Consider the following 129,732-nt stretch of genomic DNA (forward strand, 5'->3'; position numbering starts at 1 on the left):
GCACACCTGTGCTAGAGAAAAAGTTGACAGGGATGAAGAAAGGAGCAGTGATGCCTCCGGAGAACGGATGGAGAGGGGAGTGTGTGTGGGGGTTTTTTCAGAGCACTGGGGACAGGACAATGAGGGGAATAGATGATGTGGGAGAGGGCAATGATGGGATGTATGGGAGATGGTAATGATGGGACATGTAGGAGAGGGCAATAATGGATGTGGAGAAGAGGACAATGATGGGATGTGGAGGAGAGGGCAATAATGGATGTGGAGTAGAGGACAATGATGGGATTAATGTGGAAACCTGTATGGAAAGTTTAAGGAAAAACTCCAAAGGTTTCACATGTTTGAGAGTTTTGATCAAATCAGGGATTCGATCGATCGGAGACAAGGCCACAGAAGCAGTGTCTGTTGGTGTACTGGTTTGTCTGACACTCATAAGCCCAGTCACAAGTTTTTATTACAACCACAGAGATAAGTAAAGCGGGAATGAATTCTTACATTACATTACCTAAGACAGAAGATATTTAAGTTGGGAAAAACAAAAGCATAAATTATGGATTATGTCAAATTCTTTTCAAACCCGTTCTACCCAGATTACTATACAATCAAAGACAAAGAAAAAGTTAAAACACAGAAACCTCTATACAACACCCTGTGTTATTGCTATGAATAACACTTATAAAGCTAATACAAAAATACTAAATTAGCAGAGGTATATACGTAAATGTAATTGTCTAAAATAATAATCAAAGATAGATATAAAATATTTACCATAACAATTCCTCCCTTTATTTTATTGCAGACAATGTATTGTTCAGCTACTTCCCCATGCTATGGTAGCCTGGAGGGGACGAATCCCATTCACCAACAGATACCTTGTTTGTAAATCTCGTCATATACACTGCTCAAAAAAATAAAAGAAACACTTAAACAATAGAATATATCTCCTAGTAAATCAAACTTCTGTGAAATCAAACTGTCCACTTAGGAAGCAACACTGTTTGACAATCACAAAAAAAGAGAAAATTGAAAGGCACAAAGACAAAAAAATCGACTTACTGGTGGAGATGGTGATCTCTGAATCAATGACACCCTTCACGGTATATTCACGGTGTGTGGAGGTGCTTGCTGAAAAACACATATGAAGTAATCCAATAATAATAAGAAAACAGCCGCACAACTCAAATCTTCCGTGGAATAAAAAACCTTTGTCCTTTATTTCATTTGCACAAAGTGGACAAGGTTATAAGGAAGGGACATTAGCAGAACACACAGAAAAAGAGGACTAAGGCCGTTTCGCGTCTTGCATGCTTTAACGGGTCCTCTTTTTTTGTGTGTTCTGCTATCGTCCCTCCCTTCTAACCTTGTCCACTTTGTGCAAATGAAATAAAGGACAAAGATTTTTTTTATTCCACGGAAGATTTGAGTTGTGCGGCTGTTTTCTTATTATTGGATTACTGTTTGACAATCAATTTCACATGCTGTTGTGCAAATGGAATAGACAACAGATGGAAATTATTGGCAATTATCAAGACACACTCAATAAAGGAGTGGTTCTGCAGGTAGGGACCACAGACCAATGCTTTCTGGCTGATGTTTTGGTCACTTTTGAATGTTGGTTGTGCTTTCATACTCGTGGTAGCATGAGATGGACTCTACAACCCACACAAGTGGCTGAGATAGTGCAGCTCATCCAGGATGGCACATCAATGCGAGCTATGGCAAGAAGGTTTGCTGTGTCTCTCAGCGTTGTGTCCAGAGGCTGGAATACTAAAAGGAGATTGGCCAGTACACCAGGAGATATGGATGGGGCCGTAAGAGGGCAACAACCCAGCAGCAGGACCGCTACCTCAGCCTTTGTGCAAGGAGGAACAGGAGGAGCACTGCCAGAGCCCTGCAAAATGACCTCCAGCAGGCCACAAATGTGCATGTGTCTGCACAAATGGTTAGAAACCGACTCCATGAGGATGGTCTGAGTGCCCGACGTCCACAAATGGGGGTTCTGCTCACAGCCCAACACCGTGCAGGACGTTTGGCATTTGCCACAGAACACCAGGATTGGCAAATTCGCCACTGGTGCCCTGTGCTCTTCACAGATGAAATCAGGTTCACACTGAGCACATGTGACAGATGTGACAGAGTCTGGAGACGCCGTGGAGAGCGATCTGCTGCCTGCAACATCCTTCAGCATGACCGGTTTGGCAGTGGGTCAGTAATGGTGGCATTTCTTTGGAGGGCTGCACAGCGCTCCATGTGCTCGCCAGAAGCCAGACTGCCATTAGGTACCAAAATGAGATCCTCATACCCTTTGTGAGACCATATGCTTGTGAAGTTGACCCTGGGTACCTCCTAATGCAGGACAATGCCAGACCTCATGTGGCTGGAGCGTGTCAGCAGTTCCTGCAAGATGAAGGCATTGAAGTTATGGACTAGCCTGCACATTCCCCAGACCTGAATCCGATTGAACACATCTAGGACATCATATCTCGCACCATCCACCAACGTCACGTTGCACCACAGACTGTCCAGGAGTTGGCGGATGCTTTAGTCTAGGTCTGGGAGGAGATCCCTCAGGAGACCATCCACCGCCTCATCAGGAGCATGTCCATGCGTTGTAGGGAGGTCATACAGGAACGTGGAGGCCATACACACTACTGAGCATCATTTCCTTGTCTTGAGACATTTCCAGTGAAATTGGATCAGCCTGTAACTTCATTTTCCACTTTGATTCTGAGCATCATTCCAACTTCAGACGTCCGTGGGATATTAGTTGTGATTTACGTTGATAATTTTTAGGTTTTATTGTTCTCAACACATTCCACTATGTAATGAATAAAGATTTGCAACTGGAAAATTTCATTCAGTGATATCTAGGATGTGGGATTTTAGTGTTATTTTTTTGAGCAGTGTATATGGACATAAACTACCATTTTGGCACATTTCTGGGCTCTGAAGAGAAGGACCATTAGGCTTTTGGAACACAGATTTTGTTGAAATGGCTATTGGGTGTCATGACAATTTACAGGAATCACAGTGAAAATCATTGAAAAAAAAAAAAAATACACCTTTTTGGATATACACATTGCTGGTCTCTGTACATCATGTTCTGGTCGTATGATCATTGAATGGCTGCAGCCAATCACTGGCTACAGCAGTGACACTTTGGTCACCATTATGGGCATTAATTGACAATAGTAGTCACATGCTTACACCGTGCTAGATGAAGAATGGAGAGGGAACAGAGTAACACTGGAAGAGGAGCAGAAGCGTTTGGTAGGTGAGAATGCTTTTTTTTTAATTATTAAGAAACCATTTTATTAAACTTTGCCGCGTAATTTAAAAAAAAAAATGAAATCTTCATTCAGCTTTTCTTTTCCAGAAGGAAAACCGCCTTTACAGTGATGGTTTATGGTTAGCTTTTTTATTAAACTTGCATATTCATGTTCTCCGTACAGTAAATAATAAAGTGATGTTACTGTGGGCTATCAGTGGAAGAAAAAAAAAAGTTATTTTGGCATCTTCTGCCCCATATCCTTCCAGCTTTTTGTAACCAGCACGTCTTTGCTTTTCACTACAGTGACAAGACAACGTCCTATGTAGTAACCATTGAACTGACCCACTCCATCGTTTCGACCCATAGACACAAGCATTGTGACAGGACCTAAGGAGATAAAGAACATTATATGAATTTTAAATTATCTACTACCCAGCAGACAGACAAAAAAAGTTGGGGATTTAGAGCATACAAGTACCTGTTTTATAGGTCTTCAGTGGTTTCTCCTTAAGACTGTGGATGATGTTGGTTACAGCAATCTTGGCATGCAAGCCTGCATGATAGGCCATTTTAGGTTCACTTAAATCTGCACAGTCTCCGACAGCATAAATATTATTATATCCTTCCACTTGAAGATAATCATTCACTTTTAAAGCTCCGTTGCTTGATACTTTATCACCTTAATGATAACAAAAAGTTTTTTAGTTTTAAAAATAATAATCATATAAAATATATTTGCCTGTCAGTAAAAGACAAATAGCATGACTTGTCATCTGATATCATATTTTACAAAACATTATCACATTTTTTGGAAATTCCTAATAGCTTATTCCCCACAAAACACCACTACAAATTGTAGATCTCAGCAAAATGACAAGCTTTTCCCAACAGCAGGCTTAATTGGGTTTAACACTATTAGAGAAGTCGATCTTAATAGATCAGATGTAATTAAAAATAAAAAAAAAGTGATCATACTCACCCTCTTTCAGTCTAACGCCAGCTCCCAGTAGCTAATCAGGTCTCAGTGTTTTAGCTGCAGTGGTGACATAACTACTGCATGCATCACCGCTGCAGCTAATCACTGAGCCCAGTGGATTTTGTTATCAACAGCAGAGATTACGGTCATGTGATTGGTTGAGGTCCACTTTCCACTTTGTCGTAAAACCTCTTCTTACTCGTTTAAGAGAACCACATAAATAAAAAAAAATTTGAAAAAAATTAATAAACTTCCTTCTCACCCCCCGAATGGGGGTGGTCTTCTTTTTGTCGTTTCTCATTCTCGGGTCCTCTACCGGAGGCCTGGGAGTTTGAGGGTTCTGCACAGGATCTTAGTTGTTCCTAGCATTGCAATTTTCTGGACAGAGAGTTCAGATGTTGCTCCTATGATCTGTTGTAGCCATTTTCCCAACTTAGGGGTCACTGCTCCAAGTGCTCCTATCACCACTGGAATCACTGTTACCTTCACCTTCCACATCGGCTCTAGTTCTCCTTTGAGGTCCTGGTACTTCTCCAACTTCTCTTATTCCTGCTTTCTGATGTTGCTGTCACTTGGCACTACCACATTTTTTATCATTGCTGTTTTCTGATCCTTGTCTATCACAATGTCTGATTCGTTAGCCAACACCTGCTCATTAGTGGTGAGCGAGTGTGCTCGTTACTCGGGTTTTCCGAGCATGCTCGGGAGTTCTCCGAGTATTTTGGGCATGCTCGTAGATTATGTTTGAGTCACCGCAGCTGCATGATTTGCGGTATTATGATTCCTGGAATGGACCCACTGGATCGTGGTGACGACCGTTACCAGATGAGCTGACCAGGTGGAACCGACCCCTATACAGGGACTGTTAGGGACAAGCCTAGGAGGGAGATACACCGCGATAGCTTGTGCCAGAGGGACGGCTCGATGACAATGAGGAGCATCAGGGTACTCACCGAGGACCAGACGGGTGGAGCAGCCACAGAGAAAACCCGGAACTCAGGACACGGCACGGTTCACATAGAGGGTACCGAATCTTGGACGGAGCAGGGCTAGCAGTGGAGGAGTATAGGGACGGAGCAGAGCACGCACTGGAAGCGTACAGGGACTGAGCAGAGGACGCACGCACTGGAAGCATGCAGGGACAGAGCAGAGCACGCACTGGAAGCGTACAGGGACTAAGCAGAGCACGCACACACTGGAAGCGTACAGGGACAGAGCAGAGCACGCACACACTGGAAGCATACAGGGACAGAGCAGAGCACGCACTGAAAGTGTACAGGGACTGAGCAGAGCACGCACGCACTGGAAGCGTGCAGGGACAGAGCAGAGCACGTACTGGAAGCGTACAGGGACTAAGCAGAGCATGCACACACTGGAAGCGTACAGGGACAGAGCAGAACACACACACTGGAAGCGTACAGGGACAGAGCAGAACACACACACTGGAAGCGTACAGGGACCTGACGTACAGAAACCTAAGTGGACCTGGAGGGAGAACGGGAAGGCACAATAACAATCAGGCGCTTCCTCTAGCAGGAGGCGACCGGATATACCCGGAGGCCGCTGCCCAGGCAGTAAAGCGCTTCCGGGTCAGTACAACCTGGCATCATAAAGAAGCCAGGAGTGTGCGTAACCGCGTCCTAAGCGGCCTAGCGTGCATGCTCGGGGAACGGGATCCCCAGAGCGGCTGAGGACTCGGAAGAGAAAGTGGGAGGCTAGGGACCCAGGAAGCAAGGTGAGTATCTGCCTGCGCCGTAATATGCGGCTGCTAGAAAGCCTGAATACATGTGGGGATTCCCTAACAAACAGGCAATCCCTGCATATGTTCATGTTGTCTAGCAGCTGCAAATCATGCAGCTGGGGGACTCAAATATAATCTACAATCACGCCCTAGATACTCAGAGAACACCCAGCCTGCTCAGAAAACCTGAGTAACGAGCACACTCGCTCATCACTACTGTTTATCTGTCTGGATTTTGAAGTCCCACAAGATTTTAGCCCTTTCATGTTCCACCATTTTTTCTGGGGCCTCCCACCTGGACTTAGGGGCACTTAGCCCATATGCTGTGCAGATGTTCCTGTATACAATTCCCGCTACTTGGTTGTGGCATTTGGTATATGCTGTTCCTGGTTGCATTTTGGATCCTGCCACTATGTGTTAGACTGTTTCTGAGGTTTGTTTGCATAGTCTGCACCTTGGGTCTTGTTTTGTGTGGTAGATTCCTGCTTCTATGAATCTGGTACTTAGTGCTTGCTCTTCTGCCGCTATAATTAGTGCCTCTGTGCTGTCTCGGAGTCAAGCTTTCTCCAGCCATTGGTAGGATTTCTCTTTGTCAGCCACCTCCATTATTTGTTGATGTTGTATCCCATGCAGCGGCTTGCCTTGCCAAGGAGCTTCATGTTCCTGTTCTTCCTCCCAGATCTATTGTTGCTGCCTTAGGCTTTCTCTCAGCATCTCATCTTTTGGTGCCATTTTTCTGATTTATTCCTGGATACCACATGTGTCATCTGTGATGGTGGCTTGGATGCTTATCAAGCCTCGACCACCCTCTATTCTGTTGGTATACAATCTTTGGGTATTAGACTTAGGGTGGAGACCTCCATGCATTGTGAGGAGCTTTCGTGTCTTCACGTCTGCAGCTTCCATCTCTTCTTTTGGCCAGCACACTATGCCAGCAGTGTATCTGATAATTGGAAGGGAATGTGTACTGATGGTGCGGATTTTATTCTTCCCATTGAACTGGCTCGTCAGGACTTGTTAAGTCCTTAGATGGTATTTGGATATTGCTACCTTCCTTGCTTCTTCATCATGGTTACTGTATCCCTGTGGGATGCCGAAGTACTTGTAGCATGTCTGTACATTTGCTTTGTGCCCTGCTGGTAATTCCACTCCATTTGTCTTGACTACCTTGCCTCTCTTTGTTCCCAACCGGCCGCACTTTCCAGTTCAAAGGAGATCCCGACGTCTTTGTGTAGATCCTTGTCAGGTGGATCAGTGAATTGCTCGTTCATTTTTCGCATACAGCTTGATGTCATCCATGTAGAGGAGATGGCTGATGATGATTCCACTCTTGAACTTATATCCATAGCAAGACTCTGTAATTATGTGACTGAGGAGGTTCAAGCCTATGCAGAACAGCAATAGGAACAGTGCATCACCTTGGTATATGCCGCATTTGATGGTCACTTGTGCTAGTTGTCTTGAGTTGATTTCCAATGTTGTTCTCCATAGCCCAATTGAGTTTCTGAAGAAGGTTCTTAATTTCTTGCTGACATTGTAGCGAGCCAAGCATTCACAGATCCATGTGTGTGGCATTGAGTAGTCAATCCAGGTTGTGCTGAGATTGGTCTTTCTGGATCTTGAGTCTTGAGCAACTGGTCTATCTAATAGAAGCTGGTGCTTAGAGCCTCTGGTGTTGGTCCCAATGCCTTTTTGAGCTGGATTCATGTACTGGTTCATATGGTTTTGTAGCTTGGTGGCTATGATGCCTGACAGGAGTTTCCATGTTGTTGTAAAGCAGGTTACTGGGCGGTACTTAGATGGAACTGTTCCTTTGTGAAAATTCTTCATGGTCAGCACTGTTCTTCCTTGTGTTAGCCAAGCTGGGTGGAGGCCTGCTTCTAGAAGTTGGTTCATCTGCTTTGCCATGAGTTCATGTACAGCTGTTAATTTCTTTGGCCAGTAGGTATGGATCATGTCTGGGCCAGGTGCTGTCCAGCTCTTCATGTTCTTGAAGAACACACACACACACATATATACTGTATATCTATTTTAATTTTGTACCGGCTCACTCTCTCTGATAGCCGCTTAAAACATGAAGCCACAGGGTTTTTTTTAATATAACACACAGAATAGTGTTTATTTCCACAAGTTGTACAGCACCAAAAAAATAAAAAAAACTTAAAAACTCTGCTGCCTCATTATAGTGAATGGATCCCTTTGTGGTTTCATCTGAATCACGTCATTCAGAGATTTACCGTATATAATCGAGTATAAGCCAAACCGAGTATAAGCCAAGGACCCTAATTTTGCCACGAAAAACTGGGATAACTTATTGATTCAAGTATAAGCTCGGTATGCATTGTTCCCTCATCCCTATCCTGTTATGCATTGTCCCCTCATCCCTATCCTGGTATGTATGGCTCCCCATCCCTGTCCTTGTATGCATGGCTCCCCATCCCTGTATGCATGGCTCCTTATCCTTGTATGTATGGCTCCCCATAACTGTCCTTGTATGCATGGCTCCTATAAGAAAAAAAACACATCCTACTTACCTTCCCTGCGTGCCCTCGCTGCATCTTGTTCCGTGTCAGCAGCTCTTCTGGCTGAAGGATCACGTGTCTCGGTTCATTAAGGTAGTGAATATTCATTTCACGACTATGGGAGTGGAGAGAGGTGAATATTCATTACCTTAATGAGCAGGGGACACGTGATCGCTTGGCTGAAATAGCTGCTGGCACGGAACGAGATGCAGCGAGGGTGCACAGAGAAGGTAAGTAGTATGTTTGCTGGAAGCCAGCAGCTGCGGCTTTAACTGTGCACGCTATAAGTGAAATGAATATTCACTAGCAGCGCAGTGAATATTCATTTCTATTTAGCGGCGGGCAAAGGCTTTAGCCGCAGCTTCCGGCTCCTGCTTCTGTGACTCGCTGCTCCCCCTCTCCAGCCATCTTTCTGGGACAATGACTTGTGTATAAGCCAAAGGGGGGGTGTTTTCAGCACAAAAAACAGTGCTGGAAAACTTGGCTTATACACGAGTATATACGGTAGATGGAAACCTCGATGTAAGAGCTCAGCGTAGAGCACAGGATAAATGTGATTCAAAACGTTAAGTAAAATGTTCCCAAATAAAAGCTTCAACTCAATCCCCAAAAGAAATCCAACGAATTCTGCACTCCCAAATCCAAATGCCCCCACTTCTCTGAGGCAGTGTGCCTTAATCACATTTAGAGTCAACATGTTTGGCATTTCTGTAGCGATAAGAGCCCGCCTGCTGTACGGGTACAGGTCTCCAGAAGCATGAGCTGGTCACTATCACGTACTGGGCACTATAACATACTGGACACTACAATGGCAGTTTGCAATTTTCACTCAGCAACATCCACTGCCGCCTATTTCTGGAGAACACCCATGGAGTCAAAATCGCTACTAATCATGTTGATAATTTCCCAAAGGGGTATAATTTCCAAAATGGCCCACCTAGTTTACAGATGCAGGTCTCCATATGCTATAGTTTCTCACCCCCCCAAAATAAATTCAGCAAATGTTGTGCTTCTGAATCCAAATGTGCCACCCTCTCTTCTGCGCCACAGGGCGTGCTTAAACCACATTTAGTGTTCACATGTTTTGCAAGTGTATAATTTCGAAAATGAGATCACTTGAGGGGGTATTCTGTGCTTCTAGCACTTAGGGGCTCTTTATATGGAGTCTGCAAACTATTCGATCAAAATCTCAACTCTAGCAGGCAAATAGTGCTCTGATTCTCGCCATATGACCAAGCAATTCTGTTCATTCATAAAAATATAGTTCCTACTCGAGTAGGTTATGAACAAGAAGCAGGGCCGGACTGGTCATCGGGCATTTCTGGCAAATGCCAGAAGGGCTGGTGCCAGTAGTGGGCAGCTGCACTCTTCCCCCCCCCTCCCCCTGCCAGTGCCGCCGCCGCATTCAACTATACCGGGGTTTATGACGCTGGTATAGTTCAATGCAATGATGGAGGAGAGGGCATCTGCTGATGCTCCCTCTCCCATCATTCCCCGCTCTGCCTCTGACACTGTGGGTGCGCGATGACGTCATATCATCGCACACTTGCTGTGTCCCGGGCAGACTGCAGCCGTCGAGACAGGAGCAGCGCAGGCAAGAGGAAAGGTGAGGAGAGTGTTTTTTTTTTCTTTTACTGGACTGTGGGGCCATTATCGGGGGGGGGGGGGGGTGGAGAGATGAGATGTGGGCTGTGCTGTACATACCACTGTGTGGGCTGTGCTGTATATACCACTGTGTGGGCTGTGCTGTATATACCACTGTGTGGGCTGTTGTATATACCACTGTGTGGGCTGTGCTGTATATACCACTGTGTGGGCTGTGCTGTATATACCACTGTGTGGGCTGTGCTGTATATACCACTGTGTGGGCTGTGCTGTATATACCACTGTGTGGGCTGTGCTGTATATACCACTGTGTGGGCTGTGCTGTATATACCACTGTGTGGGCTGTGCTGTATTTGTATATACTACTGTGTGGGCTGTGCTGTATATACCACTGTGTGGGCTGTGCTGTATATACTACTGTGTGGGCTGTGCTGTATACTACTATGCGGGCTGTGCTGTATACTTCTACAAGGGCTGTGCTGTATACTACTACGCGGGCTGTGCTATATTATGCAGGCTATGCTATATACTATGCGGGCTTTGAGATATACTATGGGGGTATGTTATATTCTATGGGGGAGGCCGTGTTATATACTATGTGGCTGTGTTATATACTATTGCGGGGGTATATTATATTCTATGGGGGAGGCTGTGTTATATACTATGGGGGTATATTATATTCTATGGGGGAGGCCATGTTATATACTATGTGGCTGTGTTATACACTATTGTGGGGGTATATTATATTCTATGGGGGAGGCTGTGTTATATATTATGGGGGGTATATTATATTCTATCGGAGAGACTGTCTTATATACTATGGGGGGCTGCATTATATTCTATGGGGGGCTACATTATATATTATGGGGAGGTAGGCTGTATTATATTCTATGGAGGGCTGTATTAGATTTTATGAGGGATGATTGCATTATACTCTTTGATGGGGCTGCATTATATTCTATGGGGAGGTGGGCTGTATTCTATTCTATTCGGGGCTACATTATATTATATGGGGGGCAGTATTATATTTATATTCTATGAGGGGTGATTGCATCATACTCTATGGGGGGGCTGCATTATATTCTATGGGGGGTTACATTACACTCTGGGGTGGCTGCATTATACTCTGAGGTGGCTGCATTATACTCTGTAGGGTGGTGGCTGCATTATACTGTATGTGGGCTGCATTATACTGTATCGAGGACTATGGGGAATACGTTATACTATATGAATAACTATGGGGTGCATTATACTATGGGAAGTGAATTGTACTACATGGATGACTATGGCGGTGCATTATACTATATGGAGCACTATGAGGAGTGTATTATGCTCTATGGAGGACTGAGCAGTGTATTTTAATATATGGAGGACTGAGGAGTGTATTTTAATATATGGAGGACTATAGGGAGTGTATTATACTATATGGAGGACTGTGTTGCACATTGTAATATATGGAGGACTATGGGGTGTATTTTACTAAACAAGTAAAATGGTGCATATTCAGATTGTTTTTGCCAGAACAAAAATCCTTGTTTTCAGCAGCACATCGCCGGTGTAAACTATAGATGTGATGCTGATAACATGATACTGTATGGTGATCTGTTAGTGATCTATTAGTGATGGTTCTGTCCCATCGTTCTTTCTCAGACGGTGGAAAGAGGCCAGGAAACAAGCGTTGAGCAACTTCAGTATTGTCGATCAAACTCATTTAGCAGCCTGAACTCAGCGCATGTAAATACAACCGAAATGCTTCTGTGTGATGAGCAATATGCTAGCATTTGGGGCCGCATTTTAAACTTTGCCTAGGGCCGCACTTTGCCTACAAGTGTACAAAGATATTATACAGTCACCATGTGACAAGTGGGCCTGTGTAACTTCAAATGCCAGGGCTGAATTTTAGTCCCAGTCCGGCCCTGACAAGAAGTATCACTTCAAGATGTGTCAAACAGTACTTTGAATGTTTTATCTCTTGGGACTTTCTCCTTGGTTATTTTACTTATCCATTTCTACACATGGACTTTGTATGGAACTATATATTTATGGATGAATCATTCCTTGAATAAATGTATGCATTTTACTTGAAGTACTGGATCAACTCTTTTTTACATGGACAATTATTTTTTCTTCACTGCCCAATTGTTTAAAATTATGTGGTACACCCGTGGTGTCAATATGATCACTGCATCCCTAGATTCATTCATTGAAAAGTGTAGTTTGCAAAATGGGGTCATTTATAGGAGGTACTGCTGTACTGGCACCTCAGGGGCTCTCCCAGTGTGTCATGGCACCTACAAACCATAACAATTAAATCTGTAATATAATATGGTGCTCCTTCCCTTCTGAGCTTTGTACTGTGCCTGAAAAGTAGTTCCAGATTACATGTAGGGTATTGGCGCAATAAGGCAAAATTGCACAACAAACTATGAGATCCATTTTTTCCTATTAGCCCTTTTAAAAATTATAAATTTGGGGCTAAAACAACATTTTAGCATTATAAATGTAATTATTCTTTCTTCGCCGCCCAATGGTATAAATTTACAGTGGAGGAAATAAGTATTTGATCCCTTGCTGATTTTGTAAGTTTGCCCACTGACAAAGACATTAACAGTCTGTAATTTTAGGGTAGGTTAATTTTTACATTGAGAGATAGAATATCAAAAATAAAATCAAGAAAATCACATTGTATAAATTATATAAATTTGCATTTTGCAGTGAGAAATAAGTATTTGATCCCCTACCAACCATTAAGAGTTCTGGCTCCTACAGACCAGTTAGATGCTCCTAATCAACTCGTTACCTGCATTAAAGACGGCTGTCTTACATACCCAAAAGAAATGAAGGACAGCATCCAATCCAGGTGAAAAAACGCTCCTTTCATTGTGCCAATTGCGACGTTTCAACCATCAAAGGTTTTTCTCAAGCATACAAAACAGTTAAAATGGCAGCCTTAAATAGGAATTGGCTATGGTTCACACCAATCACTACACAGTAACTGTTTTGTATGCTTGAGAAAAACCTTTGATGGTTGAAACGTCGCAATTGGCACAATGAAAGGAGCGTTTTTTCACCTGGATTGGATGCTGTCCTTCATTTCTTTTGGGTATGTACATCTCCACTTTGGTCCGTGGAACTAGGACGGGCATCATATTGCCAGTTGCGCAGTCAGCTACTTTCTAAATTTTGGGCTGTCTTACATAGTCACCTTTATAAAAGACTCCTGCCCACAGACTCAATTAGTCAATCAGATTCTAACCTCTACAACATAGGCAAGACCAAAGAGCTTTATAAGGATGTCAGGGACAAGATCATAGACCTGTACAAAGCTAAAATGGGCTACAAAACCATAAGTAAGACGCTGGGTGAGAAGGAGACAACTGTCAGTGCAATAGTAAGAAAATAGAATACAAAGTGACTATCAATCGACATCGATCTGGGGCCCCATGCAAAATCTCACCTTGTGGGGTATCCTTGATCATGAGGAAGGTGAGAGATCAGCCTAAAACTACACGGGGGGAACTTGTTAGTGATCTCAAGGCAGCTGTGACCACAGTCAACAAAAAGAACATTGGTAACACATTATGCCGTAAAGGTTTAAAATCCTGCAGTGCCTGCAAGATTCCCCTGCTCAAGAAGGCACATGTGCAGGCCCATCTGAAGTTTGCCAATGAACACCTGGCTGATTCTGTGAGTGATTGGGAGAAGGTGCTATGGTCAGATGAGACAAAAATTGATCTCTTTGACATTAACTCAACTCGCCGTGTTTGAAGGAAAAGAAATGCTGCCTATGACACAAAGAACACTGTCCCCACTGTCAAGCATGGAGTTGGAAACATGTTTTGGGGGTGTTTTTCTGCTATCTGCTAAGGGCACAGGACTACTTCATCGCATCAGTGGGAGAATGGATGGAGCCATGTACCATAAAATCCTGAGTGACAAACTCCTTTTATTCGCCAGGACATTAAAAATGGGTCGTGGCTGGGTCTTCCAGCAAGACAATGACCCAAAACATACAGTCAAGGCAACAAAGGAGTGGCTCAAAAAGAAGCACATAAAGGTCACGGAGTGGCCTAGCCAGTCTCCAGACCTTAATCCCATAGAAAACGTATGGAGGGAGTTGAAGCTCTGAGTTTCCAAGCGACAGCCTCAAAATCGTAATGATTTAGCGATGATCTGCAAAGAGGAGTGGACCAAAATTCCTCCTGACATGTGCGCAAACCTCATCATCAACTACAAAAAACGTCTGACCACTGTGCTTGCCAACAAGGGTTTTGCCACAAGTATTAAGTCTTGTTTGCCAGAGGGATCAAATACTTATTTCTCATTGCAAAATGCAAATAAATTTATATAATTTATACAAGGTGATTTTCTGGATTTTATTTTAGATATTTTATCTCTCAATGTTAAAATTATCTTACCCTTAAAAATTATAGACTGTTCATGTCTTTGTCAGTAGGCAAAGTTACAAAATCAGCAAGGGATCAAATACTTATTTCCCTCACTGTATGTGAGGCACATGTGGTGTCAACATGCTCACTGCACCCCTAGATAAATTCATTGAGGTGTAGTTTGTAAAATTACATCACTTATAGGGGGTTTCTGCTGTTCCGGCACCTCAGGAGCTCTGCCAATGTGACATGGCATCCTCAAACCATTCCAGCAAAATCTGAACTCCAATATGGTGCTTCTTCCCTTCTGAGCTTTGTACTGTGCCTCAAAAGTAGTTTTCAACTAAGTTTGTGGTTTAGTCGCACTCAGGAGAAATTACACAACAAATTCTGTGGTGCATTTGCTCCTGATACCCTTGGGAAAATAAAAAAATTGGGTCTAAAAGAATATGTTTGTGGAAAAAAATTGATTTTTTCATCTTCACTGCTCTACCTTACAAATTTATGTGAAGCACTCGGGGGTTCAAAGTGCTCACCATACATCTAGAGGGGTCCATTTTCTCATGTTACCCTTTTGAAAATAAACTAATTGGAGCTAAAAGAAAATTTTTGTGGGAAAGGTGTGATTTTTGTTTATTTTCACAGCTCTACGTTATAAATTTCTGTGAAGCACATCGAGGGGCTCTCCAAACGTGACATGGTGTCTCCTCTAGAATCCAGTCATTTTTGCATTCAAAAAGTCAACTGGTTCTCCTTCCCCTTCCAAGTCTTGACGTGCACTCAAACAGTAGTGTTTCCCCACATATGAGGTATCAGAGTACTCAGGAGAAATTGCACAAGAAATTTCGAGGTTCATTTTCTCCTGTTACCCTTGTGAAAATAAAAAGGCCCCCAAAGTCACTTCAAATGTGATATAGTTTTGTAAATTTTGCTTGAAAAAACAGAAACTGCCAATTTTTAATTCTTATAACTTCCTAACGAAAAAAAAAATTATGTTTCAAAAATTGTGCTGATTTAAATTAGACATGTGGGAAATGTTATATATTAACTATTTTGTGTGACATAACTCTCTGTTTTAAGGGCATAAGAGTTAAAAGTTTGAAAATTGTGAAATTTTCGCCAAATTTCCACTATTTTCACAAAGAAAGGCAAGTCGTATCAAACAAGTTTTACCACTATCATGAAGTATAATATGTCACAAAAAATACCTCAGAATCACTCAGATACGTTAAAGGGTTCCAGAGTTATTACCTCAAAGTGACACTGGTCAGATTTAAAAAAATCAAGCCCGGTCATTAACCTACAAAATAACTCGGTTCTTAAAGGGGTTTTCCCAACAACAAAAGTCCATTTTAATCAATAGAACTTGGAATAATAATAAGTTCCACAGTTGGATGTGTTAAAAAAAAAAAAAATGTTTTCCTCTGCTGACATAATCTTATGAATGACATTGTGCTGAGTAATGGCTATATCTTACCTTATAGGAACATGGTCTGAGCATACCAGGGAAGGGAAGGATGCAAAAGAGAGTATATAAACAGGACAGCAGGGAATCCCTGCTGATTATTTTTGTGAGGTAAAACATTTAACTGCCTGTTTTTAAACAATGTTTTACTTCAAAGAATGAATAATTACGACCCAGTGATGTAATGTCTGTATATTTTTTTCTCCCCCCACTTAAAAGGAGATGTGGGCAAACACTTTTTCACAGGAGTCTACATATTTAAATGCCTTTAAGCGCACACTAGACAATACACTATATACACACAAAGGTTATACATATACAATGGTCAGATGTACAAATATGGGTGAAATGCTAAAGATATAAGCAGATGAATCATATCAATTACTGGTTTGATGTTCCACCAGTTGTGCACCAGGCCGCGCAGGGCATGGGCTGCCAGCTGGTTCCTAGTTCTTTCACAGCACGTTACTCGACATGGCCCCCACTTTCGAAGTGAACAGCAAGCATAACAGAGAGAGAACATATGGCCTTACACAAGCCTTTATTCCCAATAGTTGGTAACACCCTTTTCCGCCCCTGGGAGGTTCATTATCCCCCTCCCCTAGAGGTTGGTAGCTAAATCTCCCAAAACCTATGACAGATCATAACTTCCCAACAGAAGGGCCACGGTTCTAACGCCATCGGATCTGGCCGGGCTGCCGTTATGCTTGGAGACCCAACACTGCTTTGCTACCTGGCTCCTACCAGCCATTCTATGTATCTCCCCACCCTGGGGTGCTATAACGGATCGAGATCCTGGAAGGCGTTCGGCTCATTCCAGAGATCTCGATAATGTAAGGACATACCATAAGTCAACATTGAATGTCAGAAATTAAAGAACAGAGTCAGCTCACCAAGATGCACGCACCTTGTTGCAAGGAAATGCCCAAAGTTATCCTAGTCAGGGACGTGAGTAAACAAAAGCAGTAAAGACAAAATTTCTCCAGCATAGGGTGGTGTATACCATTAAGGCTCTCCACTGAAACATGTCAGTTTATACTGTTAAAATAGATCAATGGCCAAACTTATCTGTGCTAAAAAACAAGGAAATGTGAAATATGTGAAATGTGAATAGCATACTGGCTTATGAACTTTATGAACAAACACATGAGATTTTCACGCACAACCATCTCTAGGGTTTACAGAGAATGGTCCGAAAAAGAAAAAAAATCCAGTGAGCGGCAGTTCTGTGGGCGGAAATGCCTTGTTGATGCCAGAGGTCAGAGGAGAATGGGCAGACTGGTTCGAGCTGATAGAAAGGCAACAGTGACTCAAATCGCCACCCGTTACAACCAAGGTAGGCCTAAGAGCATCTCTGAACGCACAGTGCGTCGAACTTTGAGGCAGATGGGCTACAGCAGCAGAAGACCACACCGGGTACCACTCCTTTCAGCTAAGAACAGGAAACTGAGGCTACAATTTGTACAAGCTCATCGAAATTGGACAGTAGAAGATTGGAAAAACGTTGCTTGGTCTGATGAGTCTCGATTTCTGCTGCGACATTCGGATGGTAGGGTCAGAATTTGGCGTAAACAACATGAAAGCATGGATCCATCCTGCCTTGTATGGAGCATCTTTGGGATGTGCAGCCGACAAATCTGCGGCAACTGTGTGATGCCATCATGTCAATATGGACCAAAATCTCTGAGGAATGCTTCCAGCACCTTGTTGAATCTATGCCACGAAGAATTGAGGCAGTTCTGAAGGCAAAAGGGGGTCCAACCCGTTACTAGCATGGTGTACCTAATAAAGTGGCCGGTGAGTGTATATATATATATATATATATATATATATATATATATATATATATATATATATATATATATATATTTCGGTCAGTTGATCTATTTACTATATACTATTTTCTGACTTGAACGCCCTGCCCTTCTCCATGTTTTAATTACATCTCAACACAATTGGTTCTGTTCACATTAGGCATTCAGCTCAGATACCATAGGTAAGTGTTCACACCAGACAGTCAGTGTAGTTACCCATTCGATCTGAGATTACCTTGACGTTTTGGTGAATGGGCTCACAACGTTTGCAAATCTTGTGCTAAAAATCTCATGTGTTTGTTCATAAAGTTCATAAGCCAGTATGCTATTCACATTTCACATATTTCACATTTCCTTGTTTTTTAGCACAGATAAGTTTGGCCATTGAACTATTTTATATTTGACTTTTTTTGGCTACAAACTATTTATATATATATATATATATATATATATATATATATTGTTCGGTCAGTTGATCTATTTAGTTTATACTGTTATACATCTCTTCTTGGTGTCCAGATAGTCCAAATATAAAAACATTGCTATTAAAAGTTAATTTTTAACTTATCTACGCTGTCAAATTACCCTACACTGGAGAAATCTTGTCTTTACTGCACAAGTCCACATTCTCCTTATGAAATCATAGCTGATTGAACAAAGCTGTTAGACAGCATGGTATCAAAAGGGGGTCTTACTGTAGGATCATAGAGACTAGCTAGGTGAGCTGATAGGGGTGTGAATTTCTTCTCTGAAGCAGAAGGCTGCCCCCCACTGCTGAGCTAGATGTCTTGTTACAGTTAGGTTAGTTTCACATTTGCGTTTAAAAACGCAGCGTACTTTAAGTAGCTTTTCTCATGATTGCATACACCTGGCTATGAAGTTCAAAGCTCAATGAGGATGCAAAACCAAAAAAAGTGCTTTAGTAAGTCAGTAAAAAGTAGGTAGGAGTATTTTAAACAAGAAAATGATAAGGGTGCCCATACTTATGCACCTGTCAAATTTTGTTTGAATGCAGATTGCACATTTTCTGTTAGTACAATAAACCTCATTTCAAGGCTGAAACATTACTGTGTCCAACAGTTATTAGATATATGAAACTGAAATAGCTGTTGCAAAAAAAAGCAATTTTTATAAAACATTAAGATTAATAGGGGTGCCCAAACTTTTTCATATAACTGTACAGTAAACCATGTCATATCCCCCTTTTTTTTGCATATTCCACACTACTAATGTTAGTAGTGTGTATGTGCAAAATTTCGGCACTGTAGCTATTAAATTTAAGGGTTAAATCGCGGAAAAAATTGGCGTGGGCTCCCGCGCAATTTTCTCCGCCAGAGTGGTAAAGCCAGTGACTGAGGGCAGATATTAATAGCCTAGAGAGGGTCCATGGTTATTGGCCCCCCTGGCTACAAACATCTGCCCCCAGCCACCCCAGAAAAGGCACATCTGGAAGATGCGCCTATTCTGGCACTTGGCCACTCTCTTCCCACTCCCGTGTAGCGGTGGGATATGGGGTAATGAAGGGTTAATGTCACCTTGCTATTGTAAGGTGACATTAAGCCAGATTAATAATGGAGAGGCGTCAATTAAACCCCGGGGAATGAAGGTAATGTAGGTCAATGACCTATAGTTACCTTCAGTCGCGGTGATGCGCCCTCTACTGGATGTCCTCATATGACGTCGAGCGTGGGAAAAAGTAATTTTTGCGGCAAAAAAACGCCTCTAGAAATCACTACATGTTGCATTTCTGCAACAAAACGCAAGCATAGAAAAGACGCATGCGTCGTCAAACGCGGCAAAACGCATCCAAAAAAAACGCATGCGTTTTTAATGTTAAATATAGGAAAAAACGCATGCTTTTTTTTGCGCTAAAACGCAGTGGCAAAAAACGCAAATGTGAAACCAGCCTTACATGTTTCAGGAGAATAGTAAGTTGCCATTAAATCCCTCCATCCTTCACATGAAGTGTTTCTCCTAGAAAATTATTGCAATTACACGTTTTGTTATGCGCGTTTGGAACAAAAAAAAAAAACAGAGAAAAAATGGCATAAGGGACACCATTTCACATAAAACCCCAAAAGTGTCCCAGCAAAAGTTTTTGGCACCTTTCTAAAATTGTAGGTAAACAATTTTGTTTTAAGCATGTGATGCTCGTTCAACTCACCTGTGGCAAGTAACAGGAGTGGGCAATATGAAAATCACACCTGAAACCAGATCGAAAGGGTAGAAGTTGACTAAATCTTTGCATTGTGTGTCTGTGTGAGCAATACTAAGCATGAAGAACAGAAAGCAGAGAAAAGAACTGTTTGAGGACTTGAAAAAGAAAATTGTTGAACAATATTAACAATCTCAAGGTTACAAGTCCATCTCTAGAGATGTTGATGTTCCTTTGACCATGGTGCACAACATAATCAAGCCCATGTCACTGTGGCCAATCTTTCTGGATGTGGATGGCAGAGAAAAATTAATGAAAGGTTGCAACTGTATTCTCACCCATCCCTTGTAGATTGTGAGCCTTCATGGGCAGGGTCCTCACTCCTCCTGTACCAGTTATGACTTGTATTGTTTAAGATTATTGTACTTGTTTTTATTATGTATACCCCTCCTCACTTGTAAAGCGCCATGGAATAAATGGCGCTATAACAATAAATAATAATAATAATAATGCACAATAGTCCGGATGTTGGATAAGCAGTCCGAATGAAGTTCCTGCTCAGAGTACTATCAATGTCAGTGTGAACTATTTGTTCACATTTCAATTAAATAAAACGATATGGCAGGAGACGCAGAGACATAAGAAAGAAAGACTGCAGTTTGTCAAAATGTTCAGAAACAAGACAAAATTCTTCAGAGAAAGCGTCTTGTGGGCAGTTGAGACCAAGATAGAGCTTTTTTGTAGACCACATCACTTTTCTTGCTGCTGAAAATGGAATGAGGTTTACAAAGAAAAGAACACATTACCTACAGTCAAATATGGTCAAAGTTCAAAGATGTTTTGAGGTTGTTTAGCTGCCTCTGGCACTGGGTGCCTTGACTTTGCGTAAGACATCATGAAATCTCAATATTTTGGGTCGTAATGTAGTGCCTTATGTCAAAGCTGGGTTTGCATTCTAAGTCATGGGTCCTCCAGCAGGACAAGGACGCCAAACATACCTCAAGTAGTACCCAGAAACTGATGGAAACAAAGCACTGGAGAGTTCTGACCACACAATCCCCGGCAGTTTAAATCCTTAAATGATGCGATTGATATAAAAGGCAGGCAGAGGGAGACTCCTCTGCCTTCTGATCGGCGCTCCTGAGATGTCATCGCAGAGACCAGATCGTTGCCATGGTGACCAGATGTCGTCATGATGACATCCGGGTCACCAGGCTCTAGCAAGTTAGTTAAATCATGTACAGTGCATGATCTAACTAACTCAAGTCATCGCTAAACTGACAGAAAGCATAACAAAACTCCTGTGCTGCTAATGCTGCTGCACTCCAATGCTATACAGGCAATCAGCCTGCAAAAAACTATAGTCCCACCCATAGTGGGACAAAGTAAAAAAGTTTTTAAAAAATTGTAAAAATATATATATTTTTTAAATCAAATAATAATAATAATAATATTTAAAAAAAATCTAAATATATTGTTCCCATGAATGAATATTTTTATGAAAAAAATAAAAGTACACATATTTGGTATCGCTGTGCCCGGAACGACCCAACCTATGACGATGTCTCACTAGTTAACCCCTTTAGTGAACACAATAATAAAAAAAAAAAAGTAAAAAAATAATGCTTTATGATCATACTGCCGAAGAAAAAGTGGAATAAAACGCGTTCAAAAAGACAAATATAAATAAACATGGCATCGCTGTAAACGTCATCTTGTCCAGCAAAAAACAAGCCATCAGACAGCTCCATCAGCAGAAAAATAAAAAAGTTATAGCTGTCAAAATAGAGCGATGCAAAAATAATTATTTTTTCTAAAAAATAGTTTTTATTGTGTAAAAGCGTCAAACATAAAAAAATTATAACTATGGTATCTGTGTAATCGTACTGACCCGAAGAATAAAACTGCCTTATCAATTTTACCACAAGAACGACATAACCCCCCACCCCCCAAAAAAAATTGCTGGTGTTGTTCATTCTGTCTCTAAAAAATCAGAATAGAAAGTGCTCAAAAAATGTCATGTGTCTGAAAATTATAGCAATAAAAATGTCAACTCGTCCGGCAAAAAAAAAAAATCCCGAACATGATTGTCACCCAAAATATGGAAAAATTACAGCTCTCAGTATATGGGGATGCAAAAACTATTTTTTGCAATAAAAAGATATACTTTTAGGGATCTTTCACATGTCCATGTCTCTGGTAGTGTAGTGACAGCTTTCGCATGTACCGGAGACACTGACACATGTAGATCTATTCAAGGGAATGGTTCTGTGCACATTTCAGTGTGTTTCACAGACCACGTGTCTGTGGGCCAAAAATTTGCTCATATGTTCGTTTTCTTGTGTCAGAACAGGCCGCAAAACGTCCTGCACACGTGCACTTGGATGACACACATGGATTTTTTTCTCCCTCATATGGGGTATTGGCATACTCAGGAGAAATTGCACTACAAATTGTATGCTGCATTTTCTCCTGTTACCCTTCTGAAAATGCTAAATTTGGGGCTAAAAACGTTTTTGTGGGGAAAATGTGATTATTTTTATTTTCACGGTTCAACGTTTAAACTTCTGTGAAGCACCTGAGGTTTTAATGTGCTCACCACACATCTAGATCATATACTTGAGGGGTCTAGTTTCCAAAATGGTGTTAATTGTGCGGGATTTTCACTTTTTAGGCACATCAGGGGCTCTCCAAATGCGACATGGCGTCTGCTAATTGTTCAAGCAAATTTTGCATTCCAAAAGTCAAAAGACTCTCCTTCCTTCCATGCTCTGCAATGCGCCCAAACAATGTTTTCCCCCACATATGGGATATCAGCATGCTGAGGAGAAATTGCACAACAAATTTTGTAGCCCATTTTTCTTGTTACCCTTCTGAAAATAAAAAATTGGGGTCTAAATTAATTTTTTTGTAAAAAAAAGTTAAATGTTCATTTTTTTCCACATTCCAAAAATTCCTGTTAAGCACCTGAAGGGTTAATAAACTTCTTGAATGTGGTTTTGAGAACCTTGAGGGGTGCAGTTTTTATATTGGTGTCACTTTTGAGTACTTGATGTCATATAGACCCCTCAAAGTCAAGTCATAACAAAAAAATTATGCTTCAAAAATTGTGCTGATGTAAAGTAAACATGTGGTAAATGTTATTTATTAACTATTATGTCTGACATGACTGATTTAAGGGCATAAAAATTAAAAGATAGAAAATATCACAATTTTCACCAAATTTCCGATTTTTTCCACGTATAAATGTAAGTCACATAACAGAAATTTTACCACTGTCATGAAGTATAATTTTCATGAAAAAACATTCTCAAAATCAGTGGGATCCATTGAAGCGTTTCAGAGTTAATACCACATAAAATTACACTGGTCAGAATTGTAAAATTTGGACTGGTCATGAAGGTGAAAACAGGCTTGGGGGGTAAAGGGGTTAAATTAAATTTATTGAGAAAAAAGTTAAATCTTCAAGGTTAATAAACTTATTGAATGTGGTTTTGAGCACCTTAAAGCATGCAGTTTTTAGAATGGTGTAAATTTTGGGTATTTTATGTCAAGTAGGCTACTCAAAGGTCACTTACATGTGATATAGTCCATAAAAAAATGGTTTTATAAATTTTGTTGGACAACGTAGAAATTGCTGGTCAACCTTAAACCCTTCTAACTTAAAAAATTGTGTTGATATAAAGTAGCCATGTGGGAAATGTCATTTGTTAACTATTTTGCGTGACATACCGTAATTGCCCGGTTTAAGGGAATAAAAATGTAAAGTTTCGAAATAGCTAAATTTTCGCCAAATTTCTAATTTTTTCAGAAATAAACGCTATTCTTATAGAACAAATTTTTACCACTATCATGATGTATAATATGTGCCAAGAAAACAATCTCACAATCAGTGGGATCCGTAGAAGAGTTCCACAGATATAACCACATAAAATTACACTGGTCAGAATTGTAAAATTTGGACTGGCTTGGGGGGTGAAGTAGTTCAAACTGTAGCTTCAAAAGCGGATTTGTCAATCATTGTTAAACAATCCTGTCAGCAGGAAGTTTCTGGACAAACGTTATAGACAAGTTGTTTTTTTGTTTTTTTTTAAAGACAAATACAAAATGGTGTAGCTGAAAAATTCAGCTTTACTACCATTTATAGCTGCATTCATTATTTTTCATTAACTTACCAAATGAATCAATGTAGCAAGATGAATTAATCCTGCTTCCTGTGCAGCTGAGGATCAGGTCTGCAGTGATCACCTCAGTATCCTTGTCCAAATGCAATTCCATATTCTCTTGCACAATGTTCAAGGTTAAATCCTTCAGGTTGGAAACTCTTTGCCCTGTTTAATATATGTTAGAACACTTACTAAGCAAAAATGACAAATTAGTTTTTTCCTCATTTCAAAAATAGTTCAAACTAAGAGTTTGAACTAAGAGTTTTGGCTTTGAATGTCCCATCACATCACTCACTGTGAAAAACAATTTGTTCAGATACAAGCCCACTTTGTAGAAGGCCCCCTTCGCACGTTCGTATAATACTGGTTGGCTACGGCCACACTATCAGTATTTGGTCAGTATTTCACATCAGTATTTGTAAGTCAAAACAAGGAGTGGGTGAAAAATACAGAAGTGGTGACGTGTTTCTATTATACTTTTCCTCTGATACCTCACCTGGTTTCGGTTTACAAATGCTGATGTAAAATACTGACCAAAAACAGATAGTGTCACCATAGCTGTACCGGAAAAAACGGTACCGGTATTATTGGTGTTTTGGATCTGTGTGCCATCCATTTTTTTCCATTAACAGCTATTAACATATTCCTAAATTTGGTCTCTTCATTTATCAGTTGAATCTGGGAGACAGCTAAGGCTAGTTTCACTCTAGCGTTTACCTGATCTGCGGAGGGCTGCGGACTTCCTCCGTGAAGCCCCACCCTTGGCCGCACCTCCGCCGCTAGCTCCGCCTACTTCTGCATGCGGCCCGCATGCGACCTCCGTACCTATCTTTAACATTAGGTACGCAGGTCGTGTGGCTGTATGCGGATGCTTCCGCATGCGTCGTTTTGACGATGCGGCGACCAGCGTAGGACGCAGCCTGTAGCATTTTCTTTTTTTTCCGCATCGTCAAAACGACGCATGCAGCAGCATCCGCATACAGCCGCACGACCTGCGTACCTAATGTTACAGATAGGTACGGAGGTCGCATGCGGGCCGCATGCAGAAGTAGGCTGAGCTAGCGGCGGAGGTGTGGCCGAGGGCGGGGCTTCACAGAGGAAGTCCGCAGCCTGCTGCAGATCAGGTAAACGCTAGTGTGAAACTAGCCTAACAATGCTATGGCAAATACAAAGAAAAAAATCTAAGAGGAAGTCCTCCCAATATGACAAGCCTTGTTCACCACATATTGATTCTAATGCTGGGAATTCCCTTGAACAAGTGACTGTTGCTGTGTATAACTCCTGCACTTTAGCTGCTGCACCAATGCATATTAGAACTGCTGCGTCTACAAAATTACTCCAGGATGCATTGCAAAGCTCCACACCAGACCTCTCTGTGCCTATGGACAATGAATTCTTAACTTCTTCCCAACCCCATTGTCCCATAAATCCTCTAGCTCCTCTACAAAATCAAAGTGAACAAGCTCCGGCAAGACTTGTGACTCTGAAGCATGACTTGTAGGAAATAAGAGAGTACACATCAGAGACGGAGCGCAGAATCTCAGATGTAGAGGATACTCAAAGGCCTATGCCGGATAACATTGCTAAATTAAAGAAACAATTCAATGCTTCAAGTGAAAGAGGATGATTTTGAAAATTGGCTCAGGAGAAATGATCTCAGGATAGTGGGCCTGCAGCAGAAAACTGAAGGGGTTGATGCCATATCCATAATTCAAAACTGGTTGAAAGATCTTTCTTCACATCTCCTGTCAATGCGCTCATGTGGGTTGAAGATGCCCCTCGTACTCAACTTGAGAATGCCTGAGGGAAAAAGACCCCATCATTCTGGCTTCTTTACCTATGGCGGTGTAGGCTCTTGGATGTTATAAAGAGCTCCACCAGTTTTATCTTACCAAATACTATCTGCTTTAACCTTATTTACCTTTTATTTCTAGGGTCACAGATTTGGAGCTTTCAGTACGGATTTGTTTGTAGTTATTTAGTTTGTTAGTGTTTAGGGCCTAGGTTTATGCTAATTAGTATTAGACAGGGTACAGCAGAAATAATTTGATTCCATGTTACTTGTTGGAGAATAAGTATCAAAAAAGAACCTTCGATATTTTTCTTTTCTATAACTTGTTGGAGAATGTCATTTTTAATACATACTTATGGTTTTCTGTATGGTATGATGTGTGTTGGTTGTGGGTATTGCGATTGCTTTGGGCTCTGGTTCTCTCCCAATTTTCCTCCTTGCTTTCACTCAGACTGTGATAATGTCTGGGTCAGATACATTTTTCTGATGTTTTGAGATGATGACCCCTAATATACTGAGCTGGAATGTGTGAGGGCTTAATTCCAAATTTAAAAGAGCCACTGTAATGGATTTTGTTAAGAAACATGTGCCTCATATTTACTTACATTTCACAGGCCAGAAGTGTCTAGCCCTAAACAGAGTCGGGATTATGACAGGTTACCATACCACATATTCTAACTATTTGCGGGGGGGGGGGGGGGGGGGGAGGGTGTTGGGTTACTGACCAAATCCTTCCTACTTTTCCTACTTGAAATTATACAAGTTGCATGTTATCATTTTGGAAGGTATGTTATGGCACACTAGGTAATTTTTCTTAACATTTACCTTTTGACTCCCAAAAGGTTGCGTAATTTCCGGTTACCCTATATTATGTGTGGGTGACTTTAATGCAGTTCCTGATGCAACTATAGGCTGTACAGGTTGTCCAGACATGACTTTGATACATTTAAATGTCTGATGTTTAGCTCTTCAATTAACAAAACCATGGGGATGGAATGCTCCATTGGTAATATCTCTTAAATGTTGTGCTCGTCCCAGTAATTCATGTGTAAACAAGCCTGAAGAAGGAGCCTTTGTGTTCTGAAAGCTTGCAAACCTACAGTTGAAACCAGAGGTTTATATACATAATATAAAAAGACACATATGCATGTTTTTCTCAATATCTGACATGAAATCAGAACAAACCTTTCCCATTTTAGGTCAATTAGGATTACCACAGAATAATGAGAAAGAGAGAAAGAGAGAGAGAGAGAGAGAGAGAGAATGTTTTAAGGCATTGTTATTACTTACTGGAAAGTCAAAAGTTTACATATATTTAATTAGCATTTGGCACCATTGCCCTTAAACTGAATGACTTGGGTCAAATGTTTGGAATATCCTTCCACAAGCTTCTCACAATAGTTGACCAGAATTTGGACCCACTCCTCCTGACACAACTGGTATAACTGATCTAGGTTTGTAAGTCACCTTGCTCGAACCTGCCCTTTCAGCTTTGCCCATAAATTTTCAATAGGATTGAGATCAGACTTTGTGATGGCCACTCCAAAACACTGACTTTGTTATCCTTAATCCGCTATGTTAGCATGTTAGCATTTTGGCAGTATGCTTTGGGTCATTGTCCATTTGGAAGACCCATTTCCACCTAAGCTTTAACTTCCTGGCTGATGTCTTGAGATGTTGTTCAGTATTGCCACATAATAATCTTTTCTCATGATGCCATCTATTTTGTGACGTGCACCAGTCCCTCCTGTAGCAAAACAACCCCATAACATGTTGCTGCCACCCGTTTTTCACAGTTGGGTTGGTGTTCTTAGGCTTCCAACCTTCTGTCTTTTTCCTCCAACGTAACGATGGACATTATGCCCAAAAAGTTCAATTTTAGTTTCATCAGAACACAGGACAGGCCTCCAAAAATTAAGGTCTTAGTTCTAGTGTGCATTTGCAAACATTAATCTGGCTTTTTTATGTTTCTTTTGGAGTAGTGGCTTCTTCCTGACAGAGTGGCCTTTCAGCCCACATTGATACAGTACTCGTGTCACTGTGGATATTGACACAATCTTACCAGCATCCGCCATCATCTTCACAAGGTCTTTTACCTTTGTCCTTGGGTTGATATGCACATCGGACCAAAGCACATTCATCTCTGGGACACAGAACTAGTCTCCTTCCTGAGTTGTATGATGGCTGGACATTCCCATTTTGTTTGTACTTGCATATAATTGTTTGTACAGATGAATGAGGCACCTTCAAGTATCTTGAAATTATACCTAAGGAGGAGCCAGATGTGTGCAAGTTCACAATTCTCTTCCTGATATCTTGGCCGATTTCTTGAGACTTTACCATGATGCTACATAAAGAAGTGTGTTTCAGGTGTGCATTAGAATACATCTGTGGCCAAAAAAACTAATAGAAGCTTCCAAACACATGACATCATCATACGGGCAGTCCAGAATTGTTTAACGGAATAGTAATCATAGTGTATGTAAACTTTTAACTTTGCAGTAAATAATAAAAATGCCTTAAACATTCTCTCTCTCTCTCATTATTTTGGCATTTGGCAAATACTAATAATTATGGTAATCCTAATTGATCTAAAACAGGAAAGGTTTATTCTGATTTCATGTCAGATATTGAAAAAAACATGCATATGTGTCTTTTTATATAGTGTATGTAAACTTCTAGTTTCAACTATAATTCTTCTGGTTAGCTAATCAAGGTATCACTCCTAAAATACTTTTGTCATTTTTGGGCATAAAAGTATTTATATACAGTAGATTTTTCTGGCTAACACGGTACTACAATATAATTTTTTATTGTACATCATAAAAAGTAGTGACAAAATCCTTAGAATTAAAACTTCAGAAAATGTTGATTATATATGAAGATATGGAGACTGTTAAATAATTTATTCTGATGTCTAAGCTTTCAAGGTATTCTATGTGTAATGCTGCCAAGATTACACCCCTCCTCTGACAGTCCAGCTTTGCAGCAATCGCCTAAGCCTCCCACTGCAGAAAATGTGAATGAAACTGCATTACCCAATACTTTGCATTACTACCACCGTTTATGAACTGGTAAAAGATCATTTGTAACAGGAACCTGTGAATCATATGGAATATTGCACATATATTCAGTTCATAGACCAGTAATGAGTAAAGTTCCATCTCCAACGTCAGTAATGTATGGCTGCTGGACTGGAGTCATGAAAGTCTCCACTTACCCTGATGGCAACTGTGGCTTTTCTTTTGACTAGCCATCCCAGCTAATCAAAAGAGTTTCAGAGGATGTCATCAGATAGGAGCCAGTTCTCAGGGCTCCAAACCAGATGACACAGATTACGGACATGGTTGATGGACCGGGTCTTGCAAAACAATTCACACCTAGAAATGAGGACATCACAAAAAATAGAATTAGAGGGGCACCTAAAAGTGAGCTGATCCAGATGTGCACACATTAAAGGGAATCTATAATGCTGTATATAAGCCCCCAACCCGAGCTGTAAGAGAAGAAAAATAACTTTTATTAAACTCACCTGCGGGGCGGTCAGGTCCGAGGGATGTTGCTCTTCTTGGTCTGGCGCCTCCAATCTTCTTACGATCCCCGTCCTCCTGCATGTGGATGACGCGTTCCTGCATCATCCACACAGTCTGCTCTGCATTGCGCTCATTCGCAGGCATACTTATATGCCGTTGACGGCAGAGCAAAATCCTGCAGTGCGCAGGTGCTGGATCTCTCTGACCTTTTCTGGTGCCCGCGCAATGCAGTGGTTGGCTCTGCCCTCAACAGGGCAGATAAGTACGCTCATGCAGGAGCGCGATGCCGAGAAGACTGTGTGGATGAAGCAGGGACGCGTCATCCACACGAACCAAAAAGGAGGCCGGCATCGCAAGAAGATGGGAGGCACCGGACCAAGAGGAGCGACACCCCTCAGACCGGACCGCACCGCAGGTGAGTATAATAAAAGTTATTTTTCTTGTCTTACAGGTCGGGTCGGGGGCAGATATACAGCATTATAGAATGCTGTATATAAGCCCTGAAAGGCAATGGCCGTACCTTGCATCAGCCAATCCTGGTGTCAGGTTCCCTTTAAGTATTTGCAGCAGAAATTTCTACAACATTTCTGCATCTCTTGGCAGAAAAACCGCTGCAAGAAATATGCTTGTTTTTTTCATGCATTTTTGGTGCAGATTTTCCCCACTGCAGCAAAAACACAAAGAATTGACATGCTGCAGAATTAAATCTGCAAAGAAAAAATAAGAAATGTGTACATGAGACTTCAGGAATGTCATTCACTGGCACTAGAAAATCCTTCCGGCTTTGTGACAAATCTGAGCAGAAAAACAAAACAAAACTGCAACGTGTGCACAGACTCTATTAAGGTTTATTTAGATTAAGTTTACTTACCCAAAACTAACTTAACTCCTTTTTCCAAAAGGATCTCCTTTATAGTCTCCCTTACATGTGGCAGCAGCTCTACATCCGCTAAAGCAGTTTTTGAATGTATCAAAGTCACCTATGCAGAGAAAAGTAGAAAACGCATGTGAAGGCAACAATAAGTAGCCATGAATCAGATGTGACATGCAGTAGCTCATTTTAGGACCCTGACTAAATACATTTTATCCGGCAACTTAGACCCCAGCTATGAAGTAGGCAACATTTAGCATATACAGTCTGGCAGGAAATTCTGTCAGCTATTTAACTGGAGTTGCCTTTTAAAAAGGAAGATGAACATCCCATTCACACCAAGCAGCAAAGTATCTGGGTTTTATCAAACTTTCTATACCTCGTGTAATACTGAGGCTATGTGCACACGTTCAGGTTTTTTCACGTTTTTTCGCACTAAAAACGCTATATAAACTCATTAAAAACGCATGCATTATGCATTCTATCATTTAGAATGCATTCTGCATGTTTTGTGCACATGGATGTGTTTTTTTCCGCGAAAAAAAAACGCATCGTGGTAAAAAAATGAGCATGTTCATTAATTTTGCAGATTTTCTGCGTTTTTCCCGCAATTCTATGCATCTGGGGAAAAAACACACAAAAACGCGTCAAAAACGCGAAAAAAAACGCATGTGGATTTCTGACAGAAATGTCCGTTTTTTTGGCAGGAAAATTTCTGCAAGAAATCCTGACGTGTGCACATACCCTGAAAGTTGAATGTTTTTATAGCTGCACATAATACTGAAATCACAATCTGTCATCTGAAAGCATTCGCACTAATATTCTACCTCTTTTTCAGGATAGTCAGTTTTCACCTCGGCAGCCATCTCAACTCCAGCTACGCCTCCACCAACAACCACCACATGTTTAGCTTTTTGGACCTTTGGGGAACATAAGAACAAAGTTAATATTATGCTCTTATTAACTGTTATAATTGTATTGTGAATTGCAGTTATTAACAATAGCAATACAACCTAACAATCAAAAATGCAGGGGAAATAATATTAAATAGCCAGATCAAAAAAAATGGTAGTCAGAAACCAGTGAAAGCTGATAGCATAAGACAGTGGTCTCAAACACACAGCCCGTGGGCCACATGCAGCCCCCGAGGTTCCACGGTGTGGCCCTCGGGCCCCTGAGACCGGGGACCGCCGACATCAGTGCTTCTTTTTCAACTGAATGTGTGTCCTCATATGCACATTCAATTGAAATGTATTGTAAGAGTGTGATAGCATCAGGAGAGCATTAGGACCCTGCGGTTTTTGCCTGCCAGAGCTGAGAGCAGGGGCAGCCTGGGAGACCCCGCAGGTTTGGAAGCAGGACCAAGGTGAAGGGGAGGGAGGATCAGAGTCTGCTGTGTGTTACACAGATAAGAGATGTTGGTCAGAGGTGAGAGGACTGAACTCTGTCGAGACTGTTCTCTGCCAGCGTTTTTTTGGGGGGTTGCTTATCCCTTGCTCTGGTGAACCTGAGTCCATGCTTTGGGGATAAGTGGGGAGCATGTGAGGGCTGTGTGACTCTGAAGCTCTGTGAAGTCCATGCTGTGTTGGGCTAGAGACCTGGTGTTGAAAGTTCCAGTCGGCCAGTAGCTGGAAAATGGCAGAGGACATCCTTCTTGTGAAGAAGCAGGCTGTCATGAAGTGACTGTCCTAGCGTGACACGATCCGACGAGGGGACAGTCACAAAATGGCGAAACACACAAGGGTACACTGGGAGACACAAGGGTACACAATAGGGAATGGGGAAATGGGCATCTCCTGCACTCACCTGAGGATGTGCCCTGCTCTTACTAACTTCCCTATATGGGTTCTTTCACGCCGTCACTGAGCAGGATACCTAATCTCTCAGTTGCCCTGCTCCTATCCCTAAGTAGGGAATTGGCAAGTGAAGACACTGGGCCCACAGCTGCACTAAAACAACACAAGGTAAGGTAAGACAAACACCACGGCTAAAAGGAAACAAAAAACACTTAGGTTTTCTCAGCTGAAATGCACCGCACAGCAGAGAAAGGCACCAAGTTTCAGCATTCAATTGAAGCACCACTGAACCAGCAACCTCCAGTCTTCAGCACGGCTGGTATCCAAAAGGACCTGTGTAACCAACATTCAGCTAATGCACAGGTGACTTGGGCTGAGAATGGCTGACATTCGATATGGCCCGATCACCCTGGAATTCCAGGTCCCAGTTGCACACTTCCACCTGATGTTTTTGGTGGACACTCATACGTACTCATTCACACACAGGTCCGGACCTGAATGTATATTTCCATGCATACGTTTGCCACAAGATGGAGAATTCTTTGAGGAATAGACAACAGAGGCATCCCCCTGTGTAACCACACTCACATCCCCACAAAGCTCAGAGCGAACTACCACCCTCCCCTGACCCCTCCTCCTAAGAGAACTCCGACACTCAAGATTAGCTTGTAGTGAGAGCTTGGAGTGAGAGTTGAGTCCTGCCCCTACTCTCTGGCAGCACCTCTGCTGCCCCCACTGGAGAGGGTGTGGGTTGTAGAAGGATGGCAGAGACAGCAGTCCCCAGGCAGCAGCCCTCACAAGACTGATCCCAGCTGACCACTTCCCTTCACCGCCAATCTATGACTGGGTTGTGTTTTTTAAACCAAGGGAGGCCTAAAACGATGGGTGTTGGCATTCCCCCCAAGAACTCCTCATGACGAGTCCCCATACACAAGTGTATATCATTCACGACTTGGGTCACCCACCCGTGGCTGAGTAGTACAGAGTCAATGGCCTGGACGCTTAGGGGTTTAGCTAGTGTCCTACACCTCAGGCCATGGGTCTGGACAACATGAGCATCCACCAGATTGACACCTGCTCCACTGTCCACAAGCACCGGTATACACTCAGTTACCCCGCCAACTACCACTTCAGCAGACAAGGTACACTGAGGGGAAGAAATGGAGGAAATATACACTCCCTGGTCGCCTCCCTCCACACGACCAGGGGGACACGGCTTCTTAGGTAATACAGGTATATTGGGGTGAGCAGGGCAGACACCGATAAAATGACCAGTCTGCCCACAGTAAAACCATGCCCCCACACCACGGCGAACCGCAGGCAACCCTGTTTGGGAATCAACTCCTCCCACTTGCATGGGTTTGTCCGCCTGCTCAGGTGTGTCCCCCTCCCTAGCAAGGACTACAGGGGGCACATTTGGTGTATGTCTCTCTTTCAAGCGTCTGTATACCCGGATGGCAAGGGACATGGCTGCCTCCAACGACCTGGGGGCGGCATACTGCACAAGAGTATCCTGCAACCTAGGAGACAGACCCTGCCTAAAATGGCCCCTAAGGAGAGGATCATTCCACTGTGTGTCAGTGGCCCACCTCCTGAACTCCGAGCAGTACTCCTCAGCCGGCCGACCCCCCCTGCTTAATTTTACGCAGTCGGGACTCCGCCAGGGAGACGCCATCAGGATCCCCATACACAAGTGCCAATGCTGCAAAAAACTCGTCCACCGACCGTAAAGATGGAGAACCGGCTGGCAGGGAGAAAGCTCAGGATTGGGGAACCCCCTTAAGAAGGGACATTATAATCCCCACACGCTGTTCCTCACTCCCTGATGTACAATTTACAGGCTTCCTGAAAAACCAAAAAGTTATCTCTCCCTCCAGAGAACCTGTCAGGAAGAGATATTTTGGGTTCTGGTTGAACCTGCACCTGGGCCGAAACCCCAAACCCTACCAAATGATGCAGCTGCTGCATCACCTCACCACGCAGCACCTTAAACTCCTTGGCGAGGGTTTGAAGCAGTTGGTCAAAGGCCTGCATTTGAGCCATGGCTCACCAGAAAAAAAAATGGGTCGGTTGGTTATAATGTCACAAAGTAACTGTCCTAGCATGACCCGGCCCGACGAGGGGACGGTCACAAAACGGCGAAGCACACAAGGGTACACAATAACAGTGGTCCCTGAAATAGGGAACGGGAAATGGACACCTCCTGCACTCACCTGAGAATGTGCCCTGCTCTTACTAATGTCCCTATACGGGTTCTTTCACTCCGTCACCGAGCAGGATACCTAATCCCTCGGTTGCCCTGCTCCTATCCTTAAGTAGGGAATGGGCAAGTGAAGACACTGGTCCCACTGCTGCACTAAACACCACAAGGTAAGGTAAGACAAACACCACAGCTAAAAGGAAACACAAAACAACACTAAGCTTTTCTCTGCTGAAATGCACCACACAGCAGAGTAAGGCACCAAGTTTCAGCATTCAGCTGAAGCACTAATGAACCACAACCTCCAGTCTTCAGCACAGTTGGTATTCAAAAGGACCTGTATAACCAACAGTCAGCTGATGCATGAGGTGACCTTTTGAAGGATGGAGGGAGTGGTCACCAACCACATCAGCAGACCAGGCAGCAATGTAATTACACGAAATTGTGAGTGACTGCTAGAGGAGAGTCGGAATACTGTGGCATCCATATTGAGGGGATCCTGACAAGCTCCGGTGAAGTGTTCTCCCTGGACAGTACACTGAGGCAACAAAACTGTTAATCCCCGGCGTGTGGGCATGGCGTCGGCCGACAAGATGCGGATCCTTGTCTTTGCTGGAGTTGTTTTTGACACGGAAGATTTTTGGGGCTGGCTGCAGCCAACGCAAATCATAGGCCTGTGTGGGGATCCACCAAATGTTAATGGTACCGTAACAATAGATACCCGGGTATCCCTAGATTAGGTATATAAGAATGACTTATACTTTTATATGTTGATATTGCTGGTTTTGATAAGTTTATATTCAGTATGTCATCCCAGGTGTTCCCATAGGACCTCTTCACCAGATTTATACCTGTTTCTCATATAGTTTATTGAACACCTTGTTTGAAGTAGTGGTTAGATAAATGTCTTCCGAATTCTTAAGTGTAATACACATAAATCGTGAACTTTCAGATTGGCACATTGATTTCAGCCCTTGCTGTGTAATTGGAATTAATAGGGAAATCTGAAATGGTTTTATACAATACTGAATCTTTCTCCAACCCCTATTTCAGTAAAGAAAGTGTTGTTATTTCTGCCTTCGTCTCAGTTTGTGACTCACTGGATCTTCTTTAGACCGCAGTATTTTAGAGTAGAGACTGGCTCTCTGCACAGCACTAACAACATCAGCCACTGGCCAATCAGAGGTCAGAAGCTAACGCTGACATCCGGTGGGGTCGCACAAGACATCATTGCTAAGCTTCCCGGCTGTAGAGAAGGAAGAGGACACTGTTCACTGAGGGAGTGAGGTCAGGTGAGAACGATTTTTTTGTGTATGTAAAGGGCAGCTGAATGGGGGGCATTGTTACAAGAAGGGAACAAGGATGGGGACATTTCGATAAGAAGGGAACAAGAACTGGGACATTACTGTAAGATGGGACCAGGATTGGGACATTACTACAGGGCAGGGGACATTATTACAGACTGAGGAACATTAATATAGGATTGAAGGACATTATTACACGACGGAGATTGTACTACAAGACAAAGGACATAATTACAGGCTGAGGGACATTATTACAGGACAGAGGACATTATTACAGGGCAAGAGACAGTATTACAGGACATGGGTATTATTACAAGACAAGGGATATTATTACAAGCTTGGGACATTATTACAGGATGGGTGCCAGAAATACTATATGGTGCCAACTATAAAACTATATTACTGCATGGGGTCGATTGGGGGGAAAAAAAGGAAAATAAATGAAAAAATAATGGAATAATATTTTGCCACTAACAATGCTGTTTTATGTAAACACTGATGTAAAAAAAGAAGACCTGTACCATAACCCATAGGATAAACACCATTAAAAAAATGAAAAACACATAGAAAAAAAAAAAAAAAAGAAAAATAATGGTATCACTGAAAATGTAACCTTCTCCTGAATGCGGGAAATCTCCTGAATTTAACACCACAGATAATACAGTGATAACTCTCTGAGTACAGATAATTTAGTAGATGTCACCTGCAGTCCTAGGTAACACCACAGATAGAGTAAGACTATGTTCACACGCAGCATTTTTTTCAGTAGCCAAAACCTTTTCTATTAGCAGTAAAAATGTTGCGTTAAAAACACCTGTTTTCAGCTTTTTTTGTGGTGTTCTTCACACTTTTTTCATCTTTTTTTTGGAGTGAGGATGTTTGCTTTGTCTACAGTATGTTTAAGACCACATTCATATGATCAGTCAGTATTTCACATCAGTATGTGTCAGCCAAAACCAGGAGGGTGAAATACAGAAGTGGTGACGGGTTTCTCAGGCTATGTGCACACGCTGCGGATTTTGCTGTGGATCTGCAGCAGTTTTCCATGCGTTGTACAGCACCATGTAAACCTATGGAAAACAAAATCCGCCGTACACATGCTGCGGAAAATACCACGCAGAAATGCTGCATTGTATTTTCTGCAGCATGTCAATTCTTTGTGCAGATTCAGCAGCGTTTTACACCTGCTCCATAATGGGAATCCGCAGGTGTAAAAACGCTGTTGAAAACCGCACAAAAAACGCAGTAATTCTGCCGTAAATCTGCAGGGCGTTTTACCTGCAGATTTTTAGGAATCTGCGTGGAAATATCCACGGCAGATTCCGCAACGTGTGCACATAGCCTCATTGTTCCACTGCTGTTTCTGCATTACAAATACTGATGTGAAATACTGAACATGTGAATGAGACCTAATAGTTTAATTCACCAAAACCACTTAAAAAATTGCAATGAAAAATGCCGTTGCAATATCTGCAGCTTTTTTATTCTTTCATTGCTTTCTACAGGTGAAAACACACTGAAAGAAGTAACCCGCTACAGATTTAAAAAGTGCTACAGTTCTGAAATCCAGTCAGAAAACAAACAAGCGCCTGCAGGAGATTTCGGAATTCTCCTATGTTTTGCTGGCACTTTATAAAGCAGCTTTGGCCATGTTCATATGCAGAATTTTTGCAGCTTTTTCTTCTGCAAATAACAAGTTTACAGCATTTTACAGCACAAGCAAAAACTGAGATTTTCAGAAATATCCTGCACACCCTTTTATTTTCCCCTGACTGAATTTCACAACTGCAGCCTTTTTCAAATCTGCAGCGTGTCGCTTTCAGCAATTTTTTTCACCCGTAGAAAGCAATGAAAAAGTTTAAAAAATGCTGCCAAATGTTGCAACGTTGTTTTTCACTGTGTTTTTGGTGAATAAAACTAACTTTGTTAAACATATACTGTAGACAAAATGCATACTGTAAAAAACAAACAGCAACAGCAAAAGCTCTAAGGGTGTGTGCCCACAATCCGTAAACGCTGCGGGTCGGCTGCTGTGTACTTGTACAGCGTCCAACCCGCAGCGGCCAGATGTTACAGTATAGTGGATGGGATTTCAAAAAATTCCATCTCTACTCTGCGTGCACTGACACCCGCTCCTCACCTGCGGAGACGGACATGCGGCGCGTCTCTCCAGACCCCAGCATGCCAATTTATCTGGCGTAGACGCGAGTCTCCACAAGAGAAATCTCACCCGTGCAATGTATAGGACGCGGTGATTCCACGTGGTTCAATGAACACATGCAGAATCACCTGTGTTAAAAACATGGCAGCAAAAAAAAATGCACCAAAAACGCTAATTCCTATGAACACCTGTACTATATATGTGTATGATTTACCCTTATTATTTCACATGGGAATTCATTTAATTCTATATAATAAATGCCCCGATTCAGCAGACAATATTCCTGTCTTGTGTCATCCAGACAGTAGTGACAGGAGGTCGCCCTGTCAGATTAAAAGAAGTGATTTAGTGACTTGTCAGAGCCAATGCTGATGGCTGCTGTATGTGACTGTGAAACCTGATCCTACAGCAATCAGCACAGAGCTCTGGGACCACAGTGAGTAAATCACTGCACTGAGGGGGTCTCAAGGGGGGTTTAGGAGAGACGCTCTGGGACTACAGAGCAATGCACAGCATTATTCACTGCTGAACACCCTCTGGGCAATTCATACAGGGGCTTCAGAGGCAGGGGGCCCCCTTTGTAGGTGGAGGCCCCAGGCGTCTGACTGGTCAGCCTGTGCCAAACGCCAGCCATGGCTTTATGCATTGGGGGAAAAAGTATTTAGTCAGCGACTAATTGTGCAAGTTCTCCCACTCAAAAAGATGAGAGAGGCCTCTAATTGACATCATAGGTAGACCACAACTACGAGAGTCAAAATGAGAAAACAAATCCAGAAAATCACCTTGTCTGATTTGGCAAGATTTATTTTGCAAATTATGGTATTGGTCATTAACAAAAGTTCATCTCAATATTTTGTTATATATCCTTTGTTGGCAATGACAGTGGTCAAATGTTTTCTGTAAGTCTTCACAAGGTTGGCACACACTGTTGGTGGTATGTTGGCCCATTCCTCCATGCATATCTCTTCTAGATCCAATAAAAGAAGAAAAAAGACCGACCAGAAAGTACAAAAAATTATTTCAATATTATGTCATATAATTTGTATTAAATACCAGGTTAAAAACAATGAGATCAAAAAAATATCTATAATGAGAATAACCAATTAAAAACAATTATCTGTATGTTGTTACAGGAACGCCAGAATCCAGTGCTTACTTATACAATATATATATATATATGTGGGATACTCTCAGATTCAGAATTATATGTGAATAAAAATCCATAAACACAATTATTAATACATGTGGAGCCCAAACTTCATACACGTGTTGAAAAATATCGTGTTACAAAATGATGACCAAAATACAAAAAATTTTTTATATGTAAAGTACTTGTGCAAACATTGCATTAAGAATAAAATACTAATGAAGCAACAGTAAGTGCAAACAGTGCAAAAAAACCCCACCAGAGGTCAGTATCTCCAAATACCTTATTGTGGGACCAGTAAAACAGAGTAACTGTAAAATAAAATCCTCAATATTTGTCATCAAAATGAACAAAATACACATAGGACTTACAGGGTAATGTAGTATATGCCTGGTCTCCTGGACTGGCGCCCACACCCAATGCGCGTTTCGACACGCTGCCTTCGTCAGGGGGTGGCGCCAATAGGAGAGAAGTAAGTATAAATAACACATCTAACCAATCAAGAAAAAGGGGTGTGTTAGGCTACTTTCACACATCAGCTTTTCATGCATTAGGCACAATTCGGCGAATGTCGGAAAAAACAGATCCGGCGCAGATTGTGAATAACTGATGCGACGGATCCGTTTTTTTCGACGGATCTGACTAGCATATCCAGATAATTGGATAAAAAAAAATTGGAGCATGCTCAGTATTTTGAGCATCATTTTGTAACACGATATTTTTCAATAAGTGTATGAAGTTTGGGCACCACATGTATTAATAATTGTGTTTATGGATTTTTATTCACATATCATTTTGAATCTGAGAGTATCCCACATATATACAGTATAGACCAAAAGTTTGGACACACCTCATTTAAAATTTTTTATGTATTTTCATGACTATGAAAATTGTACATTCACACTGAAGGCATCAAAACTATGAATTAACATGTGGAATTATATACTTAACAAAAAAGTGTGAAACTACTGAAATTATGTCTTATATTCTAGCTTCTTCAAAGTAGCCACCTTCTGCTTTAATGACTGCTTTGCACACTCTTGGCATTCTCTTCATGAGCTTCAAGAGGTAGTCACCGGGAATGGTCTTCCAACAATCTTGAAGGAGTTACAGGTATGTGAGAGCCAGGAATCTTGCATGTTTTTAGGTGACCAAATACTTATTTTCCACCATAATTTGCAAAATAAATCTTATCAAATCAGACAAGGTGATTTTCTGGATTTGGTTTCTCATTTGGACTCTCAGAGTTGTGGTCTACCTATGATGTCAATTACAGGCCTCTGTGATCTTTTTAAGTGGGAGAACATGCACAATTGGTGGCTGACTAAATACTTTTTCCTTCTTTGTATGTTTATCTATCTCTTCGGGCAGGCTTTTTAGGCCTTGCTCACATAAAAAAAAAAAAAATTTGCATTGCACTTGTACCAATGTTATTCAATGAGGCAGTGCTGACCTGCAATTTTTTTCTCAGGTGAAGTCTGGATGAGAAAAAAATTGCAGCATGCTGAGAATGTGCCACACATCGGACAAGACTTGCCAATGCAAGTTAATGTGTGCGAGAAAAAAAAACAGATGGCACATTGACCATGCGTGTGCCGTCCGTTTTTTTTCTCACACACATTTCAAAGTAACAAGGAAATTTTATCAGCCAAGCACAGCGAATTCACAGCCAGAACCCTCAGAATACATAAAGTGGGAAAAAAAGTATTTGATACATTGCCAGTTTTGCAAGTTTTCGCACCTATAAAAAATGTAGAGGACTGTCTAAGGACACCGGAGACAAAATTGTAGATGTGCACATGGCTGGGATGGGCTACAGGACAACAAGCAAGCAGCTTTGTGAGAAGGCAACAACAAGATGACTTTCAATCTTCCTTGGTCTGAGGCCCCATGCAAGATCTTGCCTCGTGGGGTAAGGATGATTCTGAGAAAGGTCACCAATCAGCCCAGAGCAACATGGGAGGACCTGGTCAATGATCTGAAGAGAGCTGGGACCACAGTTTCAAACATTACTGTTAGTAGCACACTAGGCCGTCGTGGAATAAAATTCTGCAGGACATGCAAGGTTCCCTTGTTCATGCCAGCACAGCTCCAACGTAATCCAAGGTTTTCCCACGACGACTTCCACCAATTCTGAGATCACTGCCAGTCATGTCTCAAACTCGATGACGTCAGTAATTCAGAAGCGTCATCGCACATAAGACATTTATGGGACTAATTTATGAAGTGTCGTTCTCAAAACAACACTCCTTAGGTTCCAATAGAGATTCAAGGTTTCCTGCTCCCTCCATAACTGGCAGCGGTGACATCAGTAACTACACCACTCTTCAGAGTCGCCGAGTCTCTAATAAAGGCCAATGTGACTTGGCAACTCTGATGAGCAATGTAGTTACAGATGTCACTGCGGGTCAGGTGGGAGCAGCCATCTGTGAATCTGTAGTGCAACTATAGGTCATGGCAGGTTATGTCACACGAGTGATGAGTCATGGAAATGCCATGGATTATGCATGAACTGCAGGGATTTTTTTGAAATTAATAAACTGGTGAATGAGATAGTGTTTCTGGTTATTTCTTTACTTTTCTCTTTTAGGTCTTTCAGGTTCCCATTTTGGGACAACTTTGGATTTGAGGGACTACGTTGGATGTTCATGTTTTTTGAGGGGGATTTTTAATAAATTGGTAAACAAGATGTATGCGTGCTATTTGTTTAACTTACCTGGTTAGTAATGGGGGTGTCTGATAGATATCTCTCCATTACTAACCCCTGGGCTTGATGCCAGCTGACATTACAAAGCAGACATCAACCCCAAACACTATTACACCGACTGCAACTACACAAGGGAAATCTGGAAGAGCCGGGGTGAAGTGCCAGAATTGGTGCATCTATTGTGATGTGCCAATACTGGGGCAGATGCAGGCTGGTATTTTTAGGCTGGGAAGGGTCAATAACAAGGGACCTTCCCAGCCTGATAATAAAAGCTGTCTGCTTTACTTTGGCTGGTAATCAAAAATAGGGGGGACCCCTTGTAATTGTTTTTATTTATTTAATAGGTTAAATAGGCTAAGCACCCTTTAGTGCCACATGAAAGTCACTAAATGGCACTAGTTTATTATATTTATGGGGCTTGTGAAATGATATGTCTACAGGATTATTATTATTATTATAGCATCATTTATTCCATGGTGCTTTACATGTTAAAGGGGTTTACATAGTAAAAAACAAGTATAATAATCTCAAACAATAAAAGTCACCGACTGCTACAGGAAGGAGAAAAGACCTTGCCCGCGGGGGCTCATTGTCTACAAGGAATGGGTGAGGATAGAGCTGGTTGTGCGGGGGTATGGTGGAATGATGGTTACTCTAGGTTGTAGGCTTGTTGGTAGAGGCATCAGGTTCCTTTTGAAGGTTTCCATGGTAGGTGACAGTCTGATATGTTGGGGCAGAGGGTTCCAGAGTAAGGGGGATGCACGGGAAAAATCTTGTATGCGATTGCAAGAATAGGAGATAAAAGCAGAGTAGAGAAGGAGATCTTGTAAGGATCGGAGGTTGCGTGCAGGTAAGCACAGGGAGACTAGGTCACAGATGTATGGAGGAGACAGGTTGTAGAAGGCTTTGTATGTCATGGTTAGGGTTTTGAACTGGAATCTTTGGGCAATGGGGAGCCAGTGAAGGAGAGGCTGCTGAATAGGTGGATTAGTCGAACAGCAGAGTTTAGGATAGATTGGAGGGGTGCGAGACAGGATATCTATATATTCTATCTATCTATACATGTATATAAGATTGCTTCATTAGAAAAAAAAATTGCACACTCGCATAGCACCCGCCAGACATAAGTTCAACCATGTGGGTTCCACTCGTCCACTTTTTTAGGAGCAACATCAGAGCTGTTTTTTATACGGTACTGTGAGCAAGGCCTTAAGGTATTCATCTGAGTTGATTATGTAACTTTGCATATTACTTTTTATTGATTTATTGGTTCCTCATATAGGTATTGTAGGTGTTGAACTTTTAATCATTGGTCTACTGGGGATTAACTTAGATTTACACTTCTCATTTTATGCGTCTGTTGAGCACATGGATATATTTATGCTTTTAATATGAATATATACTTGACCTGCATTTATACTTCTTGGGTTTTACTGTTATCATTATGCATATGGGCTTATTTATTTTGCTGGAATGTCACAAAACAGTTTTTTCAACATGTAAAGCAGTTTAACAGGGAACCTTTCATCTGATTCACACTGCCCAAACCCCGGTTAGCATAAATCAAGAGCCTGACTGCACAGAGCCCATCAGTAACCAACTCCAGTACTCCACTTTTCAGCTACATGCAAATGTGACATTATCCTCAATCACAAATTGACATAATGAACTGGATAGATTGTTAAATGAATAAGATGCTGCCTTTTGCTTTACATAGCAATTCAAGTATATTGTGCCAAGTACTGCTCATATAAGAGAGTGGTGGTCCATTCTTGCACATGGGCCCACAGGAGGATTCTCCTGTGAGCCAGTCCAAGCCTGTGCACAGGTATATATTTCTCTCTGTAATGCTCCAACGAGAGAATATATTTAGAAGATCCGGCTGAGGACAGTAGCTGGAGAAGAGACTAGTCTGGCTACGCCCCTAGTCGTCTTTTCCCAGCGCAGTAGCAGGCGATTTATAGATCTCTCCCTTGTTTGTACATAGAGACCTGCCAATCACCTGCAGCAGCCCTGGTAAAAGCCAGCAAAAGGAGGAGCCAGACTAGTCACTTCTCGGGCTTTACTCCGCAGCCAAATCTACCAATTTCTCTGAAACACTGGAGTGTATCATAAAATAATATAACTGATAATAATATAATAATAATAGTATTTATATAGCATCAATACATTCTGCCGCACTTTACAATTAAGTGAGGACAGATACAGAAAATATATACATTATAGAGTAAGGGTATGTGCACACGTAAGAATTTCTTGCAGAAAATTCCTGAAGAAAACCGGACATTTTCTGCAAGAAAACCGTGCGTTTTTACCTCGTTTTTTGCGCTTTTTTTCCGGAGTTTTCCCAATGCATTATATAGCGGGAAAAACGCGAAAAAAAACGCAAAATTAATGAACATGCTGTGTTTTTTTCGTGGAAAAAACGCATCATGTGCACAAAAATTGCAGAATGCATTCTAAATGATAGGATGCATATGTATGCGTTTATAGCGAAAAAACGCGGAAAAAACGCAACGTGTGCACACAGCCTAACACAGTAGGAGTGATGGCACTGCTCGAAAACTGACAGGTTCCTTTTAAAAAAAAAATACTGTACCCCACAAAAAAAAAGTTTAATTCATGTATATTAAACATATATATTTAGTTCCCATAGCACCAGAGGCCACTTGAGCTACTGTATATACGTTGCATTTACATAAACCATTGTACAAGGATCAGAGTATTCTTTATATCTTATCAGTTTTAAGTAGGCAACAGACCAACTTATAAAGAATGTGACCTGCATAGCCGTTACAAACATGTACTGATGACGTCTGCTTTAACTGTTAGCCTGTTGCTTAACTGCCATAAAGTAGAATAGGCCTGAGGCTTGTTCCACCCTCAAGGATTGTAGCGTGTTTGAAGCCAATGCTGATTTGGATATCGGGAGTGATGATGGATTGAAGACCGTGGGAGCATTTTGCCTGCTGAGGATCGGTAGTGACTACTACTGGGAAGCATGACATGACCGAGAGAGGATGTGTTGTGATTCACCAAGTGCACTTCAAAGAGTCTGGGAAAAGTAAATGTTTTGGTAACTTCACTGAATAAAAACTTGTTGTTAGACAGCATACAAGCAGATGATTACTGTGTCTGTCTGTAGATACAGGGAGCTAATTAAGCTGGCCCAAAGATGAGGGAAGTTTTCAGGTGTTCTGTAGAAGCTTCCGCTGAAGCAAGTTAGGGTGATGTACTCTTAGACTGGGTGCGGTTAGCTCTAGAGAGGACACTACTGTGTCACTACTGTGATACAGCTTCTCACAAAATTAGAACATCATGAAAAAGTTAATTTATTTCAGTTCTTCAATACAAAAAGTGAAACACGTATATTACATAAAATCATTACAAACCAAGTGATTTATTTCAAGTGTTTATTTCTGCTAATGATGACTATTATGGCTTACAGCCAATCAAAACCCAAAAGTCATTATCTCAATAAATTAGAATAATTAACAAAAACACCTGCAAAGTCTTCCTAAGAGTTTAAAAAGGTCCCTTAGTCTGTTTCAGTAGGCTCCATAATCAAGGGGAAGACTGCTGACTTGACAGATGTTCAGAAGGTAGTCATTGACACACTCCACAAGGACGGGAAGCCACAAAAGTTCATTGCTAAAGAAGCTGGCTGTTCAGAGTGCGGTATCCAAGCATATTAAAGGAAAGTTGAGTGGAAGGAAAAAATGTGGTAGAAAAAGGTGCACAAGCAACTGGTTAACCGCAGCCTTGAAACGATTGTTAAGAAAAGGTAATTCAAAAATTTGGGGGAGATTCACAAGGAGTGGACTGCTGGAGTCATTGCTTCAAGAGCCACCACACACAGACGTATCCAGGACATGGGCTACAAGTGTTGCATTCCTTGTGTCAAGCCACTCATGACCAATAGAAAAAGCCAGAAGTGTCTTACCTGGGCCAAGGAGAAAAAGAACCTGACTGTTGCTCAATGGTCCAACGTGTTATTTTCAGATGAAAGTTAATTTAATTTTCATTTCATTTGGAAGTCAGGGTCCCAGAGTCTGGAGGAAGAGTGGAGAGGCACAATGCAAGCTGCTTGAGGTCTAGTGAAGTTTCCACAATCAGTGATGGTTTGGGGAGCTATGTCAACTGCTGGTGTAGGTCCACTGATGGTTTGGGGAGCCATGTAATCTGCTGGTGTAGGTCCACTGTGTTTTATCAAGACTAAAGTCAGCGCAGCCGTCTACCAGGAAATTTTAGAACACTTCATGCTTCCGTCTGCCAACAAGCTTTTGAAGATGGAAATTTCATTCTCCAGCAGGACTTGACACCTGTCCACACTGTCAATAGTACCAATACCTGGTTTAAAAAAAAACAGTATCACTGTGCTTGATTGGCCAGCAAACACGCATGACCTTAACCACAGAGAATCTATGGGGTATTGTCAAGAGGAAGATGAAAGACACCAGACCCAACAATATCGAAGAGCTGAAGGCAGCTATCAAAGCAACTTGGACTTCGATAACACCTCAGCAGTGCCACAGGCTGATCGCCTCCATGCCACCCCACACTGATGAAGTAATTGATGCAAAAGGAGCCCCAACCAAGTATTGAGTGCATTTACTAAACATACATTTTAGTAGGTCAACATTTCGGATTTTAAAATCATTTTTCAAGCTGGTGTTAGAAAGTATTCTAATTTACTGAGATAATGACTTTTGGGTTTTCATCGGCTGTAAGCCATAATCATCAACATTAACAGAAATAAACACTTGAAATAGATCACTCTGTCTACAATGACTCTATATAATATACGAGTTTCACTTTTTGTATTGAAGAACTGAAATAAATTAACTTTTTGATGATATTCTATTTTTGTGAGAAGCACCTATATGTTAACATAGAGGGAACAAGGGAAGGGTATGTGATGCCGAGTTGAAACTCAGCAGAACCTATAATCTGGGTCTAGTCAGGGCTGTGAAAGAAACTAGTTATATGGGACCAGAGAAAAGTTGGATCTGAGTCGTAATTGACAGGAGACCTGGAGTGTGGCCTGAAAGTTCAAGATCACAGTATATTATTAGACTGAACAGAGCTGTTAATGGAGGGACTGTACTACAGCACTAGAAAAAGAGGGTTAAAGCATGGAGAACTATGGATCCACAGAAGGAATAGTTATAATTATAAAACACCACATACAGTCTGTAAGTTCTGTGTGCAGAAACTCCAGTGTATCCTCCGAGAAGTAGTTTCAGGGCTTAACAAAGACCCTTAGAGGGGTGCATTCATGTTACAAGATGAATAAGAGACATGCTCCATTTTTCTACAGGAGTGCATCAGCCATCCCTTGTCAACATACAGCTGATATCCTGCAGCAGAGAACTCCGATCCAGGTCATTGACCTTCTTAGATTATGCCATCAATAGAAACTGCAGTGTCTCAGTGGTTAGACAGCAACTTGTCTCCATTTTGACCACCTGTGTACACTGCGATAGATATGGTTGCAAATGGGTTCCTATGTCAGGCAGCTTAGTACGCAGACTAAACTGGGCCGTACACTACAGGGTAACTCCTGACTAATCACTTCAGTGCCCAATATAAAATAAAAACCAAACAAATTCATCTCCCATTGAGGCGCCATTCCTGGAATGTCGGCACAGTCATTCTCGAAAAACAAGGGTGCGGATCTGGCATTGAAGTGTTTAAGCATGGCTAATCCAGTAGTAGATAACCCCTTTAATCCGTATAAAAAGTTTGATCAACAACAATACTAGAATTACTGTATTTTGTTCAACCTGCTTCCTAAAAGCGCACAAGAAAAGTTATGGAAAGTTATGGAGAGCTCTGTCAATGGAAAAATAGGTACACTAAAAGTCTCGCAATATGGGGACAAAAATGAAGTGTTCTCATTATGTAACGGTAGTGCAGCTAAAAAAGAAAGAAAACTTGGTACTGCTATAAGTGTACGGACCAACAGAGTAAAGATAGCATATCCTTTATACTGCACAGGGAAATGAAACAAAAAATAAAATCCCTAAAATTCTGTAATAATAGTTTTTTTCCACACCCTCCCCCCCACAAAAAAAAAACTAATTAAGAAATGAAATTTGGCGCATAAACAACAATCTCTCATACAACAACAGAGTAATAAGTTATGGCTCTTGGAAGACATGTATGGAAAAAAAAGTAGTATAATGAAGGCCAAAACCAGCTGCGGAGTGAGGGTATGTGCACCTGAAAATACATTAAAAAGTGATGCAAAAGCTCCCCATCACATGAACATAGTACACAGCAATGTCAAAACAACATTAATGTGCACATTATGCCTTAGGCTATTTGCACACGATGTGTTTTTAATGCATTTTTCTGCATGTAAATGGTCCAAAAACGCAATGGAATACTTAGGCAAGGTAATGCAATGACAATCCTGAAGTGCTGTGCACATGATCAGTAAATTTCCGTCCGTATTTGTAGCGTTTTATTTTCTGCAGCATGTCAATTCTTCTTGCGTTTCTGCAGCGTTTTTGACTCATTGACTTCAATTGAGTCAGTCAAACCTGCAACTAATACAGGTGTAAAAATGTTTGTGTATTTGCTGCCAAAAATGCTGTGAATAGTCAAAGGAAATGATGTCAGTAGGAGGAAGAGTGTGTGGGCAGAGAATGTGTGTGTGGGCGGAGAATATGTGGGTGGGCAGAGAATATGTGTGTGGGCGGAGAATATGTGCGTGTGTCTATTTGCAATTTGCAGGCCGCACCCTAAATTACCATTGTCTCTGCGGACATAAGGGCGCACGTCCTCACCAGGGGGTCCATCCCAGACAGAAGATCCAAATGTAGAATGAAGAGAAGGACAGCGCCACACCAGGAAGTGAAAAAGCAGCTCACATTTTATTCTGCCTCCTGCGGCAACGTTTCGGTCCTTGACAAAGGTCTTCGGACCGAAACGTTGTCGCAGGAGGCAGAATAAAATGTGAGCTGCTTTTTCACTTCCTGGTGTGGCGCTGTCCTTCTCTTCATTCTACATTTGGGAGAATAGCCTCATCATCCGGCATCTGTGTTCAATTGCAAAAAAAAAAAAATTGAAACATTACATAATTACATACATATTCACAGACAAAATACTTACTCACCGAACACCTACTCCACAATGCCTGTGTCTGCTGCCAACAATAAAAAATAATAAACCAAAGTATACTCACCTTTCCACCATAGTCCATTTAATACCGAGTGTTCCACATCGATGTCACCTGGCTGTCGGCCATACATTGACAGGAGGTAATCGCTCGCGCAGTGTATCACTGAGCCGCTGTGAGAGTTCACCAGAGTTTATCAGCTGATCAGCTCCGATTCTCTCACTTACGGCACTGCTGCATGGGAAAGTTCCCACACAGCGGTAGTGCTGTAAGTGAGAGCACTGGAGATGATGAACTCTGGTGAACTCTCATGGCAGCTCAGTGATACACTGTGGCAGCGATTACCTCCTGTCAGTGTATCGCAAAAGGGGGGAGAGCAGTCACATCTCCCGATGTGACTGTTCTACACATGAGATTGCCATGTGACACTCGGTATTAAGTGGACTACGTTGGACAGGATAGTATTATATGTTGGTTTCTTATTTTTTGATTGTTTGCAGGAGACGAGGGCGTCGGGGATTAGGCATTCAGTAAGTATGGTAAATTTAGATTCAATAAAGGAGTCTGTGTGATTATTTCAAATAAATGACTTTACTCTGTGTGTCTCTATTTTTATACAATATCACTATGGGGTTAGTAATGGATAGGTGTCTTATAGAAATCTCTCCATTACTAACCTGTGGGCTTGATGTCACCCGACAATACAAAGATGACATCAACTCCACAAATATGAACCCCACTTGCCACCGCTACAGGGCTAGTGGGAAGAGCAAGGCTAAGTGCCAAAATTGGCGCAGCTATAAGTTGCACCATTTCTGGGGCAGCTGAGAGCTGATGTTTTTAGCCTGGAGGGTGCCAATATCCATGGCCCCTTCCCAGGCTATTAGTAACAGCTCGCAGCTGTCTGCCTAGCCTTTGCTGGTTCGATTTTATAAGGGGAACCCATGTCAATTTATTTTCTGGGGTTCGCCTGTAAACTAGCCAGTAAAGGATAAGTAAACAGCTGTGAGCTGATATTAATAGCCTGGGAACCTTTATGGCTATTGGCTCCTTCCCAGAAAAGTAACATCAGCCCACAGCCATCGGCTTTCGCTCTGCTGGTTGAGAAAATTATTTTTTTTTACGTTTTTTGAAAAATAAACAGATATTTCATTTCACACAGTTGCTGTTTTGTTACAACATATGTAGGTTAATTATATTAATGCTCCTACATAGGCTGGAGACTGTGTGTGTGTCTTTAATTTAATATTAATGAGGGTATCTGGCTGAGCATGCACTTTTAGCTATCCACCCACAGCTTAAATGCCGCTGTCAATCTCTAACCTGCACTTACTGGAAGCGAGTCAGTAATCCCACCCTTTGGTGACCCCATCACATTATCACGGGTTATCGATGGGTTGACATGACAACCAGAGGTCTGCAGCAGACCTCTATGGTTGTCACTGCCAGATTGCCGTGGTCGGTGCTCATAGCAAGGGAGCATTTCTGCTACACACAGGCGATCTGACCATCACCTGTGTGTAGCAGAGGTGATCAAAATATTGCAGCTTTTAGTGTAGACTATTGAAGCATGCAAAAAGTAAAGAAAAGTTTTTAAAAATCTTAAAAAAATAAAAAAATATAAAAGCTCAAATCACCCCCTTTTGCCCTATTCCCCTAATAAAACAATAATAAAAAAAATCAAATATATACATATCTGGTATTGCAGTGTTCAGAATCACCCGATCTATCAATACAGAAAAATAATTAACCAAATTGCTAAACATCATAACGATGCTACATAGCAATGAAATGCAATAACAGGCGATCAAAAGACTGTTCAGCGCAAAAAAAGGGCTCACCCAGCCCCAGATCACAAAAGATGGAGACGCTACAGATCTCAGAAAATGGCGCCATTTTTGGGGGGGGATTTTTTTTCATCACTTAAATAAAAAAGAACCTATACATGTTTTGTGTGTGAACTTGTAATGACCTGTAGAATCATAATAGCCGGTCAGTTTTAGCATTTAGCGAACATTGTAAAAACAAATACAACTGTGGAACTGCACGCTTTTTGCACTTGGAATATTTTCCAGTTTTCCAGTAGACAATATTTTAAAACCAATGGTGTCGTTCAAAAGTGCAACTTGTCCCGCAAAAAACAAGCCCTCACATGGCCATATTCACAGAAAGATAAAAAAATGTTATGGCTCTGGGAAGAAGGGGAGCAAAAAACGGACATTAAAAAACTGAAATAACCCTGGTCATTAAGGGGTTAAATTTATGGGATCAAATAACTAAAAATTGGCATGTGCATATGTATCTATTCACCCCTTTAGCGATAAAGCCTTTAAAAATGTCTGGTGCAAGCAATTACCTTTATAAATCACATGCTTGGTGAAAAGAAGTCCACCTGTGTGCAATCTAAGTGTCACCTAATCTGTCAGTATATACACAATTTGTCTGGAGGGCCACTGAACCACTGTCGGGAGATTTTACTGTAATTAGGCAGGTGGAGACACTGTGGATACCGTCTGGACTATATTCCAGCTGTGTCCGTCTTTTTAGACATGCATAAAAGCATGGTCCGCTAAAGTTTTGTGCACTTCTAAAATAAAAGGACACCGCTGAAAAGAGGACAGACGGAGTCCAGAGTAAGTGTTGCCTCATAATGAATGGATTCATCTGGGTTGCATCTGAATCACGTCACTCAGATGTAAATGCCCAGCGTAGACCGCAGGATAAACGTGACACAAAATGTTATGTAAAATGTTCCCAACAAAAGTTCAACTGAAAAAATAGCATGTCCCCACTCAGGAACGTAATCTGTCACTGGAAATATAGGGGCCTTCCACATTATTGGTAGTACAAAGGCTCTGGAAAAGCTCTATCGCTCCTCGCCCCCCAAAAGAAATTAAGCGAATTCTGCTCTCCCAAATCCAAACGCCCCCCTCCTTTCTGAGCCCCAGTGTGTCTAAACCACGTGTAGCATCCACATGTTTGACAGGGAGTATAATTTCCAAAATGGGGTCACTTGTGGAAGTTATCTTGCTCTTCAAGCACTTACAGGTTCTGTATATGGAGTCCACAAGCTATTCTAAAAAAATCAGCGCACCAGGAGGCAAATAGCGCTCCTTCCATTCAAAGTCGCGTCGTGTGGCTAAGCAGTAGTGTACAGCCAAATGTGGGGTATTTCCACATTTAGCAGAAATAGTGTGACACATTTTGGTGCCATTTTTACACATTTTCCTGTGTGAGAGTAAAAATATGGGGCGAAAACAAAATTTGTGGTAAAAATGCAATTCATTTTTCTTTACTGCCCAATGGTATAAAATCTTGTGATACCCATAGTTGTCAATATGATCTCTGCACCATAAATTATTTCACTGAGAGGTGTAGTTTGTAAAATGGGGGTCACTTATGGGGGGTATTCTGATTTTCTGGCACCTCAAGAGCTCTTTCAGTGGGTCATTGCACCCACAAACCATAACCATAAAATCTGCACTATAATATGACGCTCATTCCCTTCAACATTTGCACTCATTTGCACCTCAAAAGTAGTTCCCTTTTACATTCAGGGTATTGGCGCATTCAGGAGAAAGTATACTATATGGTCCATTTTTTCCTATTAGTCCTTATAAAAGGACTATTATTATTTGGAGCTAAAATAACATTTTAGCAGTAAAAATGTAATTATTCTTTCTACAACGCCCAATGGTATAAATTTCTGTGAGGTACATGTGGTGTCAACATGCTCACTGCACCCTTGAAGGGAACCTGTCACCCCCAAAATCGATGGTGAGCTAATCCCACCGGCATCAGGGGCTTATCTACAGCATTCTGGAATGCTGTAGATAAGCCCCCGATGTATCCTGAAAGATGAGAAAAAGAGGTTAGATTATACTCACCCAGGGGCGGTCCCGGTTCTGTTCTGGTCCGATGGGCATCGCGGTCCGGTCCGGGGCCTCCTATCTTCTTAAGATGACGTCCTCTTCTTGTCTTCATGCTGTGGATCCGGTGCAGGCGTACTTTGTCTGCCATGTTGAGGGCAGAGCAAAGTACTGCAGTGTGCAGGCGCCTACGCACTCACAAGGGCAGACAAAGTACGCCTGTGCCGGAGCCTGAAGACAAGAAGAGGACGTCATTGTAAGAAGATGGGAGGCCCCGGACCGGACCGCGACGCCCATCAGACCAGAACAGAACAGGGACCCGCCCCTGGGTGAGTATAATCTAACCTCTTTTTCTCATCTTTCAGGATACATCGGGGGCTTATCTACAGCATTACAGAATGCTGTAGAATGCTGTAGATAAGCCCCTGATGTTGGTGTGCTTAGCTCACCTTCAATTTTGGGGGTGACAGGTTCCCTTTAAATGAATTAATTGAGAGGTGTAGTTTGTAAAATGATGTCACTTATGGGGGGGGGGGGGTTCGGCTGTTGTGGCACCTCAAGGGCTCTGCCAATGTGACATGGCACCCTCAATTCATTCCAGCAACTCCAATATGGTGCTTCTACCATTCTAAGCTTTGCTTTGCCTCCAAAAATACTTTTTGACCATATATGGGGCATTGGCGCACTCAGAGAGAAATTGCACAGCTCCCGATAGCGTGCTTTGCGGTCGTACCACGTCTTCTGTCTGGTTTGAGCCATCCGTACATGATCCTGAGCAAAACTAGCAAGTTGAGCCAGGGTCTCCAGAAGCTTTAGGACATATGGAACAAAAGGGGTTCTCCTGTATCTTCAACTTGCCCCTCCCAATATTCCTTTAGCCAGTTTAAAGGTCCTCTGACCTTTCTTCCACAGAGAAGCTCAAAGGGGGAAAACCCTGGGGGACTTCCCGATAGGCAAACAGGAGATGGGGTAGGTTCTTCTCCCAGTCTGAATCCCTGTCAGTGAAGGCCCTTTGCATATTCTACAAAGTGCCATTGAACCTTTCACAGAGTCCATTTGCTTGAGGATGATAAGGTGTCGTTCAGATAGCTCGTACTCCACAAGTGCACCACAGACACTATACCAGCTCCGACATGAATTGTGAGCCTTGGTCTGACAGGATCTCACTTGGGAATCCTACTCTGGTGAATATGGTAACCAGAGCCTCAGCCACCTTGGCTGCAGAAATACTGGACAGGGCCACAGCTTCTGGATATCGGGTGGCATAATCCACAACAGAAAGAATGTACTGCTTTCCAGATTTACTGAGTTTAGCCAGGGGTCCAATGATATCGACAGCTACTCTTTGAAAGGGTTCTTCTGTTATAGGGAGTGGTTGCAAGGGTGCCTTTGGGTGATCTCCTGGTCGCCCTCTACGGTGACAGATGTCGCAGGTTTGACAGAAATGTGCCACGGCTTGAGAAATCCCAGGTCAATAGAAAATTTGAGTCAATCGTCTCTCAGTGCGGGTTTTCCCTTTATGGCCAGCAGTGGGACTGTCATGAGCAAGGTGCAACAGAGAAACTCTGTATTTCTGAGGAACAATCAGCTGTTTGCTATAAGTCCAGGGTTTATCTAGGGAATCAGGGTTGGTAACCCGATATTGAAGCCCATTTTCTCTGATAATTATTTCCCCGTTTTCCCCTAACTGCCCTATTTCAGCCTGACCTCTAAAACTAGCTAGGGAGGGGTAAATCTCTACCTCTTGTCTAAATCGAACTTTATTCCAAGTGACACTCATATGATCCCCACAAGACGAGTCACTCACCGCCTGTGAAGGCAGTTCTGGTGGCATTACTTCCATTGACGGTGTAGACACATCCACATCTGCTGCTTTCTTGGCTTGACTTCGTGTTACCACACCGACAAAGTGACGTTGAAGATTCTCCACATCGTTTCCTAGAAGAACGTCTGCAGGAAGGCCGTTCATCACACCAATCATGCATTGTTTGGCCCCAAAGCCATAATCCAGGGCCACACTCGCTCTTGGAATATATCTCGGAGTACATCCAGCCAATTCAATGGCAATTCCTGGCCCCTTTTGAATTGCTTCTGGTTGAATTACTCGGGGCTCGGCTATGGTGAGAAAAGCCCCAGTGTCACGAAAGCCAACAACTTTTTGCCCATCTAGCACGACCTCCTGTTGATGTTTGTGCTGAAGATCAAATGAACAGGTGGTGGTGGATCGCACCCCATAAAGTCCTGGTAGGGGAGCCACTATATCAGAGTCATTTGGCAAATCATGAGGGGGTGAATCCAGCTCTTCTCCCATTGAGGGTGTCTGTAGATAATGGACAGACAAAGGTGGTTTGTAGCTGTTTTGCCTCTAAACATCTGGACAGGTGGCTTGCAGATGACCAGGCTTCCCATATCCATAACATCTGCGTTATATGATTCTTTCTCCACGTCATATTCCCAAAGATGAGGCAGGAGTACTGGGAGGTACATTCACACGGGCTTCCCCATGAGTTGGTAGTCTGGTGGGACGGTGAACATTGGAAGCCGCCAAGGTTGGGGAGCTGATAGTTTTTTCTCACCGACTAGTAGTTTTTTCCACTGAGGTTTGATGGTGAGAACCTCATCAGATAGAGCAGCAGCTTGCTCCACTGTCGCTGGTTTCCTCTCACGCACCCACTCCTGGATCTCAGTGGGGCATTTGGCGTAGAACTGTTCTTTTAGTATGACCTGGAGGAAGGCCTCCCAAGTTAAGGCCCCCTTTCCCTCCAGCCAGCAGTGACATACTTGTTGGAGCCTGTGGGCATATATCTTGAAAGACACTTCCTCCTCACAGGCTAAGGAGCGGAACTGTGCTCTGTAAGTGTCTGGAGTTACAGCATAATGTTCCAAGATGGTCTTTTTAATATTCCCATAATCGCAGTTCCACCGAGGGTCCATAGCTCTATAGGCTTCAGCAGCTCCACCCTCTAAGAGCCCCACTAGATGTCTGACTCGCTCCCTTTCCGAGACTTAAATTAATTGACACTGGTGTTCGAAGTCCTAGAAGAAGCCCTCAATGTCGCCTGCAGCCTTGTTAAACGGCCTAAAGTCCTTACAGGACACCCTTGGGAATTCCCTCATAGTGGGTGCTGTGGTTACAGTCTGTCTGGAGCTTCTAGCTGCTTCCACCATGCGCTGCCTCTCCTTAGCTGTGCGAATGGCCTCCCTCTTATCCTCTATGGTGGCCTCATCCCCAAGCAATGCCATCTCCTCCTCATACCACACAACCCACTGACTTTTTTGGGTATTTATCTCCAGCTCCCGTCTTTCCTCCCCTTGCTGTGAAAATCCTTCCTTTGTGCCATCTTGCAGACAAGCTTCTTCCAGAGCCTCAATCAGTTGCTCCTTGGACAGCCCTTTGTAACCAATTCCTAATTCACTGTCCTTTGTAAGCTCAACACAGTCCAGTTCCTGTATCCTGAGGTTCTGGTTCCAGATGTTGATGGGTTACTGTCCTCCATTCCTTCTGCTCTGATCCCGCCGCTACCAACCAGTTTGTGATGGTGTGTGCAAGAGAGCATGAAGGGACACCAGGCCGATGATCAATCCAGTGGGATTTATTGAGACAGAGCATAGAACTTAAAATATCAATAGCGTCTCTTAAAGTCCACAGTGAGTCCACACCAAGAGGGGAACAGTTTCGGGGGTGCCACACGGTAATCCGATGCCAGGGAAGACAGAAATAATCCTGGGATGAGTTCAATGGATCCAACAGATGAGGGACATAACACCATTCCACGTGGCAGCTTTTAACTCTCCACACACGGGCACCAGGATCTCGCCTCAGCATAAGATCCTAGCACATGGCCCGTCAACACCCAACTGCTTGGGCCAAATCATGTGTCTATTGTTCTGTGTCCTGGAATCACCCCTCCGTGGGGGAGGGCTCCCACCTACTTTTGACTATAAAAACCACAACAGAAGGAAAAAAGGAGTAAAAAAAACTCCACTATTCTAGAGAAAAAAAAAACACAAAAAAACAGGCAAAGGTGCTTACCTGTCTAGGCCTCAAGTCAAATGCACTATCATGGTGCAGCAGGACCAAGTAAAGATGACGACTACAAAGGTGTGGTAATACCAAATGAGACAGCCAGCCTAAAATCAGGGATTGGCCGCCTGGCACACCAGTGCAAATAAATAATCTGCAGCAGTGTTCACACAGAGTATGCAAAGCATCTGGATCATAGCCTATTAGTAACGCCCTGTGGCGGGCTGCCCACTGCTAACTGTAATGCATCCCGTGTGAACATAAGCCACAACTTACAAAGCCATAAGGGCCCAACTGCACCTCAAAAAGTAAAAATAAAAAAAGCGCACAAGAACATATCAAATTATGTAAGGTATTAGTTAATATTATGGCCATAATACAATAAGCTGGCAACCCAAGTCATGTGTTCTCATACTTGCCAGCCCTACTCTAACAGAAAAAAACACAAAAGGAGGAAAAAAAATCCACTATTCTAGTGAAAACAACACAAAAAAACAGGCAAAGGTGCTTACCTGTCTAGGTCTCAAGTAGTGCATTTGACTTGAGGCCTAGACAGGTAAGCACCTTTGCCTGCTTTTTTGTGGTGTTTCTCTACTTTTGACTATGTGGCTAACTTAAAGTTTCCAGAAGCTACAAGCTCAGTGCAAGGCTCAGAAGGAAGGGAAGGAGCGCCAAATTACAGTGCAGATTTTGCTGCAGGGGTTTGACGGTGCCATGTCACATTGGCAGAGCCCCTGTGGTGTCAGCACAGCAGAACCCCCCATAGGTGATGTCATTTTACAAACTACACCTCTCAATAAATTAATCTAGGGGTGCGGTGATCATATTGACACCACAGGTGTGTCACCTTATTTTAAAACATTGGGCAGTGACAAAATAATTTACATTTTTACCACCAAGACTGTGTGTTGGCTCCAAATTTTACATTTGTCCCACAATTTCTGCCGAGTGTAGAAATACACTATATATGACAGTACAGTACTGTTTAGATGAAAACTCTGAGGGAGACACCCACTATAATGAGGCAGAGTTACACTAGACTCCTTCTGGCCTCTGTTCAACGTTGTCCTTCATCAGAAGTGCACAAAAATGTGGGTCAAACGCACTTTTATGCTCGCATAAAAAGACGGACGTCGCCGAATCACAGGTCCTTTGGCATCCACAGTGCCTCCATCTGCCTCATTATAGTGAATCTTCTTCCATGGGTTCCATCTTAATCACGTATTTCAAAGAATTAGGCCGGAGTCACACTACCGTAGAATACGGCCGAGTGCTATGCGAGAAAACATCGAAAAAGCACTCGGACCAGTGTTAATCTATGGGGCAGCTCACATCAGCGTTTTTTTTCTCAGGTGCACTCGATGTGTAAAATTGCAGCAGGCTGCAATTGGCACCGAGACATGGCCGAGACTCATCAATGCAAGCCTATGGGTGCGAGAATTTTTTTTTTTTTTTTTTTAATCGCACAGCACTCGGACCATGAGAATGCTGTCTGATTTTTAAGCATCAACGTTCTTTGAAACGCTGGCAATTCATTTGCCGCGTACAGTAAAATTACAGTGTTGACGGGTTAGAATAGATATATACACACATAGAATAGATATATACACTCACCGGCCACTTTATTAGGTACACCTGTCCAACTTCTTGTTAACACTTAATTTCTAATCAGCCAATCACATGGCGGCAACTCAGTGCATTTAGGCATGTAGACATGGTCAAGACAATCTCCTGCAGTTCAAACCGAGCATCAGTATGGGGAAGAAAGGTGATTTGAGTGCCTTTGAACGTGGCATGGTTGTTGGTGCCAGAAGGGCTGGTCTGAGTATTTCAGAAACTGCTGATCTACTGGGATTTTCACGCACAACCATCTCTAGGGTTTACAGAGAATGGTCCGAAAAAGAAAAAAAATCCAGTGAGCGGCAGTTCTGTGGGCGGAAATGCCTTGTTGATGCCAGAGGTCAGAGGAGAATGGGCAGACTGGTTCGAGCTGATAGAAAGGCAACAGTGACTCAAATCGCCACCCGTTACAACCAAGGTAGGCCTAAGAGCATCTCTGAACGCACAGTGCGTCGAACTTTGAGGCAGATGGGCTACAGCAGCAGAAGACCACACCGGGTACCACTCCTTTCAGCTAAGAACAGGAAACTGAGGCTACAATTTGTACAAGCTCATCGAAATTGGACAGTAGAAGATTGGAAAAACGTTGCTTGGTCTGATGAGTCTCGATTTCTGCTGCGACATTCGGATGGTAGGGTTAGAATTTGGCGTAAACAACATGAAAGCATGGATCCATCCTGCCTTGTATGGAGCATCTTTGGGATGTGCAGCCGACAAATCTGCGGCAACTGTGTGATGCCATCATGTCAATATGGACCAAAATCTCTGAGGAATGCTTCCAGCACCTTGTTGAATCTATGCCACGAAGAATTGAGGCAGTTCTGAAGGCAAAAGGGGGTCCAACCCGTTACTAGCATGGTGTACCTAATAAAGTGGCCGGTGAGTGTATACTAGATAGATAGATAGATAGATAGATAGATAGATAGATAGATAGATAGATAGATAGATACAGTAGATAGATAGATACAGTAGATAGATAGATAGATAGATAGATAGATAGATAGATAGATACAGTAGATAGATACAGTAGATAGATAGATAGATAGATAGATACAGTAGATAGATAGATAGATAGATAGATAGATAGATAGATAGATAGATAGATAGATAGATAGATAGTACTTGAGAAAGTATTCGACTCCCTGGAACTTTTCAACCTTTTCCCACATATCATGCTTCAAACATAAAGATATCAAATGTAAATTTTTGGTGAAGAATCAACAAGTGGAACACAATTGTCAAGTTGAACGAAATTTATTGGTCATTTTACATTTTTGTGGAAATTCGAAAACTGGGGCGTGCAATATTATTCGGCCCCTTTAACTTAATACTTTGTTGCGCCACCTTTAGCTGTGATTACAGGTGCAAGTCGCTTGCGGTATGTCTCTATCAGTTTTGTACATCAAGAGACTGAAATTCTTGCCCATTCTTCCTTGGCAAACAGCTCGAGCTCAGTGAGGTTTGATGGAGATCGTTTGTGAACAGCAGTTTTCAGCTCTTTCCACAGATTCTCGATTGGATTGAGGTCTGGACTTTGACTTGGCCATTCTAACATCTGGATACGTTTATTTGTGAACCATTCCATTGTAGATTTTGCTTTATGTTTGGGATCATTGTCTTGTTGGAAGACAAATCTCCGTTCCAGTCTCGGGTCTTTTGCACACTCAAACAGGTTTTCTTCAAGAATGGTCCTGTATTTGGCTCCATCCATCTTCCCATCAATTTTAACCATCTTCCCTGTCCCTGCTGAAGAAAAGCAGGCCCAAACCATGATGCTGCCACCACTATGTTTGACAGTGGGGGTGGTGTGTTCAGGGTGATGAGCTGTGTTGTCTTTACGCCAAACATATCGTTTGGCATTGTTGCCAAAAAGTTTGATTTTGGTTTCATCTGACCAGAGCACCTTTTTCCACATGTTTGGTGTGTCTCCCAGTTGGCTTGTTACAAACTTTAACCCCTTTACCACCAAGGGTGGTTTGCACGTTAATGACCGGGCCAATTTTTACAATTCTGACCACTGTCCCTTTATGAGGTTATAACTCTGGAACGCTTCAACAGATCTTAGCGATTCTGACAATGTTTTCTCGTGACATATTGTACTTCATGATAGTGGTAAAAAAATTTCGATATAACTTGCGTTTATTTGTGAAAACAACGGAAATTTGGGGAAAACTTTGAAAATTTCACAATTTTCCAACTTTGAATTTTTATGCCCTTAAATCACAGAGATATGTCACGCAAAATACTTAATAAGTAACATTTCCCACATGTCTACTTTACATCAGCACAGTTCCAAAATTTTTTTTTGTTAGGGAGTTATAAGGGTTAAAAGTTGACCAGAAATTTCTCATTTTTGCAACACCATTTTTTTTAGGGACCACATCTCATTTGAAGTCATTTTGAGGGGTCTATATGATAGAAAATACCCAAGTGTGACACCATTCTAAAAACTGCACTCCTCAAGGTGCTCAAAACCACATTCAAGAAGTTTATTAACCCTTCAGGTGTTTCACAGGAATTTTTGGAATGTTTAAATAAAAATGAACATTTAACTTTTTTCACACAAAATTTATTTCAGCTCCAATTTGTGTTATTTTACCAAGGGTAACAGGAGAAAATGGACCACAAAAGTTGTTGTACAATTTGTCCTGAGTACGCTGATACCCCATATGTGGGGGTAAACCACTGTTTGGGCGCATGGCAGAGCTCGGAAGGAAAGGAGCGTCATTTTACTTTTCAATGCAAAATTGACTGGAATTGAGATGGGACGCCATGTTGCGTTTGGAGAGCCCCTGATGTGCCTAAACATTAAAACCCCCCACAAATGACACCATTTTGGAAAGTAGACCCCTAAGGAACTTATTTAGATGTGTTTTGAGAGCTTTGAACCCCCAAGTGTTTCACTACTTTTTACAACGCAGAGCCGTGAAAATAATTTTTTTTTTTCACAAAAATGATTTTTTTAGCCCCCAGTTTTGTATTTTCACAAGGGTAACAGGATAATTTGGACCCCAACAGTTGTTGTCCAATTTGTCCTGAGTACGCTGATACCCCATATGTGGGGGGGGACCACTGTTTGGGCGCAAGGCAGAGCTCGGAAGGGAAGGAGCGCCATTTGGAATGCAGACTTAGATGGATTGGTCTGCAGGCGTCACGTTGCATTTGCAAAGCCCCTGATGTACCCAAACAGTAGAAACCCCCCACAAATGACCCCATATTGGAAACTAAACCTCCCAAGGAACTTATCTAGATGTGTTGTGAGAATTTTGAACCCCCAAGTGTTTCACTACAGTTTACCACGCAGAGCCGTGAAAATACAAAATTCTTTTTTAGCCCCCCAAATTGTTATTTTCCCAATGATAACAAGAGAACTTGGACCCCAAAAGTTGTTGTCCAATTTGTCCCGAGTACGCTGATACCCCATATGTTGGGGTAAACCCCTGTTTGGGCGCACGGGAGAGCTCGGAAGGGAAGGAGCACTGTTTTACTTTTTCAACGCAGAATTGGCTGGAATTGAGATCGGATGCCATGTCGCGTTTGGAGAGCCCCTGATGTGCCTGAACAGTGGGAATTCCCCAATTCTACCTGAAACCCTAATCCAAACACACCCCTAACCCTAATCCCAACAGTAAACCTAACCACACCTCTAACCCTGACACACCCCTAACTCTAATCCCAACCCTAATCCCAACCGTAAATGTAATCCAAACCCTAACCCTAACTTTAGCCCCAACCCTAACCCTAACTTTAGCCCCAACCCTAACTTTAGTTCCAACCCTAGCCCCAACCCTAACCCTAGCCCTAACCCTAGCCCTAACCGTAGCCCCAACACTAACCCTAACCCTAGCCCTAACCCTAATGGAAAAATGGAAATAAATACATTTTTTTAATTTTATTATTTTTCCCTAACTAAGGGGGTGATGAAGGGGGGTTTGATTTACTTTTATAGCGTTTTTTATAGCGGATTTTTAGGATTGGCAGCTGTCACACACTAAAAGACGATTTTTATAGCAAAAAAGTTTTTGCGTCTCCACATTTTGAGACCTATAATGTTTCCATATTTTGGTCCACAGAGTCATGTGAGGTCTTGTTTTTTGCGGGACGAGTTGACGTTTTTATTGGTAACATTTTCGGACACGTGACAGTTTTTGATCACTTTTTATTCCGATTTTTGTGAGGCAGAATGACCAAAAACCAGCTATTCATGAATTTCTTTTGGGGGAGGCGTTTATACCGTTCCACGTTTGGTAAAATTGATAAAGCAGTTTTATTCTTCGGGTCAGTATGATTACAGCGATATGTCATTTATATCATTTTTTTATGTTTTGGTGCTTTTATACGATAAAAGCTATTTTATAGAAAAAATAATTATTTTGGCATCGCTTTATTCTGAGGACTATAACTTTTTTATTTTTTTGCTTATGATGCTATACACTGTGTTCCAAATTATTATGCGAATTGGATTTCAGTGTCGTAAAGATTTAATTGTTTTGTTTTTCAAATAAACTCGTGGATGGTATTGTGTCTCAGGGCTCAATGGATCACTGAAATCAATCTGAAAAACATGTGATAATTAGTTTTCCAGGTGATTCTAATTAAAGGAAAACTACTTAAAAATGATGTTCCACATTATTAAGCAGGTCACAGGTTTCAAGCAATATCGGAAATAAAAAGGATCTCTCTCTTCCTGAAAAGCATCAAATAGTGCAATGCCTTGGTCAAGGGATGAAAACAATAGATATTTCCCGAAAACTTAAGCGTGATCATCATACTGTGAAGAGATTTGTGGCTGAATCTGAGCACAGATGTGTTCATGCTGATAAAGGCAGAATGATGAAGGTTTTTGCCAGTCAAGTTAATCGGATTAAGAGAGCAGCTGTTAAAAAGCCATTACAAACCAGCAAACAGATATTTGAAGCTGCTGGTGCCTCTGGAGTCCCTCGAACTTCAAGGTGTAGGATCCTTCAAAGGCTTGCTGTGGTGCATAAACCTACTATTCGGCCACCGCTAAACAGTTTTCACAAGCAGAAACGGTTGTAGTGGGCCCAGACATACATGAAGACTAATTTTCCAACAGTCTTGTTTACTGATGAGTGTCGAGCAACTGTGGATGGTCCAGATGGATGGAGTAGTGGATGGCCACCATGTCCCAACAAGGCTGCAACGTCAGCAAGGAGTGGAGGAGTCATGTTTTGGGCCGGAATCATGGGGAAACAGTTGGTAGGGCCCTTTAAGGTTCCTAAAGGTGTGAAATTGACCTCTGCAAAGTACATAAAGTTTCTGACTGACAACTTTCTTCCATGGTATAAAAAGGAGAAACGTGCCTTCAGGAGCAAAATCTTCTTCATGCATGACAACGCACCATCTGAAGCTGCAAAGAAAACCTCTGAGTCATTGGCTGCTATGGGCATAAAAGGAGATAAACTCATGGTGTGGCCACCATCTTCCCCTGACCTCAATCCTATAGAGAACCTTTGGAGTATCATCAAGCAAAAGATCTATGAGGGTGGGAGGCAGTTCACACCAAAACAGCAGCTCTGGGAGGCAATTCTGACTTCATGCAAAGAAATACAAGCAGAAACTCTCCAAAAATTCACAAGTTTAATGGATCCAAGAATTGTGAAGGTGACATCAAAGAAGGGTTCCTATGTTAACATGTAACTTGGCCTGTTAGGATGTTTTGGAGTTAAATAGCTTTTTTGTTCAGTGAATGTGACCTCCTAATGCTGCAAATTCCACAATTGAGCATTTTCAGTTCTTTAAAACATATCAAATGTTTAGAAATTCTACTGTGCATAATAATTTGGAACAGTGCATTTTGAGTTTTTATTCATTTTGGAGATTATACTGTTATCATTGGGAGGTTTCTCAATAAAATTCAATGTATAATCTAACGGGTGATGACTTTTATTAGACTGACTGTCATTTGCACCGACCATTTAGGAAAATCTGATAAAAATGTAATTTGCATAATAATTTGGAACATAGTGTATGGCAGCTCGTTTTCTGCGGGACAAGATGACGTTTTCAGTGGTACCATGGTTATTTAAATCCGTCTTTTTGATCGCGTGATATTCCACTTTTTGTTCAGCGGTATGATAATAAAGCGTTTTTTGCCTCGTTTTTTTTTTTTCTTACGGTGTTCACCGAAGGGGTTAACTAGTGGGACAGTTTTATAGGTTGGGTCGTTACGGACGCGGCAATACTAAATATGTGTACTTTTATTGTTTTTTTTTTAATTTAGATAAAGAAATGTATTTATGGGAATAATATATATATATTTTTTCTTTATTTAGGAATTTTATTTTTTTTATTTTTTTACACATGTAGAATTTTTTTTTTTTACTTTTTTACTTTGTCCCAGGGGGGACATCACAGATCGTTGATCTGACAGCTTGCACAGCAGTCTGTCAGATCAGCGATCTGACTTACAGCGCTGCAGGCTTACCAGCGCCTGCTCTGGACCCGAAAGTAGTCCCTGCAGGACCCGGATGCAGCTCCGCGGCCATTTTGGATCCGGGGCCTGCAGGGATAGGAGGTAAGAGACGCTCAGAGCAACGCGATCACATCGCGTTGCTCCGAGGGTCTCAGGGAAGCACGCAGGGAGCCCCCTCCCTGCGCGATGCTTCCTTATACCGCCGGAACACTGCGATCATGTTTGATTGCAGTGTGCCGGGGGTTAATGTGCCGGGAGCGGTCCGTGACCGCTCCTGGCACATAGTGCCAGATGTCAGCCGCGATAGTCAGCTGACACCCGGCCGCGATCGGCCGCACTCCCCCCGTGAGCGCGGCCGATTGCTATGACGTACTATCCCGTCGAGGGTCAGATAAGGCCCAGGTCACCTCGACGGGATAGTACGTCTAAGGTCAGAGAGGGGTTAAACAACACTTTTTATGGATATCTTTGAGAAATGGCTTTCTTCTTGTCACTCTTCCATAAAGGCCAGATCTGTGCAGTGTACGACTGATTGTTGTCCTATGGATAGACTGTCCCAACTCAGCTGTAGATCTCTGCAGTTCATCCAGAGTGATCATGGGCCTCTTGGCTGCATCTCTGATCAGTCTTCTCCTTGTTTGAGATGAAAGTTTAGAGGGACGGCCGGGTCTTGGTAGATTTGCAGTGGTATGATACTCCTTCCATTTCAATATGATTGCTTGCACAGTGCTCCATGGGATGTTTAAAGTTTTGGAAATAATTTTACAACCAAATCTGGCTTTAAACTTCTCCACAACAGTATCACGGACCTGCCTGTTGTGTTCCTTGGTCTTCATGATGCTCTCTGTGCTTCTAACAGAACCCTGAGACTATAACAGAGCAGGTACATTTATACGGAGACTTGATTACACACAGGTGGATTATATTTATCATCATTAGGCATTTAGGACAACATTGGATCGTTCAGAGATCCACAATGAACTTCTGGAGTGAGTTTACTGCAATTAAAGTAAAGGGGCCGAATAATATTGTATGCCCCACTTTTCAGTTTTTGAGTTTCCAAAAAAATTTAAAATAACCAATAAATTTCGTTAAAATTCACAATTGTGTTCCACTTGTTGTTGATTCTTCACCAAAAATTTACATTTGGTATCTTTATGTTTGAAGCTTGATATGTGGGAAAAGGTTGAAAAGTTCCAGGGAGCCGAATACGTTCGCAAGGCACTGTAGATAGATAGATAGATAGATAGATAGATAGATAGATAGATAGATAGATAGAAAAAAAGCTGGCAATTCAGCAGCCACGTACTGTAAAATTACAGCAGGAGCCGACAGGAGAGAACAGTTGGATTACATACAGTAAATACACATATAACACTGGTCAACAGCATTTTTGGTGCCAAAGATATTTCATCGAATTTAGGGTATTTTTGGGGTGCTGATTCTGAATATGTCATCAGTTTTGCCAGATTGGCTCAAGTTTTTGAGATTTTTGGTATCGTATTTATAGCACTTGTTGGTAAATGCGACGCATCATCTCATTAATTTCTTTGGATTAGTACTTGAACTGAGCAGTTCTCAATATAGTTTTGTGTTAATTAGTGTTCTAAAAGTTTGTTCATAGCTTGATTTTTGCACTAACTTTATGTTGTTGTCTGTTTTCCAGTGAAAAGCATGAACTCATCAAGAAGAAGTTGTCTTAACGATCCAGACTCATTCTGTTACATTTGTGGTGAATACACACTGCCAAAACATAGAAGAAACATAACAGACTTCGTAAAAAAAGTGTATTTTGCCTATTTTGGGGTTATGCTTATCATCATGATGACTGTTATTTATGGTAAACACAGGTACAGGCACATCTTCACAATGAGGGACAGGCCTTCTTGCAGATTCCATGTTACTCCCATTTTCGTTTCTTATGCTTATTGAATCCTTGCACTTGCACTGCACAGAAATAACAGTCATCATGATGATTTTTTGGCTCTCTCCACACCATTGGAACACCAAATTTGAAGCTTTTTCTTTGTCCTTTGCTCCATTTTCGTAATAATTCGATACATGCTTTGCACACTATGTGTGGTGCCCAAAACTTGTCTTGGTCCCCAAGCATAACCCCAAAATAGGCAAAATACACTTTTTTTACGAAGTCTGTTATGTTTCTTCTATGTTTTGGCAGTGTGTATTCACCACAAATGTAACAGAATGAGTCTGGATCGTTAAGACAACTTCTTCTTGATGAGTTCATGCTTTTCACTGGAAAACAGACAACAACATAAAGTTAGTGCAAAAATCAAGCTATGAACAAACTTTTAGAACACTAATTAACACAAAACTATATTGAGAACTGCTCAGTTCAAGTACTAATCCAAAGAAATTAATGAGATGATGCGTCGCATTTACCAACAAGTGCTATAAATAAGATACCAAAAATGTCAAAAACTTGAGCCAATCTGGCAAAACTGATAGCATATTCAGAATCAGCACCCCAAAAATACCCCAAATTCATTAAAATATTTTGGACACCAGAAAAAAAAAAATTTTTTGTTGACCTGTGTAATATATAGATGTCAGAGACATATACAATTAGTACAGTGTGTGCAGCTTACTGTACATGTATTTAATAACAGATTATTTTTCAGAAAAAAAACGTCGTGGACTCCCGCGTTAATTTCTTAATCAGCAGAGGGAAAGCTGATGGCTGGGGGCCGATGTTTATATCCTAAGAAAGGGGTAATACCCATGTTGCTTCCCATGCTATTAATATCAGCTCACAGCTGTATACTAAGCCTTTACTGGCTATTAAAATGGGGGACCCCCAAAAAATGAGGTAGGGTCCGACTATAATTAATAACCAGAAAAGGCTATGCAGACAGCTGCAGGCTGATATTAATAGCATAGGAAGGTGGCACGGATACTGCCCCTCCAGTCTAAAAACATCAGCTCTCAGCTGCCTCAGAAAAGGCGCATCTATAAGATGTGCAATTCTGGCACTTAGCCTTGCTCTTCCCACTTGCCCTGTAGTGATAGCAAGTGGGTTGATAGTTGGGGAGGGGTTGATGTCACTTTTGTATTGTCAGGTGACAGCAAGCCCCAAGGTTAGTAATGGAAAGGCATCTATAAGACACCCCCATTACTAACCCCATACTCCCCCATTAATAAAACTTAATTAAACCATACTTACAACCTTGCCCATTCCTCTGATGCCATTGTCTTCTGCAAAAGAGTTTAAAAAAAACAAACAATATTCCTCACCTTTGCGCAGAGAAGATGATAATCCATTTGTCCCACAACTGGTCTAGCTCTGCTACATCTAGATGGCAGGCTGCATGGTTGCAGGATGCAACCATACAGCCTGTCATCCAGCAGAGACACTGAGCAGCATGTGCTCACTGCCTCCCTGGGAACTCCTATTACCTATCTGACGGCACCGCTAGCGGTACCATTTTAATTTACATTCGTTTTTTGATCGCATTTATGTTACACAGTATAATGATAAAGCACAGTTTTTGCCTCGCTTTTTAATTATTTTTTTTTATGGAATCATCCCCTTCAGTGAACTGGTGGACAGTTTTATAGGACAGGTTGTTCCAGAAGCGGTGATACCAAATGTGTGTAGTTGTTTTGTTTGTTTATTTTTACATAGATAAATGTTTTGTGCTGATGGAATCAGACAGGGAACTCAATCCCTCTGTGAAGCTCCTCGATGTCACTGTCACTATTGACAGCGGGGTTAAACATCACCGATCGTGAGCGTTGCTGCAGGATGTCAGCTCTCACATATTCCACCCGCACCTGATTGCTGTGGCGCTTAGCTTGAGCCAGGGCGATCACGGCTTCATACCTACACAGCGGTTTGCATGAACGCAGCTCCTGCAGTGCCGTATATGTTTGGCGCATGTTAGGAAGGGGTTAATTTATAAAGCTAAATCCTGCTGACAGGTTTTCTTCAGCCACGTAGTATATAACACAGCCACGTAGGATATAGCACAGCCACGTAGTATGTAGTATATAGCACAGCCACGTAGTATATAGCACAGCCACGTAGTATATAGCACAGCCACGTAGTATATAGCACAGCCACATAGTATATAGCACAGCCACATAGTATATAGCACAGCCACGTAGTATATAGCACAGCCACGTAGTATATAGCACAGCCACGTAGTATATAGCACAGCCACGTAGTATATAGCACAGCCACGTAGTATATAGCCTGTAAAAGTTAAAAGAAGCGACATGCTCACTCTTCTCCTGAGAAGCTGCCCAAGCTCTACATAGAGTTTAGAACAAAACACGCCTGCGACACCGCAAGATTAAGACAAAGCCACTGGCAAAACTACTTCAGGAAAGTGGCTGAAAGCATTATCCTAAAGCATCTTTGCCTGGGTAAACTCAGTGGCTGCATTGGAAAGAAGCTGTGTGCACATAGCCATACAAGGTTAATGGAAAGATTTTTTTTACCTTTGCACAGATTTATCAGTCATACATTTTAGCAGGGGAGCCAAATTGAGGATGAATTAATACATTTCACTGAACTTCCTGTAAAAACAAACCTTCATGAAATAACCCCCCCCCCCTCCGAAATTTATTTTAAAGAAAAATTATTTTTAAGAGATATTTCAGAGAATGCAATTGTAACAACCCTGCCGGCATCACTGCATGGTCTTCCATTCCCACCCGCCTATTACATCAACTCACTCACCCAGTGCCATGCTGTGAGATCTGTCTGCTGCCGGCTCCATGCCATGTGCTTCATGGCCGCTTACTCTGTGTACACTTCCTGGCTGTGTGCATAGGGGGGCGGCGCCAGCCACTCTGGATTCTTATTGAGACTGTGTGCACCTCCCTAAGGTGTCCCTGGCCAATGGCCTAGAGGCCTCTGATACTTAAGGCATCCTCACCCATTGGAGGATGCCTGAGCAAACTATTTCCCTCAGTTAGCACTTGCTACTGAGCTGCCAGGTCGTGTCTGTTTCGTGTCTCAGAGGGCTGCAATTAGCAGGCCTTCATCTGTGTTCTGTTTGTGTATCCGTGTCCGTTCCTGTCTGTACTCTGGCCTATGTCCGTTCCTGTTCCTTCTTTGTTATTTGTCATTTCCCACTCTGCTGTGTGTACCTTCGCCTTATCCTTCTGCTCTGCTTGCCACTATCAGTGGCTCTATATCTCTCTGCTCTGTTCGCCACAACCTGTGGTTCTGTGCCTCTCAGCTTTCCTCGCCACAACCTGTGGTTCTGCACTCTCTGGCTCTTGGCGTTACCTCCTGCGGTTCTGGCTCTTGGCTCCGCCTCCAGTGTCTCCGCCCCCAGCGGCTCCGTCCTTGGCTCTGCCTTCTCCTTCTCTACTCTTAGCTCTGCATTCTCCTTCTCTACTCTTAGCTCTGCCTTCTCCTTCTCTGCTCTTAGCTCCTACTTCTCCTTCTCTACTCTTAGCTCCACCTCCTGCTCTTATTCCGCCTCCTGTGATTCTGCTTTGCACCCACTCTTGCTCTACCTTTGTTCAGCAACTTGCCGTAAGGGTCTCTACCTGTTTCTTTATGTTCACCAGTCTGAACATGTTCTTATCTGTTTCCATACATCCGCCTGTATACCAGTTCCTACCAGAGTATCAGCCCTGTCTGCCAGTGCCAGCCGTGCCCGCCTGTCTGCCTGAGTGCCAGCCGCTCCCGTCTGCCTGCCTGTATCTCCGTCAAGCCAGTCTGCCCGTCAGGGACTCTGCCATACCCGTTCGTCAGCCAGTGTCACAGCTGTGCCTCCCTGCCTGTGTCTTGTCCCCGGTGGGATCAGCATCCACAGTCCGACTCCACCCTGGAGTGGTACCTGGTAGCTTCCTATTGCACAAGTCTGACCTCACCATCAGAGGCTCCAGCGAACACCTAGTAAGCTACTTAGTTACGCCCCTTCCAGGGAAGTTTGGTCTGTGGTCCAGTGGTGCCACACCCCCAGGCGCCCACGCCAACCAGTCTCGGCACGAGTGTTACAGATTGCTCAGGCCATGGTCCCCGCTGAGTCCCATGATCCGCTGCTCTCGGAGCAAAATGAACTCTCTTCTAGCCAGTATTGGCCCCCGGAAGGTTTTTATGCTCAGTTGAAAGATCTGCCTACACCTACTCCTGGTGGTCAACTCATAGTCTCAGATGAGTTGTATAATTACCTTGCCAATAAGGAAAAACTCCTTCCGCCAAGATACTATGGGGATCCAGAAGAGTGCATGGAGTTCCTGACGCGTAGTTTGACGTATATGGAATCGAATGCTTCTGAATTTCCCCCTGATTGGTCCAAGGTATGATTCATGTTGACCTACCTAGCAGGAGATGCATTGAATTGGATGAACCCTCTCTGGGAAGCAAGGGATCCTATCCTCTCAAACTTTGAGCTCCTCCTGCAAAGTCTTCCCTCACCAGATCCCAGAGGCGGTCTAGACGAGCGAATCCCCCGAAGAAACCGCCACGTCTGACCAAGTCCGTCCAAAACCCGCCTGTTCCTCTACCTGTTCCTGCAGCTACCCAAGCAAAACCCAAGAAGGTTGGTAAAAGTGGGCTGGCAAAGCAGCAGCCCGAATCCAACTGCAAGAAAGGGACGCGGTATCGCTGCGGTTGCAAGGAACATCCAGACGGTCTCTGCCCTGTGGATGTTAAACTCCAAAACCCTGGGCCAGCAGGAGAGACTGCCCTAGGTGAGAGTACTTCCTCTCCATCAAAATTAAAGACTGTGTCTCTGTTTTCTGGGAGCTTTGGCATGGTAAAGTTGCCTGCCATTCGGAGTCGGTGTGTGGTCTCCGTCATACAGCTCCAGAACCCAGTGTGGGCGTTGTCTGAAGTTGGTCAAGCCCTACTCAAGAGCAGTCTAGTCCTTCAAGGACAACTACAGCTCCAGGTTGGAGTCTTATACTCGAAGAAGTTTGTCTTCCATATGCTGTCTGTTATGCCCATGGGTCATTCTGAGCCTAGGACTCTACGACCCGCTTTGGTCAAGAGTTCCTGCAAAAAGCTTTGTTTGAATTTACCCAGTCATGAGAGGTGTCTGGTTCCCATGCGTCAAGGACAGTCAACTGTGTTGTCTTCTTCTTTTGCTGGTCTGCTAGTCGTCGAGTTAAGGTGTGCTGACGTCACCAAAGATGGGGAAGCGGTAACTATCTCTCTACACGTCTCCAGTGACTATACCAGTAACCCGTTAGTCATCGAGTCAAGGTGTGCTAATGTCACCAAAGATGGGAAAGCAGTGACAATCTCTCCTCACAACTCTAATGTCTATACCTGTAACCTGTTTATGGAAACATCCCCGCCTTTTGGACGTTTTCTTCTGGATAACAGGCAGAAGGTGGTTCCTATGTGGGTACCTTCATCGTCTATATGGCCAGTTGGTGAAGAATCCGAAATACAAGTTTTTTCCTCTCGTTTTTTTTCTGATCCGGTGGAGTTGTTGTTCTCCACCCTCAGCTCCAGTGATTTTTCCTGTGTTCAGTACTCTAGAACATCTCTGCTACCTGAAAGTTTGTCTCTGGATATCGGGCAGAAGATGTATCCTGTGAGTATTCCTTCGGCTTCCATGTGGCCGGCTGGTGAAGATAACAAGTCAGTAGCATCTAAGTCCCTGCTTCTTGTCTACCCAGAGGAAATGGTCCAGTCTATTGAGGAAGCTAACCCCATTGGGTATAAAGAGACTTTGCTATCTAAGATTTCTGATGAAGCTAACCCTGCTGAGCACAAAGAGACTTTGTCTTCTGAGATTCCTGGTGACTCATTTGCCTTATCCTACTTTGAAGATGTTATGATGATTTGGACTGTGAGTGGTTTCTTTCTTCTTCTACAGATCATTCTGGCGGGTTTGAAGAAGAGGGGGCGTAAAGGAGGGGGTACTGTAACAACCCTGCCGGCATCACTGCATGGCCTTCCATTCCCCACCTGCCTGTTACATCAACTCACTCACCCAGTGCCATGCTGTGAGATCTGTCTGCTGCCGGCTCCATGCCATGTGCTTCATGGCCGCTTACTCTGTGTACACTTCCTGGCTGTGTGCATAGGGGGGCGGCGCCAGCCACTCTGGATTCTTATTGAGACTGTGTGCACCTCCCTAAGGTGTCCCTGGCCAATGGCCTAGAGGCCTCTGATACTTAAGGCATCCGCACCCATTGGAGGATGCCTGAGCAAACTATTTCCCTCAGTTAGCACTTGCTACTGGGCTGCCAGGTCGTGTCTGTTTCCTGTCTCAGAGGGCTGCAATTTGCAGGCCTTCATCTGTGTTCTGTTTGTGTATCCGTGTCCGTTCCTGTCTGTACTCTGGCCTATGTCCGTTCCTGTTCCTTCTTTGTTATTTGTCATTTCCCAATCTGCTGTGTGTACCTTCGCCTTATCCTTCTGCTCTGCTTGCCACTATCAGTGGCTCTATATCTCTCTGCTCTGTTCGCCACAACCTGTGGTTCTGTGCCTCTCAGCTTTCCTCGCCACAACCTGTGGTTCTGCACTCTCTGGCTCTTGGCGTTACCTCCTGCGGTTCTGGCTCTTGGCTCCGCCTCCTGCGTCTACGCTCCTGGCTCCGCCTCCAGCGTCTCTGCTCTTGGCTCCGCCTCCAGCATCTCCGCTCTTGGCTCCGCCCCCAGCGGCTCCGTCCTTGGCTCTGCCTTCTCCTTCTCTACTCTTAGCTCTGCATTCTCCTTCTCTACTCTTAGCTCTGCATTCTCCTTCTCTGCTCTTAGCTCTGCCTTCTCCTTCTCTGCTCTTAGCTCTGCCTTCTCTACTCTTAGCTCCACCTCCTGCTCTTACTCCGCCTCCTGTGATTCTGCTTTGCACCCACTCTTGCTCTACCTTTGTTCAGCAACTTGCCGTACGGGTCTCTACCTGTAATTTTATGTTCACCAGTCTGAACAGGTTCTTATCTGTTTCCATACATCCGCCTATATACCAGTTCCTACCAGAGTATCAGCCCTGTCGGCCAGTGCCAGCCGTGCCCGCCTGTCTGCCAGCTGTGCCCGTCTGCCTGCCTGTATCTCCGTCAAGCCAGTCTGCCCGTCAGCCAGTGTCACAGCCGTGCCTGCCTGAGTTTTGTCCCCGTTGGGATCAGCATCCACAGTCCGACTCCACCCTGGAGTGGTACCTGGTAGCTTCCTATTGCACAAGTCTGACCTCACCATCAGAGGCTCCAGCGAACACCTAGTAAGCTACTTAGTTACGCCCCTTCCAGGGAAGTTTGGTCTGTGGTCCAGTGGTGCCACACCCCCAGGCGCCCGCACCAACCAGTCTCGGCACGAGCGTTACAGCAATCTAGAATGAAATAGCTGAAGTTCTCTTCACAACATTAGATGAAAAATGGGATATAATTCTCTTATCACTTTTCTTTTATCAAACAGTTTTTAAAGACGTGTACCCAGGTGCTTTCCTCAGGATAAAGTGGAATCATGGGAGAGAAAACAGACTCCTGCACAGTTCACACACCGTAATTATTTTACTTACTTATGTGTATGACTCAACCTGAAAATAGGAAACATTTAAAGTGTTGCCACATGACTTAGGATAAAAACCAAACCAGAATCTCAATTTGTAAACACTGTTTCGGGATGCTAACCCTCATCAGTGTAAAGTGTGAAATCTGGTTTGGCTGAGTGAGAGGGGTCTGACCGGGATCCAAGGGGTAATTTTGGATAAGGGGCAACGTGGCACTAGAGTTCTAGGCCTCTTCCTCTCTGAAGAGACAATTTGCATATTTAATTTTCCAGAGGAGCATTGCAAGGCTTAAAAGTCTCCTCACTTTGGCACACCAGGCTTCCTTATCACTCTCCATAAGGAGAAAAATTACCCCTTGGATCCAGATCAGACTTCTCTCACACAGCCAAACCTGTCTCACACTTTACACTGATGAGGGGCAGTACTCCCAAGCATAGTATCTGCAAATTAAGATTCTGGTTTGACTTTTATCCTAAGTCGTGTGACAAAGGCTCATTAAAGGGTCAATATTGACTTTTAGGGTTAGTAGTTCCAATAGGAGGCACTAGAGTGCTAGGCCTCTTCCTCTCTGATGTGACAATTTGCATACTCGCTATTCTCAATAACTGCAGACTGCCCTTAAGATGGCCGCACTTCCTCTTCCAGTGTTTCACATCACCTCAGACTGTAGCTCCACCTGACATTCATTTTGCATCTTAGAGTCTATCAGCGATGCCTAAGCCACAGCGATATCTTGTGACCACCATTACTGCAGATGCTCAAATCCATTTACAACAGGTACAATATTATACTGTTGCGGACACAATTATACTCACTTATACCACACTGGTGAGCCGACACACATCTCACAGATTACTGGATCACCATCAGAGAAATAACATTGGAAATCTATGCAAAGTGCTGCTGAATGAAGGCTCCTTTGTGGTGGTAGTCACAAATATTTAGCATTAGAAACCTGTGGCACAGCAGTAATTTGTACATTATAGTTTTGGAATGTAACTGATGTCTGAGCTCATAGACTCCACTCAAAGGTAAACTCTGTCTACCTAAGTAGGATTTCAGTCATAGCTCTCTGACCTATCTTTTTGTAAAGCATTCTACCCCCTGACACGGAATTCATTAGAACAGCTTGCCGTTTTACTGGAATGGCAGCCACAGATTGATCACATCTGTTATTTTGCTCACCTCCTTCACTAGATCTTCATATACTTGAATGGCCTTTTCTTTGGTCGTTGCCTTGTTAAATTTTCCAGGGAATGGACCATCACTTCCAGTTGCAATGATGAGATGGGAATAATGTATTTCCTGGATAAAGAGAAATTGATACAGAAAATGTGAATTAAAACCAAAAGAGTGGAACACTGTCTGTACACAGCATATAACTTTTTGCAGAGATGTAATTCATGTCACAGTTATATTGATAGTTACGCGATAACATGACACCCAAGTTATACATCAGGGATTAACTGTTCCGTCTTCTAGTATTCCATTATGTATAAACTATAATTCAATATTTCAGGTCACAATAAACTCTTTAACAACCATTGTTTAACGCCTGTTCTCTCCTTCATGACACAGCCAATTTCTTCAATTCTGACCAGTGACACTTTATCTATATATATAATTGTCTAAGGGGTACTTCCGTCTTTCTGTCGGCAACTTCCGTCACGGATATTCATTCGCTGATTGGTCTCGCCAGCTGCCTGTCATGGCTGCCGCGACCAATCAGCGACGGGCACAGTCTGATTAGTCCCTCCCTACTCCTGCAGTCAGTGCCCTGCGCCCGCTCCGTACTCCCCACAGTCACGGCTCACACAGGGTTAATGCCAGCGGTAACGGACTGCGTTATGCCGTGGGTAACTCACTCCGTTACCGCCGCTATTAACCCTGTGTGACCAAGTTTTTACTATTGAGGCTGCCTATGCAGCCTAAATAGTAAAAACACCTAATGTTAAAAATTATTTAAAAAAAACAAACAAATCATTATATACTCACCTTCCGCCGCCTTTCCGACGCTCCGGTGACCGGTCCATGCAAGCGGCATGCTTAGTGGTGCTAAGGTTGGTGTGCGACAAGGACCTGCCATGACGTCACGGTCATGTGACCGCGACGTCATCACACCCTCGGACCGGAAGCTGCCGCCTGAACCAAACACAGGCGACAGAACTACAAGGGGCCCATCGGAAGGTGAGTATATGTTTATTTTTTATTTTTTAATCTGTGACATACATAGCTGGACAATATACTACGTGGCTGGGCAATATACTACGTGACTGGCCAATATACTACGTGGCTGGGCAATATACTACGTGGCTCTGTGCTGTATACTACGTCGATGTGCAATATACTACGTGGCTCTGTGCTGTATACTACGTCACTGGGCAATATACTACGTCACTGGGCAATATACTACGTCACTGGGCAATATACTACGTTGTTGTGAATTTACTTTTTGCTCCCTCTAGTGGTTACTAGTTTTTTGACTCTGGTTTTTCTGTCATTCCTTTTATCCGCACCTGGGTCGTTAGTTAAGGGTGTTGCTATTTAAGCTCCCTGGACCTTCAGTTCAATGCCTGGCAACGTAGTTATCAGAGCTAGTCTGCTGTGCTCCTGTCTACTGATCCTGGTTCCAGTTATATCAGCTAAGTCCGCTTTTTGCTATTTTGTTTTGGTTTTGTATTTTTGTCCAGCTTGTTCCAAATATATATCCTGACCTTTGCTGGAAGCTCTAGGGGGCTGGTGTTCTCCCCCCGGACCGTTAGACGGTTCGGGGGTTCTTGAATTTCCAGTGTGGATTTTGATAGGGTTTTTGTTGACCATATAAGTTACCTTTCTTTATTCTGCTATCAGTAAGCGGGCCTCTCTGTGCTAAACCTGGTTCATTTCTGTGTTTGTCATTTCCTCTTACCTCACCGTTATTATTTGTGGGGGGCTTCTATCCAGCTTTGGGGTCCCCTTCTCTGGAGGCAAGAAAGGTCTTTTGTTTTCCTCTACTAGGGGTAGCTAGATTCTCCGGCTGGAGCGTGTCATCTAGAATCAACGTAGGAATGATCCCCGGCTACTTCTAGTGTTGGCGTTAGGAGTAGATATATGGTCAACCCAGCTACCACTGCCCTATGAGCTGGATTTTTGTATTCTGCAGACTTCCACGTTCCTCTGAGACCCTCGCCATTGGGGTCATAACACTACGTCACTGGGTAATATACTAGGTAACTGGGTAATATACTAGGTAACTGGGCAATATACTACGTAACTGGGCAATATACTACATAACTAGGCAATATACTACGTAACTGGGCAATATACTACGTGGCTCTGTGCTGTATACTACGTCGCTGTGCAATATACTACATGGCTCTGTGCTGTAAACTACGTAACTGGGCAATATACTACGCGGCTCTGTGCTGTATACTACGTCACTGGGCAATATACTACGTCACTGGGCAATATACTACGTGGCTGGGCAATATACTATGTGGCTGGGCAATATACTACGTCACTGGGCAATATACTACGTCACTGGGCAATATACTACGTCACTGGGCAATATACTACGTCACTGGGCAATATACTATGTGGCTATGCAATATACTACGTGGCTGTGCAATATACTACGTAACTGGGCAATATACTACGTGGCTCTGTGCTGTATACTACTTCGCTGTGCAATATACTACATGGCTCTGTGCTGTATACTACGTAACTGGGCAATATACTACGTGGCTCTGTGCTCTATACTACGTCACTGGGCAATATACTACGTAACTAGGCAATATACTACGTGGCTGGGCAATATACTACGTCACTGGGCAATATACTACGTGGCTATGCAATATACTACGTAACTGGGCAATATACTACGTGGCTGTATACTACGTCACTGTGCAATATACTACATGGCTCAGTGCTGTATACTACGTAACTGGCCAATATACTACGTCACTGGGCAATATACTACGTGGCTGTGCAATATACTACGTAACTGGGCAATATACTGCGTGGCTGTGCAATATACTATGTCACTGGGCAATATACTACGTCACTGGGCAATATACTACGTCACTGGGCAATATACTACGTCACTGGGCAATATACTACGTGGACATGCATATTCTAGAATACCCGATGCGTTAGAATCGGGCCACCATCTAGACAGGTAATAACTCTGGAATGCTTTAACACATGCCCGTGAATCTGGCATTGCACTTCATACACGTGGTGGTACACTTAGGACAATATTTTTGGAGTTTGTGAAAATATCAGAAATTTGGTGCGAACTTTGAAAATTTCGCAATGTTCAAACTTTTAATTTTTATGCCCTTAAACCAGAGATTTGTTACCCAAAATAGCTAATACTTTCCCACATGTTTACTATACATCTGCATCATTTTTGAAAATTGAGATTCTGGTTTGGCTATTATCCTAAGTCATGTGACAAGGCTCGACATTGACTTGTAGGGTTGCTACCTTCTAATAGATGGCACTAGAGTTCTAGTTCTCTTCCTCCCTGAAGAGACAATTTGCACAATTAGCATATTTCCCAGAGGAGCATTGCGGCTTTAAGTCTCCTCATCTCGGCATGCTTAGAATGTCAGTCTCCGCAAGGAGAAACGATACTTCTTGGACATCATTTTTGAAACACACATGTATGTATGCATGTATGTATGTATGTATGTATGTATGTATGTATGTATGTATGTATGTATATATATATATATATATATATATATATATATATATATATATATATGTGTGTGTGTGTGTGTGTGTGTGTGTGTGCGTACAGTCATGGCCAAAAATATTGACACCCCTGCAATTCTGTCAGATAATACTCAGTTTCTTCCTGAAAATGATTGCAAACACAAATTCTTTGGTATTATTATCATCATTTAATTTGTCTTAAATGAAAAAACACAAAAGAGAATGAAGCAAAAAGCAAAACATCATCATTTCACACAAAACTCCAAAAATGGGCTAGACAAAATTATTGGCACCCTCAGCCTAATACTTGGTTGCACAACCTTTAGCCAAAATAACTGCGACCAACCGCTTCCGGTAACCATCAGTGAGTTTCTTACAATGCTCTGCTGGAATTTTAGACCATTCTTCTTTGGCAAACTGCTCCAGGTCCCTGATATTTGAAGGGTGCCTTCTCCAAACTGCCATTTTTAGATCTCTCCACAGGTGTTCTATGAGATTCGGATCTGGACTCATTGCTGGCCACCTTAGAAGTCTCCAGTGCTTTCTCTCAAACCATTTTCTAGTGTGTATATATATATATATATATATATATATATATATATATATATATATATACAAAAAAAGAAAAAGCAGCACAAAAAATAAAAAAGTGGACTTTATTGCCTGAACGGCGTGGCGCCAATACTCTACTTTTAATCGGTAACTACTTCTCAGGCACAATGCAAAGCTCAGAAGGGAAGGAGCACCATACTATAGTGCCGATTTTACTGTTATGGTTTGTGAGTGCCATGACCCACTGGTAGGGCTCCCGACATGCCAAAACAGTAGAACCTCCACAAGTTTTCCCATTTTGGAAACTACACCTCTTGACTAATTCATCTAGGGGAGTAGCAAGTATGGCAGGCACTGTACTGTGTAAGGAGGGTGACTGACTGGGGTGCCCCCTCCCCCTCATTCAGGGAATCTGCCACCCCCAAAATCGTATATGAGCTGCTGCCACCGGCATCAGGGGCTTATCTATAGCATTCTGTAATGCTGTAGATAAGCCCCGATGTAACCTTAAAGATGAGAAATAAAAGTTATATTATACTCACCCAGGGGCGGTCCCGGTGCGGTCCAGGTCCGATGGGCGTCGTTGTCCGGCGCCTCCTATATTCATACAATGATGTCCTCTTCTTGTCTTCCTGCCGTGGCTCCTGCACAGGCGTACTTTGTCTGCCCTGTTGAAGGCAGAGCAAAGTACTGCAGTGTGCAGGCGCTGGGCCTCTCTGACCTTTCCCGGCGCCTGCGCACTGCAGTACTTTGCTCTGCCCTCAACAGGGCAGACGAAGTACGCCTGCGCCAGAGACCCGACAAGAAGAGGACGTCATCGTATGAAGATAGGAGGTGCCGGACCGCGACGCCCATCAGACCCGCCCCTGGGTGAGTATAATCTAACCTTTATTTCTCATCTTTCAGGTTACATCGGAGGCTTATCTACAGCATTACAGAATGCTGTAGATAAGCCCCTGATGCCGGTGGCCGCAGCTTATATATGATTTTGGGGGTGACAGGTTCCCTTTAAGGTTTCAGATCACGCTGCTTCCCTCCTGCCAACTATCTAATGGGGTGAGGGGGCGGGGTTTAAAGGGACACTGTCACCTGAATTTGGAGGGAACAATCTTTCGACCTAGGGGCGGGGTTTTCGGGTGTTTGATGCACCCTTTCCTTACCCGCCGGCTGCATGCTGGCTGCAATATTGGATTGAAGTTCATTCTCTGTCCTCCGTAGTACACGCCTGCACAAGGCAAGATTGAGTGTGATCCCGGCCTAATGGTTCAAGTTAAATAAGTTAATAAAGCTGTGACCGACCTTCACCCATCAATTGGTGTTAGTTGTATTATTTCTTATACATATTGGTAGTGGGTTGGAGGGCGTGCTGGCAGTTATTATTGGGTCGCCGCAGTCTTTTTTATCCCACAGGTGATTCATATAATTGTATAACATTGGGCTGAGTAAATGAAACATTACCATTTTATTTCCAGTAAATGTTGATTTGGCCTAACGTTTGTAATTTTCAAAAGGGGTAATAGGAGAAAATGAACAGTACAATTTGTTCCATAATTTCTCCTGAGTACACCTATAACCCATAATTAGTCAAAACGTCTTCTGAGGTACAGCGCAAATCTCGGAAGAGAAGGAGCGACATATTACAGTGCAGATAATGCTCTTATGGTTTGCGGGTGCCTTATCACATTGGCCGAACCCCCCTAAAAGACCCCATCTTGCAAACTACACCTCTCAACTAATTCATCTAGGGGTGCAGTGATTATATTGACACCACAATTTTTTTTAAAGAAACAGCACTCTCATATGCTTCATATATTTAATTATATTCAAGAAAAAATGTCGCACTCACTAACATTAACCCCTTACTGACAGAGCCAATTTGGTACTTAATGACCGAGCCAATTTTTACAATTCTCACCACTGTCAATTTATGAGGTTATAACTCTGGAACGTTTTAAATGATACTGCTGATTCTGAGACTGTTTTTTCGTGACATATTGTACTTCATCTATTATGAGAAAAGTTGAGTTTTCTCTATTTCAAAAAACAAATTCCGCATACAGGAAATATAAGATGAATGTATCAGGTATTAGTTTCAACGTTTTGGCTCGTTATGAGCCTTTATCAAGATATACCTGTATCTTACGGTAAGTAGATGTCCGGGTGATCGATGTCCGTGATGCGGTGAAATAGAGAAAACTCAGAAGAGCATAAATAAACTTTATCATTCATTTGGAACCTTTTTTTGTGTGCCGGAGTTCTTTTTTAATATATTGTACATCATGTTTGTGGTAACATTTCTTCGATATTATTTGCGATCATGAAAAAACAGAAATATGGCGAAAATTTTTAAAAGTTTGCAATTTTCAAAATTTGAATTTTTATGCCCTTAAATCAGAGAGATATGTCACACAAAATAGTTAATAAATAACATTTCCCACGTGTCTACGTTACATCAGCACAATTTTGGAAACAAAATTTTTTTTTGTTAAGAAGTTAGAAGGGCTAAAAATTGACCAGCGATTTCTCATTTTTACAACAAAATTTACAAAACCATTTTTTTTAGGGACCATCTCACATTTAAAGTCACATTGAGGGGTGTAAATGACAGAAAATAACCAAACTTCACACCATTCTAAAAACTACACCCCTCAAGGTGCTCAAAACCACATTCAAGAAGTTTATTAACCCTTGACGTGCTTCACAGCAACTGAAAAGATGTGGAAGGAAAAAATGAACATTTAACTTGTTTTTGCAAACATTTTAATTCAGAACCAATTTTTTTTATTTTCACAAGTGTAAAAAGAGAAAATGAACCACAAAATTTGTTGTGCGATTTCCCCTGAATACGCCGATACCCCATATGTGGGGGTAAACCACTGTATGGGGGCACGGCAGGGCTTAGAAGAGAAGGAGAGCCGTTTGACTTTTTCAATGTAGAAATGGCTGGAATTGAGATCGGACACCATGTCGCGTTTGGAGAGCCCCTGATGTGCCTAAACAGTGGAAACCATCCACAAGTGACACCATTTTGGAAACTAGACCCCTTAAGGAACTTATCTAGATGTGTGGTGAGCACTTTGAACCCCAAGTGCTTCCCAGAAGTTTATAAACGTAGAGCCGTGAAAATTAAAAAAAAATTGCATTTTTTACACAAAAATGATTTTTTCGCCCACAAATTCTTATTTTCACAAGGGTAATAGGAGAAATTAGACCATGAGCGTTGTTGTGCAATTTCTCCTGAGTACGTCGATATCCCATATGTGGGGGTAAACCGCTGTTTGGGCGCACGGCAGAGATTGGAAGAGAAGGAGCACCATTTGACTTTTTCAATACAGAATTGGCTGGAATTGAGATCGGACGCCATGTCGTGTTAGGAGAGCCCCTGATGTGCCTAAACAGTAGAAACCCCCCCACAAGTGACAACATTTTGGAAACTAGACCCCTTAAGGAACTTATCTAGATGTGTGGTGAGCACTTTGAACCCCCAAGTGCTTCACAGAAATTTATAACGTAGAGCCGTGAAAATAAAAAATCTTTTTTTCCCCTCAAAAATGATTTTTTAGCTTGCAATTTTTTATTTTCTCAAGGGTAACAGGAGAAACTGGACCCCAAAAGTTGTTGTCCAATCAGTCCTGAGTATGCCGATACCCCATATGTGGGGGTAAACCACTGTTTGGGTGCACAGCAGAGCTCAGAAGGGAGGGAGCACCAATTGACTTTTTGAACGCAAAATTGGCTGTCGAGTTTGGAGACCCCCTGATGTACCTAAACAGTGGAAACCCCCCAATTCTAACTCCAACCATAACCCCAACACACCCCTAACACTAATCCCAACCCAATCCATAACCCTAATCACAACCCTAACGCCAAAACACCTCTAACCCTAATCCCAACCCTAACCCTAATCAAATCCCTAAGCCCAACACACCCCTAATCATAATCTCAACCCTAACCTCAAACCTAACACCAACTCTAACCTTAACCCTAATCCCAAACATAACCCTAATGCCAACCTTAACCCTAATACCAACCCTAACCCTAATCCAAACCCTAATCCTAACCCTAACCCTAATCCCAACTCTAACCCTAACTTTAGCCCCAACCCTAACCCTAACTTTAGCCCCAACCCTAGCCCTAACTTTAGCACCAACCCTAACCCTAACTTTAGCCCTAACCCTAACTTTAACACTAACTCTAACCCTAACATTAGCCCCAACCCTAACCCTAACTTTAGCCCCAACCCTAACCCTAGCCCTAACCCTAACTTTAGCCCCAACCCTAACCCTAACCCTAACTTTAGCACCAGCCCTAACCCTAGCCCTAACCCTAATTGGAAAATAGAAATACATACTTTTTTTTATTTTATTTTATTATTTTTTCCTAAAGGGGTGATAAAGGGGGGGCTATTTACTATTTTTTTATTTTGATCACTGTGATAGGATCTCACAGTCTCACAGTAACAAAAATAAAACAAGAGGAAGAATCTTCCTCTGCCAGCCGGCACATCACGGCGGGAGCACTGCACATGTGCCCGCCATTTTCTTCCCGGAGGAAGAAGCCGGCGGCCAGGAGGGGACGAAGGAGGACCCAGGGACACCGGTAAGTATGAAAGGGTCCCTGAATCCCCCTATTTCTCTGTACTCTGATGTGCGATCACATCAGAGGACAGAGAATGACACGCCGCTTTATTTTTTTCTTTTTGCGGTCGCCGGCTATTTACCAGCGATCACAAAACGGGTCGGTAAAAACCAACCCCGATCATGTTCTTTGGGGTCTCGGCTCACAAGAGGAAATGGGTGAAACTGGCACCAAAATTAGTCACACAATTTCAGCTGTTCGCGGCAATACCATATGTGGCTGTACAGTGCTACATTTTCATAGAATAGTTTGCAGACTCCAAATACAGAGCCTCTGAGTACCAGAATCCACTCTTGGAAATTATCTACAGGTAAAATGACCAGTTTAACTCCATAGGTGTTTTTCAGAAACAAACTGCAAAAGATGTTGCCGAGTGAAAACTAGAAATCTGCCATTGTAGTGCCCATTGTTATGACCTGGTGGTTAAGAGGCCATACCGATATGACCTGGTGGCTAAAACGCAACATGGGACGAGCTCTGACGAGGTGGTATCTCTACTGACCGCAATCCCTAATCCTAACAACAACACTAGTAATAGCCGTGGGATGTTCCTGACTCTCCCTAGACACCTCTTCACAGCCTAAGAATTAACTACCCCTAAAGAAGGAAATAGAAAGCTATCTTGCCTCAGAGAAAAACCCCAAAAGGAAAGATAGCCCCCCACAAATATTGGCTGTGATTGGAGAGGGAAATGACATACACAGAAATGAAATCAGTTTTCAGCAAAGGAGGCCTATACTGAACTTGATAGACAGAGAGAAAAGGATACTGTGCGGTCAGTATTAAAAACTACAAAAATCCACGCAGAGTTTACAAAAATGAACTCCACACCGACTCACGGTGTGGAAGGGCAAATCTGCTTCCCAGAGATTCCAGCTAGCCTGAATATGACATAGTGACAAGCTGGACAAAAAGAGACATATTTGCAAAGCAATATTATTCAGAGCAAATGGACGAACAAGAACTAGCAGAACTTATCTTTTGCTGACAAGGACAGGCCATATGAGAAATGCAAGGAGAGAACCAAATCCAACCTAAGACGTTGACAGCTGGCATGAACTAAAGCCCAGAGCAGGTTTAAATAACAAACCCAGGCAAGGCGATCAGTGATGGCAGCTGCTACAGCTACCTAACGGAGCAGCAGTTCCACTCGAAACCACCAGAGGGAGCCCAAGAGCAGAACTCACAAAAATACCATTAGCAACCACAGGAGGGAGCTCCAGAACAGAATTCACAACAGCCCATACATTATTTCCAGCTCTAGCTTCTAGAGACACGCACCCAGTAAATTAAGCAACCTCTCATCACTACAGAAATGCCAAACATGTGGATGCTAAATGTGGTTTAGGCACAATGTGGGGCTCAGAAAGGAGGGGAGCATTTGGATTTGGAAGCACAGAATTTGCCGGATTTTTTTTTCTTGCGGGGTGGTGGAGGAGGGAGCCATAATACTTTTCTGGAGCTTTTTTTATCTACCAGTAATGTGGAAGCCGCCTACGGTATATTTCCATTAACAGATGATGGACCTGAGTGGGACTTTTTTTGTGGGAGTTGAAGCTTTTATTGGGAACATTTTACATAACATTTTGGATCACATTTATCCTGGCCTCTACATTGAGCACTTACACCAAGATTTCCATCTAAATCTCTAAATTGCGTGATTCAAATGAAATCCCTGAGGAATCCATTCACTATAATGAGGCAGGAGAGTTACTCTGGACTCTGTCTGGCTTCTGTTCAGCAGTTTCATTTCACAAAACCGTGGACAAACACCTCAGGATCTTAGGCCAGACAGTTACATCAGGGTTTCCATCTAAACATTTGAAACACGTCATTCAGATGAAATCTCTGATGGATCCATTCACTAATGAGGCAGGCGGAGTTACTCTGTACACAATTTGTGGCCGACAGCACTTTTGTGCACGTTTAAAAAGATGGACACCGACGGATCACAGGCCAGGTATCATCCACACTGTCTCCATCTGCCTCATTATAGGAGATCTTCTGTCAAGGCTTCCGTCTGAATTGCGTATTTCAGATATTTACATAGAAACCCCGGCGTAAGCGCTCAGAATAGAGTGCACAATAAATATGCACCAAGCCTTACTACGATCTTTGGGAGGCAGAATGAACAAATCAACAACAGGTCAAGAATTGGTTTTATTTTTTTTTTTTTTCATCATTCAGTATAATTGATTAGACTGCTTTATTGTTTGGGTCGGTGAGATTACAGAGATACCAGATTTATATTTTTTTTATGTTTTCGTTGCTGTAACACAATAAAAAAAAAACACTTTATATAGAAAAATAAAGTGTTTGCATCGCTATATTTTGAAAGCTATCATTTTTTTAAAAAAATTCACAACAGTCATGTGACCGCTTGTTTTTTTGCAGGAAGAGTTGAAGGCTTTTACTGGTACCATATTGGGGTACATCATATTTTTTGATCACTTTCTATTCAGATTTTTGGAATTAACAAAAACTCGCAATTCAGATTATATATAGAGAAACAGCACAATATTATACTTATCTTCGGGTGCAAGGCCCCCCGGCAATCTGTCCAATGATTGTCCACACTTCATAAACTTCAAAAAAAGAGGCAGCACTCCATTGTTTCAGTGAAAAAAACATCCAGGATTTAATCAACCCACATGTCTGCGGGCGACGCTTCAGCTCCAAATGGCTTGAGAAAAGCTCAATTGGAGCTGAAACGTCGCCCAGACATGTGGGTTGATTAAATCCTGCACGTTTTTTCACTGAAACAATGGAGTGCTGTCTCTTTTTTTGAAAAAAAAAATAATAATAATAATAATATATATATATATATATATATATATATATATACACACACACACTGTGTTCAAAATTATTATGCAAATTGGATTTAAGTGTGATAAAGATTTCATTGTTTTGTTTTTCAAATAAACTCGTGGATGGTATTGTGTCTCAGGGCTCAATGGATCACTGAAATCAATCTTAAACACATGGGATAATTAGTTTTCCAGGTGATTCTAATTAAAGGAAAACTACTTAAAAATGATGTTCCACATTATTAAGCAGGTCACAGTTTTCAAGTAACATGGGAAAGAAAAAGGATCTCTCTGCTGCTGAAAAGCATCAAATAGTGCAATGCCTTGGTGAAGGGATGAAAACATTACAAATTTCCCAAAAACTTAAGCGTGATCATCGTACTGTTAAGAGATGTGTGGCTGTATCTGAGCACAGATGTGTTTGTGCTGATAAAGGCATAATGAGGAAGATTTCTGCCAGGCAAGTTCATCGGATTAAGAGAGCAGCTGCTAAAAAGCCATTACAAAGCAGCAAACAGATATTTGAAGCTGCTGGTGCCTCTGGAGTCCCTCGAACCTTAAGGTGTAGGCTCCTTCAAAGGCTTGCTTTGGTGCATAAACCTACTATTCGGCCACCCTTAAACAGTGTTCACAAGCAGAAATGGTTGCACTGGGCCCACATATACATGAAGACTAATTTCCAAACATTCTTGTTTACTGATAAGTGTTGAGCAACCTTGGATGGTCCAAATGGATGTAGTAGTGGATGGTTGGTGGATGGCCACCATGTCCCAACAAGGCTGCAACAAAAGCAAGGAGGTGGAAGAGTTTTGGGCCGGAATCATGGAAAAACAGCTGGTTGTCCCTTTTAAGGTTCCTGAAGGTGTGAAAATGACCTCTGCAAAGTATATAGAGTTTCTGACTGACAACTTTCCTCCATGGTATAAAAAGCAGAAACGTGCCTTCAGGAGCAAAATCATCTTCATGCATGACAATGCACCATCTCATGCTGCAAAGAAAACCTCTGAGTCAATGGCTGCTATGGGCATAAAAGGAGATAAACTCATGGTGTGGCCATCATCTTCCCCTGACCTCAAACCTATAGAGAACCTTTGGAGTATCATCAAGCAAAATATTTATGAGGGTGGGAGGCAGTTCACATCAAAACAGCAGCTCTGGGAGGCTATTCTGACTTCATGCAAAGAAATACAAGCAGAAACTCAATGGATGCAGGAATTGTGAAGGTGATATCAAAGAAGGCTTCCTATGGTAACAAGTAACTTGGCCTGTTAGGATGTTTTGTAGTTAAATAGCTTTTTGTTCAGTGAATGTGACCTCCTAATGCTGCAAATTCCACAAATGAGCATTTTCAGTTCTTTAAAACATATCAAATGTTTAGAAAGTCTACTGTGCCTAATAATTTGGAACAGTGCATTTTAAGTTTTTATTCATTTTGGAGATTATACTGTTATCATTGTGAGGTTTATTCAATAAAATTCGATGTATACTCTAACGGGTGATGACTTTTATAAGACTGACTGTCATTTGCACCGACCATTTAGGAAAATCAGAGAAAAATGTAATTTGCATAATAATTTGGAACATAGTGTATATATTGCTACTTCTATACAGTGAAAACTATTTTATAGAAAAAAAGTTGTATTGTATTTTCTGAGATGCATAACGGTTTGTTTCTCCGCTGATGGAGTCAGCGCATGAGCATACCGCACTAGGTTGCCATTTTATTAAAGAGTGTCTTCAATAAAATGGCGCCACAGTTCAGATGCCGCAAACGCCAGCCCCAACTTCAACTGGATGTGTGTCCTCAGATGCACATCCAGCTGAAGTGTATTGAAGTGCACGAATTTGCCGGGCTCGTGGGTCGCAAAACTCACTGCTGGACGATCAGAGGCAAGCAGCTGACATCGGCATGCACGTGACTTGGCGCTTAGCAGTGACGTCATATGTCCCCATCACTTGGACGCTTATCCAGCTGCTGGTTCCAGAAGATGATGACTCGCTGCAGGGGAGCAGGGTAAAGGTGAGTAGGGGTGTTTATTGCATTTTTTTCTTCTTCTATGTATTGAATAACAGCAGCGCAGGCTGGATGGGGACCGCATGTACCAAGATAGGGGTAGCATATTCCTTTAGATCTACAGTCTGGTACCCCTGGTCCTGTCTGTGGCTGCAATTTGTTGCCCCTGGCTGCTCTGCTGCACCATCTGCTCTCTTCATGCGTTTTTCTAAACTAAAATCTCAGTATTCAGGTTAAATTGCTGTGTTGGCGCTTTGCGATAAATAAGTGGGTTTTGGGTCGCAGTTTTGGCACATGGTCTCTAAAAGGTTCGCCAACAGTGTTGAAGTACATTACCTCAATAAAATGGCGCTGGAGTCAGGACATGTGCATATTCCAATCTCCAGCGCAATTTTATTGAAGACACTGAATATGCAAATTATTGAGGTGTAGACTTCAGTCTTAATTAAAGAGGTTGAACAAAAATATCCTGCGAAACCTTTAGGAATTGCAAACATTTTTCTACAAAGCCTCCTCATTGCAGGGGCTCAAAAGTAATTGGACAAATTACTTTTACCTTAAATAAAATGTTACATTTTTAACACTTTGTAGAGACTCCTTTGCAGTCAATGACTGCCTGAAGGCTGGAAGCCATGGACATCACCAAATGCTCGGTTTCCTACTACTTTGTGATGCTTTGCCAGGTCACTATGGCAGCTGACTTCAGTTCTTGCTTGATTCTTAGCCATTCTTGCCTTAAGTTTTTTCTTAAGCATGTGAAATGCTACTCGATGGTGTTGAGATCTGGTGATTGACTCGGCCACTGCTGAATATTCCACTTCTTTGCCTTAAACTCCCGGGTTGCTTTCGCAGTATGTTTTGGGTTATCGCCCATGTGTACTGTGAAGTGTCATCCAATCAACCTTGCCGCATTTGGGGGCATATGAGGAGAACGTACACTGTACACAATCCTGTACACTTCAGAATTCATCAGGCTGCTTCTGTCTTTAGTCACATCATCAATAAACACTAGAGCGTGCGATTGAAAGATATGAATGCTCATGCCATTACAAATATTACACCATATTTACAGATAATGTGCTGTGCTTCGGATCATGAGTCATTTCAAGCCTTTTCCACACTTTCTTCTTCCCATCATTCTGGTACAGGTTGATCTTCGTTTCATCTGTCCTGTGAATGCTTTTTCCTAACTGAACTGGTTTCTTTAGATGCTACTTTGGCAAAGCCTAATCTGGCTTTTTTAAAGACTGATTGATGTGCACCTTGCCTACCATAAAGAGAAGAGCCATGAGAGCAAAAACAGAGGGTAGTGAACCCTCTACATTTGCTATCATGAAAGTCTTCTGTTTATGGTAGACTTGGATACTGAAACATCTACTTCTGGGGAGTGCAGGTATTTTTCTTCATTGTGGAAAGGATTTTGTGATCATCCACCGCTGTTGTCTTTTGTGGATGTACAGGCCTTATTGAGCGCCCAAGCTCACTAGTGGATTGGCCTATTCTTGCAGAATGTACAAAACTGTTGATTTGGCAACTCCTAACAATTCTGACACCTCTCTGATGGATTTCTTCTTTTTTTTCATCCTAAGGATGGTCAGTTTAATTTCCATTGAGAGCTCCTTTGGCTGCATGTTGTGAATTTGCAGCAAGAGTTTCCAAACGCAAAAGCCACACCAGGAATCAGCTCCAGACCTTTTACCTTCTTAATTAATGATGGATTAACCAGGAAAAGGACCAAGCAGCCCATTAAAAAAAACTTTTAAGATAATCGTCCAATTACTTTTAGTCCCTTGAAAAACAGGAAACTACATATTAAAGGGGTGGACTGAATGTAAAATAAATTTTAATCTAAATCCCTATCCATTTAGTGCCATAATCTAGACTTATTTCTAATATGCTTGCATTAAAAATGCCCTACTGATCCCTAACTGCATTAACAGCTATCTACAGGAGTTGTATCATAAACAAACATACCAGAGCTTCTGGAGAAGTGTGTAACAGGAAAATAAATAAATCTTCTCCTCGGTTGACTGAACATGGAGGGCTGAGACTGGAGAAAAAAAATCCCTTGTGCCAAGGAGTGAGTCGGGGAGACTTATCCCAAGGAATGCCCCCAAAATGCCTTAAATTGAGCACTTTTAGGTGTGGTTTTGCTAGATGGCACTTTTTTTTTAACTACAATTAGCAGGACTATCCCATTAAAATTGGCACTGTAGCCAGGTCTATGCATCCATCTGTGTTCTCTGTGTTGTCTTTTAGAGCATTACAACAATTGACAAGATGGTATTCACCTCATTGTTTTCCAGCACAACTAACTGCTTCTGCAGGTTTATTCCAGACACTCGCCCTTGCTTAAAGCTGTTTTGGAATGACTCTTCGTAGGAGATGAACGTTTTTCTTGCAAAACCTGAAACAAGTGCAAAATCAACACATATTGTAACAAGTACAATGATAATATAATTCTATGTGTGTATATCATATATATCAGAGTATAAAAACTAACTTTTAATAGATATATTAAAAAAAAATAGCTGCAGTCGCTTATATACAACAAACAATAATGATAATAAAGTGCTCGTAGTGACAGCGCTAATAAAAAATAATTCTCACCCAATTCACTTATATTTCCAAGTACACTCCTCTGATGACGCCTTGGTATTGAGGCAGAAATGTTTTCTCAGCATTGCCAGATGAAGAGGTAGTAATTAGTGGGATTATTTAATCCAACCTTTCTAGTTCCTTTGTACATTCTTAATTATTTTTAAATGTATTTTCTGTTGATATACTTTTTTTATATTGTTTCATAATAAACTTTATATATTTTTAATCATGGATGTGCACACTTTCTTTCCTTACCACTTCCCTCCACGCCCCTATGCAACCATATAAAAAGTGCTCCCTTTTGCCGCTATAGAATAGTACCTACATACTATGAAGCTCATCTCGCTCAAACATAGAGTAATGTGGCTGTGCTCCTTCTCTCTGCAGTCAGACTGGCACAGGCGGCATAATAGAGTGATGTTATTGGGCCCCTTGACTATCACGGCTTGGTTTGGGGATTCTATCCGCTGACATGTTGCTGCATGGTGGGTTCCCTTGTCTGCTGAGCCATTGCCTTTTCTTCTCTGACCACATGCTGGTAGTTGCTGCTAGTTCCAATTGTCTTTGGGCCCCCTTCTTATGCTTCTCTACAGGTGTTTTCCATTCTCCCATTTTAGTCTGACACATTACATTCTTCAGCTTTCACTGCACTTCCTTGCTGGCTAAACCTTTAGGTGGATTTGGGTTTAGGAGTTGCAGCCCTTCAGCTAAAGGTTTACCTTTCATGTTAAACATCAGTTGAATTTCTTGAGTGAGTCCACTTTTTTCTTTTCCTTTTTTTCCTTTTCCTTCCCCTTTTACCTCTTTAGGCTTCTGGCAGGTTATAGTTGTTCCATTTCCGTTTTTTTCTCCTTAACTTTTCCTTTCTACCCTATATGAACATTTTTATTCTCTTACCCTGAGTTTTGTATTTTTGTCTTGTAGGCAGTGTTTTGCAGACTCCCCTCTGGGTCCTCAGGAGGTATAAGAAACCCCTTGATGACTTTTTTAGGGATCCAGGTCAGAGGTGGTGTTTTTGAGTTGTGATGTTAGGGTCTTTTCAGTTTGTACAGGGGCCAGTTGGGTGTGGGTGCAGAGACTCCCTGTAGTAGGTCTTCCTTTTTTTTTTCTTACCAGTGAGCGTCTGTCATGTTCATAATACTGACATGAAAACCGTTGATGGGAGGAAATTAACTTTATTCCTCCCTTTCAATTATAGGCATCAGTCACGGCTCAGTTCATCATGACCAGATCTAATGTTGAGCTGCTGTAAATGAGTGCCGGGGCGCGGTTACAGCCGCCGCTCTCTATACACAGAGTGGTGACTGAACCTGCGCCGGCCGCACTCCTAAGATTGAAAGCCCTTGACTGCCGGGAGGAATTAAGTTAATTTCCTACAGACAGCAGGACTGTAATTGCGGATGCTGGGCAGCTTCAGAAAGTTATTAAACTGCAGATTAACCCCATATATGCAGGTTAATAGCATTTTTTTTCATGACAGATTCCTGTTAAAGGGCTGGATGCTTTTCTCATAACTAATTGGACTGTGGGTTATAAATAATCTAGTGATACAGAATGTAGAACTGGTGGAGAAAGGTTGAGCTTGATGGAACAGGGTCTTGTTCAAACCTAAATAACTGTCATTTGTTTAAAGATACATTAAACTAAACAACCTGACTTAAACAATATCACATTTCCTGATGACACATTCCCTTTAAAAGAAGGGAGTGGATATACCAAAGCATGTGCTGCTGCAGATGTTTCTGAACGTAAGACAGGCACAAATCTGTACAGCCGTATGTGGAAACCACTTTACAATGCACAAGTTCTGCATTCATCCCTCATCCTGAACAAACCACCAAATGCCTATGTGCAGTCTTTTTGATGAGGTTTTTTTTTTTAATTGAGGAAACTGAGCAGCTTTTGAGAAGGATTTGGAGAGTTTCCACTCAGTTTTTGCTCCAAAACCTCCTCAAAAGGTGCCCACCATGTGCTTGTAAGAAGAGAACCTAATATGTTACTTTATATTCTCTCCGTCATGTGTGACCGCTTTCAATTCAGTCAGATGAAAAATACTATGAAAGATCTATTTACTTTATAGGCATAGCTGATTCAAAAAGTAACCTAACAAAAATGTTACTAAAATGGCGCAAATTAAAACACTCAGGGGCCGACTGATCATGACTGGCGTAGTGCACTCTCGTGTTAGGCCAGTTTTGCTGGAGTACAAATCATCAAAATCTTTAGAAGGCACATGCCACTTAGTGAATTCAGCGCATCTTCTCAGTGGCGTGCACCATAATAGAAATACTACTGCAGTCAGGGACTGGATCAGCATTTCTTCCATACAACATACTGGTTCCTCCCCAGTGGCGCCCATTTTAGCATAGCTGAATCAAACAAGAGTGAAAACGCCAAAAGTTGCAACATTATTGCGCAACTCTGTGTTGCATTTATGGCACTTTTCTGATGCTGAAGCGAGTGAAACGAGTGGTGTAATATTTGTGCAAAAGAGAAACCTGGCAATACTTTTTTTTGCCATTGAACACCTAATCAATCTCCTTGGTATAAAAACCTTCTCATATTTCAATAGATTTTACCATAACATCGAGTTACCGCATCTCAGATGAAAAAATAAAATGCTGTTTAACAATTTTTAGAAAATTGTCCTAAAATGGTTTAAGAAGGACCAGCACTAGCTCTATTGTGAACATTATTTACTTCACATTATCGACGTGTCTTACCAGCTTCTACAGAAGCACGAAGGGCTGCGACATTGTGATGGAAAGCTTCTTTGATATCCACTAAAATAAATGGAATTCCGTTGGATTTTAGCTGACTGGCAGCAGCTTTGCCAGCAAATCCTCCACCTATGATGACAACTTGCACCGATTCATTTACTGACAGGTTAGAGCCCATATTGGTTGCTGTTTTAAGGAATAAATGAGAAAAATCAATGTCAAACCCTTAAATTTCACATTCTTATTTATGTACATTACACAACTCTAGAAGCACAATACAAGCTCTACTTCCTTCCAATAAATCGTAGAAATGTAAATGCAACTGGAAGAGGTTGTATGGCTTTAGGCTACAAGTCTACAGTCACTCTATGTGACTGCACACATGTGAAGCATCACAATGCACATGTTGCGCGCTGTGAGAATTCTCTGGTGCCGACCCCGGGAGCAGCGGGTGTGTGACCACAAGTATGTGATATACATACATATGGTCACGTGCTGACTAGATGAGAGTAAGTGTATTCAGTGGGGCCGGACAAGTCTAGTTGGAAAGTGGCCGGAAGTATGTATATCACACACTTGCGTTCACATGACCCCCTGCTCCAGTCACAGGAGAATTCCCACAGTGCAGTGTGCGTGAGGTGAGGATTCATAAGTCTGCAGTCAGTGAGTGACTACAGACTTGAAGCCGAAGGCCGGACAAGCCCTTTAAATGCTCGTATTTAAATATAAGGAGTACAATGCGGTGTTGAGGTTATCTCTGGCAAATGTTCCAATTTTTGGGAAGCCACTTTTACATTGCAGTATTTAGGTCAGTATTCTAAACCTAAAACCAGGATTGTCCAAAATATGGAAGTGACACAAATCTTTCCATTACGGTTTTTCTTTCTGTAGGCTTCACTCCTGGCTTTGGCTTTAAAATAATAATGCAAAATACACAAATTGAAAAGAGGCCATTATGTAACTACAAAAATTGCCCAAGTGCCAGAAAACATTCTGGAAACTGGTGTAATAGCAATGATGAATTTGGTTCAATACAATACAATATTTCAATATAAAGCATGATATTTCAATATTTTGAAACAATTTGATGTCCTGATTAGAACCCATACAGAAGTGCAAGTCAATCACACACACAGTCAAACATCTTTACTACCTGGTTTCTAGTAGCTGTTCTATGTATCTCCATACCTCTAGGTTCTAGAACGGATCGAGACCCTGGAAGGTATTTGGTCTGGTCCAGAGATCTCGGAAATATACACAATGTATGGCTAGGACGTATATTATCTCCATAACTCCTTGTGGAATCATAGCTGACTTAAAGCCGTTTTGACCACATGGTCTCCACATGTCATCAAGCCTTTTGTTCTGCTCTGAGCTGGACAAGGTGTCAGTTTTGTCATGATCTCTGGATCGGACAAAATACCTCTCAGGGTCTTGATCCATTCTAGAATGTAGGGGTATGGAGATACATAGAACAACTACTAGAAGACCGGTAGTAAATCTGTTTTTGGTCTTAACGCATATCAGCAGGCCAGCTGGATCCGATGGCGCTAGAACCACGGTCTAGGACTGTCTAGAATGGAGATATGCTCTTTCATAGGTTTTCCAGATGCAGAGGCAAGGGGAGGGGATTTAGGTTCAGCCCAGAAGGCAGGAGGGAATGAAATACTCCTACAGAGCTTAGCCTAGTGCTTTTTTTCTGGGGAGGTCACGATGACATATCGTATGGAGAGAAGGCAAGAAACAGAGGGGACCACAAGCCTCCCATTTGGAAGCTCTCCCCTGCAAGCCAACCTTTCATCTACTGGTAACTGACCCATATATTCTGCTTATATCTTTTGTCCTACCACTGTTGTATTTGCATATCTAACCATTATATACGTATAACCATTGTAAGTAAAACACTAAGGTGGAACAATATAAGGTCACCAACATAGTATTTAAACCCAGATAGGGTATATTCAGTACAGAAAAACTGGGACCAAGGGCAGGAACATATAGGACCACTGCCTAAATTAATCAACAACCAAAAGGAAAAAGAAGCAGCATAAAGTCCAGATAAATATGTAAACAAACTTTATTAACAATTTATTACAGGTTTAAAATGAGCAGAGGGAAGTGGTCCCCGTGCTGTACTCAGCACGCACCTACAGAAACAGGGGGTATGTGCCTGTAGTATATATATGCCCACATTATAGCCAAGGCTAGTATAGCAGAAAATTAAAGTGACTGTGCATAGGATTCAAAGAAGCCTGCATTGGACACACAGGTCCATAAGATTAGCTGACAAGCATATTTCATACTAAGTATATAATACTATACATACCAGGTAATGTGGAAACAAGTCACGGCGTGGATTGGCACTTCACCCCTGTATCCCCCGACGCACGTTTCGGCTATCGCCTTTCTCAATTCCCTTGAGAAAGGCGATAGCCGAAACGTGCGTCGGGGGATACAGGGGTGAAGTGCCAATCCACGCCGTGACTTGTTTCCACATTACCTGGTATGTATAGTATTATATACTTAGTATGAAATATGCTTGTCAGCTAATCTTATGGACCTGTGTGTCCAATGCAGGCTTCTTTGAATCCTATGCACAGTCACTTTAATTTTCTGCTATACTAGCCTTGGCTATAATGTGGGCATATATATACTACAGGCACATACCCCCTGTTTCTGTAGGTGCGTGCTGAGTACAGCACGGGGACCACTTCCCTCTGCTCATTTTAAACCTGTAATAAATTGTTAATAAAGTTTGTTTACATATTTATCTGGACTTTATGCTGCTTCTTTTTCCTTTGGTTGTTGTATAACCATTGTGTATATAGTGTTTTGTTTAGTGTGCCCTTAAAGCGATTTAAATATATAGTTTAACCTTGGGCTACTCTTTTCTCTCGATCCACGAATCTCGGTTTAATGTTCCATGCTATCGGGGCTGGTTTCTGGCCCAATATAATTCCCATTAACTGACCAGGCTTAAATCAAACAAGGAATTGGTGGCAGTTCCACGGGGCTGATAAGGTTCTGTTTCACTGGGGCTAGTGAAAAGGGCCTGTCAGGGTTGTGGACAAGGGTAGTGCCACATCAGGGACTGTGTGGGCCACCTCTTCTCTCTTCCTGTGCCTTCCTGGACCCATGTGGACAGGGGGTGTCTGCAGTAGTGTAGCTACTGGGGGGTCAGAGGGTGCATAGCCCCGGGTCCCGTCACGTGAAGGGGCCCATCAGGAGTCACAGCCACTTCTGTGATGAGGCAGAACACAGCACAGGAGGAGAGCAGTAAAATGTCTGCTCCTGTCTGATGGAGACTCTGCACTCTGGCTAGTACAGTGACCAGTTGCAGAGTCTCACACCTGCAGTCTAACCTGATGATGGAGCTTTTCCCAGGCTGCAGTTTTTTTCACTCTGTGCATGCTCGGATTGGCTCAAGCACGCTGGGGCCTAGTGCCCACCTTGCATTTGACTCAGACGCTTCCTGGTCCTGCCTCACTGCCTACAAACTTCATCAGTAAGTGGGGATGGAATTTATTAGGTTTACTAAATTCAGGTATGTCATGGTCACTGTGGGGTGAATGTGGGACAACATTGGGGGGTGTATGGGGGGGTGTATGTGAGATGATGGTATTGTGGGGGCTGAAGCAGGGGAGGGGGGACAGGGCATTGGGAGGTGAATGTGAGACCATGGGGGTATTGAGGGGGCGGAAGTGGAGGTGAGACAGAGCTGAAGTAGGGGAGGAGGGACAAGGCTCTTGGGGGAGAATGTGAGATGATGGGCGTTTTATGGGGGCTGAAATAGGGGAGCAGTGGGAACATAATAATGTGTATAGGGGATCTGTGGGATCATCATACTGTGTAGAACGGAGCAGTGGGAACATCATATGGTGTATAGGGGAGCTGTGAGCTTATCATACTGTATATAGGGGAGCAGTGGGAACATCAAATGGTATATAGGGGAGATGTGGGATCATCATACTGTGTAGAGAGGAGCTGTGAGCCTATCATACCATGTATAGTGGAGCTGTGGTATCATCTTATTGTGTATAGAGGATATGTGGGATCATCATACTGTGTATAGGGGAGCTGTGGGCCCATTATACTGTGTATAGGGGAGCTGTGGGCCCATCATACTGTGTAGAGGGGAGCTGTGGGCCCATCGTACTGTGTAGAGGGGAGCTGTGGACCCATCATACTGTGTAGAGGGGAGCTGCGGGCCCATCATATTGTGTATAGGGGAGCTGTGGGCCCATCATACTGTGTAGAGGGGAGCTGTGGGCCCATCGTACTGTGTAGAGGGGAGCTGTGGGCCCATCATACTGTGTAGAGGGGAGCTGCGGGCCCATCATACTGTGTATAGGGGAGCTGTGGGCCCATCATACTGTGTAGAGGGGAGCTGTGGGCCCATCATACTGTGTAGAGGGGAGCTGTGGGCCCATCATACTGTGTAGATGGGAGCTGTGGGCCCATCGTACTGTGTAGAGGGGAGCTGTGGGCCCATCATACTATGTAAAGGAGAGCTGTGAGCCCATCATACTGTGCAGCGGGGAACAGAGCGGACATTATACATTGTGTAGGGAAGTTGTGGGTAGAGTTTAGCGAATTTGCACAGGTTCCCTCTTATTCGGCAAGCTATAGCGCTTACCAAATAAACTGCAGAGGGAACCAGGCTTCCTGGATCACGCCGACTGATCATCTGATCGGTGGCGCAGCTGCATGAGTCATGGCTGTGTCACAGTCACAGCACATGCATCGAGAGTCTGTGAGTTGGGCTCTTCATGCATGTGCTGTGCCTGACACAGCCGCTACACATGCAGCTGTGGAGCCGATCATCTGATCTACGGTGCAATCCAGGAAGCCGGGTTCCCTCTGCAGCTTATTCCGTAAGCGCTATAGCTTGCCGAATAAGAGGGAACCTGTACAAATTTGCTCAACTCTAGTTGTGGGATCACCATACCATGTAAAGTGGAGCTGTAGGGGTATTATACTGTGAATAGAGAAGCAGTGGGTCCACCATACTGTGTAGAGTGGAGCTGTACATGGGGGAACTTAGAAGACATTATTAATTGTTAAGTGGGCACTTAAGCATTATTGTTATAGGAGCACTCAGTATTGTGACCATCAAAGTTGCATATGGGGTATTATTACTTTCTAGGGACAAAATGTGGAGGGCACAAGCACAGGGCATTTTAATATTTACTAAGGGGAAATTTTACTATCTAGAGAGCACAAAGGTGGCATTATTACAATGTAAGGGGCACAGTGGTGGCATTATTACTATGTGGGGCGGTAAGAGGAGCCGTTATTGTACTACACAGTAGGTGCGGTAATAGGAACACATACAGCGTTTTGGGTATCAGCAGGATGTGCAGGTTGGGAATAGATGGGGACGGGGCTGGAAATGTGAGAAGTCACGTGTCTGTGCTGTAAGCTCTGCAGCAGAGTCCATGTTCGCTACTAGCTCCGAATTGACCCGGTTAGTTTTTCATCATCAGGTTTTCAGTTGGAGGAGCAATTTTTCTTTGCTAAATGCCTTCCTATGGATTTTACATTGTCTTATCATTTTGAGGTAGTATCATCTTTTCTCCACTGGGTGGCAGCAGAGGGCGAGGCTGTAGGCGATATGGTCCCCAGTGTGTTACAGGTTGTTGCAAAAATTTCTCTCTTCTTTCTCTATTGAATTTGATAGCCTGACCTCTAACACCAAACTATCTAGAGTAAAAATGTAATGGCAGAAAGCATTGTTCGCTGTAAAAATATATAAAAAAAAGTTGTCTTAAAAGTTTGGCAATCTCTCCTATGTAATTTCGCTTTTGTACTTAGAAACATTTTTACCCACTGGTATAATTGTAAGCGTTTATTTTTGCAATCAGGGGTCTAATATCCCAGAGATCCCACATTAGGGCTCATACCCATAAGTGAGAAAAAAAAGGTCCGATTTCTGGACCAAAAAAAACGGAGGCAAAACATGCGAGTGTAATGCGATGTTAATGTGATTTTTTTATCACAACAGCCGTATGACACCCGTATTACATCTGTATGCAATTCGATTTTAACATGAGCTTTTACTTACAGCAGTTTTCTGACATTTACACACCGTTTTACAACAAAATATTGTTCAAAACACATATATATATATATATATATATATATATATATATATATATATATATATATATATATATATATATATATATATATATATATATTTTAGGATAGATAGAGAAGCCGGCAATTCCTGTGCACTTACAGTAAAATCACACTGGCGGGTTGCAATAAAATAGATAAAATAAATAAATATAATATATATATATATATATATATATATATATATATATATATATATATATATATATATATATATATATATATATATATATATATATATATATATATATATATATATATATATATATTCATTCATATTTCAGACACCACTAGATAGCAGAAAAGCCGGTAATTTGATTGCCGGCTTTTGCCATCTCCTTCCCAAACCCGACAGGATATGAGACATGGTTTACATGCAGTAAACCATCTCATATCCCTTATTTTTTTTACATATTCCGATTCCGCACTATTAATGTTACAAATGTGTGTGTGCAAAATTTGGGAGCTATAGCTGTTAAAATAAAGAGTTAATTTGCTCCCTCGCAATTTTCTCTGCCAGAGTGGGAAAGCCAGTGACTGAGGGCAGATATTAATAGCCTAGGGACCATGGTTATTGGCCCACCCTGGCTAAAAACGTCTGCCCCCAGCCACCCCAGAAAAGGCACATCTGGAAGATGAACCTTTTACAGCACTTAGCCCCTCTCTTTCCACTCCCCTGTAGCGGTGGGATACGGGGTAATAAAGGGTTAATGTCACCTTGCTAATTTAAGGTGACATTAAACTAGGTTAATAATGGAGAGGTGTCAATAAGACACCTATCCATTATTAATCAAATAGTATTAAAGGGTTAATAATACACACACAATAGGAAAAAAGTATTTTAATGAAATAAATACACAGGGTGTTGTAATATGTTTATTATACGCTCAATCCTAATGACGACCCATGTCTTCTGTAAAAAAGGTAAGAAAAACAAACAACAATATCCCATACCTCTGCGACGCTACAGTCATGTCCCACGATGTAAATCCATCAGAAGGGGTTCAATAATTTTACAAGCAGGAGCTGTGCTAATGCAGCTGTGCTCTTGACTGTAAAAACTGGTGAATGAATGGAATGCAGGGGAACATAGCTACCTAGACTTGCGGTGCTGCACCCCTTGCTGGCATAACCTCATATGAACTCGAGCGTGAGAAAATATTCTCAAAAATTCCCACGCGGAGAGGTATGGGATATTGTTGTTTGTTTTTTTTTACCTTTTCTACAGAAGACATGGGTCGTCATTTGGATTGAGCGTATAATAAACATATTACAACACCCTGTGTATTTATTTCATTAAAATACTTTTCTCCTATTGTGTGTGTGTGTATTATTAACCCTTTATTACTATTGGATTAATAATGGAGAGGTGTCTTATTGTCTTACATTAGCAAGGTGACATTAACCCTTTTTTACCCCATATCCCACCTCTACACGGGAGTGGGAAGAGAGAGGCTAAGTGCCAGAATAGTCGCATGTTCCAGATGTGCCTTTTCTGGGGTGGCAGGGGGGCAGATGTTTTTAGCCGGGGGGGGGCAATAGCCATGGTCCCTCTCTAGGCTATTAATATCTGCCCTCAGTCACTGGCTTTCCCACTCTGGCGGACAAAATTGCGTGGGAGCCCACGCCAGTTTTTTCAGTGAATTAACCCTTTATTTTAACAGCTACAGCGCCCAAATTTTACACACAGTCACTTGTAACATTATTAGTGAGGAATATGTAAAAAAATAAGGGATATGAAATGGTTTACTGCATGTAAACCATGTCTCATATCCTGTCAGGTTTGGGAAGGAAATAGCAAAAGCCGGCAATTGAATTACCGGCTTTCCTGCTATCTAGCTCTGTATTAAATATAAATATATTTATATATGTGTCTCACTGATATATATATATATATATATATATATATATATATATATATATTATATATATACACACCTACGGTTGTGGCCAAAAGTATTGACACCCCTGCAATTCTGTCAGATACTCAGCTTCTTCCTGAAAATGATTGCAAACACAAATTCTTTGGTATTATTATCTTCATTTAATTTGTCTTAAATGAAAAAACACAAAAGAGAATGAAGCAAAAAGCAAAACATTGATCATTTCACACAAAACTCCAAAAATGGGCCAGACAAAAGTATTGGCACCCTCAGCCTAATACTTGGTTGCACAACCTTTAGCCAAAATAACTGCGACCAACCGCTTCCGGTAACCATCAGTGAGTTTCTTACAATGCTCTGCTGGAATTTTAGACCATTCTTCTTTGGCAAACTGCCCCAGGTCCCTGATATTTGAAGGGTGCCTTCTCCAAACTGCAATTTGGTATGGGACACATCCGATCTCTGCATAGGGAAGTCTAATAACCCACAAACTACTATGCCTTCACAATATTATAGAAAAGACAATATAGAATATATAAACATATAATACAAAAAAACAAAAGAACAAAAAAGAAAACATAGCATAGCAGAACCAAACGCATGCAGAGATACATAACAATTATAAATGTCCAAGAAAAAGGTCAGAGGTCATGGGTCTTCCAGCAGGACAATGACCTAAAACCCACTAGAAAATGGTTTGAGAGAAAGCACTGGAGACTTCCAAGGTGACCAGCAATGAGTCCATACCTGAATCCCATAGAACACCTGTGGAGACCCTGTTGTTAAAGGGACCAAAAGTAATTGGACAGATTAAATAATTGTAAATAAAATGTTCATTTCTAGTACTTGGTTGAAAACCCTTTGTTGGCAATGACTGCCTGAAGTCTTGAACTCATGAACATCACCAGACGCTGAGTTTCCTCCTTTTTGATGCTCTGCCAGGCCTTCACTGCGGTGGTTTTCAGTTGCTGTTTGTTTGTGGGCCTTTCTGTCTGAAGTTTAGTCTTTAACCCCTTCCCGACATGTGACGGAATAGTACGTCACATGTCGGGACCCCCGCTTTGATGTGCGCTCCGGCGGTGAGCGCACATCAAAGTCGCGACATGTCAGCTGTTTTTTACAGCTGACATGTGCGCGCAATAGCGGCGGGTGAAATCGCGATCACCCGCCGCTATTAACTAGTTAAATGCCGCTGTCAAACGCAGACAGCGGCATTTAACTACCGCATCCGGCCGTGTGGCCGGATATGAGCGCATCGCCGACCCCCGTCACATGATCGGGGGTCGGCGATGCTCCTCCATTGTAACCATAGAGGTCCTTGAGACCTCTATGGTTACTGATTGCCGGTGGCTGTGAGCGCCCCCCTGTGGTCGGCGCTCACAGCACACCTGCAAATCTGCTGTGTAGCAGCGATCTTATGATCACTGCTGCATAGCAGAGCCGATCGGGCTTTGCCTGCTTCTAGCCTCCCATGGAGGCTATAGATGCATGGCAAAAGTTAAAAAAAAAAGTTTTTAAAAATGTGAAAAAAATAAAAAAAATATAAAAGTTTAAATCACCCCCCTTTCGCCCCAATCAAAATAAATCAATAAAAAAAAACCCCAACCTACACATATTTGGTATCGCCGCGTTCAGAATCGCCCGATCTATCAATAAAAAAAAGCATTAACATGATCGCTAAATGGCGTAATGAGAAAAAAATTCGAAACGCCAGATTTACGTTTTTTTGGTCGCCACGACATTGCATTAAAATGCAATAACGGGCGATCAAAAGAATGTATCTACACCAAAATGCTATCATTAAAAACGCCAGCTCGGCACGCAAAAAATAAGCCCTCACCCGACCCCAGATCACGAAAAATGGAGACGCTACGAGTATCGGAAAATGGCGCAATTTTGTTTTGTTTTGTTTTTTGCAAAGTTTGGAATTTTTTTTCACCACTTAGGTGAAAAATAACCTAGTCATGTTAGGTGTCTATGAACTCGTAGTGACCTGGAGAATCATAATGGCAGGTCAGTTTTAGCATTTAGTGAACCTAGCAAAATAGGCAAGCAAAAAACAAGTGTGGGATTGCACTTTTTTTGCAATTTCACTGCACTTGGAATTTTTTTCCCGTTTTCTAGTACACGGCATGCTAAAACCAATGATGTCGTTCAAAAATACAACTCGTCCCGCAAAAAATAAGCCCTCACATGGCCAAATTGACGGAAAAATAAAAAAGTTATGGCTCTGGGAAGGAGGGTAGCGAAAAACGAAAACGGAAAAACGGAAAAAGCTCCGGGGGTGAAGGGGTTAACAAGCGAAATGCTGCTCAATTGGGTTGAGATCAGGTGACTGACTTGGTTATTCAAGAATATTCCACTTCTTTGCTTCAATAAACTCCAGGGTTGCTTTGGCTTTATGTTTTGGGTCATTGTCCATCTGTAGTATGAAACGACGACCAATCAGTTTGGCTGCATTTGGCTGGATCTGAGCACACAGTATGGCTCTGAATACCTCAGAATTCATTCAGCTGCTTCTGTCCTGTGTCACATCATCAATAAATACTAGTGACCCAGTGCCACTGGCAGCCATGCATGCCCAAGCCATCACACTGCCTCCGCCGTGTTTTACAGATGATGTGGTATGCTTTGGACCGTGAGCTGTACCACGCCTTCGCCATAATTTTCTCTTCCCATCATTCTGGTAGAGGTTGATCTTGGTTTCATCTGTCCAAAGAATGTTCTTCCAGAACTGTGCTGGCTTTTTTAGATGTTTCTTAGCAAAGTCCAGTCTAGCCTTTTTATTCTTGACACTTATGAGTGGCTTGCACCGTGCAGTGAACCCTCTGTATTTGCTTTCATGCAGTCTTCTCTTTATGGTAGATTTGGATATTGATACGCCGACCTCCTGGAGAGTGTTGGTCACTTGGTTGGCTGTTGTGAAGGGGTTTCTCTTCACCATGGAGATTATTCTGCCATCATCCACCACTGTTGTCTTCCTTGAGCGCCCAGGTCTTTTTGCATTGATGAGTTCACCAGTGCTTTCTTTCTCAGGATGTGCCAAACTGTAGATTTTGCCACTCCTAATATGGTAGCAATTTCTCGGATGGGTTTTTTCTGTTTTTGCAGCTTAAGGATGGCTTGCTTCACCTGCATGGAGAGCTCCTTTGACCACATGTTTACTTCACAGCAAAACCTTCCAAATGCAAGCACCACACCTCAAATCAACTCCAGGCCTTTTATCTGCTTAATTGAGAATGACATAACGATGAAATAGCCTTGGAGTCAATTGTCCAATTACTTTTGGTCCCTTTAAAAACAGGGTGGCACGTGGCACGTGTTACATACTTAGGCTGTTAACTGGTTCATGCAGCTTTACATGAACACCCGAGCCTTACACTATGGCTGGTCCAAATAACTAAAGCAATTGTTACCATCCACCTCTTGTGTCTCCCCTTTTCCTCATAGATTGTAAGCTTGCGAGCAGCAGGGCCCTCATTCCTCCTGGTATCTGTTTTGAACTGTGATTTCTGTTATGCTGTAATGTCTGTTGTCTGTATAAGTCCCCTCTATAAGTTGTAAAGCGCTGCGGAATATGTTGGCGCTATATAAATAAAATTATTATTATTATTATATTATTATTAAAGAGCTGAAACTGCTAAACCCTTCATCCAATTTTAATGTGGATACCCTCAAATGAAAACTGAAAGTCTGAACTTCAACTGCATCTGAATTGTTTTGTTTAAAATTCGTTGTGGTAATGTCTATAACCAAAATTAGAAAAATGTTGTCTCTGTCCAAATATATATGGGCCTAACTGTATATTGATTGAAGGCAGTTCCTTGATGCTGATTGGTGCTTGTTGAGCTCCACACTATATAAGGCCTCTTTCACACGTCAGTGTCTCCGGTACGTGTAGTGACAGTTTTCTCACGTACCGGAGACACTGACACACGTAGACCCATTTAAATGAATGGGTCTATGCACATGTGCGTGTTTTCACACGGACCGTATGTCCGTGCTGAAAACACGTAGACATGTCCGTTTTTTACCGGCAGCACGGACCACAATACGGTCAGCACACGTGCACACGGAGAACAGTGTGCACTCTCCTCCGTGTGCACGTACCGCCCGCAGGAGAGACAGCGCTACACTAAGCGCTGTCCCCCCCGCTGTGGTGCTGAAGGCGGAATTCATCTCTTCTTCCCCGCCGGAGAGAAGAGATGAAAGATCAAGTTGTTTTTTTGTTTTTTTTTTAAATAAATTTTGTATGTGCCCCCCGCCTCCCCCCTCAGTGCGCCGCCTGGCCCCTTGCCGCAGAAATACTCACCTAGCTCCCGCGTTGTCTCCTCTGTCCTCTCAGCGCTGGCAGCTTCTCCTGTGTGAGCAGTCACGTGGGACCGCTCATTACAGTCTGGGAATATTCCCTGACTGTAATGAGCGGTCCCACGTGACCGCTCACACAGGAGAAGCTGCCAGCGCTGAGAGGACAGAGGAGACATCGCGGGAGCTAGGTGAGTATTTCTGCGGCAAGGGGCCAGGCGGCGCACTGAGGGGGGAGGCGGGGGCCACATGCAAAATTTATTTTTCACCCCCCCAAAAAAAAAGATCTTTCATCTCTTCTCTCCAACAAACGCTGGGGGAGAAGAGATGAATTCTGCCTTCAGCACCACATGCGGGGGGGGACAGCGCTTACTGTAGCGCTGTCTCTCCTGCACGGTCCGTGTGGTCCTCAGGCGGCACACGGATGCCGCACGTGTGCCACACTGATATGCCACTTGAGCACACGGACATACGGACACGGATATCTCCGGTACCGGTTTTTCTGGTACCGGAAATATCAGGACGTGTGAAAGAGCCCTAAGGCTGGCATTTGTACCATGATGTATACTTGATAAAGACCATGCTTGGTCGAAACGTTGTATGATTATGATGGCAGAATAAAGAATCTCTACTTTTTTTCACCTGGATTGGATGCTGCTCGTTTTTCTCTATTAGGGGTATTCTCTAGTGATGAGGGAGCGTTCTCGTCACTACTCATTAGGCTATGTTCACACGCTGCGGATTTTGCTGCCGATCTGCAGCGTTTCCGCAGCTGCGGGTCCGCAGCAGTTTCCCATGCGTTTACAGTACAATGTAAACCTATGGGAAACGCAATCCGCAGTGCACATGGTGCAGAAAAAAACATGCGGAAACGCAGCGGTTTACATTCCGCAGCATGTCAATTCTTTGTGCGGAATCTGCAGCGGTTTACATCTGCTCCATAATAGAAAACCGCAGGTGTAAAACCGCAGTGGAATCCGCACAAAAACCACGGTAATTCCGCAGGAAATCCGCAGGTAAAACGCAGTGCCTTTTACCTGTGGTTTTCACAAATCCGCTGCGGAAAAATCCGCAGACCTCAAGAATACATGTGCACATACCCTTACTCGCCCAAGTATCAGTTTGCTCAGAGGCTCGTTACTCGGCGAGGATTTTTAGAATGCTTGAGCGGGAGCTCGAGTCCCTGCCCTGCATGTTCGGAGCTTTATAGATAGCCAATGAACCTGTGGGAATTGTCTGCCAGTCACTATAATGAATTAGCCATCTTGGTTGTGGCATTACTCTGATTGGCTGGCTGCACTGGGTCATCAAGTCTATGTAAGACCCATGACACCATGCACAGTACACTGTACCCCAGAAACAGGCAGGAAGTAGGAAGAGGTGCTGGTGAGAGAGAGACAGAATTGTAGATGCGTATTAGCCACGGATTCAACCACATTTATAGTTCTGTGAAAGTACAACAAAGGTCTAATTATAATAAATAGTAATACTGCTGTTAGCAGCTCTTAGGGTATGTGCACACGTTGCAGATTTCCTGCAGATCCGCAAGTGATTTACAGTACAATGTAAATCAATGGTAAAAAAAAAAAATTATGTGCTAATACTGCGGAAAATTCCGTGCGGAAACGCTGCGGATTAAAAGAAGGAGCATGTCACTTCTTTTTTGCGGATCTGCAGCGATTTTGTACCCATTCCATTATAGAAATCCGCAGGGGTAAAAAACGCAGTAAATCCGCACAAAATCTGCACAAAATCCGCAGCAAAACTGCACAAAATCCGCACAAAAAACGCGCCAAATCCGCACCTGCGTTTTCTGCCAAGAGGTGCAGAATCCGCACCATAAATTCCTAAGCCTAATCAGCAACGTGTGCACATAGCCTTACAGTACAATGTAAATCAATGGCAAAAAAAAATGCTGTGCTAACGGTGCGGAAAAATCTGCATGGAAAACGCAGCAGATTCAAAAAAGGACCATGTCACTTCTTTTGTGCAGATCTGCTGCGTTTCTGCACCCATTCCATAATAAAAATCTGCAGGGGGGAAAAAAAGAATTAATCTGCACAAAAATCTGCAACATGTGCACATACCAAACAAAGGTGCAGATTCTGACCTGCGTTTTCTGCCAAGAAATGTAGAATCTGCACAGAAAATTCCACAGTCAAATCTGTAATGTGTGCACATAGCCTCAGGGCGAGATTGTGCTGAAGTGATCCTGTAGGACAGGATAGGGCTAATCGTACTTTCTTCCTTTCTGCTGCAACTCATACCAGAAGCCCTTCTCAGAGCTAATATTTTTGTTCTTAATTCTGCACATTTTTCTGAGCAAGAAAATATTATACACCATTTTTACTGCGGTTTTCATGAAGCAAAAGCATACAGCCAGACATGACACTCCAAAGAGCTGTTCACATTTCAATTTTTAGATTCTGGCCTCTCACTCTGCCTATTTCAAGTGTGACATAAGATTGCATGTAGCGATGCCCAAATATTTGAGCAACCATGCTCTAAAGTAGGCGACGGCGGGAAAATGCAATTACGGTTGCATCCACGTCCACGTCCCAGTGCAGCGTTCAGTTGTCCCTACCCCAGTCCTTCGAATGCAAGCATAAAATACACAGCCACCCATGCAAAAGCCATCATACTAAACGGCCACATTTCCAGACTGCTTGCCCTGAAAATGTTGCCGCTTGGGCTTGTGGAGACTGAAGATTTCTGCAACCTCATGGAGGTGGACGTCACTCGGTACTCCGTCTCCAGCCACCACTATTTCTCTCGGTGTGCCGTTCCCACCTTACACAAGCACGTGTCATATAACATCAGCCGTGCCCTGACGAATGCTGTTATTGGGAGGTCCGTTTAACCACGGACACCTGGACAAGTGCTTGTGGCCAAGGATATTTCATTTCCCTGACGGGACACTGGGTGTATTTTGTGGAAGCCAGGACCCAGTCAGACCCTGGGACAGAACACGTGCTGTCAACACAAAGTATTGGCGGCCCTGGTTTAATTGGGGTTTCCCTCACTTTTTACTCCTGCTCCTCCTCACCCTCCATCACACAAACGTCAACATTAGTCACAAGCCAGAAGCACTGCAGCACGGGGTACTCTGAAAAAGTTTTGGAAGATGCTGAAGGAGTACCCTGCCAACAATACCAGTGTCCTCTATGATTCCTCTGTACCTTACAATGCCTTGGAGGTCCTAACCTGCCGCTAGCATTTTGTCAGAGAGGGTTTTTACTGCCACAGGGGAATTATAACCGATGGGCTCATCCGCCTGTCAACAACCCCAAAATATATTTGAACCTCACAATATTTGACTGTAACTACTGTGTTCTTTTATTTGTAGGCCTCATTTCATGGACAGTAAACAGTAGAATAATGCACTTTACCAAAAAACTATCTTGGTATCATCTGTCCATGAGAAGCCTGCTGGCCCTCTGAAAATTGTGGGGGCCTCCTGCTGGCCCTCCAAGTTTCAAACTTAACAGTATTAATATGAAAAAGAAAATTTTCCCACCTCAGATGGATAAATTATATTGCAGTAGCAATATATAGCTATGCATAAATGCTGGCCCTCCAAAAATGCTTAGTGAGGGCTGGCTGCTGGCCCTCTGACAATAGTGAAGGCCGACACTCTCTGTGACTGCAGACTTATGAATCCTCGCAGTGCAGTTTCTGAGCCAGGATTGGAGGGTATGTATGTGCTATACATACTCCCGGCCAGAGCCCGTCCAGTGGGCGCAGCATCGCTCAATAGACTTGTGTATTGATGGGCAGTCCGGCTCTTTTTGGTTATTCGGCTCTCACGGTTCCACTCACCAAAAAGAGACGGCGTTTTTTTAATCCTAAATAGATCCCTATTAAATATGTGTTCACGCTTCCAAAACCCTGCCCACCTACGGCAGAAACTTCACCCACTTGCTAGTAACTAACTTAATTTAATGGGTGGAGTTTTGTTTGGGTGGGCGGAGTTACGTCTGCCGAACACCTGGATTTTATGCCCAGTGAGAGCCATCCAGAGAATTTAGCTCTCACTAGGGTGCCAACTCTCATCGTTCACAGCAGGGAGCCAGCTCTTTGTACCGGATCGTTCGTGAACGACGAATCACTATTGTATTGGGGCCTTAGCTTGTGGGAAAGCAGAGGTACAACTTTTAACCTCCTCCTGAGATATGTAACACACATGTACGTCACATGCGAGGCGCTGATGTATGGAGAGCACTTACCTGTAACCGCAGCAATCACTGTTAGCTTAGATTTCTGCAATTTAACACCTTGAATTTTACAGCCAATAGTAACTGCAGGGTCTATGGGTATGTGCACACTGAGGTTTCTTTTTAGTAATCTTTTGGAGTGAATTTGAAAAATGAGTTAGAAGAGAAAAAAAAATAGAGATGTGCGGATCTTTTGAAACATTTAATTTTCCTCAAAAATTAAATTTGCAGAGAATAAATGTGTGCGGATTTCAATACTGCAAAACTTGTAATTTCTCACAAAATACACATGGGCATAAGAGGGAGAGAGAAGCTTGCTGACTCTAAGGCTATGTGCACACATTGTGGATTGGCCGCTGGGGATTCGCAGCAGTTTTCCCTGAGTTTACAGTACCATGTAAACCTATGGAAAACAAAATCCGCAGTGCACATGCTGTGTAAAAAACAGCGCGGAAAAGTAGCGTTGTTTTTTCCGCAGCATGTCAATTCTTTGTGCGGATTCCGCAGCGGTTTACACCTGCTCCATAATAGGAATCCGCAGGTATAAAACCACATGTGTAATCCGCACAAATAGCGCGGTAAATTCGTGGTAATTCCGCAGGTAATCCGCAGTGCGGTTTACCTGCGCATTTACCAAAATTAGTCTGGAAAAATCCACAACACTTTCCGCAATGTGTGCACGTGGCCTCAGAGCTTACACTCTACAGGAGGGAGAGGACCCCACTGACCATAAGAGCTTACACTATACAGGAGAGAGAAGACCCTGCTGACCATAACACCTTACACTGTACAGGAGAGGACCCCGCTGACCATAAGAGCTTACACTCTACAGGAGGGAGAGGACCCCGCTGACCATAACAGCTTACACTGTACAGGAGAGAGGATCCCGCTGACCATAAGAGCTTACACTCTACAGGAGGGAGAGGACCCCGCTGACCATAACAGCTTACACTGTACAGGAGAGGACCCCGCTGACCATAAGAGCTTACACTGTACAGGAGAGAGAGGATCCCGCTGACCATAAGAGCTTACACTCTACAGGAGGGAGAGGACCCCGCTGACCATAACAGCTTACACTGTACAGGAGAGGACCCCGCTGACCCTAAGAGCTTACACTCTACAGGAGAGAGAGGACCCCGCTGACCATAACAGCTTACACTGTACAGGAGAGGACCCCGCTGACCATAAGAGCTTACACTGTACAGGAGAGGACCCCACTGACCATAAGAGCTTACACTCTACAGGAGAGAGAGGACCCCGCTGACCATAACAGCTTAGGCTTCTTTCACACTTGCGTCGTGTGACATACGTCGCAATCCGTCGTTTTGGGAAAAAAACGGATCCTGCAAATGTGCCCGCAGGATGCGTTTTTTTCCCATAGACTTGTATTGCCGACAGATTGCGACATATGGCCATACGTCGCGTCTGTTGTGCACTGGATCCGTCGTGTTTTGGCGGACCGTCGGCACGAAAAAACATTCAATGTAACGTTTTTTCGTACGTCACGTCTGCCATTTTCTACCACGCATGCGCGGCCGGAACTCCGCCCCGGACTTTAGAATGGGCAGCGGATGCGTCGAAAAACTGCATCCGCTGCCCACGTCGTGCATAATTTTCACAACGTGCGTCGGTACGTCGCGCCGACGCTTGGCGACGGACCGGTACCGACGCAAGTGTGAAAGTAGCCTAACCCTGAACTGGAGAGGACCACAGCTAACAGCGTACAATCTTTAGGAGAGAGAAAGAGAGAAAGAGAGAGAGAGACTTCCCCATTAAGTATGGAGATGGAAAACGACTCTGCCATACAAAGTACTGCAGTAGAAACCACTGTTGTGGGATAGCTCAGGTACTGACCACCACTGAACAAAGTCTGATAATCCGTAAGATGTCATAGCTGCAGGTCATTATGGGAGGAAGGCCACAAGGCTACGCAAAATAATGTTTTCTTGCAGTGATGCTAAAGTTGTATCAGATTTATTTTTAAAGGGAACCTGTCACCCCCAAAATCGAGGGTGAGCTAAGCCCACCGGCATCAGGGGCTTATCTACAGCCTTCTGTAATGCTGTAGATAAGCCCCTGATGTATCCTGAAAGATGAGAAAAAGAGGTTAGATTAGGCCGGCGTCACACTCAGCATAAGACAAAAATAATAGTGATCCGTATGTCCTCCGTAGGCAGGGTGTGTCAGCGTATTTTGCGCATGGCATCCTCCGTATGTAATCCGTATGGCATCCGTACTGCGATATTTTCTGCGATATATATATATATATATATATATATATATGTCATTGAGACACACATATATATATATTCTGTATTTATATTTAGTTCAGCGCGATATATGTGAAAAGCCGGTAATTCAATTGCCGGCTTTTCAATTCTCCTTCACAAACCCGACAGGATATGAGACATGATTTACATACAGTAAACCATCTCATATCCCCTTTTTTTGCATATTCCACACTACTGTTAGTAGTGTGTATGTGCAAAATTTGGGTGCTGTCGCTGCTAAAATAAAGGGTTAAATGGCGGAAAAAATTGGCGTGGGCTCCCGCGCAATTTTCTCCGCCAGAGTGGTAAAGCCAGTGACTGAGGGCAGATATTAATAGCCAGGAGAGGGTCCATGGTTATTGCCCCCCCCCCCGGCTACAAACATCTGCCCCCAGCCACCCCAGAAAAGGCACATCTGGAAGATGCGCCTATTCTGGCACTTGGCCACTCTCTTCCCACTCCCGTGTAGCGGTGGGATATGGGGTAATGAAGGGTTAATGTCACCTTGCTATTGTAAGGTGACATTAAGCCAGATTAATAATGGAGAGGCGTCAATTATGACACCTATCCATTATTAATCCAATTGTATGAAAGGGTTAAAAACCACACACACACACATTATTAAAAATTATTTTAATGAAATAAACACACAGGTTGTTTTAATATTTTATTGCTCTCTCAATCCATCTGAAGACCCTCGCTTGGCAAAATAATAAACCAACAATATACATACCTTCTGATGAACTGTCAGGTCCCACGAAGTAAATCCATCTGAAGGGGTTAAATCAATTTACAGGCAGGAGCTGTGCTAAAGCACTCGCTCGTACCTGTAAACCCCGGGTGCTGAAAGGAAAGCTGGGTGATCTGTACTTACATTGAGTCGCGGTGAGGCGCCCTATGCAGGATGAACTCACATGAACTCCAGCGTGGGAACTTTTCCAAGGCTGCAGTTCATGAGAACATCCAGCAGAGGGCGCCTCACCGCAACTCAATGTAAGTACAGATCACCCAGCTTTCCTTTCAGCACCCGGGGTTTACAGGTACGAGCGAGTGCTTTAGCACAGCTCCTGCCTGTAAATTGATTTAACCCCTTCAGATGGATTTACTTCGTGGGACCTGACAGTTCATCAGAAGGTATGTACACTCACCGGCCACTTTATTAGGTACACCTGTCCAACTTCTTGTTAACACTTAATTTCTAATCAGCCAATCACATGGCGGCAACTCAGTGCATTTAGGCATGTAGACATGGTCAAGACAATGTCCTGCAGTTCAAACCGAGCATCAGTATGGGGAAGAAAGGTGATTTGAGTGCCTTTGAACGTGGCATGGTTGTTGGTGCCAGAAGGGCTGGTCTGAGTATTTCAGAAACTGCTGATCTACTGGGATTTTCACGCACAACCATCTCTAGGGTTTACAGAGAATGGTCCGAAAAAGAAAAAAAATCCAGTGAGCGGCAGTTCTGTGGGCGGAAATGCCTTGTTGATGCCAGAGGTCAGAGGAGAATGGGCAGACTGGTTCGAGCTGATAGAAAGGCAACAGTGACTCAAATCGCCACCCGTTACAACCAAGGTAGGCCTAAGAGCATCTCTGAACGCACAGTGCGTCGAACTTTGAGGCAGATGGGCTACAGCAGCAGAAGACCACACCGGGTACCACTCCTTTCAGCTAAGAACAGGAAACTGAGGCTACAATTTTTACAAGCTCATCGAAATTGGACAGTAGAAGATTGGAAAAACGTTGCTTGGTCTGATGAGTCTCGATTTCTGCTGCGACATTCGGATGGTAGGGTCAGAATTTGGCGTAAACAACATGAAAGCATGGATCCATCCTGCCTTGTATGGAGCATCTTTGGGATGTGCAGCCGACAAATCTGCGGCAACTGTGTGATGCCATCATGTCAATATGGACCAAAATCTCTGAGGAATGCTTCCAGCACCTTGTTGAATCTATGCCACGAAGAATTGAGGCAGTTCTGAAGGCAAAAGGGGGTCCAACCCGTTACTAGCATGGTGTACCTAATAAAGTGGCCGGTGAGTGTATATTGTTGGTTTATTATTTTGCCAAGCGAGGGTCTTCAGATGGATTGAGAGAGCAATAAAATATTAAAACAACCTGTGTGTTTATTTCATTAAAATAATTTTTAATAATGTGTGTGTGGTTTTTAACCCTTTCATACAATTGGATTAATAATGGATAGGTGTCATAATTGACGCCTCTCCATTATTAATCTGGCTTAATGTCACCTTACAATAGCAAGGTGACATTAACCCTTCATTACCCCATATCCCACCGCTACACGGGAGTGGGAAGAGAGTGGCCAAGTGCCAGAATAGGCGCATCTTCCAGATGTGCCTTTTCTGGGGTGGCTGGGGGCAGATGTTTGTAGCCGGGGGGGGGGGGGGGGGGCAATAACCATGGACCCTCTCCTGGCTATTAATATCTGCCCTCAGTCACTGGCTTTACCACTCTGGCGGAGAAAATTGCGCGGGAGCCCACGCCAATTTTTTCCGCCATTTAACCCTTTATTTTAGCAGCTACAGCACCCAAATTTTGCACATACACACTACTAACATTAGTAGTGTGGAATATGCAAAAAAAAAGGGGATATGAGATGGTTTACTGTATGTAAACCATGTCTCATATCATGTTGGGTTTGGGAAGGAGAAATGAAAAGCCAGCAATTGAATTACCGGCTTTTCACTAACACCGCTGCGTATTTCTCGCAAGTCGCACTGCTGGTCCGTGTGTAATCCGTATTTTTCTCACCCCCATAGACTTTCATTGGCGATTTTTTTGCGCAATACGGTGACAAACGCAGCATGCTGCGATTTTCTACGGCCGTACAAGACCGTATATTACGGATGCGTAATATACGGCTGATAGGAGCAGCCCCATAGAGAATAATTGGGCCGTGTGTAATGCGTTTTTTACGGACGTACTTTCGGCGCTCATACGTCCGTAAAACTCGCTAGTGTGACGCCGGCCTTATACTCACCCAGGGGTGTTCCCCCTTGCAGTCCGGTCCGATAGGCGTTGCGGTCCGGGGCCTCCCATCTTCTTACAATGACGTCCTCTTCTTGTCTTCACGCTGTGGCTCCGGCGCAGGCGTACTTTGTCTGCCCTGTTGAGGGCAGAGCAAAGTACTGCAGTGCACAGGCACCGGGAAAGGACAGAGAGGCCCGGAGCCTGCGCACAGCGTGACTACAAGAGGACGTCATCGTAAGAAGATGGGAGGCCCCGGACCTGACCGTGACGCCCATTGGACCGGACCGCAGCAGGACCGCCCCTGGGTGAGTATAATATAACTTGTTTTTCTTATCTTTCAGAATGCTGTAGATAAGCCCCTGATGCTGGTGGGCTTAGTTCATCTTCGGTTTTGGGGGTGACAGGTTCAAGTAATACACTGGTAATACACTGGTAAACTAGGGAAAGTGGGGGGAGTCTTTATTCAAATAAAGTGTTTGTTTTTTTCTGTGTATGTATTTTTTTAACTATTCAGTTATCGGGTTAACAATTGGGGTGTCTGATAGATGTCACCTCATTACTAACCTCTGGGCTTGATGTCAGCTGTCAACCCCAAAATATTACCGTTTGTCAACGAACCAGGGCAAGCAGGAAGAGATGGGCAAAGAGCCACAATTGCCGCATCTTTCCAGCCTGATAATACCAGCCTCCAGATGTCTGCTTTACCTACGCTGGTTATCAAAAATAGAGGGGACCACACGTTATATTTTTTTTTGCTATTCTCCTATTTTCATCCCTCACAATCCACATTTGTTTGCAGGGCGATTGTCCTGCTATTACACACATGTTGCTTCCTTTTGCTGAACATTGGCGGTTACTATGAACATTTTACAGCCTGCAAGTAAAAGTTTGGGTCTCCATTGATTTACATGGAGTTTGGGTCAGGTCTAGTGATGAGCGAATATACTCGTTACTTGAGATTTCTCGAGCACGCTCGTGGATCCTCCGAGTATTTTTTAGTGCTCATAGATTTAGTTTTTCTTGCCGCAGCTGAATGATTTACATCTATTAGCCAGCATAAGTACATGTGGGGGTTCACTAGCAACCAGGCAACCCCCACATGTACTTATGCTGGCTAACAGATGTAAATCATTCAGCTGCGGCAAGAAAAACTAAATCTCTGAGCACTAAAAAATACTCAGAGGATCCCCGGAGCATGCTCGAGAAATCTCGAGTAGCGAGTACATTCGCTCATCACTAGTCAGGTCCAGATCCCCAACCAAACTTTTTTTTTTAAAGTCTGCCCTGACTTGGACGTCCACTCATCACTATTTACCTTCTCTTTGAGGCTATGTGAACACGTTGTGGAATGGTGTGCAGATTTTTCAGGACTGATTTTGGTAAATCCGCAGGAAAACCGCACTGCAGATTTACTATGGAATTACCGCGGATTTACCGTGGTTTTCCTCAGGTTCACCCTGCGGTTTTACACCTGCGGATTCCTATTGAGGAGCAGGTGTAAACCGCTGCGGAATCCGCGCAAAGAATTGACATGCTGCGGAATATAAACCGTTGCGTTTCGGTGTCCTGCGGATTTTGTTTTCCATAGGTTTACATGGTGCTGTACACCGCAGCAAAATCTGCAGCGTGTGCTCATAGCCTGATGCTTCAGCCATGGTATGGGACCAGGTAATTTTTTTTTTTGTGTGAACATGGCACCAGAAGGCCATTTGTTTTTTAAGCATTAAAACACCTATACAAATTTGGGATTACTGTAAACGTTCTGATTTACAGAAGGAATTTACCAGGTTATTCCACCACAATAACTGTAAAAAAAAAGTTTCTGAAATGTCGAATATAGCACATCATGTCTGCCAGTTTAATAAATGTGACACTTTTGCCAACTTATATAAATGCATGCATCCTGCAGTATTGAGCCATGACCCTTATTGCGTCTTACATGCACTTAGCAAAACATAGAGACACGGGGGAAGCTGCTGCCTCCTGTGGCTGCAGCCAGTGCTGCACTCCTATAAGACCCACACGCCATTCAGCTGGAGCAGTGAGCAGGCTACATTAGTCCTACTCCTAGTACAGGATGTGATCACAGGGGGACACCATGAAGCCCACTCACCGATCACAGGACGACCTCAGCGACTCCTGACCCCGACATCCGGACGATCACTGCACAGCTCTGTATACACAGGTCCAGCCCTGCACACCGAGCATGACTCATCACAACTCCAGCTGCTGTGGGTGATGCTGCCATCTACTGATGCTTTTATGTATTGAAAACATGTTTTTGCATACAAATATATATTAACTAGATGGTGGCCCGATTCTAACGCATCGGGTATTCTAGAGTATGCATGTCCACGTAGTATATTGCCCAGTCACGTAGTATATTGCCCAGCGACGTAGTATATTGCCCAGCTACATAGTATACAGCACAGCGACGTAGGATATTGCGCAGCTACGTAGTATATTGCACAGAGCCACATAGTATATTGCACAGCTTTGTGGTATATTGCCCAGCCTTGTAGTATATTGCCCAGCCACGTATTATATTGCCCAGCCTTGTAGTATACAGCAGAGCCACGTAGGATATTGCCCAGTGACGTAGTATATTACCGAGGCACGTATAGGGCCAAAAAATAAAAAATAAACATACTCACCTAACGATCCGAGGGCCCCTTGTAGTGTATCATACTCACCATTCTTGTCGCTGCTCCTCCGCGTCCCCCCTGAGCCTCTTCTCTTCCTGGGATCCTGTGCAGATGGTAGTGGTCGGCTTCAGGAAAATGGTCGCTGGATGCTGCGCGTGCGCAGATCGAGATCGCGGCGGCCATTTTCCTGAAGCAGAGTTCCATTGCAAGTGCCAGGGCTGGTGGGAGCAGGACCTATGAAGACGTCGCGGTCACATGACCGTGACGTCACGGCAGGTCCTTGCCGCACACCAGCCCTGGGACGGGACCGGACGGCAAGCTGACGCTTGTAATGGAGCGGTCCGGGGAGCGTGGCGAGGAGCGAGAAAGGCGGCGGAGGGTGAGTATAGCAGGTTTTTTTTTTTTATTTATTATTTTTAACATTACATTTTGTACTATTGATGCCGCATAGGCAGCATCAATAGTACAAAGTTGGGGACACACAGGGTTAATAGCAGCGGTAACGGAGTGCGTTACCTGCGGCATAACGCGGTCCGTTACCGCCGGCATTAACCCTGTGTGAGCGGTGTATGCGGGCGCCGGCAGTGAGTGCGGGGAGTAAGCGGCCATTTTTTTCTGGACTGTGCGCGTCGCTGATTGGTCGCGGCAGCCATGACAGGCAGCTGCCGAGACCAATCAGCGAACGAATAACGGTGACAGACAGAAGGACAGACGGAAGTACCCTTAGACAATTATATAGTAGATAATTTGTATACACAGATAAATGTAAGGCAGAGGTGTATCTAGCTTTTCCTGCACCCGGGGCAAAGGATCAGTTTGGCGCCCCCCCCTCCCCAAAAAAAAACAAACTTCCCCATTTGAACCTTAACTCTATTGAAACATAATGTCCAGATTTGTGCCCCCATAATGTCCTGATTTGTGCCCCCATAATGTCCTGATTTGTGCCCCCATACTGTCCAGATTTGTGCCCCCATAATGTCCTGATTTGTGCCCTCATAATGTCCAGATTTGTGCCCCCATAATGTCCAGATTTGTGCCCCCATAATGTCCAGATTTGTGCCCCCATAATGTCCTGATTTGTGCCCCCATAATGTCCAGATTTGTGCCCCCATAATGTCCTGATTTGTGCCCTCATAATGTCCAGATTTGTGCCCCCATAATGTCCAGATTTGTGCCCCCATAATGTCCTGATTTGTGCCCCCATAATGTCCAGATTTGTGCCCCTATAATGTCCAGATTTGTGCCCCCATAATGTCGATTTGTGCCCCCATACTGTCCTGATTTGTGCCCCCATAATGTCCTGATTTGTGCCCCCATAATGTCCAGATTTGTGCCCCTATAATGTCCAGATTTGTGCCCCTATGTCCAGATTTGTGCCCCCATAATGTCGATTTGTGCCCCCATAATGTCCTGATTTGTGCCCCCATAATGTCCAGATTTGTGCCCCCATACTGTCCTGATTTGTGCCCCCATAATGTCCTGATTTGTGCCCCCATACTGTCCCGATTTGTGCCCTCATAATGTCCAGATTCGTGCCACCATAATGTCCAGATTTGTGCCCCCATAATGTCGATTCGTGCCCCCATACTGTCCAGATTTGTGCCCCATAATGTCGATTTGTGCCCCCATACTGTCCAGATTTGTGCCCCCACAATGTCCTGATTTGTGCCCCCATCCCCCCATATCATACTGTATGTTCCTCAGTCTTTCATCCAGCCCCCTGGCTTTGCTTCAGTCCTCAGTCACAAGTGTGACACATACCGTTGCGTTGCCCCTGGCCACTGCTCCCGACCCTCCCTGTCATGCTTGCAGGCTCCATATAGCCGACCCCCCAACCAGCCAGCCCCCTTAAATTTCAAACATTATCATTCCGACTGATTATTAAGTTTGGTCGGTGTCTTCTGACTTCAGCTCCATTACCCGGTCTCCGTGGTCTGGAGCACTTACCACCGGCACCATCCAACAGTGCACTCTACACCCGAACACCGGCGCAACGCAGCAGCAGCCTGTCACAGTCACGCTCAGTGACGTCAGCCGCTGCTGGCGCTTCCCTGATGCGGAAGTGCCAGCGGCGGTCAGCGCCGCTCAGTGGTCGTCAGGGGCTAGGGCTTCAACTGGCTGAGAAGGGACTCGTCTCACACAGATTCACAGTGACAAGGCAAGCGGCAAGCCGAAAGGTATTACTAGCGACAGCCGCGGCGCCGCTGTACACCTTGCGATTCGACGAGGACGCGCAGCACTTTCTCTGAGCCGGCTGTCAATTTGACAGCCGGCTCAGAGAACAGGATTATCTCAGACTGTGGGGGTGGCAGATGCCGCCAACGAGGAGCCTCCTTGGACCGCCGCATCATCAAGCGGCCCGCTGGCGTCCCCCTATCGGTTGCGCCCAGGGCACATGCCCCGGCTGCCCCCCCTGGATATGCCACTGATGTAAGAAAATAATAACTGATATCTTACTGTTCCGTAAACCATAGATTACAGAATATTAACCGCTTTACCCCCGAGCCTGTTTTCATCTACACAACCGGGCCAAATTTTACGCTTCTGCCTAGTGTCACTTTATGAGGTAATAACGGTGGAACATTTCAGCAGATCCCACTGATTCTAAGGCCGGTCTCACACGTCCAGATAATTCCGGTACCGGAGTTATCCGTGTCGGTGTGCTCACGTGGCACATCAGTGTGGCACACGTGCAGCAGCCTTGTGCCGACTGAGGACCACATGGACCGTGCAGGAGACAGCGCTACAGTAAGCGCTGTCCCCCCTGCGCATGGTGCTGAAGCTGTCATTCATTCCTTCTCCCCAGCAGCGTTCACTGGAGAGAAGGAATGAAAAATCAATGTTTTTTGTTTTTTTGTGTTTAAAATAAAGTTCCTGGTCACCTCCCGCCTCCCACCCCCTGTGCGCCCGCCCTCTTGCATTAAAATACTCACCCAGCTCCCGCAATGCTTCCTCTCAGCGCCGCAGCTTGTCCTGTATGAGCGGTCACGTGGTACCGCTCATTACAGGGATGAATATGCGGCTCCACCCCTACTGTAGCGCTGTCTCCTGCACGGTCCGTGTGGTCCTCAGTCGACACACGGGAGGCACACGGACGGCATCCGTGTGCGGTGCGTGTTGACACACACCCATTGACTTTAATGGGTCCGTGCGATACGTGCGCTCCCACGAACACTGACATGTCTCCGTGTTTTGCAAACGGACACACGGTCCGTGAAAACACGCTGCCATGTGCAGAGACACATTTATTTTAATGTGTCTACGTAAGTCAGTGTCTCCGGTACGTGAGAAAACTGTCACCACACGTACCGGAGCCACTGATGTGTGAAACAGGCCTGAGACTGTTTTTTCATGATAGATTGTACTTCATGATAGTGGTAAAATTTCTTCAATATGACTTGCTCTTGTTTGTGAAAAAAAACCCAGAAATTTGGCAAAAATTAGGCAAAAAATGTGAAAATGTAGCAATTTTCAAACTTTGAAATGTTATGCCCTTAAATCAGAGTTATGTCACACAACATAGTTAATAAATAACATTTTGCACAATTTTGGAAACTTTTTTTGTTAAGTTATAAGGGTTAAACTTTGACCAGCAACTTCTTTTTTTCTAACAAAATTTACAAAACCATTTTTTAGGGACTGCATTACATTTAACATGACTTTGAGGGGCCTTTGTGTCAGAAAATACCCCGAAGTGACACCATTCTAAAAACTGCACCCCTCAATGTACTGAAAACCACATTCAAGAAGTTATTTAACCTTCAGGTGCTTCACAGGAATTTTTGGAATATGGAAGGGAAAAATGAACATTTAACTTTTTGTCAGACAAATTTTACTTTAGGACGACCCAGGTGCACTACTATAATTAACATAAACCAGGGAGGTGTGAAACCAGTAGTAAAGATAATCAATATGAAAAAAGAAGGAAAACACTATGGTAAAAAGTGCACACTACTCCAGAAAATCATAAAAAATGGTGAAAAATCTTTATTGACACATAAAAATGCAAGTGACATTAAAACATAATTTAAAAACAAATGCGGGCACAACCACTCTATAGTCCTGAGAATATAAACAGGAAAAAAGAACAGCAAATTGCAGAGTGTGCAACCCCATATAAAGCAGTATGTCCAATATCATATCATTCTTAGCACAATCCAGGGTAAGGCTAGGTTCACATTGCGTTAGAGCAATCCGTTTAGCGCTAGTGCTAGCGGATTGCGCTAACGCAATGTTTATTTAGGGGCCGCGTTAGGGGTCGCGTTAACGTCCCCGCTCTCGCAGATCCCCGATCTGCGAGAGCAGGGAACGGACCTCGGGCGCGCCGCGGACGCTGCAAGCAGCGTCCGAGGCGCGCCACAGAAGAACGGCACATCGCTAGCGCGAGCCGAAAAAGGCACGCACTAGCGATGCGCTGCAGGTGAAATTTACATTGCTGTCAATGGGTGCGCTAACGGACCCATTGCACGGCGTTAATTGCGACATTTTCGCCGTGCAACGCTGTCCGTTAGCGTGCACACATTAACGCAATGTGAACCTAGCCTTAGCAATGTCATAAAACACATGATACATTCAGAGGAACAGCTCCCTAATGCAGCCCCCATAAACCAGTGGGGGGTCATAGAATCAACAGCAGAAAAGAGGCAGACCAAAATAATGAAAGAACTGCTTACATTTGTGCGCCAGAAGCAGTGTGAAAGACTGGTGGCAAACATGCCAAGACGCATGAAAGCTGTGACTAAAAATCATGGTTATTCCACAAAATATTGATTTCTGAACTCTTCCTGAGTTAAAACATTAGTATTGTTGTTTTCAAATGGTTATGCACTTGTTTTCTTTGCATTAATAGAGGTCTGCAAGCGCTGCATTTTTTGGTTATTTTGACCATTTTTCATTTTCAGAAAAAAAATACAAAATGTATTGCTTGGAAATTCAGAGACATGTTGTCAGGAGTTTATAGAATAAAAGACATTTTACTCAAAAATATACCTATAAAGACAAACTGAAAATTTTGCAGTGGTTTCTTAATTTTTGCCAGAGCTGTATTGTAAATTCTACAAAAGGTCTGAAACTGGCGATTCCTTGCAGCACACAGTGCATGTCCTGGAGGGGATTCAAAGGTTTTCATTTTAGACCGGCGAGTATAGGCCTCCATATAGCATTTAAAGTTCATATGCGATTAGCCGCGCTCACACACAATACATGTGATCTGGCACAGAATAAAAATGGATTACTGTTATATCATAATGACACGTGAGCAGATTGATATTACTGCACTGTAGACATATGCACTATGCTTTCCTGATGTATATTGATTAATCACTGATTATGACGTGTAAACTATATATACATTGTTTAAATACTATGATTGTTCGTGAGATAGGCTCACAGTGTGAAGATCCGAAATGTCGCACATACATGGGAGAATAAAGAGCGCAGTGTGTTCACTGTCTCGTGTCTGGAGTGTGGCCATTTCCTACCGTATATCACTATAAATATGTATCTATATCACTATAATCCTACGATTAAATTTTATACATAAATCAGTCAATGCAGACATGTCCTCATGTATGTGAGGTGTATAATATACAGACTAGAGCCAATCGATCAGCAGCATCTACTGTAGTTGGACCAAGGTCCCAAAAAGTTCAGCTGGTATTCGGCCACAAGCGTCCTGGATGTCTGCGGCATTTACAGGAGCGACTATTTCCTGAGAGACCGAGTAACTTTGCATGACCCTGATCCGATAACCATGGAATCCTGTGAATCCCTTTACTCTGCTGTACATTTCACTGCATTATATGCGGATGCTGGTTACCCAGTGTTTGGCCATGGCACAGGTTGTGCGGCACAAAATTATTGTAAGCTGCTGATACATTACACAACCATACCTCCCAACTTTTGAAGAAGGGAAAGAGGGACAAAGGTTGCGGCGTGTGCATCGTTCCGCAGCAAATTTTAGACCACACCTCTGAACACACCTATTTCACAACCCATTTAGCACTGCTGATCACACTGTTTCATAAACAATAATAAACAGAAAAAAATAAATGTATTTACAAGTAATGAATTAAAGTACATGCTACGCCCCCACTGCTCAGTTTCTATTCTGTGCCCACTCACTTTTCTCCCACATACTGTCTCCTCACCCTATTCCCCTTCCTCCTCATACTGTGTTCTCTCACATCCCTCCTGTTCACCATACTGTCTCCTCATATATTTACCCCCTCACTTTCTATACTACCTGCTCACACTGACTCCCCATACTCTATCTGCACACATCCCATCCCCCTCACTCCCCATACTCTGTCCACATACATTTTCACATCACTACTCATACTGTGTCCGCATACATTCCCTGTTCGCTCCCCATACTGTCTGCACCCCTCCCCAATCACCACTGTTTCTGCACCCATCCCCCATACTGTTTCCTCATACATGCCCCCCATTCCCCCATACTGTTTCCTCATACATGCCCCCCATTCCCCTGTACTGTTTCCTCATACATGCCCCCCATTCCCCTGTACTGTTTTCTTGTACATGCCCCCCATTCCCCCATACTGTTTTCTCGTACATGCCTCCCATTCCCCCATACTGTTTCATCATACATGCCCCCTATTCCCCTGTACTGTTTTCTTGTACATGCCCCCCATTCCCCCATACTGTTTTCTCGTACCTGCCTCCCATTACCCCATACTGTTTCCTCATACATGCCCCCCATTCCCCCATACTGTTTCCTCATACATGCCCCCCATTCCCCTGTACTGTTTCCTCATACATGCCCCCCATTCCCCTGTACTGTTTTCTTGTACATGCTCCCCATTCCCCCATACTGTTTTCTCGTACATGCCTCCCATTCCCCCATACTGTTTCCTCATACATGCCCCCCATTTCCCCATACTGTTTCCTCATACATGCCCCCCATTTCCCTATACTGTTTCCTCATACATGCCCCCCATTCCCCCATACTGTTTCCTCATACATGCCCCCCATTCCCCCATACTGTTTCCTCATACATGCCCCCCATTCCCCTGTACTGTTTTCTTGTACATGCCCCCCACTCCCCCATACTGTTTTCTCGTACATGCCTCCCATTCCCCCCCACTGCTTTCTTGTACATGCCCCCCATTCCCCATCAGTGATACATGATAAAACTACTCCCTGAGTAGTACTATTACCATGCTGGGAGTAGTAGTTTTATCATGGATTACAAGCACAGCATGCTGGGAGTAGCAGTTTTACCACAGATTACTGACACTGCATGCTGGGAGTAGTAGTTTTACCACAGTTTATTGACACTGAATGCTGGAAGTAGTAGATTTATCACAGATTACTGACACTGCATGCTGGGAGTAGTAGTTTTACCACAGATTACTGACACTGCATGCTGGGAGTAGTAGTTTTACCACAGATTACTGACACTGCATGCTGGGAGTAGTAGTTTTACCACAGATTACTGACACTGCATGCTGGGAGTAGTAGTTTTACCACAGTGTACTGACACTGCATGCTGTGCTAGTAATCTGTGGTAAAACGACACTGATGTTTACACCATGTGACCCTGGACACCCCCACACACACCTCACTCCAGGTTGTAATCATCTTCATTTCAGGAGGGAGCGCGTCAGGACTGGCTCCGGTAAGTACACAGCACCCCCGGTAACAGAGACAGTTGCCACAGGATGGGCAGACAGGGCACCGTGTGAGGAGAATGAAGACTCATCATCAGTGACTCCGAGCTCCTGCAGTTCCGAATGTGGCGGAAATAGGTGAGATACGTCACTAGAGGGGGCGGGGTTCAGGTTCCTGACTAGACAAGTTCTGACTTGACGCAGTCATGTGACCCACGTGTCCCTGCGCTCGCTGCTTCTGTAGTTTCTCCTGAGTCTGTTACAATCTCAGTGCAGTGCGGGAAAAGTAAGATCCCGGCCAGGACAGTGGGACAAAATCTCAAAATCGGGACTGTTCCGCTAGATCTGGGATGGTTGAGAGGTCTGACACAACAGCAAAGCAAAACCCAGTTGCATAATTTGTGAGAAAGGACAGCGATTAAGTGTAATCAGTCACAAAGAAAAAAAACAATCAAAAGTAACATATGAAATCAGGAGGATACAGAGTCTGCATGGGTCACATTGATACACTAATAAAATGTACTATGTGACCCATGCAGACTCCGTATCCTCCTGATTTCAAACATTACACAGCAGCAGAAATAAAGTGAATAGGGTCACATTCCGTAACTTGGATAAAAAGTCCAAATCCAAGCTGAAGAAAGGGACAGCGCTGTCCCTTTCTTCAGCTTGGATTTGGACTTTTTATCTGGGATGGACCCCCTGGTGAGGATGTGCGCCCTTATGTCCATAGAGACGATGTGATTATAGGGTGCGGCCCTACTATTTTCTTTGATGCTTACATTCCGAAACTTGTCACATCACCGCAAGGGTCGCAATGTGACCTTACTAGCCTCATCCATAGTCTTATGGGTTCCGTGCCCCCTGTAAGCTGGTCGGGTGTATGGGCCCTTGTAAATTCACCTGTCTTCACTATGTACTATTGTGCCCCCATCCTGGTATACGTGTCCCCATTCTGCCTCTGCAAGAAAAAAATAAATATTGTACTCAACTCCCTCCAATCCCTCAAGCTTCAGTTTCCTTGTCTGTTCGGGTGCAGAGGCCAGCTGCTGACATCGGCGTGCCAGCAATAGCAATATGATGTCACTGCCATGTGACGCCAATGCCTGGCACACTGACATCAGCTGCCGGCCTCTGATTGGATGGTGGCGTGCACTGCAGTGCAGGAAACCAGTGAGTCTCTGCGCCACAACACACTGCAGCTAATTGTGCATCCTCAGATGCACATCCAGCTGAAATAGGCCCTGGCATCAGCGGACCCCCACCAGCACGGTTGCAGAGATGGGGTTGCACCCCTTGGGTGATGTAGTGGATGTGTGACAGCTCTATCACCATTGTGAATGTGGTGTGAGGGATAGCACTGCCATATATAATAGCACAGGATCACTGCTCTCTGTTCTGCTGTAATGAATGATAGCGCTCAGTGCTGAGGCAGATACTAGCAGCCAATGAATGTGTATAAGGTGGGCAGAGGGCAATGCTGGACACTTAGGCCAGACAGTACTAGCTCTGGCTGTGAGTTTAGGAAAAAAAGCACAGGGAGTTGCCTAGTTTGAGCATGTAAGCAAACTGGGTGCAGGCAATGAAGTGAAATTCAGGAGGAGCCTCTTTAAATTGGTGCCAGATAAAATTTAATTGGTGCTGGGTGGACAAGGCTGGTGGTGGTCGCTGCCAGGTGGACAAGGCTGGTGGTGGTTGCTGCCAGGTGGAACACGCTGGTGGTGGTGGTGGTCACTGCCAGGTGGGACAGCCTGGAGGTGGTGGTGGTCGCTGCCAGGTAGAAAAGGCTGGTGGTGGGGGTGGTCGCTGCCAGGTGGAACAGGCTGGTGGTGGTGGTGGTCGATGCCAGGTAGAAAAGGCTGGTGGTGGTGGTGATCACTGCCAGATAGAACAGGCTGGTGGTGGTGGTCGCTGCAAGGTGGAAAAGGCTGGTGGTGGTGACTGACAAGTGGAACAGTTCTGGTGGTGGTGGCTGTCAGGTGGAACAGGCTGGTGGTGGTTGCTGCCAGGTGGAACAGGCTGGTGGTGGTCGCTGCCAGGAGGAACAGGCTGGTGGTGGTGGTGGTTGCTGCCAGGTGGAACAGGCAGTTGGTGGTGGTGGCTGCCAGGTGGAACAGGCTGGTGGTGGTCGCTGCCAGGTGGAACAGGCTGGTGGTGGTGGTGGTCGCTATCAGGTGGAACAGGCTGGTGGTGGTGGCTGCCAGGTGGAACAGGCTGATGGTGATGGTGGTCGCTGCCAGGTGGAAGAGGCTGATGGTAATGGCTGCCAGGTGGAACAGGCTGGTGGTGATGGTGGTCGCTGCCAGGTGGAAGAGGCTGGTGGTGGTCGCTGCCAGGTGGAACGGGCTGGTGGTGGTGGTCACTGCCAGGTGGAACAGGCTGGTGGTGGTGGTAGTTGCTGCCAGGTGGAACAGGCTGGTGGTGGTGGTCACTGCCAGGTGGAACAGGCTGGTGGTGGTTGCTGCCAGGTGGAAAAGGCAGTTGGTGGTGGTGGTCACTGCCAAGTGGAACCGGCTGGTGGTGATGGTGTTCGCTGCCAGGTGGAACAGGCTGATGATGGTGGCTGCCAGGTGGAACAGGGTGGTGGTGGTCGCTGCCAGGTAGAAAAGGCTGGTGGTGGTGGTGATCACTACCAGATAGAACAGGCTGGTGGTGGTGGTGGTCGCTGCCAGGTAGAAAAGGCTGGTGGTGGTGGTGATCACTGCCAGATAGAACAGGCTGGTGGTTGTGACTGCCAAGTGGAACAGTTCTGGTGGTGGTGGCTGTCAGGTGGAACAGGCTGGTGGTGGTCGCTGCCAGGTGGAACAGGCTGGTGGTGGTCGCTGCCAGGTGGAACAGGCTGGTGGTGGTTGCTGCCAGGTGGAACAGGCAGTTGTTGGTGGTGGTCGCTGCCAGATGGAACGGGCTGTTGGTGGTCTCTGCCAGGTGGAACAGGCTGATGGTAGTGGTGGTCGCTATCGGGTGGAACAGGCTGGTGGTGGTGGCTGCCAGGTGGAACAGGCTGGTGGTTGTCGCTGCCAGGTGGAACAGGTTGGTGGTGGTGGCTGCCAGGTGGAACAGGCTGGTGGTGATGGTGGTCGCTGCCAGGTGGAAGAGGCTGATGGTGGTGGCTGCCAGGTGGAACAGGCTGGTGGTGATGGTGGTCGCTGCCAGGTGGAAGAGGCTGGTGGTGGTAGTTGCTGCCAGGTGGAACAGGCTGGTGGTGGTAGTTGCTGCCAGGTGGAACAGGCTGGTGGTGGTGGTCACTGCCAGGTGGAACAGGCTGGTGGTGGTGGTTGCTGCCAGGTGGAACAGGCAGTTGGTGGTGGTGGTCGCTGCCAGGTAGAAAAGGCTGGTGGTGGTGGTGATCACTGCCAGATAGAACAGGCTGGTGGTGGTGGTGGTCGCTGCCAGGTAGAAAAGGCTGGTGGTGGTGGTGATCACTGCCAGATAGAACAGGCTGGTGGTGGTGACTGCCAAGTGGAACAGTTCTGGTGGTTGTGGCTGTCAGGTGGAAC

The 129,732-nt window shown here is 43.4% G+C and overlaps 1 protein-coding gene across 4 annotated transcripts; it reads right to left on the reverse strand.

Annotated features, from left to right (window-relative positions):
• Positions 1-398: 398 nt before the first annotated feature.
• AIFM2 (AIF family member 2) lies at positions 399-118,223 on the reverse strand. 4 transcript variants are annotated; one of them, XR_013214532.1, is made up of 10 exons: positions 118,073-118,223; positions 94,165-94,347; positions 91,132-91,247; positions 75,311-75,430; positions 31,124-31,216; positions 30,297-30,405; positions 24,110-24,265; positions 3,747-3,947; positions 3,386-3,655; positions 399-3,280 (listed from the first exon to the last, which is right to left on the reverse strand). XR_013214532.1 is itself a non-coding variant. In XM_077259274.1 (10 exons), exons 3-10 carry the CDS (start codon positions 94,337-94,339, stop codon positions 3,501-3,503), a joined length of 1,125 nt encoding a protein of 374 aa, XP_077115389.1. In that variant the 5' UTR covers positions 94,340-94,347; positions 102,238-102,297; positions 118,073-118,164; the 3' UTR covers positions 399-3,500. The 4 variants fall into 4 exon arrangements, 3 of the variants coding, with proteins under 3 accessions (XP_077115389.1, XP_077115388.1, XP_077115390.1); XM_077259274.1 differs by adding an exon at positions 102,238-102,297 and having other exon boundaries at positions 399-3,655; positions 118,073-118,164; XM_077259273.1 differs by having other exon boundaries at positions 399-3,655.
• Positions 118,224-129,732: the final 11,509 nt, after the last annotated feature.

The sequence above is a fragment of the Ranitomeya variabilis genome, chromosome 4 (assembly GCF_051348905.1).
Source record: "Ranitomeya variabilis isolate aRanVar5 chromosome 4, aRanVar5.hap1, whole genome shotgun sequence".
Lineage (NCBI taxonomy): Eukaryota > Metazoa > Chordata > Amphibia > Anura > Dendrobatidae > Ranitomeya > Ranitomeya variabilis.

What these genes read in the sequence shown, in the direction of transcription:
- AIFM2 (XM_077259273.1), bottom strand. Translation starts at nt 94,339, where the DNA reads ATGGGCTCTAACCTGTCAGTAAATGAATCGGTGCAAGTTGTCATCATA. An exon ending in CTGACTATCCTGAAAAAGAG is followed by an intron (nt 30,406 to 31,123) that starts GTAGAATATTAG and finishes TTCTCTGCATAG; the next exon opens with GTGACTTTGATACATTCAAA. An exon ending in TTGCTACATTGATTCATTTG is followed by an intron (nt 3,948 to 24,109) that starts GTAAGTTAATGA and finishes GTTATCATTAAG; the next exon opens with GTGATAAAGTATCAAGCAAC.